This window comes from Symsagittifera roscoffensis, chromosome 6, assembly GCF_963678635.1.
Source record: "Symsagittifera roscoffensis chromosome 6, txSymRosc1.1, whole genome shotgun sequence".
Classification (NCBI taxonomy): domain Eukaryota; kingdom Metazoa; phylum Xenacoelomorpha; order Acoela; family Convolutidae; genus Symsagittifera; species Symsagittifera roscoffensis.
The window spans coordinates 8,279,490-8,423,668 of record NC_087067.1 but is presented as its reverse complement, the minus strand read 5'-3'; the positions used below and the strand labels follow the sequence as shown (position 1 = coordinate 8,423,668).

The 144,179-nt window shown below is 37.8% G+C and overlaps 4 protein-coding genes across 9 annotated transcripts; 3 read left to right on the top strand and 1 right to left on the bottom strand.

The window, feature by feature from the left end:
* Nucleotides 1-51,822: 51,822 nt before the first annotated feature.
* Nucleotides 51,823-54,899, top strand: LOC134847936 (uncharacterized). Its single transcript, XM_063865232.1, has 2 exons — nucleotides 51,823-52,451; nucleotides 53,144-54,899. The coding sequence occupies exons 1-2, from the start codon at nucleotides 52,287-52,289 to the stop codon at nucleotides 54,416-54,418; spliced, it is 1,440 nt and encodes a 479-aa protein (XP_063721302.1). The 5' UTR covers nucleotides 51,823-52,286; the 3' UTR covers nucleotides 54,419-54,899.
* Nucleotides 54,900-58,674: 3,775 nt separating this feature from the next.
* LOC134847728 (ubiquitin carboxyl-terminal hydrolase 42-like) lies at nucleotides 58,675-65,034 on the top strand. The gene is made up of 3 exons (XM_063864921.1): nucleotides 58,675-60,715; nucleotides 61,183-61,361; nucleotides 63,456-65,034. The coding sequence occupies exons 1-3, from the start codon at nucleotides 58,720-58,722 to the stop codon at nucleotides 64,836-64,838; spliced, it is 3,558 nt and encodes a 1,185-aa protein (XP_063720991.1). The 5' UTR covers nucleotides 58,675-58,719; the 3' UTR covers nucleotides 64,839-65,034.
* A 3,529-nt stretch (nucleotides 65,035-68,563) lies between these two features.
* Nucleotides 68,564-106,045, bottom strand: LOC134848511 (uncharacterized). Of its 6 annotated transcripts, none has more exons than XM_063865995.1 (5): nucleotides 105,625-106,045; nucleotides 77,661-78,283; nucleotides 76,413-76,539; nucleotides 75,593-75,746; nucleotides 68,564-69,303 (listed from the first exon to the last, which is right to left on the bottom strand). In XM_063865995.1, the coding sequence occupies exons 2-5, from the start codon at nucleotides 77,779-77,781 to the stop codon at nucleotides 68,674-68,676; spliced, it is 1,032 nt and encodes a 343-aa protein (XP_063722065.1). In that variant the 5' UTR covers nucleotides 77,782-78,283; nucleotides 105,625-106,045; the 3' UTR covers nucleotides 68,564-68,673. The 6 variants fall into 6 exon arrangements, with proteins under 6 accessions (XP_063722065.1, XP_063722064.1, XP_063722069.1 ...); XM_063865994.1 differs by lacking the exon at nucleotides 105,625-106,045 and adding an exon at nucleotides 93,360-93,643 and having other exon boundaries at nucleotides 77,661-78,351; XM_063865999.1 differs by lacking the exon at nucleotides 105,625-106,045 and adding an exon at nucleotides 93,360-93,390.
* Nucleotides 98,485-129,133, top strand: LOC134848581 (WD repeat-containing protein on Y chromosome-like). Its single transcript, XM_063866096.1, has 20 exons — nucleotides 98,485-98,728; nucleotides 98,899-99,041; nucleotides 100,253-100,495; nucleotides 101,595-101,973; nucleotides 102,838-102,999; nucleotides 103,589-103,732; nucleotides 107,601-107,719; nucleotides 111,869-111,962; nucleotides 112,503-113,041; nucleotides 113,425-113,563; nucleotides 114,225-114,362; nucleotides 114,686-114,820; nucleotides 115,530-115,684; nucleotides 115,927-116,088; nucleotides 118,991-119,124; nucleotides 119,934-120,096; nucleotides 122,150-122,382; nucleotides 126,389-126,488; nucleotides 128,309-128,424; nucleotides 128,785-129,133. The coding sequence occupies exons 1-20, from the start codon at nucleotides 98,659-98,661 to the stop codon at nucleotides 129,053-129,055; spliced, it is 3,639 nt and encodes a 1,212-aa protein (XP_063722166.1). The 5' UTR covers nucleotides 98,485-98,658; the 3' UTR covers nucleotides 129,056-129,133.
* The last annotated feature ends 15,046 nt before the right edge of the window (nucleotides 129,134-144,179 follow it).

Genomic DNA, 144,179 nt, shown 5'->3' with positions numbered 1-144,179 from the left:
TCACCAATGGTGTCAATGTTTTTATGGGCGATGGAATTTGTAGCCTGATGCCGAAAACAAACCATTCTTCTAGCTTTCATGGACTTCATCAACCCATCAAAAGAGGACAGAGATCCCATCGTAACTCGGCTCGACATAAGTCGGGGCATTAGTTACTTCTTGATTCTTCTTGTAATCTGGAATGGGAATGAATTCCAATTTCAGTACCCTTGCTCCCAAATAGTTGAAGTCCGAGGGTTCCACACTCACGCATCACTTGTTTCTGGGGATAGACTCCTCATACCCATCTGTTTCTCGTATCTCTGTTTGAAGTTTTTATTAGTTTTTCTTTTGAGTTTTCCTCAAAAATACAGGTACTTGATTTAATTGTATTGCCTTGCTCTCTATCTTTTGATAAAAAATCCTCTTTTTGAGCCTTCAATGATTGCTTTTTTTCTATGAGCTGCAATTTGTGAGCTCTGGCCCTGATGGGTCTCAGGTTGCTCCAATATCTTCTTTCGATGTTCAAGATGTGAAGAGAGCGTCTTGCGTCTAGATTCAGGACCTGATCTATTTTGCCTTCCCAACTCAAAATCTTTCTGTTTTGAAATACAGCTTTCTCTTTCTCGTCAAATGAATCAGGCTCGGTCCTGGCATTTCATAAGCTAACAATGGCCCCCACCCCCCCCCCCCCCAAATTCTCTATCCACATTTCCGCTGTTTTTTACTTTTTTTTCTGATCAGTAAGAAATTTTTGATCGGTGTTTTGCATTTCAACCCTCTGAGAGACTGCTCAAAACTAAAAAGAGGGACTACAAGAAAGAACTAGAAGATTTGTATAAATTGAAAGTAGTTCGATAAAATTTTCTACTTAATAGGCTTTCTTGGATATTTTCGGGCTTTTTTACATAGTTTGAGTTTTTCATTGAGGTCTAAGAAAGGCAAAAGTTAAAGTATTGTATAATAAACTTGCTTATTTTTAAAATCAATTCAGAGTCATAACAACAATCTTTAGCGTTTAAAAGTATTGGAAAAGATCAAGTGAAATCCCATCTTCTTAAAGTCCAGTCGACCTGTTGTCCTAGGACCGTTTGAGTCCTCGCTATTCATCATTGTTTTTTCGATTCGAACGCACAAAAGTTTCTGACGACAAGACAGAAGTATTTACAAAACGAAAGAAACTTTTATGCCAGTTTTTTTTATCAATTCAAACAGGTTCCATTACAAAAAAAATAATGCTTAACCTGTATGCTTTACTGCCGATTAGGCCCAGTAGTAAAATAAACTCTACGTTTATTTTATTTATATAAGGACTAAAAACAAATTTGGAGCCTCCCAAAGGTGAAAATGATTTTTTTTCTGCTTCGATTTTTTTAATTAGGAGTGGCTAACTATAGCAAGATTTATTGAACATTACGAGCCAAACTGTGCATTCTGTGCACTGTAAAGGGATTCCGCAACAGGCCAAAATCAGATTTATTGCGAAATCCGCAACATTGCTACTTTTCTTTGATCTTCTTTGCTGTTTTGGATTCCACAAACAAATATTTAAAAAATAGTCGAACTTGCGGAATCCGCAACTGTATTTGTGGAATCCAGAACAGTTTAAGGAATCCGCAAACAAATGACGAGACAGTTGTATAGTTACATTGAGCTGTTGCTAATGCACTTAAATTTTGGAACATATTTAAAGACTTGTCTCTGGATTCCAGGAACACACAGACACAAAACTTTGCGCCTATGCAGTGCACAGTTTAGCCTCCTAATGAAAAAGTTGATTTTTAGTTTGAAAAACATCTCAATTTGTTCAGTGGTTTTTGATTTTTTATTTCACACATATTTTTTTTCTGGGTCTCTATCTTTGATGTTTTCTTAGTATAGGGAATTTAATTAATATTTGGTTCATTATAAAGAATTTTTTTTTCCGGTTCGGAAAGACTTGGATATTCGAAAACTTTGATTTCAACAACTGGGTCAAAATCAGCCTAATTTTGACCAATATGGGGTTGCTCGTGACTGAAAATCGAAACTGGATGACATGTTTATGAACCATAAGCTTTTAACAATTAGTAGCTGATCTTTTTATACCTTTTTTCTTTACAATATCCGATCTTAAGTGCTTGACTGGCACCATCGCAGCCAGTTGAGGCTATAACAGACACAGTTGCTGATGCAACTTTCACTAACCTAACTGTGATGGTTGTAAATGAACGACACCATTTTTTTTTGGGATATCAAACAGTCGTTGCAATTTTGTCTGTTATCTCCCAACTGCTCTTGCTGGAAAACGTCTGTGTTGATTCTCTGCGACACGTTTAAACAATTCGGGTGAAGGCAAAGTTATCATTATCGTGCTTGAAAATTGAAAAACCACTCCAGTGAGATTATTCAACCAGCAACTGAAACACTGTCATTACAAGATCTAAAAAATCAAGACTCAACGCCAGCAGTTAGGAAAGTCAAATTGCAACTCGTCCTAGAACAATATTTTTTATGAAAACAGCCAAGCATAACAAAACATCATTTTTTTGTTCCTTTTAAAAATTGTTTGGTCTGTTTTGATACATTTTGAACAAAAAAAAGAGAATTTTTTGAGATACACTTTTACACTTTTTTTGCTTTATATTAGGTTTTCTCGCAAGTTGCTGCTGTTTGCAGATTTGTTGAAATTAAGGGTTCATGAATCCTAACCTATGTCTTCGAAAACCGAAATTTTGCGTCAACTGGTTTAAAAAGCTACATTGAGCCAACCAAAGGGTCCACTATTGCCGTAACTTGGAGCGTTCGCTCGGCGCGGAAACTATGTCGCTTAAGAAGTTGCTGACCTTGTTTATCGAAAGCCCAGAAGAGCACCCCCCTCCCCCTCAGCGATTCGACCCCCTGCCGACCCAAAGGGTCCTTCCTTTGAACTATTTTGAGATATCCATTTTGGCTGATGAACCCCTGAATTTTTGGCTGATGAACCCCTTGGCGCCAATAAATACTTATTTTGAGGGGGGAGCGCGCGCCGAAATAACGCAATTTTTTGGGCAAAATGTTTTTAAAAGTGCCTAAAAACGCCTTTTTTTTTCAAAAATTTGGCTGCGGCGCAGAAAATTTGGTCAAATTACGGTCTTTATAGTGGTTTGAGAGAGCTCAGAAAATCATTTTGATCTATCTAAAAAAAATTTGACAAAATTTTCAATCTTTTTTTGAAAATCCGCTCAAGTCATTTCATTCCAAAAGCCACAAAAAGAATCAGCGCTGAAAAAGCTCTAATCAGCTCTAACCCGTCCAATCAAAAAATGTTAATTATCAAAAGGTAACAGAAAAAATTCGATTTATGGTTCAGAAATAATCTCGATTTGTTCAGATGCCTTTAATTTCTGAACGATAAATTTTATGACAAATTAGCTCTCGTTAGCCACCAAAGTTGATTTTCATTATTCATTTTTTCTTCTACAGTGAGTGAAAATGCTTGAAACGAGCGTTGTAGCCCTGTACGATACTGGAACCGTGCAAACAGTTGGACAGAACTCAGATAAGAGCGAATATTTGGCGAACAATTATTCAAAATGGATCCACAGAATTCTTCTTATTTATCCCTCAATTTTTTTTAACTGTCCGTGTGTTTTTGTCTCAAAAAAGTAGGGAAACGGAAGTGTTTCTGGGAAATGTCACGGCCAAATACTGAACTTATTTGAGAATTTCAATACAGACCTAATTGTCCAAAACCTTACAATAGCAGAGAGAAATGAACGAGAACCCAGCAGACACAAAAAGTTAGTAGAAAACACCCTCAGTAGTCTAGAAGGCTTAGTCGAAGTCATAGAAGAGTTCGAAGACAATAACAGACAATTTGTAGCTAATTTATTGATAAGTGGAAGCCAAGGAAATTTTTTCTGATGGTATTGAATAGGCCAAATGAAGCTATTGAAAAATATTATGACAGCATGATCGCTCATTACGCCGACTTGACAAATCAGATTCAAGTTATCGGGATTTTTGGTAGCAAGGAACGACCGCTGCATCGCGAGAATTTTCAATTAGGCAAACACGCTACGCTAGATAGTGTACAATTTTAATCGGGAAAAGAAGAAAAAACAGATAATGTTTGATAGACATAACCACGTCTTTCTACGCAGTTCAATGGACTTGAGGTTTTTGGATAGAATCAAGCACATAATCAAATTAAACGCTAATGTAAAACATTTTCGGCGGTCATACGGAATTAGGAACTTTGAAAAGCAGAAAGCCATGAAAAATATCGTGGAAGATTTAGAAAAGGCAACCTAGTTGAAACAACTGACTCAAATTGTGCTGTCATGCTCCATCCATGCAATCCATGCTATCCATGAAAAAAGACGGATCCCACAGATTAGGAGTTGACTATTGAGAAATAAAAAGTCAGATCGAAAAGATAAGTTGTCACTGACCACTGACTCATTGAACGGCAACATGTTTTCGCTAACATTGGTTCAATTTCTAATTAATTTCAAATGGCACTAGGAGAAGCTTCGGAAAAATTTACAGCATTCATAACGCCGATGTGTCGCGGTCAAGAGACGCGGTCATGTTAGCGAGACTGAGAGCGGGGCACAGCATGCAACTGGCAGCGTGTCGACACCTGATGGACCCAACAACAGACCCAAAATGCCCAGAATGCCTCCAAGATAACTAAACCCTGGAACACTGGTTACTCGAATGTCCAGCAACTCTCAGCAGCCGACAACCCATATTTGGCGACACCAACACCGAGCTTTCGGTCCTTTTCGACGATCCGATCAAGGCGATCGAACTGGCGAAGCGCTGCCTCTGAGCACGTTTCGGCTCCCACACAGAAGAAGAAGAAGCGCCAGCAGCATTTCAAAACTTAATGGAGTTAATGCTAAGGCGAACTATAATTCAAAACTGCGATGGTGTACCTGGACGATACTATCGTCATTGTTAGAACATTTGGAGAAAATCTAGAGCGGTTGGAACTTATTCTGTGTCGGCTGAAGGAAGCTTGGTTAAAACTAAAAGGATCAAACGCAGATTTTTTCAAAAAATTTCATTTCTTGGGCATATTACGTCAAACAACGGGTGGATGTTGATCCGGAAAAAACATAAACATAATTAAGCATTAAAAAAGCCTCACAACTGCGAGCTGTACCACGACTGATTGAGTTCTACCTAAAACTATTGAGGGGCTTGGAAAACAGCTGAATTCCTTTACAAACTCCTTATTAAGGGCGAGAATTTTTTCACTACGAAGCCTACTCGGAGCAGTGAGATTCGTTTGCAGAAGGAGGAAATAGTGTAGGATTGGGAAGTGTATCTAGGGAAAACTCAAGGTTAAAACCTAGAAATATTTGATTAACCACTTCATTAGTGGTAGTTGGAACTCGCGACATTCAGTCTGCATGGGGGATTTTCTGCAGGTAGAATCTGCATGTGGATTTGGCCACAACTCGGTGAACAATCAGATAGAAAAACAACAGATGTTTTGAGCAATATCTGGTATCATGCACTGAAAACTCCTGATTTGGAATTGCACACAGTTCAACTTTTGTCAAAAGCAAAAAGAACAGCAAAGAACTGGGTACAAAATAAAGAGAGACTAGAAAAAAGCGATTGAAATGCTGTTCAAAGACAAGATGCAAGTTTTGGATCAATTACAAAAAAATGAAAATCGAAAACGACTTACTAAAAAAAATCGACGAAACAACTATACCTCGCAGTTCAAACTGTAGTGACTCTGACCTTTATGGAGCAAATGCTCATTCGCTAACAAAAGTCTTGTGTACATTTTTGTTACCAAAAAATTGTTCAATGAACTCAAGAGAAAAATTACTGGCCTGCTGCAATTAGCAAAGATAATAAAAATTGGATTAAAAGCTGTGAAAAATGTAAAGCCAAAAAAAAATGCTAGAAAAATGTGCATTCACTGCAGAAAAGGAAACCCAGTCATCCCTTTTGGCAGACAGCACCGGATATCATGGTATCGTTACCAGAATCTAGAGGATTCAAGTAAATTCGTCTAAATGGTGATCAGTTCTCAATGTGGTCTGAAGCAGTATCATTAGAAAACCAAGAAGCCATAACAATAGCTAAGGATAGGTCGATAATTGGATTTACCGTTTTGGCTGCCCAGCAAAGCTGCATAGTGAGAAGGGATCAAACTTCATGTCAAATTTTTTCATAAAATTGTGTTTCGAACTGATAATCGATAGGACTAGCACAAAACCATATGATGGGAAATGCAATGATCAAAAGAACCAACAAAAAAATGAAGACCCCTTGAAGTATATCTTGAAACAGTTATGATGGCTTATAAATCGTCAATTCATGCAGTGACAAAATACAGCTGGCTTTACTTGATCTTAGGTTGCCCTCGCTCATTGCCAATAGAGGGCAAGTATGAAACATCAGAAACTAAAGTCTTTGCAATGCCAAGCGAATACGTAAGAAACCTAAAGAAGGAATTCCATACAAGCCAAGTACTGGTTCGCGATACGATGGATGTCGAATAGGAACGGCAAAAGACCTACAATGACAGAAAATAATACGGACCTAAGTATAGCGTGAAAGACAATTACTAAGTTTTGTGTGCCTAAGTACGATTTACTTAGTTTTGTGGACCTAAGTATAGCGTGAAGGACAAATACTAAGTTTTGTATACCATGTGACAGGGACAGACAAGGAAGTTTAAGTCGTTCTATAAGGTTTCACGCTTAGCCAAAGAGGAACTAAATGATCTATTTTTTTGTGATTGAGGACAAAAAATCTAAGAAACAGCAAAAAAATCAATATGACAGGATGAAGGCTTTCCATGAAGGATCAAAAGTAAACCCTCAAGAAGCAGGAATCTTTTTTGTCTTTCTACACCTGAGAGAAAAATCGCAACAAGCCTCGGAGGTTTTAGATATTGGAGGCTTTAAATGCTACATTAACATCTGTAGAGGATTCACCCAGAAGACACACCAACGCATCAAGTTGAAGTTTAGGAAGTAAAGCAACGTTCAATTTACCAAAGAAAGAAAAGTGAAAACAAAATCAAAATAAAAAGCAGCAAGCACTAAAAAATGATAAGAAAGCATCAAGAAACAGAACGGGACGGAAAGTAATTAACGGTATGATAGTATAAAACCAAGTGAATGGTCAGCGAACAAAAAAATTCGGGGACTATTTTTTGTATAAAACCCTGATGATGTTAATGATAACATCAGTGTTTTTGCTTAGGTAATTCACTCGTGAAAACAAAATACATATCCTCATCATGGACAACAAAGAATCAGTTTTTGTCGAGATAGTACTAGGGTGCCTAGGAAAACCTAGCGGCGAAATTTTATTAGCGTATGATATTGAAAACATAATTAGGATGAATAGTATCATTGAGTAAAAATAGCATTTTCACTTAAACAAAAGGCAAACCTGAAGCAATAAACCGGGAACTACCGTTTAAACCGGTATCATCAGAAGTACGAACAAAGCATTGCATCTATTTGGCCGCTTCACATAATCTTGACGGGGCTTTCAAAAAGCAGCTGGTGGTTATGCAATATACCTGCAAGATTATGTTAAACTTATTCCTACTTTCTATCATCTCAATCATCATGGTTGTGAGAAATTATTGGATACAAAAAAGGTGAAAAAATCAGGCTCTGGAAATGAGGATATAGTTATACTTTGGGAGAAATAGATAGTACCTTAGCATCAGACTTCGAATAAGTTTACAAAAAAATTATTAAAAATTTTCACGAGTAAAGGGTGCAATAGAAGTGTCAATTATTTTATTCCTGTTGACAGGATTTCAACTACCAACCAAACAATTAGTTCTAATCAATGTTAAAGTACCTATTGGGATCTTGTATGCAAACAACGGGAATGCCATAACAATCAAAATTGACTCGGTTCTGTTTTTGCACGATATTGAAACAATTGGAGAACCCTTTTTTTCGTCCGCAAATTTTTTCAAATATAAATAATACTGTATTTTTGTCAACAAAAAATAACAAACACCTATCAGGGCAAATTGAATGGTCTGAGAACAATTTTTTTGCTGTTATAAAGTCTTAAGAGATCTAGCCATGTTCAGGGTAAACTCGTGGATTTAAACGAATCATCGTGTGTTGTGTTTTAGATCTAATAAAACCACGACCAGTTTTTTTGCAAAGTTTGACAGGTTTACCGCTAAAAATGTAATACAGAGTAAATAAGATACCTTTTTACGGTTAAAATTTTTAACAAAAGAAAATAAACTACGTATTCTGAAAAATCATGAAAATTAGAAAAGATATTGTTTGGCCTTAAGCTAAAAATACCAGAAGATGGGAAATTGTTTTAAAAGAAAAAATTGATGTTGTACATATAGCAAGGTGCAAAAATACAGTTCAAATTCGCAAAGACATCGTTTAACAGAGAACAAATACAGGTTGAAGCTACAAATAACTGTATAGGATCCAATCAATAGAGTAGTCTATCGCAAATATGCTCACACTATGATCAATAAAGTCAATCCTAATTTTTTTGAATTAGGTATTGGACCTTGGATATTATATGCGAAACAACTGAAGTTGATTCCCAAGATCGATAGAGTCAGAGCAATCCAACATTTCAGGACTTTTCACGGATAAAGATTTTTAGAGACAGTCACCTGTTACAATCTAAGAAATGTAGTAGGAAGTCAATATTAGAAAGAGAGGTCTTCCTGGGAAAAAACGGGAAATTTTCTGATGATCAATTAAATCATTTCAGATTAAAGTTTTCACAATACAGCTGGCACTAATTTCCTTGGTTTGCAAAAGTGGAAACAAAAAAGCTCCGTTATCGGTGAGAAGTCGGAGAACTTGCAACTATTATACTATCAATTCATCTTCTATGTAAAATTTTAGGGTTGATTTTGCGTTTTTTTTCTGCAGCTTTGATGAAGGACAAGGTAAACAAAGAATTCCAGCAGTTAAACACATGGGGGAGTACAGTTCTTATGTGCATTTGAGAGCAAATACCAAGTAAACGAGAAACAAATGTGCAACTCATGGGACATCAGGATAATGCTAATGAAAATCAGAAGGTAAGCCACGTAAGCTTGAAATCTTTGGACGAATCAAAATAATATTTGTTTGAGGGCAATTAGGGAGTTAGAAAAAGTGTAAAATCCCAATAAAAACTGTGTAATTGGAAAAATTGAAAAAACCACTGTTGTCTGTGGGATGGAGATAAAGTTACGTTTAAATTTAGGAAACCGACAAGAGTTTGTACTCAGAGATATCGTGTATTTTTTGCCCGAACCATTTGAAATTAAAGCTTTGATAAGGACAAACGTATACCGTGTAGTTGTTTTTATAAGCAAAACCGCACTGGGGCTCCTTGGGAACAGTTTCAGCCGTCAAAGAACTGATTTAGCCACCAATTTTCTCCGAAGAAACGCAAAATATTCATGATCAAATTAAGGTTCCAGAAAAGAACCTTGATAACAGCAAGATTTTGGGTGTAACGATTGTACACATCAGGGAACAATCGAAAAAGTCTACAGACGAGATCGGTCGAACTATAAGCTCCTAAGGATGGCGGAATGCTTGCATGTTTACAAAAGTAAAAGACAAACTCTCGAAAAAGAAGGGGTTTCCATTCTGATGTAGAAAAAAAAACGCTGAGAACCAGAGGTAGCGGAAAAAGCTTGAAGAGGAGAGCTTAGCAAAGGACTTACTGTGGAAGCAGTTCCAGCTGTATACTCCTCAGAGCCCACTTTCAGTGCTTCCAAAATGTATGACAATTTGTTGTAAACTGAGCTAAAGCCAACGGTAGGAATCTATCATGGATGTCTTTTTTTACTCTGTCATTCCGATACAGGAGAAAGAAAAGTGTACTTCAAGATTCTAGCGGAAGCAATAAACATACTTGGATAAGAAAAAGCGAGAAAAATTCACCATGAAAGAGGGTTGAAGGTGCGAATCATGAATGTTTTCCAATTTATTAATTTACCTATAAACCAACTTAAAACCATATTGCACCTCAGACGTGACTGTAAACACTCATTTTTAAGGATGCGATTAGTGTAGGGAATCGGATGTGTTTCTAGGGAAACTCAAAGCTAAAACCAGAACTCAATCGAGAGTTTTTGATATCTGAGAACTGACGTCCTTAATTAACGATAATTAGAATTAAGACAAAATAATTGTCAAGGGTAAAAATTAATTGTATGCAATTGTCAAGGTGTTATGAAAACCACATAGAAACAAAGTTGAGAAGATCCATGATCTTGCTCAGCTATTATTAGCGAGTTTGAAGAGGAAATTGAGAAACCAGATCAATCAGAAAATGTATCAAATCTAAACTCTGTAAACCACTAAGACTACTTCAAGGTGTAGGATGTAGAGAAGTAACTAAAAGTTTGATTTTGAGTTTGTTTTCTTCTATGTTAGCAGTTGGACGAACACCCAAAAATTTTCTCACTTCAAATGTGAGTAACAGTCAATGCAGTCACGTTACCGCACTAAGCTGCAGCAGTTTTTATGGTTTTACTTCTGGAGGAAAAGTTTCATAAATTGCCTCGAGGACCTTCGGTAGAAACATCAAAGAAAATGTCACTAAAAGCCCTGACAAGGACCTCCATCAAAGAGTTATTGATAAAATTGACACACCACTCATGATGGTGCTGCATTACCGAGGCAATTAAAGTCTTTTATTTGCAAATAAGGTGCGGAACATTATCAAGGCACCAATTGTTTTCAGCATCGGAAGCTGAAAATCTGCCTACCATCCTTGAAGTCTTTTTGTTTTCGCGTGAACTACAATCAGAAGTGATTTACAAGCTTTCATGTCGTGGATGTTACTCGGCCTATGTAGGCCTTTCAGTCGACATCTAACCACTTAATTTGACGAACACCGGTAGGAAGACTTGACCGTAGGACAACATCCAATGCAGTTTGGAAATTAGGGCTTGAATGCGGTTATGTCATGCGAGGATATAGACCAAGCTGCCATCAATTGCAAGCTACGGACATTAGAACCAATTCACATCTGGTAGGAGAGACTGAGAATAAACACGACCAATGAGTTCAGGGGCAGAGGGTTGACCCTTAAAAATTAGATCCGAATCCGAATTTTTCGCTCGAACAAAAACAAATTATTTAAATTTGAAAAAAATGACTTGTTCCCAAATCGGAAATCAAGAAAAATTGAAAACTTAAATTTCAATTTCAGAAAATGAAATGATAATTTTAATAGAATGTTTCAGAAACTAAAGTCAGATGATTTAATCATGATGTTATGTTTGCGCGAATATCAAAACTGCAAACTTTTGATTGGTTGATTTTTGTTTTGTATAGCCCAATGTCTTAAGATATTTTTGTGATCGAAGATCGGATGATCATTTTGTAAATTTAAAATTCTTTCAAACCTGATGATGCACACTTTTAATTTTTTCTTCAATTTTTTTATTATAAAGTTTGATATTGAATTTAAAAATGCGAAAGATAACCACAACTTTCATCTTTTGATGTTTTTCTGGGTCTTTGTTTTTGAGGTTCTCTTAGTAAAGAAGTAATCTAATTTTTGGTATACTGCATTGTAACATTCTTCTACTGCAGTCACACATGAGGCTTAAGAAAAATAGGCCCTATAACCATTGGCTCAAGAGTCAGGGACACTATCTCTTGTGTTTTTGTACCTCAAATCAGTCGGAGCCAATTCGGTTCGCTTGTGACATGAGACTACGACCCGTTACAGCTTAAAGGCTACTACTAAAATATCCCCCCACTCTAGAATTAATAACGTCCCCATACTCAGGTCTCTAGATACCCAAAATACATGAACGCCGTTAAAAACCGGGTTGGAACAATCCGTTAAGTTACTTTTTATTAGACAGTGGAACTTTGATCCATTTCAGATGGATCAACCTAAAACTCGCCTTACCTCAACATAACAATTATAAAACACACTCTAGGAATTTAAATTAGTACTCACATTGTAGCACGCTCAAGAACGAGGAAGTAAATAAGTCGGTGAGCAACTCAAGAATTAATGAAGTAACTAAAATGAGTTCAATGTTTGTCAGTTTTAACAGCAAGAACAAGTTTGTACTCTAGACTGTAAGTTCTCGTGAACCACTGGGACACTCCAACTGTCCACCTTTCCACCGAAGGTTCACTCTGGTCCAGTTAATAATAGTACTCCAGTCACAACAATCCAGTTCGTGGGAATGCGCTCGTCTCTGTTTCAGATGGGACAGCTCTACTCTCGATTATTATTGCTACTGAAATTGCGAATAGCAATTTCCCACTGATTTTTCTAGCAACTTTCCCGCGATTGTCACTCGATCGTTCTGACTTCTCTTTTCTGATTTTCAGTTATCGCGAGAAAATCGTGCATGACAAGTTCCATTCGAAATTTTGAAAAATAAAATTTCACTCCAAAATCAAGTGTTTTTTGCTTCTCTCAAGGTCAAACTTCCGAACATGACCGACTGGCACATACTCCCCGGACTCGAGATCGATGTCCTCATCGCGTGCTGTCTTCTGCCAGTGAGTCCCAGAAAACCGAGTGTTACTCAAGATACAGTGCCAGTGGTCATTTACAGAAGTTTGCAGCAGACTTAAGCTTATCTACACCCCAAAATTCACAGCCATGTAAAATTTTCACACTATCGCTAAACAGCAATCAAAATCTGCACACACCTGCACCCTTGAATTCTTGCTTTCCAAGCCAATCATTTAAAGTTTCTTTTGTCCTATTCAATCAGGAAATTGTCATGCAGCATTTTGATTTATATAATAAATATAGTATATTAATAACAATATTTGCTTTGTTAAAACTTCTTTTTCGTGAATCCAAGTTTCACCCGGATCCACGCTCAAGCCCCCTTTCCCCTCTCCAGACTCAAGATCCATACGAGCCACCCACTCATCTCGCACTCTTCGCCTTGGAGGTACTACACCCTGAAGTACTAGATACGGCAAACTGTCTCAACAGTTCCTCTTCATCATCGGAGCTAATCACAATCTCCTCCCAAGCCTTCAGCTGTTCGTAGGATCGCATCCATTCTCTTTGCTCTTGCAACCTCTTTGCTTGGTTGGGTAGTGCCTTCACCCTAGATTCCCGGTTCAAACAAAAGGAGTTGTGCAGGCTCAAGCTCACGCTCTTCGCCAGGTCCTCCTCTAGTATCGATTCCCTCGCCTTGGTATTGTCTCTAGACATTTTACCCACTCTCTTCCATCCTGTCGTGATTGCATTACGATGGGTTAACAGGGGTCTCTTGAAAGCTTCCGGCCCAATCTCGGCCTGGAATTGTCGATACTCCTTTTGATGTTTTCTCATGTGATCTTTCGTTGTCATGTACAACCAGGACGTCAGCGTCGCCCGAAACCATGGGAAGTACCTCAAACGGCTCCAGATATGTCTGACTTCCGTTGGTATGGCGAATACCTTGCACGCAGTCTCAAACAACTCGAGTCTTCTACTGTAGTCTATCGCGTATATTGACTCAGCCGTTGGCGTCCCCGCTTCCCGATACTTCGTTATATTCTCTTCTATCCATCTCAGAGCCAACATCGTACTCACTACCAAGATCGTCACCTTCTGTCGGTGATCCGGTAGCCCGATCGACCGAATTTCTTCTATATCCCACACCAGGCAAAGGCTCTTGTGTTCTGGATACCACACCGTTTGCGCTAAACAGTGGCATGGGCATTCTCCATGGGTGATTTCAATGCTCCTGAGGTTACGCTCCCCCGAGGCTTCCAAGAGAGGCTCAAGCTCCATCATTTTCTCATGCATCGTGTCGTTATCTTCCAGGTTTGGAGCACTTCCCACAGGTTTTCCGATCACGTTTTGTCTCTCGTGATCGCTTGTGTTCTCTCTCTCCAACTTCAAAAGTTCTTCTCCCCAGATTTCACTCAAGTCATCTCTCAATTCTTTTGGTACTGTCCCTCTGATTTTTCTCAACAACTTGTGCGAGTGATGCGATATCCGAGCCAACCTTACGCACTTGGGCACTGAGAAGGCCTTGTCCACCAGTACTCTCTGGCTGGATGCTTCCACCATCACCATGTGCAGTGGGTAGTGACTTCCGCACAAGTTGGCCATCATTGACCCTATCAGCGATTTCGCGTTCAATGGCAAGCCATAAGCTTCGCTCATGGGAAATTCCATTTCCGCCTCGAGACCAACCTTCCAGCTCCGGATGTGTTTTTGAGTCACCTGCAACACCCCGGGCCATGATTCTACGCTCAACGCCGTCACTAAATGATGTTCAGTTTCTAGTCTTTCGAGTGACTGCAGACTACACATTCTCGAGAAGAATCCGAGAGCTGTCACTATATTCACCGTGGTTCTCGCGTAACACTCCGCTACTATTTGCACTTCACTTTTCTCCCTTTCTGTTATGTCTTCGAACCAAGTGACCAGGTCTTCTTTTTGAAATGACAGTATTCTAACGCATGACCGTCCATCGCAGGTGTGCTCTCCGTTTCCACACGTCGAATCCAGACAGCTACCCGGCTCCAATTTCTTTGCTGACCCGGGATTACTCGTCTTTTCGCCTGGCTCTTGCATCTGAGGTGAAATTAGCTTATGCAGCACACTCAACTTCGCCAGATCTTCATCTTCCGTTGGTGCTAACCTCACTCGCTCGGTGGTTTCCTCGATCAGACTCGCGTGGGGATGTGGACACCAGGAGGGTCTTAATAGCTTCCATACCACTCCCAAGTTCGTGGTTAACAAGCCATTTCCATCGCCCATGTTCACTTCAACTCTCTTGTTTGAACGCGGTATGCTCACCACCTCTGGTGTTTTCTCAAGAATCAGGCCCAGGCTCGGCCCCTCTTTTTCCACCGCGTCTATTTCCATTATTCTTTCTGTCCAAAACTTCAGTAGCTCCGCTACCTCATGGTTCCTGTGGGCGCCTCCAGCTTCCGAGTCTAAGAAGGGGTTGTAGGCCATTCCCATCACTCCAGACACATATTGGTATTCCCCCTTCTCGCTGAGCCTCGAGTACTGCTCTGACGAGGCCAGGTTACGGTGAACATCATGTTCTTCTTCGAACTTCTTATTATAAAACCTCCGTACCTCGTCTAGCTTCCTATGGTTCTCTAGGGATAGTCTGGAACCCTCTTCCTTTTCTATTCCTGTGCTCTGATACACGTTCAAGATGACCGTTGAGACTCTTTTTTCCATGGTTTTGCTTGCGCTTGCTCTCTGTTGGCATGCCAGGATGGTGCTATCAGACATCATCGACATTATCCATCTCAAGAAACACGTGGCATCCTTTCTTCTAGCCAGGCTCAAGCCTGAGTTGTCCCTGGCTACGTGTTGCATCAGTGCCTGATACACATCTAGCTTCTTGCTTCCCAACTTCAGCCTGTCATACGAGGTCAGTGTTTCCAACTCTATCCCCACCAGACTCCAGGTGAACATTAATTGTCCTGCAGTTCTAACGAAGGGATTCGCCATTAATGGTGGTGCTGATGAGGGTGTCCTCATTGCTTCTTCAAAATGATCCTTCAACAAACTCTGCCAGGACCTCTTCAGATGATTTGCCATTTCTATTCTATTAACCTCGGCCTTTTGCTGGGTGGCCCAATTGCGTCGCTTGCGAGCTACTCCACTGTCCAACTTCTTCCAGCAGTCCTCCATTTCTTTCAATGTTTCAAGGGCCACCCACCACGTCCGGGAGGTGTTCCTCCTCTTGTTCCTCTCCAATGGATCACTTGTCACTTGCTTGCCCGTGGCCTGGTGTGCCTTCGAGATCCATCCTTTGCCGACATCCACCTCCCATGTCTGTCCGTTCGTTGAACCTCTCTTTACGTTTATCTTCTGGGGCATGAAGTCTTCCTCCGATGTCGAACTGGTGGAAACCTCTATTTCCCTCTCTACTTCAAGTGGTCTTCTGAGCTCCGAGCTGCTCTTGTAAGCCGCCGTCTTGCATCGAGCCAAAATCATGGGCGACGTCTCTCTCAAGTTTCCTTCCGAAACAGCATCCACTGAAGGACTACCCAATCCTTCCACTTCTCTCTTCCTCTTGCGAGTCTTCACATCTCTACTTGAGGGTGTTGTGGCTACCATCACTGATTCGACCTCTCCATCCACTCCTTCCAACTCTTGCCTCCCCCCTGCTCGAGCCTTAAGGATATTAGTACTTTTAATCATATTGCTAGTCCCAACCTTATCCCTTTTTATATCATCAACCATTTTATCTACAGTTTTTTGTCTCCGAGTAGAGCTGTCCTCACATTTTTCTTCTCTAGTCTTCGATCGTGAATTCCTCAGCTCTACCAGCTTGCTCAGTAGCTCTTTTCTCGCCTTCTCATCCAGGCCCGTTCCTATCAGAAGCGGTTCTCCAAATCTTACGACTGTGTCCCACAGTTCCTCCTTGAATTTGTCCAGCGTCGTCTCGCTGCCCACTTCTTGATTGAATTCTTCCAAGAACTCCTGCCAAGCATCGTCCTTCAGGGATCCCAGGAATATGTCCCTGTTCCCTTCGAAAGTGTTCCTTTCCCTTTCCTCCGAGCTCAAGAGTATCATCCCCATATTGAAGGTCTCACGTGCCAATGGCAATTCCAGATTCTTCCGGGGGGACGGATTCAGGGGTGGGGTGGCCGTATCTGCCCAATTCTCCTCGCTCAAGTCTTTCAACAGCTCTTGAGTGGTGAGCTCCTCCCCTGATGGCCCTGGTTCAGGCGTATTCCTCACTTCCATGTCTTCACCGGCTTCACTGAGAGTTTCATCCATACTCTCTTCTTCTGACTCATGTCTCCTTCTCTCGAGAATTTTCTTAAATCGGTCCTCGACGGGTCCACTCCTCTTGTCTCCAGGCGTGTCCACTGACAGTGGTGATGGTGTCGTAGGGTCCAATTTCTTGTACTCCGTCAGGGCTACGTGCAGTTGACCTGCTGCATCTAGTTCTTTTCCCTCCTGTCTCACTTCCACCTGTTCTAAGCCATAGGGTGCCCTGTATTTTCTCGTTGCAAATTTCATGTCGTCCACCAATGCGACGTGCCCCTCCATCACGATCATCCTGCCATCATCCCATATGGGTAGCATGTTCTCAAGTCCCTCCTGCTCAAGAGCTCTCAAGACCTTTCGCACCTCATATCCGGGGGGCTGCGAACCTCTCATCTTTTTCGCTCGCGTCGTCCACGAATTTACCTTCGCCTCGCTAGTATGGAAGTAGACCGCCGCCGTGTAGCCGATGAACAGGGGTTCCCAGCCATCAGTGAAATCCTTCTGCATGTCCTCCGTCGTCATCCTCGCCATTATGGAGGGAACTACCAAGGGACTGTTCATTCCTAAGGTCATCCTCCTGACTATTGGGAACTCAGGCATGGTGGCTGGGAGGATTTCTTTCTCCATTATGGTCTCCAGCTCCCTCTTCACCAGTGCGAAGCACTCCTTCCAGGCAGGAACTCTCAATATTTCTCGTCTGTCTGCCGTCAATGGGTTCAAGTTCCAGAATTTGGGATACATTTCGATGGGACCCTCTCGCTTGCCTCCCATTCTACATTGCATTTGCCCCCTGAAGTTGTACACTATTAGCTCGGCATCTTTCACCTTTCCAAAGAGTACCGTGTTGCTCATTCGCCCTCTGAGCACCTCCTGCTGACACCAATTTAACGCCGTCCCATTCAGTATACTGATAAGACTCAATTGCGTTACAGAGTGACGATACGTTGTCACCAGGGGATCTGGGAACGCGTACGTCACCGCTGGACCATAAATGCAGGTCACCACCTCCTCTAGGCCCCGGATTATCCCCATTGGGTCCGACCTCATTGCCAGGCATAGGTCCGTCAGCAGAGGCATCCCTCTGTTCGTCTTCTTCCATTCTTCTCTCGAGGTTGGATTCTCATCTTCACCCGTCATGTGCCGATTCTGCATCATGAGGTATTGCACTAACAACGTTTTCAACCCTGCGGCGCACTTGTAGGAGCTGGTTTCAATGCTCGAGTGGACTCTCCCCATAGACAGAGGCTCTCCATATTCCATTAATCGATGAAACGACACCAATTCCCCATGGGTCAAGAGTACTAGTGCCAGGTACCCATCAACTCGAAGTGTCTCCACTCCTCGACTAAACATGTATGCTGGGCCCAAGTTGAACAAGTATCTGGGGTAGACCAAATACAGGGCCAAGAGCAGGCTGATGGGCATGCCCAGTATCTCCTGCACGAAGGCTCCAAAGATAGTCGCCGTGGTACCGAATATTCCTGCCAAGAATTCCTTCTCCCAGCAAGGACTCAAGAACTTGAGAATCTCGTAATCCCTCCTAGTCTTCAATTCGCCTTTGGCGTGCTCTCTCCAGAACCCTCCAATCGTCACTTCATTGGCGGCCGAGACAAATCTAGCCACCGTCATGTCTCTTGTTTCGGCCAGCTCCAGTTGTTTCTCCAGAAAACTCCAGACTTGTTTCACGAGGGGTGGTGCTTCCTCCCTTGTCTTGTTCGTGGCGTTCTCCAGCCTTGGTGTCAAAAATGGCCACCAGCCATTCTCTTGAGTCAAACGATATTTCATCGATTCTAATTGTTTTTCCGTCTCGGCCACATTTCTTCTCTCGTTACTGGGACCTCTAGACTTGCTGGTGGAGTTTGTGATCTTCACATCCATACTCCGAAACCACAAGCTGGCCGTTAATTTGCTTATCGCCGGGTGATCGTCCCCGATGACTGGGCTGAACTTGAGTTGCCTGGCAAAGTTCGATATCTCTAGCAAGAGCACCTCGTCTAATACGATCAGGATGTCGGCTAGTCCATAAAAGCCCCTCAGTGCATGAGATATGTCCGCCCATGCCGCCGCCAATTCTGACTTGCGAAGCCTCAGGTTCGATGGCTCCAACTCCCGATTGGGGGCTGCCATTAGAATCCGCCATTCATTCCCTTCTGCTATCAGGATCAAGACCGCGTACACGAACTGTAGGGCGGGTGGCATATTCGCGTATCCAGGGGATGTGGTAAACACCACCTTCGTCTTGGACCCAAATCTCGAGACAACACTCTCTTGCACTTCATTCATCGCCGCAAACAACGCCTGAATGGCTTCCCATATCTTCCTCGATGTCGGAATTTCATCGCCCTTTAGTTGCTCAAGAAGTCCCATCGCGTGCAGGTGATCATTCATTCCTGCAAACAATAGCAGCTCAGGTTCACAGGGCATCTCCGACTTTATTGCCACCACCAGAGTTAACATTTGATTTAATTCAGCTCCTGGCAAAGAGTATATCAAAGTCTCCGGCCAGAACAACTTGGGAGACGTTCCTTCGAAGTCTGATCCCGCCACAATGACTACTCTCGCAGCAGCTGGATCTGCTCTATCATAAACTGCCAGGGTTTTGGCCAGCTGGGTACTCCCACAGGGCTTCCCGTACCTGGGATCTTCCGCCAATTTCGAGCCTTCGTAAGCGGCATCTGGCAATCCCGTTCCTCCCGGATTGAGTAGCTTGTCTACCACCTTTAACTGTGCCGGGGTTGCCAACCTGATCCTGGCGATGCTAGTTCGGTGCTTGGGAGGTTCTGCTATAAGTCCAGGACTCCCCAGCAGCTTGAGAGGTCTGTAGTTAATGGGTCCCATGATCGCTTTTGTGGGAATTCCAGTCAGGTCTGTGGTCTCCATCAACTTCGCTCTCGAGAAGTGCGCCTCATGAGCTTTCAACCAGTCCACGCAATGATGCCTATTCAAATCCTCGTGTGACACTCGTTCGATCCCCAGGGTTTCCGCCAATTCTCGCCTGCATTCTAAACTCTCTAGATCCAGTTCTTTCACCTTCTCAGGATATCTCAAGCGAGCGGTCTCCATAGACTTCTTTTCCCGTTTGCTCTCTGCCACTACCACTGAGGATATCGCCGAGCCTGGAGGTGTTGATGACGTCACCTCCTCAGACTCCATTGGCGTGGCACTCTGCAATCTGGTCTGGCTGCTCCTTGAACTGTCTCTAGTGTCAACTCTCGGTCCCAAGCGACCAGACAAGGCCCTTGAGGCAAGGAATGGTGGGTTCGGAGGTGGTCCTAATGTGAATTGGGCTGTCTCTAGCAGATCCGCCTCTAGCGCGTTTATGTGTTCTTGGAAGACGTCGTTTAGCCACTCTGCTCCCCTTGGTCTATCAAAATGGATTCCATCATTGGAGGTGTCTTCAGGGAATCCCTCTTTCTCCATGCGCTCTGCCACGTCCAACAGTCTGACAGGGAGCACACTCTTCCGGTGGATGTCTCTTATCACCTTGTTTAGGTTCCGCACCTTCTCGTTCATCTCCAAGGCGTGCTGATCAAACATCATGTTGTAGGGGACAGTACATACCGTCAACAGGATGGGGTCCATCTGAATCCTCAGTTCCTCAAGAAGGCAGCTCACCTTATCGTGCAGCCTTGTTATTTTCCTCGCTTCTCCCCTTGATACATCGTTGGTCCCGACCATCAGGGTCACCGTGTATACTTTGGTCATCCCCAGCATGTCAAGCGTTGCCAACATCTGTGGCGTGGCAGCTCCAGCGAAACTCAAGATTCCCGTCTGCCAGTGCGATCGGATCCGGTTCAACACCCGCACCAGGCTGTCCCCTACGATTAGGTGAACCGCACCTTCTGGTACCCGGGGTGGCGCCAAGTACTGCACCCAGGCCGCATCATGAAAGCAGTCTCTCCTAGCTTTCTGCTCCGCACTCCAGTCCAGCCGATTGTGCCTGTGGTACCTCCCCTCTGTATTCTTCTTATAACTCGAGATCACGACACTCCTAACCGGCTGTTCCCTCCACGTCGGGGGAAGCTCCGGTCTTGCCGAACTCTCACGACTCTTTTGTCGCAATCTCTCGCCCAGTTCTTTCAGACGCGATGAGCCGCCGCTCACCTGACTGTCACTCGAGGTCGAGGTTGGGGTATATCCCGGCAGCTCCACATCCATCAGTGGGCGTATGGGTTGCGTCTCTAGGTTACGCAAGGAAGACGTTGCGTCATTCGGTATCCAGACTTCCAACCCTTCACTCATGTGTTCTCGGGCCTCGCGGTCAAGGTTGAACCGTGCTCTTGCTCTGGGGGCTTCATCCACCTCCATACGTGACTCTGGCCTCGAGCTGGTGACCACTCGCTCCTTTGGCCTGGCTCCCTTCTGTGCATCAAGCTCGCGTTGTCGTTGTTCTATTCTGTCCAACTCCGACCTCAGTTGATCACGATTTGCGGCGTTCTCCCGCACCCTTAGCTCCTGTTGATGTTCAGCTTTTTGCATCTCAAGCAACCTCAGAGCCTGATCTCGCTCGTTGACCGCCTGGTCCCTTTCCAGCTGAACCTTCTCCCGATCCAGCTTTGCCTGATCCCGATCGAGGTTCGCCTTATTCCTTTCCTTCTGCGTCTTCTCGAGCTCTTTCTTTAGAACACCTAGATCGGGATATGCCTCGGTCGTCTGTTGCGTTCGTGACATCGATGGCACCCTACTCGAGCTCTGGCTTGTGGATCTTACTGTTGGCCTAGTCGGTAGTGGGAATTCCCCTGCGCCATATTCGGTATTGTTATTCAGGCCAGGATTCCTTGCCAAGTAAAAACCCCGTACTCCTCCATCCACATTCCAAGACAACCATCTGGTCTGTTCTTGGTTCGATATTCCCTCGGTGGTGTAGCCGATCATCAAGACAGCCTCCGTCGCAGACTCCCTGCATTCACCCTGGTCTTCCAACTGGAGGATGGCATTCAGCATTACCGCCATTCTCTCGTCTATTTGGGTATAATCCAGGTCCCTCAGGCGTCTGTACAGCTCATCAAGAGTAGGCTTCTTCAGGGCCGCGGACATGGATTTCCAGAATCTGTCTGCCATTCTCTGTGACTTCGGGATGTATACAGGTATGTATTAACCAGCTCAAGAATTACCTTACCGGCTCAAGAATTACCTTACCGACTCAAGTATTACCCAACTCAAGAATTCTCTCGAAATGTTCCCTTGCAAATACTTGCTGTAAGTGCCGATTATCGCGAGTTCAATCAAGGTTTCTCTCTCTGTTTCTCGCTTGAGTATAGTTGGACTTTCAACTTTGTTTTTGAAACTTGATCTGAAAACAGAAAGCATATTGAAACTTGACATGTCATGTTCCTAACCTAGAGACCCCCCTTTTACCAGTATGGTTAAAATCTTATCATTCTCATATCACTTAAAACAATTCAATTGGAATTCCCTTAAAAGCATGCATATTCATTTTATGTTTTAGCACCGTTAACTCGTTTTAAAATTTAATTGTCATGCCAATCATATCTTAAGATCCCTTTACCTGCGCCGCACCCCAGTACCTAACTCAAGACTCCTTGCTCACGCCCAACTCGAGACCCCGTGTCCCCAACTCAGGCGATGCTCAAGTAGTATTTTTTGTGAAGATACACCATTATCTCAGTTTCTGCAAAGACCACATGTAGGATAGCGTACAATTCCCTCGGGCTCAGTTTGCCCCTGTTTGGGTCATACACCGGCATTGAGACCTCTGTTATCCCTCTTTCAATCATGAAGTCTCGTAATCTTGTTAGTGCCAATATCACGTGTTCGGGATCGATTGTGTTCCTGTCATTGACCCTCGTTACTAGGAAGCACAGATATTTGCCCGGGACTTGTGCCACTGACGGTGGAAGCGCTGCCATCCCTCCCAGTCCTGGTCTCTGTCTGAACAGAATCTCTACCTTCTGGTACTCTCTTTTGAAGTCAGCTTCCAATCTTGATTTGAAACTCATGTCCGCCGTGATGCAGATCGCGCTGGTCCTGTTTGACAGGATGAAGTCGCTATCCGTTATCATGATGTTCTCCGAGTATTCATTGGGTATTTCGAATTTCGTTTTGAAATTCCGACCTATAGTAGGCTCTGGCTCTTCTTCCTCCAGTTCCAATTCGCTCGTTTCTCTCACTTCCTTGAGCTTCTTTATCATCAAATTTTCGGTGTGGGTAAGTCCTACCCCCACTCCCCGGACAAAAATATTTATCGACGTCCCCGTCGATGTTGTCGGGTCTGAATTGTCCTGAGGAATGTCCAGTGGCCTGTCTGTTGCCGTCCATCCGAAAAGAGGGTCCTCTGTCTTCATGTAATTTGCTGCTGATACATCGACTTGCTGAATGCTTTGTCCTTCGCGGCTCTCGTCTTTGACATCACGCATCCACTCTAGAATCCTCAAGTTCGTGTTCTCCCTCCTCTCTATCTCACTCTGTTCGAGATCCGTTTCTAATTCTGGCGTCGAGTAATCATCCTGCGGATAATGACCACCATCGTCAATGACCTGCCATTCCTCTCCGGCTTCCAGTTCGCCTGCCTTCAGTAATTCCTCGCCCAATTTGTCTGGCTGTATCTTATCGATCAAGAAGTCATCCCCGTACCTGTTGTACCTCATGCCGGTGCGTTTACGATTGCCAGTCCTGGTTTCCGGTGGTGTTGGTCGATCCGGTTCCATCCACTTCGGCACCTCGTCTTGCTCCGGGTCGTTCCAGTCTTCTTCTACAAATGATCCTGCATCAGACTCCACTCCTATCTTTTCATTGTCGTCCAAACTCAAGTTCTTATTACCATCATTTTTCTCTCTAGTGCCTTTCTCATTCACTTCACACGCTGGCTCTACCACCAGGTACTCAAGACCCTCCATGTCCTTCGGTATGCACCAATCCTCTGGGGATGGGACGTGAGGCTTCAGATTTTCATAATGTGCCGCTCGCCCAGTACTCAAGCGATAGAACCGTCCTTGTTGATGAACCTCCGTTATCATGAATGGTCCCCTCCACTTCTTGAGTAGTTTCTTTGTTCCCTTGGGCGGTATTACATTTTGGAAGACCCACACATATTGGCCCACTTCATATGGCTTTGCTCTTAATATTTTTTCGTCATATTTCCTACGTTGCCTCATTTGCGCTTGCGCCGTGTTCCTCCTGCATAGCTCGTTCAACTCCTGTTGTCTTTTGATCGCTTCTTTCACGTATGCCTGAGGCGACGTCCTTTTCCCCTCGTATTCCGGGTAAAAGAATGTCAGAGGCATTGCTCTCTCCCTGCCTGTCAACATCATGAAAGGACTGATGCCCGTAGTTGAGTGCTGTGTACTGTTGTAGGCTCCTACTACCTGTGGCAGGTATTTGTCCCAGTCCGTCATGTATCTTGAGCAGTACACCCTTAACATGTTGACCAGTGTCCTGTTTTGTCTCTCTACCAACCCATTGGTCTGCGGATGATAGGTCGTCGAGTGTGCTTGAGCAATGTGCGATCTCTTCATCAATTCTTTTGTCAAGTCCCCCACGAAAGCTTTGCCGTTGTCCGACTGGAAAGTCATTGGACAACCATACCGCGATATCCAATGCGTTATCAGATGATCACATGTCTCTTCGGCCGAGGCTGTCTGGCACGGAACCGCTTCCGCCAACTTTGTGAAGTGATCTATTATAACCAGTATCTGGTTGTATCCCGACTCTGTCATGCAGATTTTTTGATGGTCTATCTGCACCACTTCATTGAACTCTGAGCTCTCAACTGACTTGAGTGGAAATTTCATCTTCCTTGGGTCTTTTACCTGGAGACATGCCAGGCAGGCATTCACCCATCTCTCGCAAGCTTTTCTCATTCCTGGCCAATCAAATCTGTGAAGTATCCTTTGTTGTACTTTGTCTATCCCCTGGTGACCCATCTGGTCGTGTGATCTGAAAAGCACCTCTGTCTGGTACAATTGTGGTAGTATGATGAGGTTGTGTTTGTGTAATATCTTTTCCTCATCTCTCCTCTTGCACGCTACCACTCCATTAGCTGTGTGATAAAGTAAGTCTTTCTTTTCTTTGTAGAACTGGCTCAAGATCTTGTAGCTGTCTTCCTCAAGTTCCCCCTTCTCCTTGACCCCCGACTGGATCCATTTGGAGAGGTTACTTGTCATTTTGTCATTCTTCTGGGCTCTTATTAGGTCTGACAGCCTATATCTTGCCTTGACATGCTCCTTTAGCGCCATGATCTGTCCATTCATCTCACCAGGGTTGTGGATGTCATTACTCAGTTTCACGCATATCATCCTTTTCACGATTTTCATATCATCTTCTGGCACCAGATTCGTTCTGATGTTTGAGTTGCATGATAGTTCCCTGAATGGTTTCCTTGCGACCGCAATTTTCTCAAGTTCCTCACCACCTCGCATCTCCTGTATGTCCATGTTGTATGTTCCTGAAGATGGATCCGTCTGTAACTCCCTGTCGTGGTGCCTTGTCTTCTCTTCCGCCAATATCATGCACAGACTGTCTTGGTTTTCGCTGCTCTCATCCGAGTCTTCATCCCATCCTTCACGCTCCCCGGACAATTTTCCTTCTCCGGTTCCTTCTTCCGTGAACCTGGAACACTCCCCGGACTCTTGACCTAGTCCCAGGTGTTCAGTATCTTCCTTGAACGTCACTTTCTTTTTCCTAACCTTGGTCTGCTCCAGAATGTCTTCGGGGATTTTGTCAACTAGTGACCGCACGACATCTTTGCTGTCAGTGACGCTTCCTCTTGATGAGTCAGTGTCGTTCACTGTCTCTTTTCTCCGAAGTATAGTGAATTCCGGTTTCTCTTGACCCTTCTCCTGGATCACGGGCTTATCATCTGATAGTTTCTCGAGCAACCTCATTAAGTCATCATCTATCTGTGCAGTTCCTGCTTCCACCTGGTTAAGATCACAGCCTTTTGCCTTGAGCGTCTCCTTCACGATCTTCGACTTGAGTTTAATCTCAATCGGAATCCTCTTGCTCTTCCTCAAGATGGTCTTCTCTGGAGGTTCTTTAGGCAATTCAGGATGATCTTCTATCGGTTTGCCTGACTTGTCCAGCCATCTCGTGAGTGGAAGACTGTCGTACGTTTCCTTGTCCATGAATGAGAAGCCATCTTTGATTTCAGGTCTGTCTGCTTCTCTTTGCTCTTGTCTCTCATAGAACTCCGTCTTCTTACTCAAGCTGTCGGCATTCTGATGTTTATCTCGCGTTCTGTGCTCAATTATCATATTGTATCCGTCTAGGCGAACTATCCACCTCCCAATGTAACTTTGGTCCATTGAGTACGTTTTCAGCCAGCTCAGTGCTCTGTTGTCGACTCGCAACTTGAATGGCTCACTGCCCAGGTATGCCCTGTATTTCTCGACAAAGGTAACCACCCCGAACATCTCTGCTTTCGGTGCTCCGTACTTCATTTCCGTGTCACTCAGGACTTTGCTCCCGTACGCTATTGGTCTCAAGACTGTCTTCCCATTCCATTCTTGTTCTTGGTGGAGAATCCCAGAAATCGCGACTACCGACGCATCCGTGTCCAGCACGTACATCCCTTTCTCAGTCGGCATACCCAGTACTGGTGCCTCACATAGCTCTTTCTTTATCCTCTGGAATGACTCTTCTGCTGCGTTGTTCCACGTGAACTTCTTGCCCTTGTGTCTCATTAATTGTTGCATCGGGTATACCTTGTCTGCATAGCCTTTGATGAACTCTCTATAATAGTTAGCGAAACCCAGGAAGCTCATCAACTGGTGCTCTGTCTTCGGTGATTTCCAGGTCAGGACTGCTTCCACGGCGTCCGTATCAGGTCTGATGCCGTGCTTGTCTACCATCCTGCCCAAGTATTTTATTGAGTCCTTGAGTATCTCGCACTTTGATGGTTTGCATTTTAGCCCCGACCTCTTCATGCATGCAAACACTTCGTCTAGTCTCTCAATGTGGTCTTCCAGTGTTGGCGTCGCTATTACCACGTCATATTACCAGGTTAGCACATTACCAGGTTACCATATTAGCACATTACCAGGTTGCCATACTTCTTCGTTACGCCTATCAGCGCGTGTGCCATCAACCGCTGAAACGTGGCTGTGGCATTGCAAAGTCCAAACGGCATCCGTTTTCATTGAAACAGACCCAACTCGCAGGCAAACCCTGTCTTGTCCCTGTCCTGCTTCCTTAGTGGTACTTGCCAAAAGGCCGAGCCTAAATCAAGAGTCGTAAAAAATTTTGCATCACCTAACTTCGAGAGGCTCTCATCAATCCTAGGTATGGGATAGGCATCCTTCACCGTGACGGAGTTCAGGTATCGAAAGTCACAACAAAACCTCAACTGGTCGCCTTTCTTTTTGGCCATCACTACTCCACACGCCCACGGTGACTTGGATGGTTCTATCATGTCATACTCTAGTAACGTCTCGATCTCTTTTCTACACGCGTCCGATTTGTGTGGGGTCATGCGCCTCGCCCCCTCCCTGTGTGGTACCGCGTTTTCCTCAAGTTCTATTTCATGCTCAACGAAATTACAACACCCGATATCCGCCTTATGCCTCGAAAAAACTTCCTCGTTCCGCTCTAGTACGTCCTTGATGGCTTCGAGCTGTTCATCTTTCAGTTTGCCCCTCAAATGTTCAATCTCCGGCAGGACCGGTTTTTCATTTTGCATTTCATCTAGTGTGGGTCGCTCTGGAAAGTTCGAACAGCTCGAAAGACCATCATCCGTTTCTGACTTAAGTGATTTAATAAGACCTGAAGAATCTTTTATTTTCTGCAATCGTCTCAAGATACAAATTTTGTCCCTGTGATTGGGACAATCAACAACTTCATTTTGTTTTGAGTTCTCAATTGTTTCATATCGAGTTTTAACCGGTAAAGCATATCCCAGTTTCCTCCCTCTCTGTATCGTGATCGGTATATCAAGGGTATTCAACAAGACACTGACGCAGAGGCCGATCTTCGTTATCGAAAATGATCTTCCTAAAACAGCAGCACTTTGACTATTAGGATTCGGAACTATGCACACTTGCTTGTTGTCACTTAGTTCATTGTAATTTTTCATCCTCAAACTTACGATTGCCGCTTCATTAGCTTTTAGCCTCACCCTCCTACTCAAGAATACCGGTGCTTTGTTTTCATTTGCCATTATTAAATTTACCGGTTTGATTGCGTACCTCCTATCCGGGTTCCGTATCCTGAACATTGCGTTATTTAGATCAATCGTTACGTCGAAATTCCTGATGAAGTCTCTGCCCAAAATGAATTGGTCAGATTCATCTAGGTTTTCTACCACGATAAAGCTCATCCACAGGTTACGTTCCCCCAAATTGAGGGCTATTATCGGCGTCCTGCCCAGCACCCGTAGGGCCCCTTTGTTTGCAGCTGACAGCCGTATTCTCGAGTCTATCAAGTCACCTTTGTCAAAGCCCATCTTCTCCCAAGTTTCGATTGGTATAACGCTCAAGACTGCTCCCGTGTCAAGCAACCCACGCAACTGAGTCTTTTTGCCACTTATATCCAGCACGTGCCCTGTCACATCTGCCTCCGTCCCGATGTGCATTGCATCTTCCTCAAGCATGGCGCAGTGTCCAATCGATCTCACTTTCAATTCTTCTTTCCCTACGTAGATTTGTCCAATTAGGTCTTCGTCACATGTTATCATCGTCTTGGTATAGATGTTAATCCCATCTATATTTAGCATCACCTCGTGTGGACCATAAGCTTCAGTATATCTGCTATCAACACGTACCGACTTGCTGCCCCCTCTCATGAGTAGTGCTCTCAGTGCTCTAGAAGTCGTTTGTGGGCTTATACCACTCAAATAGTCTGCATACACGTCAATGTGCATTATTGTCTGGTCGCTCGGCTCGCTCAAGTTTCTGGTTACCTCGTGGCCGCCCACTGTGATTATCGACATTATCCTTGCCCCGATTTTCGATATGCCAAAAGGCTTACCTGTCACCATTTTCACAGTATTGCAATTCCCGGTCTTTGTTGAGCCTGGTACAGCCTCTGGTATTTGTTTCGATCCGGTTAATGCTTCGTTAAAATTCTGTCTTTCTATCTCCAGCTTTAGTCGTTGCTCTATTTCTTTCGCTGCCAGATCCTGTTTCACTTTGGCAATTGCTTCCGTCGCCGCTTTCTCATAATTTATCTCAAGAGATTTCCCGGCCGCGGATTCTATCGCACCGTTAACATGTGTTACAGTTTTCACTGTTTTCGTCGGCAATTCGGTGTTTGGTGCCCCTAAGTTCCTAGATTCAAACTCGTTTTGCCTATTCCGCTGATTCTGTACCGCCGCTAATGCCAACTTATGTTTGGGGTGATTTTGGTCCTTGACCACTTCCCAGAACAAGGGACAATCCATTCTGAAGTGCCCCTCCTGGTTACAGAAGAAGCATCTGGCGCCTATCTTGATGATTAAGCCATTATAGTACTCGTGTTCCTCCATCTGGCTCATGTCCTCCTCATCCGGTGCGTATCCTAGGCTCTTCATGCCTTGTTTGTATGTTGTGCAGTCAGCCACGTGGTGATCCGCCGACCCGCAGTTCGCGCATGATCTGCGCTTGTCCATGTCATCTCTAGGCTTGTACCATGACGACCTCTGGGGTTGACTTCCCCCCTGCGTGTTCCTGTTTTCTGTATATGAGTATTTCTTGGGTTTCATCAGCATGTATTCCCTTGATTTCTGTCTCATTTCTTCTGGGGTTGGTGCGCTGTCTTTCGACAATGTGTAGTATGTTGCTAACATTGTCCTTAAGTCGTCACTTTTCACCCCATCAATGAACTTCGAGGCAATGCTAAAGTTTCTTCTGTTTGTCGACTCCTCTGGGTCACTCCTTCTTCTCAAGCTCTCGAGATCATCTAGGAACCGATCTATTGACTCGTCGTCCCTCTGCCTTCTCTTTTCAAATCGCATCATCGCTTGGTGACCCTTCATGCCTGACCCGAATCGATTCAGCAATATCTCGAAGATCTTGTCCGCGGTATCGCGTTCTTCTTCTTTCTTTGCAACCACGCATTTCAATGCCGTGCCTTCCAGGTTACTGAGTATGGCTGTGCATGCTTGCTTTTCATCATTTAAGTTATCTTGTTCTAGATGTAATCTCATCACTTCCACCCACGTGTCAATGCATCCATCTGAGTCGTCTTTGAATTCTTTTGGCTTCTTGAAAGTTTTCCTTGATTTTCCGTCTCTCCTATCGCTCGAGTTAGTGTTCCTCGTGGCGAAGGCCTCTAGAGTCCTGTTCATCATCTCCCAAGTGCTTGCCCACGTCATGGCATCCGGACCTGCGTTGCTGCTAGCTGTTGAGTCCCCCGGCCCACTCGTTGTGTTTGAATTCCCACTTTTCATGATTGTTCTATCAGCCGTTGGTGCTATGCTCACCGTATCCCGGGTTAAGGGCAACGGTGTCGATTGCCGTTTGCCCCTTTGTGGTTCCACAAAGTCAACTCTGGTGCCTTGCGTGCGATCCGCTGCCGGTCTTTCTTGTGAGGTAGAATTTCTCAAGATTGCATCCAATTTCGTCTGTATTGCACCTGAACTTTCGGCCTGATTCTTGCTCATTGTGTCCAGCCTCTTTTCCAGGCTACCTATTTGGCTGTTGACATCATCATATCGGTTTTTCAACTGTTGCAAATCTTTTTTGATGTTCCCTTCTTGTTCTTTATTGGTGGCTTCTACCTTATCTGTCATCTCCTTGAGTCTCTCGTCTGTTGCCTTAGCCAGGTTAAAATAACTATCCAGATACTCGTGTTTGTTGTATCTTAATTCTTTTCTTATCACTTCTCTGTCCTCTTCGCTGTGCTTCAGCTTTTTGTCGATCTGATTCAGTTTTGCCATCAAGTCACCTAGCTCAAGAGTAGCCTCTTCATGGTCAGCCGTTGATCTTTCTTCGGCCGTTGCTTCTGCTTTAGTTTGTTCCTCTCTCGGATTGGCTTCTGTCGTCTTCGTGCTCACTGTCCCAAATGTTCGTGCTCTTTCAGCTTTTGGTTCTTCAGTCACGTTCTCTTTCGTTTTTATTCCGACCATCATCGCCAACCTTTCTGTAAAAGATGTCTTTTTTACTTGAGAGTCTTCTTTCACCGTTTCTTCGGTGTTGCCTATTGCATCTTCCACATCGTCTATTGGTGAGAACTCTATGGGTTTCTGGTTTGGTTCTTCTGCATTGGGCATTGGAGTTGACTCCGTCGTCTTCTTCTCCAGTTCATCTACGCTCTGGTCTGGTGTCTCTAGGTTGATTTCGATTGTAGGTTCTACTCGTTCTCCTTCCGTGCCCTCTCTTGCTCTCTCCGTTGTACTCCTTGTGCTGACCATATTAACTGAAATGCTCTTCTTTGTTATCTTCGGACCCATTGATGTTGTTTTGCGTAGCGACGAATTATACTTTGTCTTTGCTTCGGTAGATCTTTTTTCAGCTACCGGTACCCTGCTCCGCCTCATTATTCCTATTTACAATTGCTCTTATTTACAATTTTACTATATACACAATCCTATTCTAAGAATAAAATCTTTCGAGAAAAAAAATATTTCTTAAAAAAAATATACAACGTGGTGAAAACCTTGTTTCAGTTCTCTTTATTAACTTTTCGAGAAACTTTCCTTATTTGTGGTCTCAACCGTACCTGGTTCCAATTAGTCTTGTTCTATCTTAATTCTGTCTTAAAACACTTCTTGTAATTTTACTTCAATTTTTATACTGTCCCAAGACTTCCAATTGCCGTCCCTACTCTTCTTTGTGCCGTCGCAGGCTTCTTTCTCCTGTCCCAAGACTTGTTCGGTACCGTCCCAGTACTTTCCGGCAGTGTCCCAAGACTCTTGTCCAAGACTACTGTCCCGAGGCTAGTGTCCCAAGACTACTGTCCCAAGACTAGTGTCCCAAGACTACTGTCCCAAGACTAGTGTCCCAAGACTAGTGTCCCAAGACTAGTGTCCCAAGACTAGTGTCCCAAGACTAGTGTCCCAAGACTAGTGTCCCAAGACTAGTGTCCCAAGACTAGTGTCCCAAGACTAGTGTCCCAAGACTAGTGTCCCAAGACTAGTGTCCCAAGACTAGTGTCCCAAGACTAGTGTCCCAAGACTAGTGTCCCAAGACTAGTGTCCCAAGACTAGTGTCCCAAGACTAGTGTCCCAAGACTAGTGTCCCAAGACTAGTGTCCCAAGACTAGTGTCCCAAGACTAGTGTCCCAAGACTAGTGTCCCAAGACTAGTGTCCCAAGACTAGTGTCCCAAGACTAGTGTCCCAAGACTAGTGTCCCAAGACTAGTGTCCCAAGACTAGTGTCCCAAGACTAGTGTCCCAAGACTAGTGTCCCAAGACTAGTGTCCCAAGACTAGTGTCCCAAGACTAGTGTCCCAAGACTAGTGTCCCAAGACTAGTGTCCCAAGACTAGTGTCCCAAGACTAGTGTCCCAAGACTAGTGTCCCAAGACTAGTGTCCCAAGACTAGTGTCCCAAGACTAGTGTCCCAAGACTAGTGTCCCAAGACTAGTGTCCCAAGACTAGTGTCCCAAGACTAGTGTCCCAAGACTAGTGTCCCAAGACTAGTGTCCCAAGACTAGTGTCCCAAGACTAGTGTCCCAAGACTAGTGTCCCAAGACTAGTGTCCCAAGACTAGTGTCCCAAGACTAGTGTCCCAAGACTAGTGTCCCAAGACTAGTGTCCCAAGACTAGTGTCCCAAGACTAGTGTCCCAAGACTAGTGTCCCAAGACTAGTGTCCCAAGACTAGTGTCCCAAGACTAGTGTCCCAAGACTAGTGTCCCAAGACTAGTGTCCCAAGACTAGTGTCCCAAGACTAGTGTCCCAAGACTAGTGTCCCAAGACTAGTGTCCCAAGACTAGTGTCCCAAGACTAGTGTCCCAAGACTAGTGTCCCAAGACTAGTGTCCCAAGACTAGTGTCCCAAGACTAGTGTCCCAAGACTAGTGTCCCAAGACTAGTGTCCCAAGACTAGTGTCCCAAGACTAGTGTCCCAAGACTAGTGTCCCAAGACTAGTGTCCCAAGACTAGTGTCCCAAGACTAGTGTCCCAAGACTAGTGTCCCAAGACTAGTGTCCCAAGACTAGTGTCCCAAGACTAGTGTCCCAAGACTAGTGTCCCAAGACTAGTGTCCCAAGACTAGTGTCCCAAGACTAGTGTCCCAAGACTAGTGTCCCAAGACTAGTGTCCCAAGACTAGTGTCCCAAGACTAGTGTCCCAAGACTAGTGTCCCAAGACTAGTGTCCCAAGACTAGTGTCCCAAGACTAGTGTCCCAAGACTAGTGTCCCAAGACTAGTGTCCCAAGACTAGTGTCCCAAGACTAGTGTCCCAAGACTAGTGTCCCAAGACTAGTGTCCCAAGACTAGTGTCCCAAGACTAGTGTCCCAAGACTAGTGTCCCAAGACTAGTGTCCCAAGACTAGTGTCCCAAGACTAGTGTCCCAAGACTAGTGTCCCAAGACTAGTGTCCCAAGACTAGTGTCCCAAGACTAGTGTCCCAAGACTAGTGTCCCAAGACTAGTGTCCCAAGACTAGTGTCCCAAGACTAGTGTCCCAAGACTAGTGTCCCAAGACTAGTGTCCCAAGACTAGTGTCCCAAGACTAGTGTCCCAAGACTAGTGTCCCAAGACTAGTGTCCCAAGACTAGTGTCCCAAGACTAGTGTCCCAAGACTAGTGTCCCAAGACTAGTGTCCCAAGACTAGTGTCCCAAGACTAGTGTCCCAAGACTAGTGTCCCAAGACTAGTGTCCCAAGACTAGTGTCCCAAGACTAGTGTCCCAAGACTAGTGTCCCAAGACTAGTGTCCCAAGACTAGTGTCCCAAGACTAGTGTCCCAAGACTAGTGTCCCAAGACTAGTGTCCCAAGACTAGTGTCCCAAGACTAGTGTCCCAAGACTAGTGTCCCAAGACTAGTGTCCCAAGACTAGTGTCCCAAGACTAGTGTCCCAAGACTAGTGTCCCAAGACTAGTGTCCCAAGACTAGTGTCCCAAGACTAGTGTCCCAAGACTAGTGTCCCAAGACTAGTGTCCCAAGACTAGTGTCCCAAGACTAGTGTCCCAAGACTAGTGTCCCAAGACTAGTGTCCCAAGACTAGTGTCCCAAGACTAGTGTCCCAAGACTAGTGTCCCAAGACTAGTGTCCCAAGACTAGTGTCCCAAGACTAGTGTCCCAAGACTAGTGTCCCAAGACTAGTGTCCCAAGACTAGTGTCCCAAGACTAGTGTCCCAAGACTAGTGTCCCAAGACTAGTGTCCCAAGACTAGTGTCCCAAGACTAGTGTCCCAAGACTAGTGTCCCAAGACTAGTGTCCCAAGACTAGTGTCCCAAGACTAGTGTCCCAAGACTAGTGTCCCAAGACTAGTGTCCCAAGACTAGTGTCCCAAGACTAGTGTCCCAAGACTAGTGTCCCAAGACTAGTGTCCCAAGACTAGTGTCCCAAGACTAGTGTCCCAAGACTAGTGTCCCAAGACTAGTGTCCCAAGACTAGTGTCCCAAGACTAGTGTCCCAAGACTAGTGTCCCAAGACTAGTGTCCCAAGACTAGTGTCCCAAGACTAGTGTCCCAAGACTAGTGTCCCAAGACTAGTGTCCCAAGACTAGTGTCCCAAGACTAGTGTCCCAAGACTAGTGTCCCAAGACTAGTGTCCCAAGACTAGTGTCCCAAGACTAGTGTCCCAAGACTAGTGTCCCAAGACTAGTGTCCCAAGACCCTGTCCCAAGACCCTGTCCCAAGACTAGTGTCCCAAGACCCTGTCCCAAGACCACTGTCCCAAGACCACTGTCCCAAGACTGCTCTGTCCTAAGACTGCTCTGTCCTAAGACTTCTTTGGCACTGTCCCAAGACTGTTGACAAGTGTCTGGGTGGTGGGACTTCTTTCCTCTTCGTTATGGGGACTTCTTGATTCACTGTACCTTGTACCACCACTCAAGCTCTAGTAAAATTTTCCCAAAATCCTCTCTTAAAAGCCAAATGCTGACCCCCCTTGTCCGTGCGATTTGAGGTACGACCCGTTACAGCTTAAAGGCTACTACTAAAATATCCCCCCACTCTAGAATTAATAACGTCCCCATACTCAGGTCTCTAGATACCCAAAATACATGAACGCCGTTAAAAACCGGGTTGGAACGATCCGTTAAGTTACTTTTTATTAGACAGTGGAACTTTGATCCATTTCAGATGGATCAACCTAAAACTCGCCTTACCTCAACATAACAATTATAAAACACACTCTAGGAATTTAAATTAGTACTCACATTGTAGCACGCTCAAGAACCAGGAAGTAAATAAGTCGGTGAGCAACTCAAGAATTAATGAAGTAACTAAAATGAGTTCAATGTTTGTCAGTTTTAACAACAAGAACAAGTTTGTACTCTAGACTGTAAGTTCTCGTGAACCATTGGGACACTCCAGCTGTCCACCTTTCCACCGAAGGTTCACTCTGGTCCAGTTAATAATAGTACTCCAGTCACAACAATCCAGTTCGTGGGAATGCGCTCGTCTCTGTTTCAGATGGGACAGCTCTACTCTCGATTATTATTGCTACTGAAATTGCGAATAGCAATTTCCCACTGATTTTTCTAGCAACTTTCCATTGATTGTCACTCGATCGTTCTGACTTCTCTTTTCTGATTTTCAGTTATCGCGAGAAAATCGTGAATGACAGGTTCCATTCGAAATTTTGAAAAATAAAATTTCACTCCAAAATCAAGTGTTTTTTGCTTCTCTCAAGGTCAAACTTCCGAACATGACCGACTGGCACACATAGATACTTTTTCCCCGGGGATAGGTCTTTTTGCTAGTGGAAAATTTGAAAATGAAGCGGTTAGATTAAACAATACGTCGCTGAGAAACCGTGAAATCATTGTCTTTAACCAGGCTAAAAGGTGTCATTACATCTGCCAATCAAATTTGTTTATCGAGTTTGGTAGAAGGTCCATGTTATAACTTTTCTGGTAAAACTTGGATATTCGACAACTTTGAAGCACTTATGCCACTTTTTTTTATTGTCACCTAGGACATTCTAATTGAAGGAAATATTTCAAAATTATTCTTTTTCCCTAATAAATAAAGTTATCAGCATAAATGAAGTCGTAATTTGCGGTCTGGTACTTTTCGTTTTGAGGTTACTACTTTTGCTAATAGCAAAAAGCTTAACCCGAAAATGCAGTTGTTTTCCAAAGTATTGCAGCCTGGTACTGTTTTAATTCTTTTTTTTGCAGTTTCTCTAATGTTTTCCCCGTTTGCTCACAGGGCTTTTCTGCTGGACTGCTCAGCCATTTTGCTTCATCTATTTTCATGTAATTTGTTTTACTGGTGCGTACTCATAGGTCCAAAAATGAAAAATCAGTCCCATAGGTCCCACAAAAAAGCAGTCGCATAAGTTCCAAATCTTTTCAATTGGTCAAAAGACTAAATTAGCCGAGTTTCGGTTTAAGGTAGCCAGTGAGCGCGCTCTAAATTCCGTTAAGAGTCCTACCCTTTGGTGGCAAGCTCGCAACACGTTGGTCACTACGTGGTCACTATTCTGCAGCTTGAGTTTATGCTGGGTGAACAATAAACGAGTAATCCATAAATTCGTCGGCTCAAATTTCAACCAACCAGAATTCAAGAAGATACATTTTGGGACTTATGCCACTGATTTTTTATTTTGGGAGCTATTAATATTGGGATTTACGGGAATTCACTGTTTTGCCTGTATTCTATGTACGTAACGTCCATGCTTATCAAAGTTTATTATCGAAAGTTCAATAGCAAAAAGTTTATTATCGGACTATCATTTGTCTTCTGGTTTTTATCGGCTTATTTTCCGAATTGTACTCAAGAATTTTCGTCAGAAATTTCAACAACATTTCACGTGTTTGAAGTTTCACTGCATGAGAGTCCTAATAGGTTTCCTAATAAAAGAAAAAACTCATTTTACATCTAAACTTCGAAAAAACGGTATGCTTTGCAACACGTTTAGAGACAATTGAAGACGGTTATTAATTCTTGATTTTTTAAACTACAAGGTTTCTACTTGGTTTTGAATGGTAATATTTCAGACCTAATAATTGAAGCATTTTCTAATAGTAATGATATAAGTTTTACAGGTTTCAAAATTAAAAAAACTTTCAAACAGCGCGAAAACTAAGTTGAACATCAGTTTTTCGATTTAAGATCTGTTACATCATTAGAATGCAAAAAAAAAATAACTCAGGAATTTTCATCACAAAACTTCTGACTTTCCTTGAATTGCTCATTCGGTTCACGTGCTCCGGTTAGAAACTACCATTTTTTGTAATTTTGAACTGAATTGGTTTTTACAAAATTTCAGAAGTCGAAAAGTAGTGCCAAATATTTTTATGATTTTAGCAAAGACAGTGTTAAATCAAATTATTACAAAGGTTAGAGTTTTTCAATGCAGAATTTTTTATTAGGAGTGCCAACAACTTTGCTTGAATTTAAAAATCGTATGAAAATCCCGGGTTCTCCCCTTTACGTCTTAAATTTCGTAAATTTTTCCTTTTGCGAAGCTAGTGTATTAGTACGAACCTTCTCATTTTTCAACCTAAGTTGCAAATATTGGTGACCTTTTTGGGGCACCTTTACAGTTTTTTTGATAGCGTTTGCTTTCACATTCGAATAGTGATAAGTTAACACAGCATTTTTACTTCATCAAATGAACCGAAAAAAGTGATTTGTTTCAAACAATGTAACAATAATGAAAACTCCATTTCAGAAATTTTCTAACTTATGGCTTTATGCTCTGCGATTTTTTACATGCTAAGTTAGTGTGGATGCCTTCAGTTTGTTATACTCCAATTTGTTATATCCCAATTTGTTACATGCAAAATTGAGTCTCTATGTATATGGTGCCATTTTTGCTGAATCGAATTAGCAAGTTATTAGCATATGTAGCTGCTTTATTCGTGACCAGTGTTTATCGGTTGTTAAGCTTGTGTGGCTGAGTGGATAGTCCGTGAGACTCAAAATCTCTTGATTGCAGTAGATCGGAGATTCCAATCCTACACGTAGCCAAGTTTTTGCTAATTCGAGGCTTATTTCCCTTGTTTCATTTCAATTGATGGAGCTGCTTTTTGGTCGTGTTCTCGCAAGTGTTTGCAAAGCGCAGCTTCCCCTCTGTGTGAACAGTTGTTGAGCAAGATTATTGATCTTCTCAGTTTTTTTTTTATTTATACCTGTCAGTATGTTCGTGACAATTTTATACTGATTTTTGGTACTGCCTGAACAGGCATTTGCTCAATTGTCATTGTTATTTTGTGGTATTCAGTTTTTCTCATCCATCTCAAATCTCATCTCTTAAATCCCATCTCTGTCGCCACTAAGAATTTCCTTGTCTACCTCTTGTTTAAGTGCTCCGCTCCGGTTAGGAAATAACAAGTTTTGTAATAATAATTTGAAGTAATTAATTTTCAGTCGTCGAAGTAGTCCTTGAGTTTTATTTGGTTTTACAAAATCAGAGTCATCATGATCACAATTTTTTTAACAAACTTTAGAGTTTTTTCAAAGCAGGGTGTTGATAAGGATTGCCTACAGATTTGCCCAAAGTTACTATTATGAAAGTTGGCCGATGGTTTTTCTCCGTTTTCGTCTAAAACTTCCCAAGTTTTTGCTGAACGAGTTTTCCAATCTTCTGAGTTCCATTATTTTTTACATGTCATTTTAACCTTGACAACTTTACACAGTTTTTTGGTCCCACTTTACACAGTTTTTTGGTCAAGATTATCGATGTTCGCAGCTCTTTTTCTCCATAGATTTATGTATAATCTTAACAATTATTTCCTTATTTTTGGTACTGCCTGAACAGGCGTTTGCACATTTGTCATGGACTTTTAGATCAATTACTCGTGCATTTTCAAAGTTATTCGGAAAAGTCCTAAAAACAAATAATTGAAAATATCTGAAGGATACTAGTAGAAGCAAAACAAAGTTTTCTGGTGATATGTTACAATAGGTGGTAATTTTGAGTATAGTGCATGTATTAAATTTCAGAACTATAATGCATAACATAGTCATTTCATTTTCAATCAGTTGTACTACTACTAAGATAGTTTTTGTAAATACATTTCTCTGCCAAATGAAATTCTATTCAAGCATTCAAATTTTACACTTCTTTCGACAAAAAATTTGGCTTTTGAAATAAATTATAAATAATGTACGAAGCATAGCAAAAAGCAATCCAGCTATTGGAATTTAACCTACCACCTATTGTACTATATCACCAGTTTTCTTTCTTGACATGCTTTTGTTGTAGATCTTGTTTTTTTCACTCTTAACTACTTTGCTGTCTACTGTTTTGTTTTGCTTCCGTTGTTTTGCACGTGGCGCGAAGCTCTGCTTTACCTCTGCAATGAAGATTTTGTAAATGTGATTTTTTCACCAGGGGTTATAACTGACAACGTCCTAACTCATCATTTTTAGATTGAATGACCTAGAGTTTTACCGATAGAGTAGTTGCTTTCTAGCGGATTGCTAAAAGTAATGAGTTTTGCAAAATCATAAATCAAACCAAACATAGATGCAATGTGCAGGTGACATTTTTGCAATCAAAAAGATGCTTATCAGCGCAGTTGACAAGAATTTTAACGTCGTAGACCAGGAACGACTGAACGAAATTCTTGGCTTATTGGAGATATATCCTATGACTCAGGCGGAGTTAGAGCAAACGAGAATTGGTAAGTTTGTTAATGAGGTTCGGAAAAAAACAGCAGATTCATCGTTATCAAAAAGAGCTAAAGAACTTGTCAAGAAATGGCAGCGTGTCATAAATCTCGGTAGTGTCAAAGCTAACTCCGACTCTCCTAGAGGTAAATTGGCGAATGCTGCCGCCATTAACCGGATCATTATCACGCCTAGCCATTCTAATTCTTGCTCACCTGCATCCGATTATACTGCCTCGCCCGCTCTTCTTTCACAATTACCTGCTAAATACCAAAATGGACTGAAGTCCGAGCAAACAGTATGCTCTTGTACGTCATTTGACGAGCACATCGCTAAATGCGAAAATCCATCGTCTGAACTGATAGCTGCCAATGGTTCCAAGCACGCTTCCAATCATAAAGAAGATGAAGTTTGCTCCAAAAGTTTCAACAGCCATCATGATCAAGAAAACCCATCAGAAAAGCCAGTAAGCACAACCACCGTATCTCAAGAAAGTCTTGATCATGATTTGAAAACGGAACCAATCCTTTTAAAGGACCAAGCAGTAACCAGGGGACCAGCTTCTACTACCACTTCAGAAGAGGGCATTTTAGGAACCTTGAGTTGCGGCGGAGTCTTCAAGGAATGGGACGAAGTTGTTGAACGTGGATCACCTTCAGAACCGCTTTTTGTGCTACCATATACTGTGATTGATTAAATGTTGACCCTTATCTTTGTGCAATTTTCCAAGATGAATAGAATCTGGCTAGCATGTGGAATGCAAATCAGCATTGAATGGTTGATCTGTGATACTTTGGTGCTAAACATTAAAGAGGTATTTTTTTCACTATTTACAAGTACCTGCAAGGGGCAGAATTGTCAGATGCCAATTTGTCATTTGTTTAAAAAAAATTTCCTTTCTTAAATAAACTGCAACATCATAAATTTGAGCTTGAATAGAAAGCAGTGTGTGCATTCCATCGAACAACTTTAAGTTATCTTTTTGAAGCTCTTTTTTAAAGCCTTTTGCTTTTCGTCTAGCCTTCAAATGGACGCCGGTTCCGCTTCCGTTTGACCAGATTGATACTCATCGTAACCGCTATCTAGCGCCTGAAGCTCTTTGGTGTGATAGTTTTTTTTGTTCTATTTGTTTTGCCGGGCGTTCGATTTTCTCGTTTTCTCAATTTCAGTCGATGATTTTTTTTGTTCTGAAAAAATCTAACGCGCAAAAAATTTTTGTTTTTGTTGGAACTTTTGTTCAAAAGTTTTTGTTCACGCTCAATTTTTTTTTGCCGTTTGAAGTTTGATTTTTTAAAAGTTCTATGCGCTTTCAATCTCCGTAAATAAGATGAAATCAAATGTTTGAACTAAGGAAAGCATTTATCGGCGAATAAACTCTCTGAATATCCATAAATTATCAAGTTTTCTGTTGAACATAACATCATAAGACATCAATAAACTGCCCCGAAAACGGTACACATCGGAGCAAGCTGGCCACAAGAACCGGTAATAATGTCCTGGAGACAAATTGCTTTTTTTGACGGGCAGCTTTAATCAAGGCTGAACCGAATTAGAACCAAAAACAGTTAAAAACGGTCAAATGGGGCTATAGCCCTTCAGGTCTTCTTGTTTTGAGGTCTCCGAAAGGGGGACTGGAACCCGGCTGACCGGCGAGAGAGTTGTCTCTTGGCCGCACGGCCAACTGGCCATATGAGCTTGGCTTTATATGCATTATACACCTTCTTACATTTGCGTAGCAACATCCTCCGCCCCTGAAGGAAGAATCGGAGCGAGCTTAACGGCCGGTCGAGTGAGTTCATGCGTTGCGGTCTTAACAAGGGCGGATCGAGCACAACCGTCCTGTGCATGATGTAGCTTAACGATTCAGGCGAGAGGGTATTAAGAGTAAATTCAGACTGAGTGTGCCACTTGACATGCTTATTCAGTGGAGGAACATATTCGCGAAGCCAACAAGACCAAAAAGCGTTAGCGTACGACTGCGCCCGCACGTAACTTTTCGTGTGGGCGAAGTGCTCCCCAGGTAAAAGCGGAGGAAAGCTTGTGGCGTGTCCAAGCAAAATGTGGTTTAGGGTTAATGCTTCTAACTCACGTGAATCGGTACTAACGGGAGTGATTGGCCTCGAATTCAAGGCCTGCTCAACTAAGCAGCAAAGTGTTGTGCCTAACACCTCTTCATTAACTCGCCTACTGCCTAATATATCGTAAAGCTTCGGACGAGGCGCTCCCAGGAGCCGCCATGATGGGGTGCGCCTGGCGGGTTAAATTTCAAAGCAACACCTTTGTGTGCAAAAACTGTCGGAGCCATGCCGTTCCAGTTCTCGATGCAGGCAAGTATTTCCTTTTCCGCACCAACGAAGTTCGTGCCGGTGTCGGATTAGATCGTGCTTGGTGTACCACGACGCGCAATGAACCGTTCAATGCCCATGACACAAGAACTAGTGTCCGGAGATGGTGCAATCTCAAGGTGTACAGCCCTGGTGGTGAGGCAAGTTTAAAGAAATCCCCATCATTTTAAAGAAATCCCCATTCAGTGCTTCTGCGAACAGGAACGTAAAGCGGTCGAAAGTATTCCACGCCCGTATGATTAAAGGGCGGTTGCTTATATCCGAGACGTTCGACATGTAAATCGGACATAATTGGCTGGATGGTACTTGCTTTGCGTTTACGGCATGTTACACATTGATTTTCGATAGACCGAAGTAGTTGGCGCAACTCAAGTGCATATTTCATATTTAAAACGGAATGCATGTAGTCTAAACTTTGATGAAAGTGCTTGTGGTGGAGGCTGCGGGCCAACAAGCGAACTAGGGTATGACGGGCGTTGAGTAATATTGAATGCTTAGTATCTAGCTCGGTATTCACTAGCGAACGATCCGGCTGGTGGAACAAATGATACCAGCGGGACCGATAAATGGAGAGTCTGTGGCAATTTTACTACTATTCTTAATAGGTGAGTGCTTTAAACTCAACGGGGAAGGATGCCATCTGAGCAAGGTCAATTAGTTTTGTTTTCTCCATTATCAAGTTCAATGGGGTCGGTGATCCGTAAGTCCTTGCCACGAAAACGCTTATGTGAAGGCAGCATCCTCAACATAAACGTGACAATTCTTTTATACGTCGTGAAGGAACTGAACCTTTCCCAATTGAACCCGTGTTCGGGATGTTTGATGGATATGACATCGGCAACGAAGGAAAATGATGTCTCCCAGCAATAGTCGACATCACAAGAAGGAGGCTTCAAACGAATTTTATCGATCACACGTTCGTCGGGTACAAGCTGCCAATCAGTAGTCATGAGAATGCTCGGACCAAGAACCCAGCTGCTATCCTTGAGGGCTTCCGAAGAAATCCCCCGCGTACCGGTATCAGCTGGATTATCGCCGCTCAAAATATGGTGCCACCAATCAATAATGGTCGATTCGAGGATTTCGCCGACACGGTTATCGACGAATAAAGATAATTTGTCATTGGAGTTTAGTCACTGCAAAACCGTAGTACTATCTTTCACATGTAGACATGATTAATGTTAACGGTAAGTTCTTTTAGTATATCATCTTTCAGTCGTGTGGCGAGCAGAGCAGCGTGAAGCTCTATCTTAGGTATAGATAGCGCTTTCGTCGGCGCGACGCGAGCTTTACCGAAGATGAAGGATAATTGAGTTTTGTGCGAATTCGAGTCGCGCACGCCAAAACCCAACCGCACAGAAAACGGCGTATGAGCTATCACCGAACATGTGAAGCTCAATTTGATCGACAGGTTCTGAGAGTTAACAGCGGGTAATAGACAGTTGCCATAAGAGTGGGAGACCGGAGTGCCATTCGAGAAACTTCTTTCTGATGTCTTCCGGTAATTCATCCCAACTTTGGCCACTGATTATCCAAATATCTTAAGCAAAAGACGGGCCCTAACTGTGTATAGAGCTACTAACCCAACAAGATCAAACACAGAGGAGACGATTCGTTGAGTTTTTGCTGTATTGAGAGAAAAATCCACACCTCTGCCAACAGCCAATGTCTTTCACCTGGTCCCACTTAAGACGTCTGATGATTGTCCAGCACCGTTACATATTTCTTTGACGAGCGAAGAAGGTGTTTCGCATACCTCGGGGTTCATTGCTAAATTATTTTCATTAGCAATGCTGACAAATTTAGTCAAGTTAAAACCCCCCAACTTAAGTAACGAAACCAAATCACGGCTTATCTTAATTGCATGGGTGACGTCCTCGAACGAATCCAAGTAATCGTCCATGTAAAGTTTTTCTTTTACGACTGATGCGGCCTCAGGGTATGTGAACATATTAAGTGGTATAGGAAGTGGTATCCTCCTGCAACGAAAAACGGAGACGGCGTACTTGTGTTGACGGAATCGCAAAAGTACAAGCAATGAAATTTGGAGCAGGTCCGGACCCACCAATAAGGACTTATTTAAGGATGTGCCTTGAAATTTAGAAGCCACATTAATGGTTCGGCGCACTTACCCGACTTGTTCGGATTTACGACGGGGTGGTGAGGAAGATACCACTCGCGATCGGAAAGCTTACGTGGATCATGCGGTTCGACAGTAATGACATAGCCTTTCCGAATGTCCTCGCTAATTGTGTCTGCATATCTTTCGCGCAGTTCTGGGTCTTTACTCAATCTTCGCTCCAATGTTTTAAATTGGGCGAGTGAAGAGCAATATTTTTTGGCAGACTTACATTACTATCAATCCAAAGCATAGGCACAATGTATCTTTCGCCATTGTGAACGGTTTCAGAATTAAGGATGGATAAAGCATGTTTATCCGCATCGGATCGGGCATCGACTTGTTTGAAAGCACCATAAGATTCCAACTCGTACCAGGATTTTATCTGATCAGTCAAAGAGGAATCTTCAACAACAATTGAAACACGAAGAAGTAGAACTAACGGACGGCGACAACGGACCATCTACGACCCAACCTATCGATAGGCGAACGGAACAATGGGTCTAACGGTGTGGTAATAGTATTGTCCTATAATAACTTTAACGTCCTCATAAGTTTATTGAGTGGGCTTAAATGGTGCTAATTGTGGATATTTTTTCTGCAAATTAGCAATATTGATTAGTTCTGAACCAAGACAATCATTGTCTTGAACATATGCACACAGAGTGAACACGAAACCACTTTAATTCGGCTCGGAGGAAACTCTAAACTTGACCCTCTGAGTCTCAACAACGATGGTTGGATTGAAAACATTAATTGACAAATTAACAGGCTCCCCTACTAAGCTGAGACGGTTAATGAGTGCCGAAAATACCGAAGAGTGTGTCAATGCACTATCACAAATAACAAACGTCAGGAGACTAGTTACATCCGAGGACACACCAAGTCTTGCAATTGGCAACAACCCTTTAGACGATTCAATATCATCAAATTACTAACAGCGGCGTGGGTGGAAGTGTTTGTAATTTCCTTGGACTTAAGTGCTCCCGCCTTATTTGAGACATTCGAATTTTCCTTCCGAGAAAATAATTTTTAAGCTCCGTGGAGCAAGACATTATGTGTGCTATCGCACTCTGCCTTCGGGCATTTTTTTGCTCTAGAACACTGCCGGAAACTATGGTTGCCATTGAGGCAAGCAAAGCAAAGTTTCTGAATCACATTTCCACAATGCATGACTCCCTTGCACAAAACGCACGATGGAAACTTGGACCTTTCCTGTACTTTAATAGATACCTTTTTATTTGCTGCAAAAACTTTGGTTGTTTTTGGCTTAACTGATTACGCACTTTTTGCCTTAGAGTTAAGTGCACATAATTTCTCATGCCCTTTGGCCTTTTCTTTCAGCCATTTATTAAAATCTTAGAGTGTTGGGCAATGCCAATTATGACTAACGTTATGCATGGACAAAGCTTCCTTGAGGTTAGGCAGAAGTTTACTAACAGCTTGGTTTAACAACATGCGCCGATTTGTCCGCCGGTTCGCTATTGTAACCTTTGTTATCAGGTTTAGTCTCCTCCAAATAGCCGTCCTTCGTGTCGTCGTTTGCCACCCAATCCTGGGCTCTCTCTTTAGACATGATCGACTTCCCTTTATCTAAATCAATCGCGTATGAAACCAATTTTTTTCCAAAATGTGTCAGGCGATCTGTTCAAGTGTTTTAAGAAGTGTGTACATCCAATGGATGGTTGCTTTGTTGAACGAAGGTTTCAGATGATTTATCGATCGCGGTTTTTAATGTCGGTTTGGGTTCGTTGAACGACATTGCCATTTATTTCACTTTGATGGTGTAAATTAGACGCTCTACGACTCCATTTGATCAATGATCCCCCACCATACATAAGATTTTCCAGATCTATGATGCTAGTCTATAAAAAACGAAATTTTTACATGTGATTCTAGGTCGGTTTCAATTTTGATAAATAAATCCCTTTGGAAGACATTGAAACTTTATATCGATTGATCTAGCTGGCGTTTGAACTGATCAACTAGTGGAGCAACCAGGAACACTGCGTTCCCAAATGAATTGATGAAAAACAGTTGAGTCGTCACCAGGTTTTTGGTGTCCCGAAAAGCCCGCTGAACAACATAGTTCATATTTCTCCTCTTTATATGGGTTCTGGCCTCCGTATAGTACAATTTCATACCCTGTACTAGCCAGACTGGAATGCTGTGGGAGACGCGAGAAGTTGTCACTATAAAATTGAGTCATCAAATCGAGTCATCAGTGTTTTTTTTATCAAATCAGTGTTTTAGATTTAAAAAGATACTTACAGGCTGCTGTTTCTATGCTCAGCTCCACGGTATCGTCTTCATTTTGTTTCCTCTATGTTGACAAACGTCTGAACGACAGTATGTATTGTGGTGTTGATGATAATTTTCTCGAGCATCCCTGTGCACGTGACAATGGCCCTGAACAAGGTCAATTGTTCTTTGTGGGTCAAAGTTCCGTTTCTTTTATCGGCGCAGTCACTCGACTTCTCGACATTCTGTAAACTGACTTCTTTGAGAGTCTCGTTTATTATCGGGTTTTCGGCTCGGGAGGCTTTTCCCGGTTGCTAAAATTGAATGTGATTTAATTTCAATATTTGGTTTACCAAAATCTTTTAGGCTTGTATAATGTGTTTACTTTTGAAGTTTTTTCTTCAACCTACAGTTTCGCCTGCCTTGTCTGGCTCAGCATGATCCCTTTTGCGGATTTCTGTGGGCTCGTCGTTCCTGTGGTCTTGTGATTCCGTGAGGTCATCGGCTCGTGTGTCCCTGGGAGTGTAGGTTCGCCTCTCATGGTCATGCGGTTTGTCTTTCAAATTATCGATAGTGGGGAAAAGCCGATGACCGTGGAGAATTCGGATACGGTGATGCCGACATATAGGAATCCAGGTAGGATGGATATGGCTGATACTGCTGAGACTGGCACTGATTTACTATGGAGGGGCCTGAATGGACATGTCGCATAGGGTATGTGGTTGCCCATATGTTGGCGAGGCGAAAGGTCGCGGGGGTGCTCGCAAAGGGGTTACCGGTGTCGAAGGAGCAAATGATATCGTCCCTGGTGCTGCGAATGGTGATGGAGGCACAGGGATGTTAGAAGGCATTGGAAATGGTGATGGAGAACTGGAAGGCACTGAACATGAGCTTTCGGCGTTGGACATTTAACTCCGTAAGTCCGTAAGTTTTTACTAGATTGGGATGAAAAATGAGAGATGCAACTAATATTGAGCACAAGCTGAGGATGAACTGATTCCAATTTAGCGGCAAAGCTCCCACTACTTATCAGCACCAATTTAATCGAAACACCAGGATATCAAGATAAGAGTTCACCAAGGAATAGCTTCGAAACTTTCCACTCTTTTTAGCACACCAGGCGGCTGCAGCATCTATGCAATAATGGCTGCTTAAAGATAAGACGGCTAATTGATAATGAAGGCGTCATACTGATAAGTGGAACAAGACTGCAGTTCTTATCAGTGAAGCCGTCATTATAAGTGACGCATTAGTCCTGCATCAGGGAAACTGTCATTAGTCACTTCTTGAAACAAGACTCATTTCATTTCAATCGCTCCTCAGTTCAGCCATTTATTAGAGTATTTCATCCATGTCATCATGCTAAGGAGAACTTTTCGGGTAAAGGAAAAAGTACAAGTCCTCGATGCCGTCACTTCCATCTGGGAAAGTGCTGTAATTTTATCCTTAATCAGCGATTGGAGCGTAAAGATTAAATGGTTTAATTGGCCGGGCAGTGCCATTTTGAGTGTCCCTAAAGACAGCAAAGAAAACGCAGCAGCATGGAATATTAAAAAAGTTTCACGAACACAATGATAACTGTGTCATCAGCAGAAGGCGGAATACGAGAAAAGAGAAACTATCGTTCAACCCCTGACGGCTGCACAGGGAATGGATGGTCTTTTTTGAACATGCTGGGATTGGCAAAAAAGAGATTGTCATCATTAAAGACACTTTCGTGGCCCAGTGCACAGTTCGTTTGGTCGACAAACCTGAGGATACTGCGGGGAATGGACCATCATGCAGTGGCAGTTTATACGTTAGGTACTCCGAGTTGAGAAACGAGTCACAAGGTGAGTCAAGGAAACGAGTCGCCGGAGAATCACTGCCAGACGATTTCATGAAATTCATGATTAAGGATGCTGAGAAATCTAGACCCGAACAAAAACCCTCAGAGCCCAAGGCCAAAAAAAACAAACAAAAAGGAAAAACCGCAGGAAGATATTTTGAGTCGCCTTGATTATTTTGAGTTGCCAGAAAATGACCTTCTTTTGAAGTTTGCTCCATGCATCAACGATGTAATACAGGTAAAATTATCATGTAACTAATCAAATTTGTAATTAATCTACTAATTAATCACATCCAACTATTCGTATCTTCTGTATGATCATCGATTGCATCTGATATTCTGAAATATTTAATATACCGTATTCTAATTATACACCGTATTTTAATTTGTGATTTTAGCTAGGATCGACTATCTTGCGCGCCGGAGAAAAGTTCCGTGTTGATTATTTTAAATTCGATTATTCGAAGAAATGAGCATTCGCTGGAATGAGTTCCATCGAAATTGCGGATGTCACCCTGAGAATGCCTTCTGTTTTGGCGGAGCTTGCTTAAGAAGATTTTTTGATATGTAGCTGTTTGTTTCAATTTCGTAGTTTTTCCAAAAACATATGATTTATTCTTTTATTCTCTTGTGCTCCTGGGATTCTGTGCTAAGAGAAAAATGGGTTTTGTTGCCAGCAAAAAACAAACGTGAGCTAGACACTGATCCAATTTCTCAAGTTCGAGGAACACAGAGATTTCCTCATGAGCACAATCTGATGCCATATAAATGCATGCCGTGGTAGATATTCCGTCGAGGATAACTACCGAGAAGTATTTAGACGTTATATGGCCGAGTCCGCCCAGGATTTTTTTCATGACTTGGAATGAACAGCTTGAACTGTTTATACTGTTTGATGTCATGACTGTTTTGTTATGACTGTTTGTTTTTAATTGAGCTCTTTAAACTAAGAGTAATTTGCCGTATTATTTTTTACTGTATGCAGTCTGAAAAATATGCCGGCCCATCAAAGTTGCCAATAAAGAGCAAACTATCTATTTGGTTCAATTTGCTCATAGAAAGTAAATTTTCTATTAAGAGAAACTTATTTGAGTAAATCTGTTTTAGATTAAAAAAAACTTGAACAACTACAGCTGAAATAAATGTTAATTGCAAAAACAAAAAAATGTTCCCGAAAATTTTGTCTTATCAAACTATATGTTCGCAATTCGAAAACACTTGAGAAAAAGGCTAAGCTAAAGTATTTATATTTTAATTGAATGAAATGAATTGATTAATTTAGATGCGAGTTTACTCCAGAAGTTTGTTCAATTTGTTCACTTTGCAGGAATTGAGATTAATGGCAGGAATTGGGATCGAAGTTGGGCTACAGGAATTGGGATCGAAGTTTGGTTACAGGAATCGGGATCGAAATTGGGTTACAGGAACTGGGAACGAAGATGGGTTACAAGAATTGAGATCGAAGTTGGTGACAGGAATTGAGACTGGTAGATGATCAATGTAGCTGAGATTGAACTTGTTGGTGAACACCTAGTAAATAAAAGATATAAATTAAAACGTTACCACATATAAACATATTTGGAAATGGAATCCGCAAACAAAATGCGGGTTCCACTTACAATTTGCGGATTCCACTCTCAATTTGCGGTTTCCACTTACAGTTGCTGATTCCGGAACAGCTCAATTTAACGATACAAATGTCTTATCATTTGTTTGTGGATTCAACAAAATGTTCTGGATTCCGCAAATACAGTTGCGGATTCCGGAAATTCGCCTATTTTTGGAGCGACTTTGAGCGGTACAATGATTTAGGTATTTGTTTGTGGAATCGAAAACAGCACAGAAGGTCAAAGAAAAGTAGCAATGTTGCGAATTCCGCGACAAATCTGATTTTGGTCTGTTGCGGAATCCGCTTACAATGCAGAGAATGCACAATTTGGCCTCGTAATGTTGAAGGAAATGTTATAAGAAATGATAGTCGAAATGAAACATGCAATTGCAGGCCCCAATCATATTATATCCAGAAATATTGGAATCCCATTGAGTGACGTAGAAATTTATTAGGGGATTGGAAACAAACCTGTGAATATTGACTGAAGTGGTGACATCTGATTATTGGTTGACAGCTGCTTGACATTGTTGAGGAAACACTCCTCCAATAGATCAGTTGAATGACATGAAAGTTTGGTCTGGGACGGCAAAGGTTCCTGAGTTCGAATTTCCAATATGGCCAGGACGTGTTTTTTTTTCGTTTTACGTTTTACGTTTAAAAAAATTGTTGGCCTGTTTTTTTTTTTGCTGTGAGCCAAACTGCTTGATAGTTGAAAGGGTTTTTGATATGTTCCGTCAAGTTAAGATTTCTCAGGTTCAGATTTTTTTTCAAATTGTTTTTTTTTTTGCTTAAAAGTTCTATTGAAATCCTTAATAATTTGCCTTAATTGTTATCGCCGTATTGACGCATTATTTGAGCTCCAAAGAGAAAAATGTCGGCTTCTTTCCGCTCGCTAATTGTCATTGAATACTTATGCAACGCTGGAAGTTGTGCTTGTGTTTTTCTTCAATTGATAATCATTCCAGGCAAGATTTTGCAAATTTGTAGTAAGGGTTTTTCGTATTTGGTTTTCAATTTTTTTTCGTCTTAGTTTCTTCCCTTTCTTTTTCTGTCTGATAGCTTTCAATGCTATGTTTTTGTGGTTTTGCAAGTGTGGGGCTCCTGTTGGCTTCTTTGTTAATTCTTTTTTTTTTCAGTAATTACTGAAGAACTGCAGGATTTTGCGCGTTTTTTTAGTAGTGTGAAATCAATTCAGCATAAATAGTTTGTTTAATTTTGTCTTTGTTTTTTTTGCAATCTTATTTGCTTTCAATGGTTGATACTTTTGCCGTTTAGTTAGTTTTCATGATCGATTTTTCAAGAATCACTGAAGTATGGCAGGATTTACTTCACTCTCTAAAGACAGCGCTCCTAGCTGAAACATGAGAAATGGTTATCATAGGAATGATTGCAAGAAACAAATACGCTTTTTTAACGTATGATTGTTTGAACGGGACTATTTTGCAAAATTGCTGGAAGAGCTGTAAACATTGATTGGTGTGCCGACACTCTTGGTCGTCAGCGGGACACTAGAAAGACATGTGTTAAGAGACCTTCCTCCAATCGGTTTTCGGGTTCTTCTACCGTTCTCATCGTCTCGCAACATGTAGTTTTCTGTGTTTTTACCTTTTGACCTCGTAGTCAAATTTTCATGAAACTTTGCCTTTGGCTGCATTAAACAAGTAATAACACATTTTCTCCCTATTAACACTTTCGTAAAATGAATGATTACACAGTAAAATTGATGTTTACAGACAAAAAAATGGCATGTGGGGATGGGTCAGTTGAAGAACCGGTTTTTGAAGTCAGTCTTTTTTCCGTCTTATCTCAGTAGACTGTTTTTTCAGTATCATCATCGGTATTTGTTTTTGAAAAATTAGTCTTTTCTGCGTGTGGTAAATTGTGCCATTTTTTTGGTGACTTCTCTGCCCATTGCGTGTGTTACATGTTGGATCATTTAAAAATTTGCTGATGTGATCTACTCTTCTGTGTCGTTGAATTTTTATTTGCATTCAGTTTTTCTGCAGTTATGATCTTCTGAGCGGTTCTGTTCAAACCAACTTAAATCAATCGATTATCTTTAATTTACGTTGTACGTAGAAACATACGACATAAACATTGCTTCTTCTGTTTATACTTAACTTTATTCCAAACAATAAAATTTTCTATTATTTTTTTTTTCATGAATTACGTATTCTTAAGTGTAAAATAGTTCTAGTTGGACAATTTTTTTAATCGGTGTTTAGATATAGGAGTGGGCGGTTTAGCTTCGTTTTATGAGCGTGTTCTTGAGTGTGCCAGTTCTAACACCTGTTTCAACCCGTTACTTTTCATATCGTGCCTTAAGCGGTAAATTATTGCAATTTTAGAGGTTTTTAAAAAAATGTCAGAATTAGATGTCACGTATTTGATAACTCATGTCATTACAGAAAGAAAGTTAAAAGAAAACTCTGAACTTGCTAGGGAGACTGGTTGAAATTTACATGGGGATGTCTTCCTTTCTACATGAAGTTCCTACCTTTTCCAATAATTTAAGTGATCTAAATAGCGAAAAGTCAAACTGCAGAATGGACTAAAAGCGCGGGCACCAACATTGCTTCTGAAAGAAGTCAGCAGTGATTTTTCATTTTCGAGGGAAGTCATTTCCTGGAAGTTGTGCTGTTTGCTTAATCATTACATTGGTTACACATTGATCCGGGAACGTGAATTTGCTATTACATATGTAACCATTTTAGCTCTTTCCCTCGTTTGTAATAAGGCAGCACTTGGAAAGCTGCGAAAGAGATTGAATTTCGAACTTGCATCTAAACCCAAATCCGAATCAGATAGTATTGTTGATTTTAAACCCTTTAAACTTTTGTACCCTTAAAAATTTAAAAGTGACCCCTGGACAAAATGAAGCCAGAAGAAATGACAGCTGTACAGGAGCGGAGGTTCCGAAAGAGTGTAGACTACTTCAGGAAGAACAGAGAGATCTACGTGAGGAGGATCAAGAAAATTCTAGAAGAATACAAAAATGCTCTGGCTGCGGAAAGAGCGGACGAAGACTCAGATGTTCTGGCAAGTGTTCTCTCGTCTTTTCAATATGAATGGATTTTTTCAACAGTTTTTTAAATTTTGTGACAACCGTGGAAAAATACACTATCTTTTTAATTGAAATCTGAGGTTAATGGAAAACATTCAAGATGACACTGAATGGATATTTGTAATTAGTGTTTGTCGAAGTACTTGTACTGAAAATTTCTGCGTTGAAAAGAGTAGAAATGTATACACAATTTGATTGTCTGAACAGTAATAGCCTTTTTCTTTTTTCCCCACATGCGAATTTCAAGAAGTAATTTTTCCTTTCTTTCATTTAATTGTTGCAAAAACTGGCATGCGGACTAATTGGGCCATGACAAACATTTGGGCCATGACAAACATTTAGGCCATGACAAACATATTTGGGCTTATTCTTAACCTTGTAAACTCACTCGTTACACTTAAAAATTATAATAGTCATCATAATAATTTTATTTTCAGGCTGATTGTATACATTCCGATAAATATGTTTGAATTTCTATCTATAAATTTGAGGTAGGGGAAAAGGTAAAAGAGTCCAGTAATAAAATGTGTAGTTGGAAAAAACTCATTTCATGCAAACAACCGTATGAACAGTTTATTTACCCTTAGTAACAACTTCATTTTGTAATTTTACAAGCATCATGATGAGTGTGTGATATCTCTAGTAAGGGATTTGATTATTTCAGCAGCTGTCAGAAGCATTCAGTTTGAAATCTCTAATTCCGGACAAGGTATACAACATGCCTACAAGCAACACGCCCTTTAGTTTTCCGGCGACGCCATCGCTCAATGGAGGAGGAGATGCTTCCCTCTTTAGTCCTTGGCCCATGCTAGGAATGGAAACTCCTATGAGTGATCCAAATTTCACTTTTCCGCTGCCGACCACGCCGATGAATCTAACAGGCACAACTCCCGAATGCACGACTCCAGGTGCTGCGGCCGCTGCCTTCGGCTACAGTAACTTCGGCGGCATGAACGCATTCTACTCGAACCTTCCGACCACATTTTGCTCGTGTGCGGATTGCGTAGGGAAGAATAGTGTCGATACTGTGAATGTTAGCAATTCGTACAGCGGGTTGTATTCATCAGACGAGAGTGCCTCTACTATGCAGAAGTCGGGATCCAGTTCAGGGTCGCATCAAAAAGACGAGAACAACCGTGCAATGAACCCAGCATCGCAATACCCTTCAACCGATTCGAACGAACTGGATACAGAGTCGCAATTTGACTTGCCCTATTTCTGCGCAACGGGCGCAAACAATGGGAACAACCAAGAGAAAAACTCATCTGGCAAAGAGAGTTTCAACCTGACACCTCCTTCGTCTGAGAAAAAGGCGGTAGAACAGAGTAATGATGGTGCTTCAATTGATAGTCAGGCTAGTAAAATAGTCCAACAGAAAGCGGCTTATCAGACGGAAAATCGCGCTGCTTTCAATGGACTGACTCACGAAAACATTGACTACTATGCCAGCATGAACTCGTTTCCGAACAACGGCTCTAATGCGACCACTTTGTTTCCAAATTACAACCGAGCAGCGATAGGTGCAGGAGATACCGGATCCATGGGTTTCCGAAGCTCGAGCGACCAGGCACAACAAACAGCTGCGACGTCTGCAAATAGTTCGCATCACGATAACTCGCTTCATCAAGCGCCTGTGATGATGTACAACAACACATCCTCCTACGCTTTGCCATACATGTCCTGGTCCCAGGGAGAACCATTAATGATGCCTACAGTGTTTAACCAGAATCCGACCTCGAACACCTCGATAGAAGCGACTGCGTTCCCAGCTGGAATGCAACCCATACAGGCACCTCCGCCTACGGGAAATCAAAATTTATTTGCGAACGCAGCGAAAGAGAGACCCCCACATGGTCATGATGAACATAATCCGGATTATGCGAATTGTTTCCCGTCCTCAAATCCGAATGTAGTGACTAATAGTGCACATGAATCCTACTAAGTGCTCATTATACGTGGAACTCGGCTCTTTTTTGTTTCCTGATTTGGTCGGTTTTATGTAATTATTTAGGTTAAAACTTTTAGTTATATACATTTTTAGCACCAAGCTCAAAAATGAGTGAAATAATTTTTTTTCTCACTAACGAAGATCAAGCCAACGAAATTTTGAAAGACCCAAGTTCTTTTTTTTATTTGGAGATAGGTTATCGAAAGGAGTCGTGGTTCTCAACCGAGCTTGATATCCTTGATTGGAAGCTAGCTAGAACATTTTATTTATTGGGCTTGAAAGCCGTGCTGCCTCTGCGTTGCAAGCAGTTTGTGTAAGAAACTTGTCTGAATATTTCAACTCGAGCCCGTATGAGGTTTTGAGCAAGTATTTGGTTTAATTCTCGGTGCTAAATTTGTAATCAATTCAAAATGGAATAAAAAATTTTGTTGTGAAATTTTCATTTAATTTGATGAATAAATTTTTGCCACTGTCAGTTTTGGTATAGATGAATAATAGACATTCTTGTTTCTTGCGTTTTTTTGCTTATTTTTGATTAATATAGCGACTGAATTTTTCGCTTGAACAACTTTTGTTCGATGGATAAATAAACATGACTGCCGGTATCTGCACGATGCCCTAAATGTTCCGACTGCCCTTTAATGTCTGAGTAGTGTTCGATTGAAAAAAAGTTTCGATGTACGAAATAATGCAAGTTATTTAAGTGTCAAAGAACGAAGTGATTTTCCTTTATATAGGTCGTGATGATTACGCTAGCGGTTAGCGTCGTGTATTACTACGAAAATTCTTTTTTTCTAACCTAACTCGCAAATAAACAAAGTTAATTAAAAGTATTCACTTAATTGATGGAACTTTTGCTATAATCACGATCTGTAGAATTGGAAAATACATAGCAACAGATCTCTGTTGTATTTGTGGCTTATGTTGTGATCAATTAAGCGACCGTGGCTCAGTGATTATTGGGTGAGACTCGTTGTCTCTAGGTCGCGATCTGTCTGATTTCGAATCCGAAACGTAGCCGAGTATTTACTTAATCGATACTTATTTCTATTTTTTCAATTGGTACTTTACTGAGCTGCTTTTTGTGGTCAAACTAGTATTTGCGGAGCAAAGCATCGCCTCTGTTGACTCCACTATCGAACAGCAAAAATGAAAAATTCAAGAAAAGTCAAAAATGAATTCTGGTTTCAAATATAGGTTTTATTTTTCTTGAATAGAATTTAATTAGCGGAATACAAAATTACCAATGAAAAAGTTGTAAAAATAAATCATCCTCTACACGTTTTTTAAAGTATAGATTGGTATATTGAGCATATAGTAACGTATTAATTACATTAAATAGCATGCCTCATTTCAATTTAGTAAGGTTTCTGAGCCGGATTAAATTGCCGCTTACGCGTTGAAGGCACGAAAATATTGCGCGTTTATTGTTCCAATTTGAAAAATTTCAAATCGTTTTAAGTCGAATTTGACTTAAAAAAGAGAACGCTCCCCGACCACAAATATTCTGTCAATTTTTTCGAACGTCGGAACTATTAAATAGCCTTCTCCTGTGTGAGTTTTGTTGCATAAGGGTTGAACAATAGTTTCATTTCTTTTGTTACCTAATATGCCTCAAGAAGATCATTTTTCACCGTTTTGGGCTGAATTATTGCGTGCGTTCTTTTCAAAATTGTATGCATACAATGCAAATGCGTAAGCAGCAGCTGTATTAGAGCGAAGCCTTGGATGTTCCGACTCACCTATACGAGAATGAAACAGTTTTTTTTGATAATATCCCCATAAGCTATTTGGTGAACAAAGTGATGTATTTAGCGTCCGCAACGTCGCATTGTGACCATAAGAGCTTGCCTCATTCATTTTGAAACATTAGAAATGATTAGAAGACTTCGTTACTACGCATACTTAATGTAAATAAGATCAAATCAATTAAGCACTTGGTTTGGATGAAGGAGGGGAACACGTACAATTTTTTTTTAAAAAATTGTAAACAAATTTTACTGTTTAACAAAAAAATCGTTTTTCAAGCGAATTACCTACAACGAGACGACGCAGGGATTTAAGATTAACCGTTTCACCGTTTATGGCTATGATAACTTTTTTCCAAGGCTATTTGCATTTGCACACGAACACACTGATAGCTTAATGATTATGTTAATTGTCTTGCAATGACTGTGCTTTGTTTTTTTTTCATGTTTAGGGCCATGTTTGTTTGTTTTTTACGAGAGCACTTTAAATTATCAATTACGGACAATATTGCCAACCTTTTTGTTACTAAAGGTCTTTTTTTTTGGGGGGGGGGGGGTGGGTGCGGTGAATTCGTTTAATCCTGTTGAAGTTTACAACGTGACTTGCTTTGCTTTTCCTGACAAAATGTCATTGATTTCTGCTTAATGTCCGTATCAGTCATTTTTATTTTAAGCCAGCTTATCAAATTATACAACTACCGTGCATCGTCGATGAGCAAAAATTTAGCTCAAGAATGATCGACTACATTACTGCTTCTTGAGTTTTGTTTCGATGCCAATTTATCATTCACTTGTCTTACTTGGCATCTTTTCAAGACAAAACGAGACGAAAATATTACGCTTACGATTAGATTAGCAAGCGTTATCAAACTGGAAAATAGATTTTTCGGGTTAACAGCTACTTTTACAGAATCACTTAAATCATTTTACTTTTGGTTCTTATCAAATCAAAAGTCAGATGTTAATTCGTGCACGTGGCGCAAAGGTAACGCACTTCCCTATATAGATAAAGGTCAACGGTTAGAATCCGACCAGCACCTGTTTTTTTTGCAAGCGGAAAATTGTCCGTGAGTCGAAAAATCTTTGTCGGACGTCTGTTTGTCTGCTTTTTTGTCGGCTTTGTTACCGCAGCATCAAATTTGTCAGTTGTGTTGTACAGTGATATAGTGATCAGCCACGACCTGTAATTGTTTGGACCGAACACTATTCGCCGACTAGGAAGTAGGGATTTTTTGCTTGCAGTTAATCTGCCTAATACTACAATTCTTATTGGTTGATTCAATATTTGTCTACTAACTGACCTGTCTGTTTAAATGGCTCTCTACTGAATGCTATGCAAATTATCTGAAAATTAGTCTCTAATGTAGCTCAACAAAGCTTAAGATGATCATCGTTTTCTAAATTTTCTGCAAATATGTTTTTTTTGATAGCCAAAAAAAAAGATTTTTTAAACATTCTAGACAATTATGTAGATTTTTTGTATTCAAATCGATTAAGCTGTAAAAAGGCCTTGCTTGGATTGTTACTCATTAATCGACCCTGTTGCTTGAGCGTAATTTTTGATTGATTATAAAAGTCAAAAGTTCCCATTTTTGTGGTAAAATTAACTTTGCGTCCGAATTTTGCAATATAAATTCCATCATAATTGTGGTACTGCTAAGGCAATAATCCTTATTATTTAGGGGGATCGGATGCCCGCCCCTCAGAAACTCGACCCCCTGCCGACCCAAAGGGAGCCCCTTTGTACTAAATTAAGATATTCATTTTAGGTCGACGAACCCTAAAATTTGACTAAAGGCGCCTTCAGAGCCAATATTAACTAAAATTTATGGGGGAAGCGCGCGCCAAAAAATCTCGATTTTTTATCATTCTTTTCCAAAAAGTGCATAAAAACTCCTTTTCTGGACCATTTTTTCATAATTTTTGAATTTCAAAAAATATGTTTGATTTTGAGAAAATTAGGCCAAAAGGGTCTTTTTAGAGCTTCGGGAGAGCTCGGAAAATCAAGGTAGTCTACCTAAAAAAAGGTCGACTAAATTTTTGAAAAATGTATTAATTTTGAGGGGGGAGATTTTTTTGGTCAAAAAGTGCTTAAAAGCACGCCTTGTTTGGCTTGTTTTTTCAAAATAGTGCTTTGAGAGAGCTCGAAAAATCAATTTGGTCGAGCAAAAAAAAACAAGAAAGTCGACAGAATATTCGAAACTTTTTGAAAATCCGTCCACCCCTCGAGAAAGTCCTAGATCCGCCTCTGATGTCAATAATTCTAAGCAAATTTTTTCAGCGTGTAAAAACCTGATTGCTCTAATGACAACTAAGTGTTCTTAATTAGGTTTTTAATTAGGCTGCACTTAATCTTTCATCTTGTCTGTATCGAATTAAAATCTAAAAACTGAACGATTTTTGTAGATAAATCAACTTTTTTCTGACTGTTCATAAAGAGTTTTTAGGATCTAGATATTATATAGTTATTTTTTTGTTAATCCTCAATGATAGTCGATAGATGATTTCAGACTGTTATGAATTGTGAGAATTTGTACCAATCGAGTAATGCCCGTGTCCAATCTAGATGCCCTCATCAAAGAGTCTGTCAGCGGCGAGACGCTTGCCGCCGCACCGTTTGAACAAACCGTGAAAATATCTCTATCCAATATCAATCCTAATAAACCCACTCTCTCGAATTGCAGTGCATCAAGCTCAGGTGTTCGAAGTCTCATTAACTCATCGATAGACTTCGAGAAAAACGAGTCAACAGAAAATCCGCTCTATGATGCTCTGGAGCGAAACCCGAACATCATACACGTTTCTAGGAAAGAAGATATGTTCAAACCTTTCTCGTATTTCAGCCGAAACAGCAGTAGTTCAAATAGTAGTTCGAACAGCAGTCAAAGTAGCCAGAATTCATTGAACGGATTCCGGAAGGATCTCTGCAACGGGAAATCTGCAAATCATCAAGTGAATGATGATGTTCCACTTCCCAAGTTCCACCTCTTCCAAGGTCAGATTGACGTCAATTGGAGGAACCGCGGATTACAAGCGGGCAGTGGGTTGCACAATCAAGGAAACACCTGTTTCCTAAACTCAGTACTTCAATGTTTAGCTTACACGGCGCCTCTGTATAATGTGCTTGTAGATGATAATCACGCGGCCAAAGCGTGTAAGATCCAGAGCCAAAACTGCATGTTGTGTGAGGTGCAAAGAACTGTGAAAAGAATATTCGATCACCCTCAAAACGCAATCAGTCCGAACTCAATTGTCCATCGAATTCGAGAAATCGGCAAGTGTTTTCACCCAGGTAGACAAGAAGATGCGCACGAGTTTTTGATTCATTTTTTTGAGTCGATGCAAAAAGCGTGTCTGAACAATAAGCCCAAGTTAGATAATTACACACAATCGACAAGTCTTTTGCACCAAATATTCGGAGGATATTCTCGCAGTCAAGTTATCTGTTCAAAATGTCACAATCGAAGTAATACATACGAGACCTTTCTTACGTTGTCAATAGATGTCCAACATTGCCAAAGTATCCGAGATAGCTTGGGACGTTATACAAAGAAAGAGTTTCTAGGAAATGCGAACCTCTACAAATGTGAAAAATGCAAGCAGAAAGTGGAAGCGACACGGAGAGTAACGTTTCACAGACTGCCGAAAATTTTGGTTCTTCATTTGAAAAGGTTCAATTATAATGGCCTTAATATGAAACTGAGTAAACATTTGAACTTTCCAGACATCCTTGAAATGAATCATTTCTTAAGCGAAGGTGTAAGTCGCGCAGGAGCTCAGTATCAATTATACGCAGTCTTGGTTCACTCGGGTTTTTCATCGCATTCAGGTCATTACTACTGCTTCGTTAAAGCCCCCAATGGTATGTGGTATAAATGCAATGATTCCCATGTCTCAAAATGTAGTGTTAATATGGCAATGCAATCAGAAGCCTACATGCTCTTTTACTCCCAGAAACAACCGCCTCAGCAGAAAAATGAGCCCTCAGATAACACCTCGTTGTCATCAAAATCACCTTTGTCAGAATCAAATAAAATAGCTGATTCAATGAGTAAATCGCCAATAATGAACGGAAAAGCTCATCATTTGGGTCCGAAACAAAAACTGTCGCTGGATGGTTTGACCAATGGTATCCGCGAGCATCATAAGCCGACACTGGAAACATTTCCAAAAGTCGGAGCAAGTGCTGTCAAAAACAGTACAACTAACAGTGATCGTGACTCTATATCGACGAGTTCAACTTCCACGGGGCTGAAGACATCGTCGTCGACTGTTAAACCGACTTTGAGCTTCAAGATTCCGAAGCGGTCCGAGGAAAACGAAGCAAACGATATGAACAATTCGAAGATGTTACAGAATGCAAATGAGAATCTATTACAGAAGTGTCACAGCTACAGTAATGTCCAGAAACCGGCGACTGAGTCTTCGTCGTTATCGTCGAGTTCTAGTTCGGGCTACGACAGATTGCACCCATTTGCATCTTCTGAAAGTGTGAACGGAAAAGGAAGTGAAAAGTCAAAAAGTGTTCTGCAAAATGGCAAAGGTAGAATGACATTTTGTTTTTTTTTAATGCAGAGGCTGTTTACACTTACACATACAAGTGTTTTATAACCGGGCACAAGACTTTTTTCAGTTAATAACTTAAATTATCAGGCGCTGAAAGAGGTGCGCTGACATAAAAAATCCAAAGTTTCGATCTTATATACTCTACTATGTCAATTTTTTTGTTTCATTAAAATTTGCCAGCGGCGCAGAAAATTATGTCAACATAAGGCCTTTATAGTGTTCTGGAAGCGCTCGGCAATTTGGTCGACCTAAAAAAAGGTGGACAAAATTTTCGAAAATCCGCCCCTCCCTCGAGAAAATCCAAGATCCACCCCCTGTATTGGGGTCAAATAAAGGAGAAGCAAGAAATGCTTTTGTCCCCTTACTTAAAATTATGCATGCCTTGTGTTTAAGTTAAGAGTTGACTTTTAATTTTTTATCAAATAAAAATTTGAGTTGATTTAGGAGCGGAAAGAAGTACAACTCTGGTGTCATATGCATTGGCCGAAGACTCGGACGGCAGTGACAGTGACGACAGCGGTGATGATGATAATCAAGAGAGGGAGAGAGAGTATAGAAAGAAAGAGGTAGTGAAGATGAGCGAAGAAGACGGACAACCACGGCGCAAAATGGCCAAGATAGATGTGAGTCCATTTTCAGGAGTTTTATCCTATAAATAATGGGTAGAGATCTCTAATTGGTAAAGATCTTTGGCGGTACAGATCTTTTAATAATTGGTTAAGATCTTTCTATGGTTTCTCCCTAAATTTTGGCTCAAATTTAATCAAACTCTTGTCGAATCTCTGCTGATTGGCCGAAAGCTTTATGTAGCGTGTAAATGTATGTTTTCGAGCCAACGAAGTTTACGGATTCTCAAAACTAATATGATAGGTGCTGATTTCGGTTTTGATATTGGGCGCAGACTTCACTGAAAACATACAAAAAACGCAGCTGGTAAATGTTTTAAGATGCCTTGTCGATAGACAATTAGGAAGACTTGGTTTATTACGCTTGCGATAAGAAAGGTATTGCAATCGGGTACTAGACTTCTGTTCCCGTAAATAACTTTGTTCGCCGAATGGTCAAATGGTAAAGAGTATGTTTTATATCCGTTGCACGGGCAGTGTACCTGTGCGTAGTTATTTAATAGCATGGTAACTGTATTGGCCTTGTGTTTACGTTAAGAGTTGCCTATTAATTTTTTAAATCAAATTTGAACTTTTTTTTGCAGATTTTCGGCATTTAGGTCGTTCGGCTTCATTTTCGTCGGCTTTTCCCCAATGTTTTTTTTAAACTAGTTTTGTTGCTTTTATACCAATTAATCTCTGATGAGAATTTTTTGAAAAATCTAAATCACTCTCTTAAGCCCTCCGTAATACAATTGGAAAAATTATCAATTTTTAAAAAATCCACTTTCGGCTTTTTAGTTAGTTTATCATAATAAATTCACATTTAATCAATTATCCAGCGCATCTGGTGTAGAGGTTACACATTTACTTGACGACAAAAGCTTGTGGTTGAAATCCAGCGTTAACTTGTTTTTGTCCGACCTAGACTTTTCCGCCTTTACGTGCAATCATCTGTCATTATTTTTTTTTGCTTAGTTCTTGCTGCACAGACACTTTTTGAAGTTTCAGCTTTCTTGTAATTTTCTGAAGGCCACTAGTGGAAGTAATGTAGTTATATAAATTTTTTGCCCAATTTTTGTTGCTTTTTTGAAAAGTTTTTAATAAAAATTTTACAAATAAAGTTTCTTAAAACTGTTTGAAAATTCCGTTTTGTCAATTAATGAGCACGGATTTATTGCGTATGCGCATATTTTTTCTGCGCTTCGTTGTGTTGCTACCGCTACGTAATTTTTGTTCTGATGGAAATTTAACGTTCAATTGCTTTATTTGGCATGTTTTTTTTTGTTAAAATTGTTTTTTATTCCTGACAAATTGATACAAAGATATGACAGTGTTGGTAGATTTAGATTTTCTGAAAATGGTTTCATTTTTTCACTTTGCAGCTTTCCTCTCAATTTCTGTCTGCTATTTTGTTGTGCTATGTTTTTGATGTGTTCATGTACTATATGTCTAAGTTTTCTGTTTAATGGTTTTCGACTTAAACTGTCGGTTAAGTTTCCGAATTGGATCTTGTATTCCTTACATATAAAGCACTCGTGGACACTTTATGAGCAGTACATTTCGGTTAATTTACTGCTTATTGGCTGTCGGTTTTATCTGTGTCGGCTTGTTTACCTAATATATTGTTTCCTACAAATATCCGATTTGATACTCCGGCCATTTTTTGAACCCCTGAAAAAAAAACGTAGAAAATTTAAAAATCTTGAAAAAACAAGAAATAAAAAATTCATAAATTTTAATACTTTTTCTTCGCGCGAAGTCATCGTTGCTACTTTTTTACCGTCATGCTGTTTTAATCCTATACTTCTGTATCGCAAGTAGTGCGAAGCTCAGCTTCGCCTCTGTGTTCGGAGTTTTTTTTGGTAGCTTTTCAAGATATTTCGAGTCAAGCTGCCAGGTGACATATCTGCGTGCTCTAAAACTGGATTCGGATACAATATTCGACTAGTATAGAGAAGTCGACTTGTATATTCGACACTTGAAAATTGGATTCGGATACAATATTCGACTAGTTTAGAGAAGATAACATCCTTAATCGAAATTGGGTTCTCAAATCTTAGTATTACGAAAAAAAATATACGCTTTCCATTACTCATTGTCTATTTTTAGTGTACCGAAGCACAAAACAAAGTGACAAATGACGACAATTCTTCGACAATATCTTCTAACCTCAGTTTCTTCACAAGCAGCGGAAGCAATTCGGCCACAGACTTGTCGGAAAGAAGCAACACCAGTGCCAAAAATGCGCAAGAAGGGAAAGCGAAGACCTCAAAATACTTCAATTGCGATCAAGTTGACAGAACTAAATTGTCTTTAAAAAATGGACGTTCGAAATCTGGAATCAACTCAGCCCCTGCATCTCCGAGATATGGCACTGATTCGCTATTCCTGAGATCTAATGGAGCGTCGATGATATCACAAAATGGTTCAATTAATACGGATCTCACGCAAAATGGATGTTCGGATCTGAGCGGCGAGACGTTATGTCCATTGGAAAATGCGGGAAGTCGTATGCTAGATGGATCTATGAGCGATACAAACGGAGGTGCGAGGAGTCCTTCAGTTTCCTCAAACGAGTCGAAAAGCTCAATGGGATCAACTAAGAAAGCATCGCAACTTCAAAAGTTCAAAGAAAAGGTGAAGCAGCGGTTCAAATCTACCAAGTTCAAAAACGGTACAGCGTCTCCCGCGAAAAGAGAAGTGACTATTTCCACGGTTAACTCTGACAGCCCTGTTGAAAACGAAAATAAAGGAAATATGTCGAATAGATTTGCAGCAAGTCCCTACGACGAGCACAATTACGTCCAGTATAAACATAACAACATCAGCAACATTAACAATACGAAAACTGATTGCCCTTCAGATTCGAAAAGCGAAAATTTCAGACCTCCATTCCAAGGTCATAAAATGGCTGCCATTAATGGGGGCAGCTCAATCACTTGGAATGAAAGATCGGGATCACCGCCCAGCTCTCAGAATCGAATGAAAACTCAGCCCGTACCTGTGCCCAAAAACAGCATGCGACCTTCGAGTCTGAATTCAGGGCGGGACTTGAGCCTAACTCAAACGCAGAGTTTTGACCTTGTGGGTCATTTAACGCAGCAAGCTGTAACTAAATCATGGAACGGAGAACATCTGAGCGCTTCTGTGAACCTAAATAAAAGCTTCTCCTATGGAAGCAATGGGTTTGCAGGTGCCACTAGCAGGTATTATGACGATTTCGACGAGGAAGTAGATCGCGGTAACTGTCGAAAACGAAAGAGCGACGCCACTTTTAACCGAAATAACAACTATAACCACAACAATAATTATATCGAGTCAAGAGGTAACTATAAAGGCGGTTTCTACAATCACAACGAACACTGGTACCAACATGATCGAAACATGAATAAGTTCCAGAGTTTCCACGATAATAGACATAAAAATCGCGGGTTCAATAACCACTTTGACAATAGAAACAGGGGTTCTTACAGTTATAATAAGTTCCATTAACCCATAAAACTGAAAATAAAAACTTCTTCATTGATTTGTCATTCAGATTTATGCTTCTCTTATGTCTTAGGATCTCAAGAAGATTTATTGCAAATTATCCTTTCTCGTGATTAAAGTAGCTCCAATATTATGAAAGTGTATTTCAAATTTGCATTCTGCCATAATGATGGATGTCAATAGATTGTTTCAAACATCATTCTTTTGTTTCCTTTGAGATATTTGCAGTTAAGCCGAGTTAAATGGGATTATTCTTCAGAATAGTCTGAGTTGTTACAATTTGTGAAGTCATTGCGCGTTAACGGTTTTTCTTCTTTCATGACAAGTTAGGACCAGACAAGCAATAAATATCGCACGTCAACTTATATTGCGAAGGGCTAATTGTTTTGAATGATCTGTCTGTTTCGGGAGGGATGGGTCGAAAAAAATTGTACTTCAAAATTTTTATAGCAGGAATATTTTTTATGCCTACTGTTTCGTTTTCGGCTTAACGGATGTCGACCCAGTTTTTTTCGCTTTAGTTGCCGCTCGGTCATTGATTTTCAATGCTTGTTGAAGCTCTTTATGATCATCGTTGGGGCAAAAGTGTGAATAAACATGAAGTTTTTTTTCCGCTGAACGTTTTTGAAAAAAATATCGACTTCCTTCTTTTTTTCTATTCGCGATTTAGTAATGCACAATTCTAATTGTATCGCCAGTTAGTTAATGCTGAGCATTTTCAATCGAGAATTGTTTCAAAGCTTTTGCTTGTTTCAGAAGGGATGGGTCATAAACATTTTATTCGAAAATATGTTTTTTGCTTGAATATTTTTTATTAACGAGGGTCGACCCAATGTCTTTGCCATAGTTGCCGCTCGTTTATTGATACTCTATGCTTGTTGAGGCTTTTTATGGTCATCGTCGGGGTTAAAGTATAAAATTTTGTAGATAATTTTTGGCGTTTTCTCAAAATCTTTCCGCTTAACGTTTTTGAAAAAAAAAATGATTTCCTTCGTTTTTTTTCTATTCAATATATTGTAATGCACAATTCTAATTGTATCGCTAGTTAATTTGTGTTGTGCAGTTTCAATGGAGAATCGTTTTCAAAGCTTTTGCATGTTTCAGAAAGGATGGGTCGTTCACATTTTATTCGAAAATATGTTTTAGCATGAATATTTTTTATGCTTAGTTTTGTTTTCTGATTAACGAGGGTCGACCCAATGTCTTTGCCGTAGTTGCCGCTCGTTTATTGATACTCTATGCGTGCTGAGGCTTTTTATGGTCATCGTCGGGGTTAAAGTATAAAATTTTGTAGATAATTTTTGGAGTTTTCTCAAGTTCTTTCCGCTTAACGTTTTTTAAAAAAAATGATTTCCTTCGTTTTTTTTCTTTTCAATATATTGTAATGCACCATTTTAATTGTATCGCTAGTTAATTTATGTTGTGCACTTTCAAGGGCCAATTTTTTCTAATGTTTTTGAATGTTTCAGAAGGGATTGGTCGTAAAAATTTTATTTGAAAATATGTTATTGATAGAATATTTTTGCGCCTAAAGTTTCGTTTTCGGCTTAACGAGGGTCGACCCACTTTTTTGCCTTAGCTGCCGCTCGGTCATTGATTCTCAATGGTTGTTGAGGCTCTTTAGGACCGTCCTCAGGTTCGAAGGAGGTCAAAACAACTGTTGTCGAAATGCGTTCGACCAGTTTTTCACTTTCATCTCAACACGCACAAAAAAAATTGTTTAGAAAGAATTTTATATGAAAAAAGGAGAGAAAAAATAACTTGTTGTTTTATGAATGGTCGGAATATTAGGTGCTATTTGCACAAAAACTGTCTCCTCTTGTTTTCGTTGCTTTTATTTGCGACATGAAGCTTAGTGTCTGTTCTATAGACATACTCAGGTTCGGCTTTGAAATGTTTTCCATTTTTTTGACAACGGAGACGGGTCATGCGTTTTGACATTTTTCTCACTGTTATGCACTGTGTATTCTCACTGTTAAGTTTTAATGAAAGATACGAGTTTTTATTCAGCTGGATTGTGTACTTAATTTGTTTTTGATCTGTAAAAAGCATTTCTTAGTAAAAGGTCAGTAAAAATGTTTTTTTTTCAGCGAAGTTCACGATTGGTTTTTCGCTGCAGTTATTTGAATTTTTTGTTTTAGTGTTGTTTCAGGTTCCTTCATTAAATGGAAGTTAATTTAGGCTCTCGATTAACAAAAGTGCAAATAGCCTGGAAAAAAAGTCGAGTACTGTTATTTTTAAAGCTTTTTTTAATTTGGAGCGGAAAATATGTTTCCTGGTTTATTAACACTTCTTACCAGGTTTGAACTATGTGATACTTGAAGTTGTCTAAAAATAATTTTACTTGAGAGGCCAAAATTTGAAAACGAAAAAATGATTTGCTTGATTTCTTGAAGTTTCATCGGAATTCAAAGTTTCTTTCAGTTTTAAAAGTTTCTTGTTTAAAAGGGTGATTTTTAAGTAGATCAAAAGATTTTTCTGAAATATGTTCTTAACTGTTTTATATGTTGATCTCCGTTGAGTATGCTGAATTTTGGAGTATTCCGAGAAAAATACTGTTAGATACAGTTTTCGATGACTCTTTTTGTGATGTTTTTTTCTAAGTCAATTTTTTAAACCTTTTTTCTTGCCTCGATTCATTGTTTCGGGTATAATTAGATTTAAAGTACGCCGCCTTTGCGTTGCCTAAATGCATTATTAATCAGGTTTTGTCTGATAAAGTTTTTGTTAAGAGTGTTTTTCAGAAGGAAAATATTTATTTTTAAATCTGTCGTATTGCTGTTTTGATGTTTTTTTTGTACTCGAAATTTATTATGTTAAGTTTTTATTCGGCAGAGGCAAAAATGCCTGAAAGTAACTGAAATCGAGTTTTTTTCGGCATCCTTTTTTTGGTCCAAATTCTAACGTATCATTTTTCTGCATTTTTTGTTGCTGGCTTAGTTTTCTGTTTATCTTTCTGTGATCGGCAAAGAAATTTCGAGTCTAGAACTTCATCTATTAAATCAAATAAGGGAACCATTTTTAAAAAAATTTTTAATACTGTGTGGAAGTCTAGTTCCGTAATTATTCGGTATTTATTTGGTAATAGTGGCCCAAGTAAACTGGGTAACTTGTTGAAACTTTGTCCAGGTTCTTGTTCAATTCAATAATTCAACAACAGCTTGAACTGCGAACTGCAAGTAGAATTAGGGCAAGTTCGAGTATGGGTTTGAGATCGTGTTTTGAGAAAATTTTCTGTGCTAAATGTTTTTACACAAATAAAAATGGTTTTTTTTTCGGCTTGCGCTCTTTCTCGTATTAGTGTATATTAGCGCCTTCAGAAAATTTTAAGGGTTGGTCCCCCCCCCCCCCCAACGACCTACAGTATCTACTAAAAAAATGTCACGTCTATAAATAAAACCAGTAAATTGACACTCTAGAGGGTTGTGTTTGAAATTCGAATTTTGCTGCTTTCTGATTGGTCCAAAATTCAACGAAGGGGGTAATTGTCAATTAGATCCAAAGCGGGTACCCGTTGGGCGTTGAAGAGGTCAAATCCCTGGGGGGGGGGGGGGGGCGTCCTCTCTAAGCCCGCTACTGATCAAAAAGATGCTCGGAACAACCTGTGGATAGCTTAATATAGTTTTCCTCCCTCAATAGAATTTGTGGTATCTATATTTTGCTAGCCAAATGAGACAAAACTGAACAACACAAACCTATAAATTTTAGGTATGAATTATTAACCAATATTTAACATTTAATCGGGGTTGAATCTACAATATACTGAACTGCTATTAGTTTTATAACATTGAAACTAATTTACAACAACTTGGGAGAGCTGTATAACATTGAATTCGACTCAACAGAAGGAAAACGAACTTTGCGGCGCTTCTGTTCTCGGGCTTTCGTTTCTAATCGTGCGCTCGCTGAGGCCTGGCGATTTGTCACTCGATTTTTCTCGTGGAATGACCTCACTTATTATGAGGTCATCGTTGTCGACGTCTATTACGCAACTAGAGAAATCAGTTGTCAAACTAATTTTCGGGTTCATACGTAGAGGTGGAATGGGTTCGGCCTTTGCTGATATAGATGTTATAGAATTGCCCTTGGTCATATCGGAACTGTGGACTACTACATCTCTATTTGAGCCGCCGTAACGCTGGTTTGCTGCGAACTCAGGGGAAATAATCGAATCGTTCGAGTTTTTTTTCCTGTACATTCTCTGTGGCTCGATTTGAAAGTCGGAATAGCTCATGTTTCTCTGAGGTTGGTAGGTCTTAAAATCACAGCTGTCACGTGATCGTTCGACGCGCCATGATGGTAAACTGATTTTCATTGCTGGCTTTATCTTTTTTCCAAACGTAGGGGTATGGTTATATAATATGCGATCATCTAGCGACGCGATCGAATTCTGTTTATCGGAAGTTATCAGGTTTTTTACGCTCATTGCTTTTGTCGCGGCATCGCCATCAAACCAGGTTTCGATATTCTGAAAAGTCAGCCTGAATTATTGTTCTAAGTCAATCTAATTTTATTTGCAAAGCCGGAACCTTCTTTCAAATAAAATTTAATTTCTGATTGTTTTTGATTTAATTAACTTTTGTGGTAGTAGACTTTCCCCGTAAATAACTTTGTTCACCAGATTCTACACGTTCCAATTTGCTTCAAAATTCGTTCATGCATTCAGCGCTTGTGGCGTAGCGGTAACACGCATGCTTAAGAAAGGAAAGGTTTGGGGTTTGATATTTTTTTGTGCAAGCTACAATTTTTCTGTTTTTTTTTTCGAACAAGCGGCCGTCTATTTATTTTGTCGGCTTAGTTCCCAAAGCAGGGACTATTTTTGAAAGTTCAACCTCCTTCTAAATATCTGAATACCAATTATAAGACCCCATTGGTAGAGGTAGTCGAGTAAAAAGATTTTTTTGCGGAAATTTTATTGCATTTTTGAAAAAAAATTCATCCAAATTTTACAGCTAAAATTTTTTTTGAATTGTTTTTAACGATTTTGCTTCGTCGGTTATATCGCATTCATTTATAATGATCGCGATTAGCAAGCGTTATCAAATTCGAATCACTGAATCATTTTTTGAAGTCTGCGCTTTCTTCAACCAACAGACATATTATGTCAACAAATAGCATGTCTCATGGTATTTTAATTATTACCATGTCTTCATTTTTAATTTTTGGTTACATTAGTTTTTTTGTTTTTATGTTGGTTTTATTTTAACCAACTCCGGTTCGCTATAGTTTCCGTTTTTTTTGGGCTTTAAGTTTTTAGTTAATGTCGAATGGGCTTAGTGGCCTCATATTGCGCCGTTTGATGAGCAATAAAGCTTCTCATGTGGGTTAATCTTTCGTGGAGATATTAAAAAAGAATAATGTATCTGATTTTTATTTGAAAACCAGTTTTTTTAAACTCTGCGGGTGTCTACTAAAAATGCTGTCCGCTTTGTTACCGCTTCGTAAATCATGTTGATGCAATTTTATCACTCAATTGATGTTTTCCTTAAATTTTTTTTCTCAAGAAAAATAGAGATAAAGATCGAAAGTTTTGATAAAAGCGGCTCTCGTCTCAATTTTTGCCGGCTAGTTAGTAATGCTATGTATAAATTTTTTTTGCAATTGGTCCCAAGCTCTGCTTCGCCTCTGTGTAGCAATTTCTTTTTTTTAAACAATTTTCCGCATGGAATGGAAGGAGTAATGGCCTAGCCTGGACTTTCTTTGAAGCAGCCTTAGTTAGCTCAAAGGTTGCTACCGACAATATCAAAGCCGATTCACTTGTGATTACGTTACGGAAACAAAATTTCAAAACATTCCCTCTGTGTGAGAATTGGTCTTTGTTATTGCTTAAAATAGTGTACGGACAGGACATACATTTTAGTCTTGATATATTTTTAACAATATTTTGCTCTTGAATAGATTGGGGTAATTAAAATCACCGCAGAAATAGTAGCATTTTTTCCACGAATTTAGACAATAAAGAAAGTTTACAAGGGTTCGAGATCGGTATTATATTTTCCTTATTAGATCTTATTACCGACGCTAAATCGCTTAGTTAGTAAAAAAAAGTAGGAAAATCGATACGATTTTCAATTTCCAGAACATTTGCAAAACTATAGTTGAGCCCGTTACGAAAAAATTGCATCATATAGTTGTTTTGTGACCTACATTGAAGCAAATTCTAAAAACATATTCGCAATTATGTGTACTATTGGCACCGCAGCTGTTTTTTGTGCCGACTTTCGTAACGAAAGTAACGGAATATTTGTGCTCGGGTTAATTTTTTTTCTTCAGACAAGTTTCGACTTTTTAACTAGCCTTTTTTGACGGAATTTTAAAATAACATTCAAAAGGTATGGTTGTCCTGAGCGTAAATTTGAAAAGATATTTCACCTGTAATCATTTTTAAAGTTATGGGGGTTTAAATATCGCGCGTTAATTGTCCCAAATTGGCCAAAAAGGCAATGTTTTTCGCGCTACTAACGCGTAAGCAGAGATTTGATCTCTCTTAGAAATCGTTCCACATTGGCTGAGGGATGCTTGTTTGCCATAATTGATTTGTTACTAGGAGCGAAATTAATCATGTACTTAATATGGCGTGTGGAGGGATAATTTTCACAAAAAATCTCAAATCTATACTATATTTAAATGCTAGTGACAGCTATCTTCCATGTTTAAGCTTAACAATTTTGCATGTTTAACGAAAGAATTTTTTCATGTTTAAGCCATATCATATATTGCAATGCTTAAGAAAATTTTTCAATTAGTTTTCCGCAAGGTCATTAATTTTTCAGTAATTTTTTTTCAAGGCCAAATTAAGTCTGTCTGTCTGTCTCAATACCTGCTTTGATTTGATTATGTCTGTCTACCCGTCTCCTAATTTTTTAACTTTGAATTTGGTTTCGACGATTTAGTTCAAAATAGTTCTGGGTGCTGTCAGAGTACTCTCAAGGATTGCGAATCTTTATCCAAATGAGACGTTTTAAATCCTTGTAGTTTTCGAGATATCACGTTTTTTTTGTGATTTTTTCAAACAATTTCTGAAAACTTTCTGAAAAATTTTTGGTTTCCAAATTTGAAATTCTTTACCCTGTTTTTGGGTGCTGTCATGGTACTCTCATCGGTTGCGAATCTTGCCTCCAAATATGACTGCTCAAATCCTTGTAGTTTTCGAGATATGACGTTGTTTGTGATTTTTCAAAAAATTTTCAGAAAACTTAATTATTTTTTTCTTCAAAATATTAAATTCCCAACCCTATAGTTAGGGGCTATCAGAGTACTCTCAGGTATAGCGAACTTTGCCTTCAATTTTAACCGCTCAAAGCGTTGTAGTTTTGGAGATATGACGTTTTTTTTGTGATTTTTTCAAAAAATTTGTTTTTGAAATTCCTTACCCGGTACTTGGGTGCTGTCAGGGTACTCTCACGAATTGCGAATCTTGCCTTCAAAATTGACCGCTCAAATCTTTGTAGTTTCTGAGATATGACGTTTTTTGTGATTTTTCAAAAAAAATTGCCGGAAAACTTATTGAAATTTTTTTTTCAAAATTTGAAATTCCCAATCCTGTAGTTGGGGGCTGTCAGAGTACTCTCACGGGTTGTGAACCTTGAATCCAAGTATGACTGCTCAATTTGAGATATGAAGTTTTTTGTGATTTTTCAAATTTTTTTTCAAAAAACTCAAATCACTTTTTTTAAGTTTGAAAATCCTGACCCTGTAATTGGGTGCTGTCAGGGTACTCTCAAGAGTTGCGATTCTTGCCTTCAAAATTGACTGCTCAAATCCTTGTAGTTTCTGAGATATGACGTTTTTTGTGACTTTTCAAAAAAATTGCCGGAAAACTTAACGAATTTTTTTTTCAAAATTTGAAATTCCCAATCCTGTAGTTGGGGGCTGTCAGAGTACTCTCATGGGTTGTGAACCTTGCATCCAATTATGACTGCTCAATTTCTTGTACTTTTTGAGATATGACGTTTTTTGTATTTTTTTTCAAAAATTTTTTCAAAAAATTCAAATTAATTTTTTTTTAAATTCGAAAATCCTTACCCTGTAGTTGGGTGCTGTCAGGGTACTCTCAAGAGTTGCGAATCTTGCCTCCAAATATGAGTGTTCATTTCCTTGTTGTTTTTGAGATATGACGTTTTTTGTGATTTTTTAAAAGAAATTTCAGAAAACCCAAACAATTTTTTTTCTTCTAAATTTGAAATTCCCAGCTCTGTAGTTGGGGGCTGTCAGAGTACTCTCACGGGTTGTGAACCTTGCATCCAATTATGACTGCTCAAATCTTTGTGGTTATCCAGATATGACGTTTTTGTTTTTGTCAAAGTTTTCAGAAAACGAAACTTTGATTTTTTAAAAATTGAAATTCCTAACCCTGTAGTTGAGTGCTGTTTGGGTACTCATAGGGGTTGCTAATCTTGCCTCCGAACATGACTGCTCAAATCCTTGTAGTTTTCGAGATATGAGGATTTTTTTCTTTGATTTTTCCAAAATCTTCAATTAACTTAGGCTTTGAAAAATTCTCAAAATTTAAATATTCCAACTCTGTAATTGGGTGCTGCTAGGGTACTCCCAGGAGTTGTTAATCTTGCCTCCAAATATGATTATTCAAAGATTTGTACTTTTCGAGATTTAGCTTTTTCGAGATGACGGAAAATAGGAACTTAAAAGTTTATACAATATCAAATTACCAGCGATGTAATTGGGTGCTTTCAGAGTGCAAAAGCCTGTAGATGTGGTTTCCAATGTATGCGGTTTTTCTTGAGTTGTTAAAAGTTCGAAGCAACGGAGGTGCGTTACACGCTAGTTTTTTTTCAAAAAAAATGTTCATTTTTTTATTACTTTTAATTTCTTCATGTTACTGCTCCATAGACCTTAAAGGCATTCGGAACATTCAGGGCTTCGCCCTGATACGAGCAGTCTTGTTTTCCTTGCTATTTATTGGTTATTTTTGCCACTGACGGATGGAAACATTTGGCAGTACGTGGACTTTTGTGGTTTCTATACGGTCTCCTGGGACGTTTGAAAACCGCATCATGTGTGAATTTTACATTAAACAGTTTCCCCTTAATTTTCAACATTTTTTCCGCAGTTTTGATTTTCTATTTGTAAGTCATGGTACATTTGTCTGCAGTAGAGTAGAAATCTCTTGTTTGGACCGATCCATTTCTAAATCGTTCATGCCTATAAATTTTAGATGGACTGAAATTTAAATATAAAAACGTCATAGCGTGGTAACTAAAGAAAATAGTATTTTTAACAAGGCAAGTCAATTATATGTGACAGATTCTATTATAAATTCTGGCAAGATCTAAAAATGCTGAAAAAGGAAAACTGGGTTGTTTTTTGTTTGATCTAGCTTTTCAAACAAACAGGTTTTATGTATTCCAAATTTCTGCAAGCATGCATGACTTAAGCTAACTTAATTCCCTGTAAATCACACTGTCTTAAGATGATATCTTCATTAGAATGCATGGCGTTAATGATCAGAATTTTGTATTTTGGTGCGTTTCAGTGATAGTCAATTGAACTTTCATGTATTTCAATTTGCTGATTTATAATATTTTACACAAGATAATTTTGCTATCTATACTAGAATTAGTTTTGGCAAATTTGTTGAGGAAATTTTTCAGTCGAGCTTTTTAAAAGCTTGTGACAATTTATTTTTCAATTTCTATAAATTTTTTTGCCAAAATCCCATCCATTTTTTTGATGCTTGCAGTTTTTATCAACATGAGAGAGAGCTTTTGAGATCTCTCCCTGAATATTGCTTGAATTTTCAAATCGCAATCAAGATATCAGCGTGAGCAACATTGTTATTTTTCCAAATGAGTTTATGTTGAGGGTGGGGTTATATGGCGGTCAAATCTCATGTAATGTGACATATTTACACAAGCCAAGCTTGTTTGATAATATGAACTCTCTTTTTTTTGGAACCTAAGTCGCAAATCTTGTTGCGACAAATTGTGTTCATTTTGAAAGTTTCATTTTGATCAATAACCATTTATTAAGTGCAGCCAATGCTAAGGATATTAACACAGTTTACCTTCAAGGTGTCATGGATCTGTAGCGTAGAGGTAGGAAAGGAGACGCGCAACAAAAAAAAAGAGGGTTCGAATCTGGGCAGGGTCGGATGTTTTTAATGAAATTTTTCGTATACTAGTTAAAACGGGTCCGCTTTATAAATTAAGGCAAGTTAGTTGGTAAAGTTCTTTTTTTTCAAAGTGACTGTTACTGCTGGTAGACACATAATTGGCGTGCGTCACTTGAGAAATTTTGTTGACTCAAAGTTTTACTCATTCAGTTTTTTCCCGTAGCGTTATCGGTCATATTTTTGCTTGTGTATGCGAAGTGCAACTTCGCCACTGTGCACGATATGCCGTGCAATACTTATGCCAAATTCTGCTGCAAAAACATGTTACGTATCATGAATATTTGCTCGTTAGCTTGAATTTAGTTTACGATATGTCGGATAATGTGGTACCGCGACAGCTCGTAAAAAAGACAGTCAAACCGTAAAAAATACCGGCAATTCGTAAAAAAGGCAACTCGTAAAAAAATACAACTCGTAAAAAAGACAACTCGTGGATAAGACAACTCGTGCATAAGACAACTCGTAAAAAGAAAATTCGTAAAAAAAGACATCTGGTAGAAAGAGACAATTCGCAAAATTTAAGGAATTGTATTGAAATATTTTGCTTGTATTGTGAGTGCGTATGTGTGTCCGTACTTTTTTATGGATGAGGGGGTTCTAAAATGAACAGAAGATAGGTAGGTACCCTAGGTTGAGTTAGACTTCGTTTAGCCTGTGCAGCAGCTGCTAGAGACTGTCGCCTGCTGGGGTTACTCGTAGTGTCAGTCGCAGCAGTCGTCGAAGGCAGACCTGTCTTGTAACTACTCTGACGCTGCCCAGTTGTCCGTAAGAAACGAGACCTGTATGTGAAAAATAAACAAACTTTGTTGACCTCTCTTTCTATCCTCCTTCTATATCATATAATGGCGCCTTGTTAAAAAATATACCCTTTTCAGGGCGGATTTAGGATTTTTTGAGAGGAGTGTTTCTGAAAATGGATTTTCAAAAAAAAAATTTGGTCGACTTTTTTTAGGTTAACAAATTCTTGGAAAAGAAGGCCAAGTGGCAGTTTTTGAAAGGTTTCGACCAAAATCTCCCGTTTTTTTGGCGTGCGCTTTCCTCCAAAATTATTATCTATTGGCGCCAAAGGCGCCCTTGGTAAAATTTTAGGGTCGGTCGGCGGACAAAGTGCCTTTCTGAAGAAATAATGCAACTGTTACGCATATAGGTAGTTGTGTCTAAGTTTTTTTTAACCAAAGTAGTCATCTTGGTCATTTCAAGAACGGTCAATTTAATTTGTAAACGTTTGAATATTCTTCAGGCTAAAAATAGTACCAATGCACTTTTACGAATTCGCCTCAGTCTTAACAAACGCTTCAGGCGTGCTGAGAGTTTTTGATTGTATTCCGTCAGTGCTTTTTTTCTAAGGCTGTAGTTACTGTGATTTTTTCTGAAGATACTCTATTTAAATCTTCTTGATGAGGATGATGATACGTTTTGATGTTGAATGTCTTTGTTGTTTTTACCTTCGAATGAACATTGCAATAGTGTAGAGCCATAGAAGCACTAGGATGAAGACGATGACACTGCTCTGAATTTGACTGCTGAGTTCTGGTTCATCAGCGAAGTCAGGTGGCATGTAGCCGCTATAGTCTAGAACAGAGGTCAAAGACCATCAGTAACCCCATCACAGAGGCACCCCATCATAGTTGAAGTATCTCGAATAGTATCTCAAAAGGTGTTAATTGTATCTGAAAAGTGTCAATCATTATTTGTTCTAGAAATTCAAAAGAGCTTAATGTGCATCTTTTTTCTCTCTGAAATTCGGAAGTTGAGATTTTTTGAAAAAACAAGTCAGCTTTTTCTATTTACGTTCGTTCATTGAATCATTTCCAACTGTCTGTTGGCTATGTTTATACGACTTAGGAATTTATAACCACTTTTTTGGAACTTATAACTTTTGGAACTGTTTCAGTTTATGTTATATCGGTTTAGCCAACTTATGTTGGGTAATTGCGTGGGCAAAAAATATCCGAACGCGTTTTATTATGACAACAGTTTTGTTTTCGGCTCAACAGTTTTCGACCTAAAGTTTGTCGCCTTTGATGCCGCTCTCTAAATGATTTTTTAAAGGTTGTTTATGATCTTCATCCGATGCAAACACAAAGTTCTTGTAGCTGTAGCTTTTTCATTTTTTCAACTCAATTTTTCAGAATTTTTCTGACTTCTTTGTGTGTTAATTTTTTGATGGAAAAAATATTGAATGGAAAAAAATTAACACACAAAGGCCTCGCCTCGCCTTTGTGTGTTAATTTTTTTCCATTCAATATTTTTTCCCATAGAATCGCGAAATCAGTTTTCCTTCGAAAAAAGTCAGATGAAAATATATTAACAATATATTATGCTGTGGCCCTTTCAATCGTAAAACGTTGCATTTTAACAAACAATTTCAAAACTTTTTGCAGTGTCGGGGCAAACCGGTCGAGACAAAACTTTGTTTTTAGGCAAATATAGAGCAAGTTTTTTCATATTAAGTTGCTACTTTAGGTTTTTCGCTTTGAAAAACTGGTTTTGAACCTTCAATTAGCGCTTCTTGAGCACCTAAAGTTCAGAAAATTGATAAGAAAAATTTGCGAACTAAATGAGAAAATTGAAAACTAAATGAGAAAATTATTTGCGAAGTGCAACTTGCGTATGCGAAGGGCAACTTTTCCTCTTATTGAAAATATTCTGACTTCGTAGAATTCCAATTTTAGTCATCAGTATCTGTTTACCTTCGTAGAAGTACTGCTGATGCGATGATGAAGAGTTCTGACCAAGCGAGCCGAAATCTCTCTTTCTTGCTGTTGTAGCCAGACCACAGTTGGTTCCAGTTGTAGCTCCGGGGTTATCCATCCTTCAACGTCCTAGCAGACCGAATAAAATAGTCTCAACAATATTCCAAAAAAGGGCAAATGAATTTGGTGGATTCAGTAAAAAAAATGAAGAATTGCAAATTTTTTTCCAGTAGATAATGCAGGTGAATCAATATACTTCAAGGACTAAAGTAAGATAACATTGAACACGACTATGAAGTTTTACACTATTTTTGAATTTGGGTGCAAAATTTATTGTGCCAAAGTAGCTATAATGGGTGGAGAACAACGAAGGACTTTAAGTGACGTGTTTTCGAGACTAGAGCTCTTTGTGATTTGTTGACACGAGAACAAAGAAATCGAGGCAATAGATTAGAGTGAATGCTTGTCATCAAACTGGGTTCAATGAATTTGAATTTGCAGAGCGGGTTGCGCTCATTTTTGTTGCTCCGTTTTTTAAAATAAAATAACGGCAAGTTTTCTCTGCGGATAGTTGTGGAATTGAATAGGGCGGAATAAATTAACTCAGGCTTGAATGACGGCTAAATAGAAGACTGTGATGACGCTGCAGTGAACACGTTTTCGATTTTTTCTTATTTTCCCTCATTTACTAAATTAAAAACGTTTTTCTAATTATTTTAGGGCTCTCAGAGACGTTAATTAGACTTTAAGGCTCTTAGAGACAAATTGGGATGGTAAGTTTTGTTGTTCATTGTTAATACATGTGCAAAATGGATACGATTTGGTTAGAGTTCGTTTGCGATGCATTGTTTTTGTCTGTTTGCGCAAAATATTTTGAGTTTTTATTGGATATTTCCAATCTATCGATATTTCCTGTTGTCTTTCCTTTGGCGTTTTTTAAATGTTGGTTTTTGTTTCATATGTTGCCATTTTTTTCAATCGTCGACCGTATTTTTGTTTATTGACATTCCGCTGACGCTAGTGTTTCTTTTGTCTGAAACAAACATCAAAAGATACAAATCAAAATTTGTATTCCTAGGCCGTATTTTCTGTCGTCTAACAATGTTTTTGTTGAATTTTCCCCCCTTTTATCTCTGTAAATTTGATTAAAATGGTAGAATTTTAGTTAAATTAGGCTGCGGATGTAAAAAGTACGTAGGCCATGGAACCTATAGATAAGCTGTTTCCTGAAGTGATTCCATGACCTTTTGAAAATTAACTTCATATCGCGTTGGTTTTCAAAAATATTGGTTTGAAAGTTGGAGTTATTTTCGTTCGCATATTATTTTTAAAGTATAATGCGAAATTTCTGATATATATTTATATATACCAGGAAATGAAAATTTGATAGAAACGCTCTATCTAGGAGAAAAATAACGGATCTAGATTGTTTCTGGCCGGAGAAACCTGTTCAAGAAAAAACTTGCTACCCAAATTAGAACAGTTTTTCCGTAGAAAATGGCATTTTCGCGTGTAAGTTACTTGCGAACTTTTAAACTTTAATTTAAGCTGACCTTTCGGATTTGGTTAATCTTTTAGACGAACAAATTTGACATTTTGTTTAACAGAACTTATCCCAAAATGTTGAAGTTGCAGGTCTGTTCTTGAATAATGGATTTACCCAAAAACCGACTGTGATCTTTTTTCAATTCCTAAGTGATCTCTGACGTTATATCATTTCAATGGGATCTTCAAGTGCTTTAATGGATCGCGAAATTGGCAGTTATTGTATCGGCTGTTGCTAAAGAGAAGTTTTAATAAGGTTCCATTCATATAAGTGGAGTTGACCTTTTCAGGTGCCGGGAAAAAAGAACTGCCTGCGAAGTAAGAACCCCTTTGAATGATTCCTTTTAGCCGTGTTTCCGGAGCCTACGACTAGACCACTAGGCTAATGTTATCTTTGTTCAATGATAAAAGTGTATCTAGTCGAGTAATTCTCTTGAATGATATGGTTAGAGAGAATATTATCTTCCCTGAAGAAAACAGGATCAATAATGGTACAAAACAGTCGCAAAGTGGGAAGATAAAAGTAGGTTTATGTTAGTTAAAAAGTAGCTATGCTGTTGATTATTCAGTTGTTTGCACTATTTATATACAATTACTTCCTCTAAAAAATGCGAAAAAGTACTTTGATATAAATTTTTATCTGACACAATTATATTAATGGAGGATGTTAGAATTTTTTTAATTCAGGTTTTTTATACTAGCCCCATACAGCGGTGTTTTCAAACTCGCACATAAAAATTCTTCATAGATAGAACAGATAAGTGAAATAACAATGAAACAAAACTTATGGAATTTTAGTCATTATTTACCCTTGCGATAAGCAAGGGTATTGCAATCGGTTACTAGACTTTTTCCCGTAAATAACTTTGTTCACAGGACTAATCTCTAATGGACTAATTCAAATTCTTAACTCTCGGCTCACTTATCCTGGAGGTAACGAATACGCCTGGGACGGCAAATGTCATGGGTTGAAATCTGATCAGGACCTGTTTTTTTCGAAAGAAGAAATATTCTGTTTCAAATAAAATTCTGTCGGCCAATTTTTTTTCTGCAAAAAAACTATTTCATCCTGTTTTTTATTGGCTTACTGACCTAATTTTGGGTCGTTTCATGGGAAACACAATTTTACGCTCCCCTCTGCACTTTTTAAATTGGTTATATTTTTACCACTCGCTTTTTTGAATTGTTTTTCGGCTTTTTATCTGAACGTTTTGATGAAGGATATGCAATTTCTTGAGTTTTGAGTTTTTCTAATAAAAACAATTTTTTTTCGGCGCGCTTGTGTCTGCTCAATTCACTGCTTCTGTTACTGCTTAAAAACTACATCAGGAATGAAAGCTGAAATGAATGCTTATGATCTCGTTAGATAAAGAATTTTGGAAAAAATAGTGCAAAATTGTTTTTTAAATGGCAACAAAATGAGTTCAAAGGGTAATAGAGGGTTACTGTTCAAATATAATAAAATATTTTGAGCACTCTAAAAGAAGATAAAAATAATAAACGTGAGAGGAAATGCAAGATTTTTCCCATTTCTTAAAATGATTGCTCAATTTTTTCATTCTAGATTGGTCTGAAAAGCACAAATGCTCAGAATCATTTTTAGCAATCAAATGTTTTATGAATTTTTCATAATTGCTCAAATTATAGCTGACAGGGCATCAGAAAGAGAGAGAGAGAGAGAGAGAGAGAGAGAGAGAGAGAGGGAGGAGAGAGAGAGAGAGAGAGAGAGAGAGAGAAAGAAATATTTCGAAGTGTCAACCAACCAAATTGATTTTCTGAGCGCTCCAAGAACAATAGAAAGACCCTATTTTGACAAATCTTTCTGCGCCGCAGGCAAGTTCTTGAGAAATAGGTAAAAAGCAGTTTTTTGGCATTTTTGGAAAGTTTTGACCAAAAAGTTGAGTATATATTAGCACCTTCAAAAAAAACTTTAGGGTTGTTTGGCCAAACTTGGATGTCATTACACTTGCGAGAGCAACTGTCTTGTAATCGGGAACTAGACTTTTTTCCCGTGAACAACTTTTCTTACACATCATAATGGCATCAAAGAGAGAGAGAGAGAGAGAGAGAGAGAGAGAGAGAACTGATTTCAATTCAAGTAATAGTTAAGTTATATCCTAATAGTTAAGTTATGCCAGTTAAGTGGCCGCTTGGTAATTATTAAAAGCTTATTTCAATTTGGTGGTCGTGTTTTCGACTGTTTTGTGAATTTGTTTTAATTTTTTCCTATTTTTCTTAGATTCTGTTGTTTCCGTCTCATTCAATTCACTAGCTTACAATGCAGCGTTTTCAATGCATCGCAAAAGGTGTGAAACTCCGCTTCGCCTCTGTGTGAAATAATAGCAAAGGGGGACTCTTAGGTTGGCGAGGGGATCGAATCCTTGAGTGAGGAAGGGAAAGCCCCCCCCCCCTTGATACTGGTAACAAAAACCATTCAAAGTTAAATTATTTTGGTTACGGAAATTTGTTTGGAGAAATACTTCAGTTAGAAAATGCAACAATCAAATCGATCTTGGACATTCCCGCTGTTTTCAACCCAGGATTCTTATCGGAAAATGCAACAATCAAATCGATCTTGGACATTCCAGCTATTTTCAACCCAGGATATTGTTGACTACTTCAAACATTGGTTTGCAGAATTATTCTCAAAATTCATTCTTATGATATAATTAAATTGAGTTTTAGGGGAACCGTTTTTTAGTCATAGCCGAGTGTTCAGGGTTTCGCTCTTATAAGAGCAGTCTGGTTGCTGCTTTTTTCGAAGGAAAAATTGTTTTGTGACAGCTATGGAAATTCTGTAAACGTTTTTTAATGATGAATTGACAGTTTTCGAATGATTCTATTAAAACAATTTAAAAGTTCGATCATCGATTTTGATTTGGAGAAGTGCCAAACATTTTAGAACATTTGTAGCTTAAAATTTTGGTAAGCGTTTCCAATTGGTTTATTAAAGATAATCCTATTTCCGGTAACTTCCCAAATGGCATAATTCCCAAATAGCATAAATTTTTTTGTAAATTTTCATTGTAATTCAAACAGTTTCAATCAATTTCGAATTCTAACATTTTGTCAGGAGCGAAAACATGTGAACTTGATTTGGAATTAATTGTTTCCAAATGAATGTTAAGTGACAGTTGACCACAAGCTGATCAATAACCGCAAGCCTGTGCTTTTCAAAATGTCAATCAGCATTTGAATGGACAACTTGACCAATTTTCGCACGTTGTTCACGAAAAGTTTCTTTCGATTTTTTAATGCAACTATTGCCATTTGGGAAGTTTTTCATTTTTATGCCATTGCAGACTAAATCCTATTTCCCATTCAAGTCACATGATCCATTTAACTTAAACAATAAATCCAAAAAAAATGTGAATAAAAAAACGTTACTTTTTTCAGAACTTTTATGGATTTGAAATCAATTGTTGCAGATTTTAAAGACAATAAAGACCGGTTAGATGCAGCGACTGTCGAGAAATACTTCGCCTTTTGTCAAAATTTTCTCGTCAAAAAAGACCAGTTGGAAAATGATCAGATTTTGTGCCTGAAATGTTTATGTAATCTGATAGCATGCTATTCATCTAGCCTTCAATTATCCGAAATGTTGTCTGACGAACTATTGGCATGGCTGTTTGATGGAGTATCAAAAATTAATTCTGAAGATCATTATATTGTTCAGCGTAATTTGGAGCTAAAGCTCATTGGAAATATATTATCATCACCTAATTTGGGTAAAGTCAAAGTCCTTCATTTATGCGATATTTTGAAGACTCAATTTTTGAACGAAAATTTCGGAGAGATTACTAAACAATTTGCGCGTGAGTTGTTAGATACGACATTTATGATAGTCAACTCAGTTTTGAAAAGTCGTTATTTTATAGACTGGGTTGCAAATTCAGAAGAAAGATTTGGAACAGTTTTAAATTCAATACTCAAAGTAACTTTGGACACTAAAAGGGCAATGGGAAACAATTTCGACATTATTTTACAGTTTTCAATTGTAGAAACATTAATTCTATCGCCGAAGCTATTTCTCAATTTCGAACCGGAAATGAAGTTGTTTGTCTCCGAAATTATTCTAGAAGGTTCTGAATCTGCTGAAAATTACAAAGATTCAAAGGCTTTGTTCGTTTTTATTCAGCTTTTTGAACCTTTGTTTGAAAAATTGAATATAGGAAATTTGATATTTTCCGATACGGAATCGATTCTTTTGGGAAACGTCGTAAAAATCTTTGGAGAGATGAGTGTTGAAAAATCAAACGAAATAAACGAGTGTTTGCCCCAGTTATGTGATTGTGTTTTAACTATGCTTAAAAGTTGCCGCCAGGATAAGCGAAGCGAAGATTCTAATTCTTTAATAGAAAACTATGATGGCATTGTCAGCGATTTGACCAGACTTTTAGCCAACTTGGTGTACAAAAATCAACGAAAGCAAGATGAGTGTTACGATTACTTACCCATGTTGCTCGGAAACTGTAGAATTGATGAAAATAACTCGTTTTTAATGGAGTGGAATGTTTTACTCATTCGAAATATGCTGGAAAAAAATTGCCGGAATCAGAAGTTTGTTGCGGATTTGCAAGCAAAACAGGTTCTTCCAAATTCGTTTGTGGAAAATTTGGGATTAAGCGAAGCGCTTGAAAGAAGAGTATTTAACAAGTAAACACGTCTCTATATTTAAAATATTTATTTTCTGCGCAGGTTATGGTAAAAATTTGTTGAATTGTCGGAAATTAAATATAAGATGTTAATCCTATTTACCTATTTGCCTTTGAATTCAGACAAAAGCAATCGTGTGTAGGCCGCTGGAGTTACAATTTTCTTACCTTTTTCAAACAAGTGAGACAATGAAATTCATTTTGATTTCTTCCAAATGTCCAGATAAATATATACGCCGGTTTATAAACTGTCCTTAAGATCGATAACTTCACCATGATTTTCTGGCTAATTTATTACCCGCTGTCTTAAGGTCGCAAATTAATGTAAATATAACTATTTTACAAGGCCGCCATAAGCGGTTTGAATTTTCAAGGTCACAAAATAACTAGATTTTGTTTAAATACTATGGTCTATACTTTCTGAATTTTCTGCATTTCGTTCTCGTTTTGTTGCGTTGGTGTAATTTTGGATTCTTTTCTTACATTTTGGTGTAATATTTTAAGCGACTAACTGACTCTAATTGCAACGGATAGATTTCAAAAGTAAGTTGTTTCAGACTTATCCTCATAAATCTTGTAGGCGGACGCTTATATCTGAAGTTGATTTTCGACTTAATCTAAGTTATGTGCGGTTGAGTACACTCTTCGAGCGGTCGATCTCATGCGAACTCAAAATATCCGAAGAAACGCGCAAATTGCTGAACACTAAAACATATTTTATTGAAAATAATTACTTATAAGCCCTACTAGCAATAATTCTCTTTCCAGAAACCACAGAGACTTTTGTTTCATTTGATTTTTTCTAACCGATAGCTAACGAGCACTGGACATGGAGGTAATCCAATCAGCGACCTTAGTTCTAGGGCAGCCTGGGAATTCTCTACAACTTGTACTTCCCATTTGTTCTTGCGTTGAGCTACGGGTCCGTGCGAAACCAACTGCATTACAAAAAGCAGGAAAAATTAATGTTTGATATAAACAAATTAATTGTTGAGTTGATTGTTTAACAGTAGCTTTTGTTCATGTCGTGCTCAAGAAAGTAGCTGAGAAAATTTTTTTAAAAAAAAAACGTGTTTTTTTTACGTTTAAAACGTGTTTTATTGTAACCCAACCTCCTCTCACATAAGCATCAATTTCCCTACTTTGTCAGCAATATTTCACTTCAAGGCTCAACTTTTAAATTTCAGTTCCTTGATATTGGCTGACTGGGAGGGGGAGCAGAGTAACGAACAAAAATTTGAAAAAAAAATAGCTGTATCAAATTTTTCTTCTAAAAATACCCTAAAGAGCATTCAGAACATTCTCAGTTACAATACGAACAATTTTTGTTCTCGGAGTGGCTATATTTGCGAATTTTTGTGCTTATACTGAATTTTTGTGCTCGGAATGGCTTTTTCTGCAGATTTTTGAACCAGCCATCTTAAACAAGCGATACGATGTGGAAGGTATAAATACCTTGAGCTCAAGTTGTAAAAAAAACTATATTTAACCTGTAATCAGTTATCGGGGCTTGACCATTGGCTAATTAGGACCATTTACGCGCGATATATAACGTGCTGTTAACGCGTAAATGTCCGGATCAGGAATCGTTACGAACTGAATTGAGGCAACCTATTTGGTGTTAATGATATGTAACTGGATGATACATATATCGTTTTGTGTTTTGCATAGCGTGATGGGTGTGGGGGAAAAACTGAAAAAGTTTACCATTTTACCTTAGACGCTTAAAATATCGCTTAGTATTTTGCACCGCAGAAGGGGGAAGATCAAAAACGATTTCATTGATTTTAAAGGGCAGTCGAAATGTGCAGGATTTTTCCCTGATAGGGGCCTATTTTTTGCGTGTTAACTTTTTCTCATATTAAGGTATATTGATATTAATAGTCCACGCAAAAGTCTGCTAAGTATTCATGCAGTTTTTAAAATAAGCTGGATCCAATTTAAAAAGAATCAATTTAAACGTTTTCCGGTATTGAAAGCATAGCGTGATGGGTGTGGTGGGAAAAACTGAAAAAAAAATACAATTTTACCTTAGACGCTTAAAATATCGCTTAGTATTTTTTCACAGCGGAACGGGGAAGATCAAAAACGATTTCATTGATTTTAAAGGGCAGTCGAAATATTCAGGGTTTTTCCCTGATAGGGGCCAATTTTTTGCGTGTTAACTTTTTCTCATATTAAGTTATATTGATATTAATAGTCCACGCAAAAGTCTGCCAATTATTCATGCAGTTTTTAAAATAAGCTGTATCCAATTTAAAAAGAATCAATTTAAACGTTTTCCGGAATTGAAGGCTCTAAATTATTGTTCTGAAAGTGGCGAAGGAGTTCGTCTTTTGGTTGGTATTAGTTTTTTTCTATCTTTTAAAAAAAAAATCCATGCAAATTGAGATACCATGCATGTTTATCGGAATAGGTTAAGTGATATATCTTAAAAAAACCTTTCAGTCGTGAGTCGAATAATTTAAAAAGTTAAAACAACTTCCCTGTGATTAGAAAAACCGATTTGAAAACATTTTGCTTTTCTTAAGTCTAAGTTACAGCGAGTATAGCGTGCGAGAAAGGTTGCTCAAATTCAACGTTATTTTACTGGTTGATAGTTTTCATTCTGGAATATTTTCACCTAATTCAGTCAGCCTTCATAAAAAGTTAACAATAAATTGAGCAAAAAAAGCTTGAAAAATGTAATTTTTTCTCGTGTTTTTCCGTTTTTCAAAAATGTATTGTTTTGAATTTTTTTAGATAAGTGTGGTAAGAAAATTGATAATATGTTACAATAGGTGGTAATTTTGAGTATAGTGCTTGAATTAAGTTTCAGAACTATTGTGCATAATATAGTCATTTCAATGTCAATCAATTGTTCTACTATTTAGATAGTTTTTGTAATTACATTACTCTGCCAAATGAAATGTCATTCTAAGACTCAATTTTTACACTTCTTTTGCCGAAAAACTTGGCTTTTGAAATAAATTATAAATAATGTGAGAAGTCTAACAAAAAACGATCCAGCTATTGAAATTGAACCTACCACCTATTGTAATATATCACCGGAAAATTCTGTGCTACTTGCACAGCAACCGGCTATTTTTGTTTGATCTGGTATCATCCTGAGTAGTTTTTTTTAATGTGTTGTTCCTTTTTCAGAGACAATAATATGGTAAGTTTGATGTTGATGCTTCAATCTGATTCTGAGCGAAAACTTTTCAGATAAGATGTCGAGCGGTGAGCGGCCCCCTCCAAAACCCGATGGAATTAACTCTATCAAGACAACAAATTTCTTCCGAGTTTTCAACTTCGAGCTGTACGTAAAGCCGGTGAGTTTGATTTTCAGCTTGAGAATAAATCGTCAAAGGATGAAGTTATAACTTATTATTAAAATAATCATTATTACAAACTCAAGCCAGACTGATGCATTATTATTGGCAATTTATACACACAAAAAGCATTACATGGGCACGCATAGCGCTAAGTATAGCATAGCGCTTAAATATACTTATAAGAGTTATCTTGGTCGCGGTCAAAAGTTCGTTTTTTTCCTAGAACAAATTTGTGATGTGGGGTGGAGGAATGGCAGCTACTTGTGTTTTTGGATACCTCGTCTACTGGAACATGCAAGTGAGATCCACAGCTGATTACAAAATACAGTATCAATCGGATGGGACTTACCGACAGGTGCCTAGAAAATCGCGATGGGAATGAAATGACGAAAAAACCGGATGTTTATGAAATTTGTTCATATGGTACCGGAAGTAAAGTTGATCACAATTGAACAGCAAGACTTCGATTCGAGTTGAATTAATGAAAAAAGTGAAAACACTTGACTCACACTTCGTCGGATTTGACTGAGCGGATTTAAAACAAAATTTGATTCGAATATTTTTTGATGTAGAGTTTTATTTTCATAATTTTTTGTCTCCTGATTTCAGCAAAAGCACTTAAGTTACCAATAGAGTTTGAAGATAACAGGAAACAATCGTGGTGCCAGCCAAATAAGAAGCGCAGATACGTGTTCTTAGCAAGAAATTTATCCGGAATTTGGTCTTTTAATGCCCTAGTATGTTTTGAGGGAACTATCTGCACTATAAATTCCTTTAATTTCTTTTATAATCTTATTTAATATCCGTTCTTTGGTCGTCATAGCAGTTTCTCCTTCTGATTTTAAAGCATTCTCGATTTCGGGCAAAAATGATGAATATGAATAATGACCCGACCTAAATCAAGAAGTAAATGTCGTTAAGAGCTGGAAAGTTGTCTTAATTGCTTTTCCCGTAGAAATAACTGAAAGTAATTTTGACTATCTCTTGGCGAAGAATTGTGATTCATAAATTTTTTGGTCAGACCACGTCACAAAGTAACAGAAAAGAACTATGTCGCCAACAAAATTTTTTTCGCCCGATTTTTAAAGCGTCAAAGAAAGCTTTTAGGGGGTCAATTGTAGTATTTTATTAAAGTCTTTTCAGCTGTAGTTCGGATTCCAAAAAAAATCGGAAAAATATTTGAAGTCGAAAAAATTGATCGACTTTTTCCCGAGAGTCGGACCAAATTTCGCAAAAAGTGATGAAGCCAAACTCAAATTTGATGACAGCCAATTTTATTCTATTTTTAACGAATTTTTTTTGACCAAAATTGCCTTTCATTCTTGCAGTTTTTTAAACCTTTTTCAATTGTCTATACTAATAAAACATCAGAGAGTTTCCTAAGCTCCAAAATGAGGGGAAAACTCTCAAAAAACCGATTTTTTTGTTCTAGATTTCTTTTTGTTTTATAAGAAAAGGGAACTGGTTATCCTGTTTTTTGCTAGCTATTTAAGCGCGTCGAGTCGCGACAGCAAATAATTTGTCGCTTAAAATCACTGACCTTCATGATCTTGTTTGTCAATGGTTGTGACGGAATGGAATCTTAAGTTGCGACGAAAAATCTTGGTTTTTGAATGACGCGATACGAATTTGCTTCAACAAAAATATAAATTCAAATAATCAATCAAATTGTGTATTGTATTGGATCTGAAAAGTTGCACGATTATTTGAAATCATTTCAAAGCTTCTTTGTTTTTTGTTGTGCCTGTGTATGTTAGCTTCTCTAATTATAGACCTAAAATGACAGAAATGTTTTTCAAGTACCGCGTCAGTGTGCAGTTTTGCATTTGAAAAAGGTTTGTGAAAAACGAAATATCAATATATTTTTTCAACTGATGTTTTTTCAAATGGTTTCTCTAGCTTGCAAAATATAAAATGTTCATATCTATTATATATTAAAATGCGGGCTTCATTATCTGGTCACCTTTCAGTTTTTTCAACGTATTTTTTCCATGGTTAACAAATGATATGTTTCAAGTTTAGGCTATATCGTGTAATGCAATGGTTAGGTGCTGTATGATTACTCTCAGGAGTTGCAACATGCGACTGCTCAGTTGTTTGTAGTTTCAGAGATGTGACGTTTTTGAATTCACTTTAAATTTTTCAAAGAATTAAGATATATATTAAAAAAACAAATTTGCGAAATTTGAAATTACCAATCCTGTAATTGGGTGCTGTCAGTGTACACGCAAAGGAAAGGGATGCAGATCTGATTTCTAGTATATGTCGTGTTTTAATAGTATTTAAAAGATCGAAGCATCGGAATATCGTTACACGCTAGTTATATTTTATATTGGTATGCGATCTGTTCTCTTTTTCCAGCCTATGCTACTGAATGAGCTCAATAGTTTCGTTAAATTTTTTATGCAGTTTCTAGTCAGCTAATTGAGACCATCTCTGAAAGTTTGACTGACCCCTAACTCTACGAAAAAAAATCTCAGAAGTAGAACTTTGTTTCAAGGCAAAAAAATAAACTGAACACAATTATTCCATCTTTTTTGTCCAAAATTTAGTTTGGTATATAAGTGAAAGATATTGATGCTCTAAACTCAAAATAAAAACATTTTTATCTTCGATTTTTTTTTGCAGAAGTAAAGTGGTTTAAAAATTAAGAATTTGTCGTAATCGTAGAAATATTGCGCTGGAGCTTACCAGTTTTCTTTTAACCCGGAGTGTAAGCAAATTTTTATCAGCTTTCTAGATAAAGTTCAAATTAAATTGATGCAAGCTTGATGATCCAAGTATTCAAACCAGACTCGAAGTTTATCACTGTATTTGGGACTGCGCATATGAGGAAATTCGGAAACAACTAAAAGTAAGGATACCAGATTGTTGTGCAAGAGCACAGATTGTTCCGATCACTGTTATTTAAAAAAACTTCGAAAATTATATATTTTTTCATTTTTAGGCCGGTTCTTAGGCACGGCAGTGTGGTTGAAGAAGCTGTAAGAACATAAGCATTGGATTTACATCAGTTGTTTTTCAAAAAAAGATAACAAAATACAAAAGTTCGTCAATAAATGGTTCAAACAAATTTTCTAGGAAAATTTCAACAATTTTAAGCATTAGTTCGCTGAATTTTCAGTTTAAGTCTCAGAAAAACGTTACATGGATTAACAGTGTTTCTAATAACTTTATTTTTTGCTTCGGTTAAACTAATTTTGTATAGCTTCAATAGCCATTTTTATATAATAAACCTTCCTCACTCGCTGTACTTGCTCGAAGTTAGTCTTAACAGCCTGACGTGCTCGAAATTTTCGAAGCTGTTTTTCTTGACGCGAAAAACTTTTGATATTGTTTAGTGTCGATGGAGTCAGATTGAAAGAGATATAATAATATATAATTTAGCACTAAAACCATTGTCATGATTATGTATGGTACATGGTTCTGATGTGGTACACAGGTACATCATAATTAGAATTTTTAAAGTATTTCTGTACGCCTTCATGTTTCTTCCATGTCACATAGAGTCACGTATGTTACCAAAACCAGTTTTTTAAAGTTTATAAAGATTGTTTTTGTTCCTAAAATGAATATTCACTCTTGCTGTCTTTTTGAAATAGAAGCTCGCTCATAAAAAACTTGGGCTTAAAATGACAAAAATTAAGTCAATTTTAATGCACTCGTTCTCTAGAAGCTTAGACCGAAGTCAATAAACCTCAATTTTAATAAATAATAAGAGCATAAAAGTTAGGAGGAAAAAAATCTAAACAACAATAGTGAGGCGCAGTTTGTTATTTATTATACTTGTTTCAGTTTCTTCTATACTATCAAGTGAATTATGGTACAAAGAGGGAAGTTCATAGTTTCAAGTTAAAAACTCGGTGGTATGAGGACTGTTTCAATTTCAAACAATGGTTAATCATTTTCAAGCACAGTTAGTGTGGTTGCCTTTAGCTTTTTACATTTTAAATTAATACTTACAAAATTTGCTTTGTCAAATTTGAAACTCCCTGTTGCCGTTTGTCTTTGGTTTCTATTAGTGTCAGCGGCACAATTGTTTCGGGAAGCCAACTCGAAAACTTGAATGTCCAATTACTGAGCATCACTTCCCACAAAAGTCTTTTATTAAAATTTCAATGGGTTTTTCTTGGCGTTTGTTCGCTTGTGTTTAGGAAGCGCAGCTTCAACTCCGTGCTTATTCTTAATAATTCAGAAAATTATGGGGTTTATCAGCCACTTTGCGTGGCTTTGATATAAAAAAATCTGCTACCGAGTTCCTTTTTGTAGCTATACTCGTCCAAGTGATGAAACTGATAAAAATTAATGAGACAAAGTCTCATTTTTAGTTTAGACAGGTGGTCTTTTTGATACTATTCGAGCGAAATACGTATTAAAAAAATTATATACTCATGATACATCTTTTTTGCAAAACATTTTTTGGGAACATTTTGAAAGTTTTGACCATTTTAGCTGGGTTAAAACCCGAATTTTTCACGATACTTAAATTAACTCAAAAATGACCGTAAAGGGTTGAGTGAGGTATCGTTTTCAAGCCCCATCATGGTCAACTGTTTAATCTTTTTTTTTGCAATGTAGTTTTAAAGTATAGTTTTCTGCTGCTTACACATCAACTGAACAATTTTGCGTTTACGTGAATTTGAAGAAAAGTTTTATTGATAAAAATGACATTTTTGTGAACACTTCTGAATTATGCTTCAAGTGAAAACTTTTCAATTAGAAGTTGAAACTTAAAAAAACTACATGATTGACATGCATGCGATAGAGGCAAGTTAATCTGAATTTTCTGAGAACGAGATTGTTTGATTATGTGATTTGATTTAAGTTTCGAAAGAATTCGTTATTCGATAGCAACCTTCTCTGATTCTGTTTTTGTTTGACATTTCATTGTGTCTGTTTTTCTTACTTTCCAAAGCATGTGTCATTTTTTTCGGCTCCTTTGAAAAAAAATTAAAAAGATAGAAAAAGTAAACTTTCAATTTAGGTTTAGACACCATCTAGATCTTTTCTTGATTATTAAAACTTTTATGTAGATAGCGATGATTTTTTTTGTCGGTTTTTCAGGAAAAGTCTTTAATAATTTACTTTTATGCGGTCTGATTTTTTTTCTTTTTAATTTCAGTTATTTTCTTTTGTTAAAAGGAAGGCAAACTCCTTTATCGAGCAGCGAAGGTGTAAAGGTCACAAAAACGTGATCGACTTCTAATTTCATTATCAGATTTCCCAACGAAAAAAAAAATCTTATGGATCCAGTTTTCTTCAATTGAGCGAAGTTTATCAAAAAAGTGTCGATCTTAAATTGTTTAGAAATTCCAAGAGCTTCAAGGCCATAATTTTGTTTCTGGGGAAATTCGATTTTTTCTGAGATTGTTCAGAAAAATATGTCAGTGCTTTTTTTATGTTTATTTTGCATTCATTAAGTCCTTTCAACTCTCTGTCGGCTATGTTCTTTCATTTAGATGTTTTGCCTCTAAGTCTTCAGTTAGTTCAAGTTTTAATTTTTTCCTTCGAAATTATTTGGAGTTTATGGTCATCAATAGAAAAACTCTTTAAAAATCAAAAAAAACACTGCGAAGCTGTTGATAGCAATTCGGTCAAATTATGCATACCTGCATGTGCATCATAAAACGACGAACAAAAAGCGGTGTGTAAATGGTAATCATAAATGGCCAAAAAGTTGAAATAGTTAGGTTATCACAGACTCATAAAAAATCAGCAGGGTAAAATCATCAGCAAATTGCGGAAATGCAGCGGTAACAACTTATATCTTTTAACATAACTACCTATTGATTGTTTTTCAGCCAGGGGGTCATTTGTTGACAATAGGATTCTCATGTAGCCTCGCAAAGGCTATAGACCTGTCACATCTAATTCACAGGTTGTGCTGTAAATAATTTTAGGGAGGGGCGTAGGTTCGCCCTATTGAAACTCAATGCTTCTGCAATTTACAATTTTTGTAGTAAATTTAGGGTTCATTTTTGATAGAATGATATTTGTTAACAGACGAATGCTAAAAAATAATAATTGGTAGACGAATGCTAAAAAGTGATGATTTTGTAGACGAATGCTAAAAAAAAGTGATGATTTGGTAGACAAAAAGAGTTTGAAATTTTTTGAATGCTTTGATTTTGATTAACAACCAAAATTGAATTAAACGCAAAGAGAATGGATTAAATTACAGTTTTCATCTTGATTGAAATGTCTTTTTTTTCTACCATTCCATTATGCGGTTGAACAAGCTCTGTGAACTTTTCTTCAGCGCTATTTCGCTAGAGAAGATAATTCTATAATTTGCCCTATTTTGGAGCAGAAGCGTGTCATGCATCAATTTACCATGGAGTGTTCATTCAGTTTTCTGTTCAGGTGTTTTAAATAATTCAATGGGTGAAATTTTCTTGCTGATGAAGACTGATGTATCATTTTTGCTGAAATTTTTTGTCACGCCAGTTAAAATTTTCAGTAATTGTATAAAAAATAGGTTTTGCTTTATAATGACCAATTTGTTGTAACCTAATTTTTTGCAACTCTTGCTTAGTGGTCCAAATGGCAAACAATAAAAAAAACTGTGAGTAGCGTGGGGTAAATATTTCATTTCCCCTGCTGGTCACAATAGCCATTTGTTGCATTCTAATTTAAACCCTCTATTTCGCTCGAGGATTTTATCCACTAAGTGACCAAACCGTGGACAATGTGAAGAATTTAATTAATTTAAATGGGATTGGAGCTATTGTCGAATTGGAAGTCAACTGATTATTTTCAATCAAAATTTAAGAACCTGATAAAAATCATGATTCAGAAACGAGTTGGATTTAGAAAGGTAGGGTCTGATTGATAAAAGAACGATGACTCGAAAAATTTTGGCGAACTGAAAAAACTCAATGAAAGATTGTTTTTAAATTTTGCTTGACGGTGAACAGAACCTGATTATTATAATTGGGTGCCGGACATCAAGTCGACCAGACCAGACTTCAAGCCGAAATGAAAATTTAGGGACTTCAAAACGAAAGTTTCTCATAACTTTACAAAATTTGATTCATTTATTACTCACTTTCTTGGAATCGCTGTACTATTTGATTTATTTTTCCAAAATTCTGCGCTTTTTCAGAAATCTAAGATATTGCTATTGGTTTTCGTAGTTTATTATGAATTTAAAAATCCGGCTGATGCAACATACGGATATCAATATTGAACATGTATTTTCACAAACAACTGTTTTAATGGGGTAGATTTGATTTAATCTTCTATTGATAGATTTGAAGTATGTTTTGAAGCGCTTAAAAAGTTGGTCTGATGGCCTTTCGGTTTGTTCTTGTCTTACACGAACTGGCAAAAATTGCCTCTTTTCCACTCTTTAACACCTTCAAATTTAAGTTTTGAAAAACTAGTTTAACGAATTGATATGTAACTTGGCATAGTGAACAAACTAGCAACTGTGAACAAATTTGTATTTCATACCCTACAATGTAAACTTAACGCGTTTAGCCATAATTACAAGTAAAACAACAAAAATAATAAACAAAAATTTAAAATATTGGGGGGGGGGGGGGGGTTAATGGATTGAGATAATTTTAAATGATTGTATGTAGATTCAAAATTGTAAATTGAAATGGACGTAAAGCAATTTTAATTTTTTCATTTCCAGATAAATTGATAAGATAAATTAATATAAATTAAGATGGATTTGGGTCAATTTTAAATCGATCATATTTCCAGGCTAAAAAAGTCAATTTAAATTTTTCCATCTTTTTGACTTTATATAGCTTTTTACTGGAGCCAGAATCCTTAGATTGCAATGTTTAAAAAGGATCACTCGAAACTAATGGCTTGCGATAAACAACGCTTCTCAAGCGACTAGATTACATTTGCACTGACGGTGACTTTTCTCGAAAACAAATTTTTGCTCAAAATTTTTGAGCAGAAGTACTGATAAAATAAGCCTGAATATTTTACAACGCTAGAAGTTGGTTTATTTCAACTCCTCAGAAACTGATATGAATCAATTTTGTAGACTTTTATGGTACTTAGGAGTTTTGCGAAAATCCATTTGAAACAATTTTAATCAATTTTTCAGACAAAAAGATTTATTTCCTACGAGCAAACACCGTTATAATTCGCTGTAAATCAATGAACATGTGCAATTAGGCTTTTTAGGTGCTCGAGTTTTGTATAATCTCTATTAACGTTGATTTAAACTGATCTTAATCCTTTTTTGTCAGTGCGTGTAGACTCATGATCACTTATTTGCCTAAATTTTAAGCACAAAACATGCTTAAAATCAATTTTCTGCAGATGCAAACCTGAGGATGTCTTTTCTCAGAATCAAGTAAAGCTAATCTCAGATTCCGAGACTCGATACGTATGATATCACCGTTTAAAATCTTCTTCTTAGCGTTATGTTATTCTCAGATATCTTATGTTCTTAACATGTGTTCTTATGCTCTAAATTTAACAGCAATTTCGCGAAGAAACAGAAATAATTTTTTTCTGCACAAAAAGCACACATTCTTCCGCCCATATTCTTTCAAGAATCAAAGTCAAAAATAACAAGGATATCTGGTTGCTGTGCAATTAGCACAGAATGTTCCGACCACATTCCTAGGAGTTTTTTTTTTAAATTAAGGTCTTTTCTTGTTCCTCAAGTGAAAATGCTATATAAACGAGCTATATAAACGCGGAGAAATTTAGTGAATTAGGCATAAATGACTACAATTGTCTTCAAAGAAAAAATTTTTGTTCTTCAATTTTTTTGGGCTAAGAATTTCACATTTTCGAAAAAAATTTCTTGCCAGAGGAGCGCTAAATAAGGCTTTCAAAACTGCATTTTCTTATTTTTAAATGAAGTATTTTTTGATCCAAAATTGGTAATTTTTATACATAACGAACGTTAATAGATCGAGCGCTTTATTCCTTCGAAAAATAGAAGAAAAGTCAAAAACTTCAAACCGGTTTTTTGTCATCACTGGGAAATTTTTTAAGAAATTTTTTAAGGTCATTCGAATCACGTCTTAAAAGGCTTTAACATGCTTGTTCACTCAACTCAGATCGATGATTATTTGTGGTACCTTTTTTGCGCGGAAAACCAAAAAAAAAACTAAAAATTGTTGGAATACAATTTTTTTACCCATTTTCAATGGTCTAGTTTTTAAGAAAACTCCTGATCACAGACTTTAAAATATTTTTATTTTTAATAACCCAATAGAACTTTAATAATGTTCTATCCTTGACCCTATACCAGCTTTCGTGGTGGTAAGCCAGATTGGGAGCGAAAACCCTTACGCCATAGTTCTATGCTTCTACTCCGTGAAGTTGTAGGAACAATAAATTGATACACGTCTGTATGGAAATGCAAAAAAAGCATTTGACTGTTTTTGAATCTTGATGAGCTTTTGGAAACAACTCTGAGACCAAGGTTTTTATATTTCCGTCTACCGAGATAATTACAGAGTTTATTTTTGAAAACTTTTTCGAACATCAATCATGTCTTCCATCGTTGTTGCAAACTAGAAAGTCAGAACCCATGCAGCTTTCGATGAACTTATTAAAATATAATTAGTTCTTGATTACGATGATGTCCCATTCCAGTAAAGCTCACACTTTTTTGGTCAAAAATGGACTTGAATTTCACCTGGAAAGCATCAATTGAATTTTTAATTTTCGGCAACACGTATATCGAACAGTATCCAGCAAAATCGCAAAAAAAGCACAAGGACAAAAAAAGTTGAGCAACCTGGCAACCTCTCATGAGACAATTTGGCACCATAGGGCTCACTCAAGATAATAAAGGTGAGAAGCTCGAATAAAACGCAATTCTGTTTCCTCATTCGAAATTTAAAAAAAGTTCCCAGGCTCAAATTAGCTCATATGTTTTTCGATGATTGCATTTGTTTTGAAACCGCTCAAAATTTGAAACAAAAAACAGTAATCAAAAGAATTTTCAGATGATTGTATTGTTTACACAAGCAAAACTTGTGTTATGGCATGAGCTCTCTCTTTTCCAACTTAAGTCACAAGTACTGTTGCAATGCAATTATTGCGACAAAATGTGTTCATTTTGAAAAGTGTTCTTTTTTATCCAGCTATTAAGTGCAGACAATGCTAAGGATATTAACACAGACTGTTAATGTTCCGACTTTCGTAAGGAAATTAACGGAATATTTGTGCTCGGGTTTTTTTTCTTCAGACAAATTTCGACTTTTTAACTAGCCATTTTTGACGGGATTTTAAAAATATCATTCAAAAAGTGTTGTTGTCCTGAGCTTAAATTTGGAAAGGGATTTCACCAGAATTTTTTTTCTCAGAGTTATGGGGGTTTAAAAAGTTCCATTTTGGCCAATTTGGGACAGCTAACGCGCGATATATTTCGCGCTATTAACGCGTAAGCGGAGATTTAATCCATCCTAGAAATCGTTCCGAATTGGTTGAAGAAAGCTTACTTGCCACAATTGATTTGTTACTTGGAGCGAAATTTATCACTTTGTACTTAATATGGCGTGTGGGAAAATGATTTTCACAGAAAATCTCAAATTGAAAAGAAAATTTTAAAATTATTATTGCATTTAATTTTTTCTTATAATTACTGCTCCATAAACTGCTCCATAAATTGAGGCATGTTAGTTGGTAAGTTTCTTTTTTCCACCTTGACTGGTACTGCTAATGCTACATAATTCGCGTGCCTCTCTTAAGAAATTTTGTAGACTCAAAGTTTTACTCATTCAGTTTTTCCCAGTAGCGTTATCTGTCATATTTTTGCTTATGTATGCGAAGTGCAACTTCACCTCTGTGTTAATAATGAGGATCAATTTAACAAGCTCCCCCCTTTTAGATAGACCAAGTGAAGATCCTCAACTCCAGCGTTTATTTTGACTAAATTGCTGAGCGCTGCCATGCATTGCTGGGTTCTGATTGTCTCAAGTTTTCCACTTAGAGCCAAGTAAACATCCTCCCGGGTAGAGATCACGCTCAAAAACCGCTTAAGATTTGAACGGTTTGAGCGGTTCTCCAGCAATATTTGAGTAGTTATTAAGCTGTTTAATAAAAAAAGGCGATCAAAGTCGTCAAAAGTCCCGGAAAAGGTAATGTGACGCTAAGAAGCAGTTGAAGTACTTCTACTTAAGCAAACGAAGAGGGAGGGGGTTGGGAAGGCTGTTAAATTGATCCAATTATGATCCTCTTTGTCCACGAGATATGCAAAAATTAATCTTAATGTTTGATGTTTTGTGGATTTCAAAAAAGACATCTATCAGATATTGGTAGACTTGTCTCTCAAAAAATGATTTATGCGAGCATGCTTGAAAATTACTTTGCGTGAAACAGTCTTAAAACTGTAATTCTTAACGTTCTGATCACCATAAAGCTTAGTTGTTTATGTAATGCTGTTTTTGAACGTTTCAATGTTTAGTTTGAAAATACTACAACAGAATTAAAATACAACAGCTTATTTACAAAAATTATTGAAGCTTCAGAAGAAACTTCTCCAAAATGGACTCCAAAGTGAACGTGAACGTGTCATTGGGATCGATAAGCGAAGCTGAAGAAATCGAACATAAGGGATCTTGTTAACTAGCCCCCCTATGCTAATTGGTAAAAACGAGTAGAAAATTTTCGCCCCTGTAAAAAAGAATGCAACGGTTAAGCATATGCAATTTTTGTTCCTGGTACCAAAACCCCCTTTTTACAATAGGAGGAGGGGGGTGAAAGCTAACAAGATTCAATGAAAGGTGGGTGACATGAGAGGAAATAGGATGAACAAATCAGGGGTGAGTTTTCTTAACGTGCCATCCAGTGGGGGGAATTCAATGAACAGCAGTTACTCCAACACTCCAAATGCGCCCAATGGTCCAAAGGAGTTGGCGATGAGTCATGTATGTTTACCAGTTACTAAAAACTAACCAATTAAAAAAAACTAACTGATCAGTTAGTAAAAAACTGACCAATCAGTTAATAAAAAACTAACCAAACAGTTAGTAAAAAAAACTAACCAATCAGTTAGTAAATAGCTAACCAATCAGTCTTAAAAAACTTGATCAGCCATTCACACGTTGCATCTTACAAACGGGAGCTATTCTTGTTTAAAGGGGTTTTTATAACAAAAATGGGTTGATTTAAGGATGGTTTGAAATGAAGCAATCATGAAAACTGCGCAACATTGACTATGTTGAGGGGGAATGGGGGGTTGCAACATTTTGTCGACGAGCAATTTTAGGCCAGCCATTTTTAATTTTTCGAGTTCCGCCGAAACCTTAGAACAATCGTTTTTTTATGCTATAAAGCTTGTGTCTCCGTAATTTTAATGCCTATATATATCAAGAATTCTCGTCAATTTGGTTTTTTTGGGGCTGCAAATCAAAATTATACTTCTCGAGAAATTTATTTGTTTTATTTACGCGACATATTAAAAGTAGGCAGACAAGTCCTTTAGCGAGGACATCATTCCACCAAAATTTGACGTCGTAGCTCTACAAGAAGCATTTCATTCTAATTTTTTTTAGTCGTGTATAAAAATATGCATTCCTGAGGTTTCGTTTGAGAAATTTGGTTTAGAACTGGTTTAAAATCTCAACCTGCAATTGCTTTGTGTTGATTTATTTAATCTGGAAGATTTAATTCTGCCATCGGATTACATGGCCTTTTGTTCCTTACATTGTTCTGTTCCTTAATATTCCTTCCAATTTGGCCGATACTTTAAAACATTATGTTTGCTCTAGCCGTTTCCAGAATCCATTGAATTGCTGGCTTAAATAGTCCAAAACTAAAAAAAATGCAGAAAATTTACTAACTTGGATCCCTCGCATGCAAAAACTAACCTTCGAAATAAATTATTTGCTTAGAATTTAATGATTGTTTTGACGAGACATTGAAAATAAACACTTTTGAGGCACTTACTTACACTGACGTAGAAGATTTTTTTCTTATTCACCTAAATCGATGTAATTTAATTTGTAGCTCGAGCGTTTCCTAATTTACTTTTTGCCTACAAATTGCGTCACAAGTTATAAGAAAATCGATTAAAATATAACTAATCAATTCAGACCTAAATCAGACCTTTAACCACTTCAGAACTTTTTTTAACAAGGAGCGTCGCAAAGAGATCCTGGACTACCTGACTTCCGAGTTCCCCCACCTATTTCCATCTGGCATGGAGGCGATGATCAAAGCTACCAAAGGAGTGGGTGTGAGGGGGAGTGCTCAGAGTAAGAGCAGTACCCTCTCTGCCAAGAGTATCATCACTGATTTGGACACTGTCAAACGGGGAGAGAAAAAGATTGAGGACACGATGAAGTTAAGTCACGTGATGGACCTAGTCAGAATGTTCCAGGTAAAATTTCTAAATCTAGAATGATGATATTTTGCAAAGTTTTTTGCGCAACAGGTAATTTTTGGAATATGAAGAATTTTTGGAACTACAAACAATTTTCATTAATCATAATTTTATCTTAATGACCAATTAAACTTGAACAAAGGTAGCAGACAATAAATTATTCTGTCATTTTGCCTTATATGAAGTTCTACCTTTTACACCATTCTACCTTATGTCAATAAACAATCTAACCAATTCACTCTAGGTTTACTTTGATATTTTATCATGTCACGTGTTAGGGGCATATATGGAGAAATTAATGTTTTTGAGTCCGACCATGTATACTCAAATTCAGTCTTGATTCATGCATATGAACACTGGGCAATTTGTGGGCACTCGATATAAAAAACTTCGAGCAAAAAACTGGCATTAAGCTTAATTAAGATGTTTTAGTTCCCCTTTCTTGCTAGGTATCTATGGTATCTGCTTAACAATCTCCCCCTCCCCCCTATGAATAAATTGAATAAATGCAGTAAATTATCACAGAGCTTTCTATTGCGAATTTTATTTTGCTGCATTCTGATTGGTCGAAAATTCGACTGTTTTATTCTACTTAGCAATTTCCCCCCTTTCTTAAAGGGGGGGGGGGGGGGGTTGTTAAGTCGACCCGCAAAAACCCAGTGTTCACTGCGCATGTCCAAGTTGAAGCTCACAATTACATTCCTGATTTTAGATATCATTATTCCACCTGTTCGAGAATTGAATCGTGAAACAAATAAGCTGCGACTTACAGTTTTAAAACGATGGAATGCACAGAAAAACTCTTTACTTTTATGTCTATTTATGTGCAACTACTGTAAAATGGGGCGTCTAACCGGATTGAAATTAGACAAAAATGCCCCTTTGACTGGTGACTGTATCACCCAAAAAATGTGTTCAAATCGTATTGGTGAAAAGTACAAAATTTCATGCATTTCATTGATTTTTTTCAGCAGATCAATTTGACAAAAACATAATTTGTTTTCGTTTTTCTTTAAAAATAATAATGTATTTACAATGCACCTTGATAAACCGCAGAGCTTGAAAAGGACAATAAATATGCCCAAAAATTTTTCAGGAACACGTTCCTACCACCTCCATAGACCCTTTAACGTACCAAGAGGGGGACGTAATCCAACAGCCAGGAATGATGCTACCCGACGAATTCGAAACTTGCGTCAAGCGAGCCATGGCCATCGAATCTTCCGAGTGGGACGAAGAAATTGAGGTGTTATTCAAAAAAGTCGACAGCAAAAGCACAGGGTATGTGTTACTCATGGATTTTGTGACCTACATGCTTCAAAAGTACCTGGAACGAGATAGTATGGAAGCGCAATTGAAGAGCCCGTTCCAAAGCAAGCCTAGGATTCGACTTTGCAGACATAATCACCAGGAGCCGACGGTGAAAGTAGTGTTGATTAGGAACCCAAGTCGATATGTATCTTTCTCAAAAGAAGGTTTGTGAATTTTTGTTCTTTCTGCTCAGCCGAAGTTACCAACATTTACATTGTCAAGTGTTATAATTATAATAATAATCATAATAATAAAAATAACAAGAAGAAATAATAAACTTCTGTTGTTTGTGAGAAAACAAATCAGCCGAAAATTTATCAGGATTTTATCGAATTCACAAGGAAATTGTCAAATTCAGTATGAGAAAACCTCAGTATGAGAATTCGCGGTTGTCAACATGTTTTTTTCTGAAGTGAACGGAAAAAAAGAAATCAACAGGCAAAAAATCAACGAAATTTTTCGAATTCTTATAATGGCGTTTCTTAGCAACAATATATGATAATTTGAGATGGAGTACACACCTAAAAAAAGCTTTGGCGTCAAAATGTGCTAATTTTGAGGGGGCAGCGCGCGTCGAAAAAACGCGATTTTTTGGGCAAAATTTTTCAAAAAGTTCCTAAAAACGCCTTTTTTGAACCGTTTTTAAAAAAATTTGCCTGCGGTGGAGAAAATTGGGTTGAAATGGGGTCTTTATAGTGATTTGGGAGATCTCAGAAAACCAATTTGGTCGACCTAAAAAAAGTCGACAAAAATTTCACCTTTTTTTTGAAAATCCGCCCCTGTCTATAAGCCCCTGTCTATAAACCCCTGTCTATAATGATGACATAAATGCTTCGATCATTGTTGGAGGGGACGCAGTGTCATTCGCCTCCTCAAGGTCGGACCGGCTGCGGCGAAATGGCTGATATTTCCCTCCCCCACGGAGTAAAATGCCCAAGGTTGAAGGGTGGGAGCTGGGCTGGGGGTTAATAAAAAACAAAAATAACGCGTAATTAGTTGGTGTTATGACTTTGAAGTGACCTCTATAGGTGAGTTTGGAGTGTGGGACCAGCACGAGTTATCATTGGGCAAAGTTTACAGAGTAGCAACGGAGCAACAGGACAATGGCAACAAGAAAATGGTCCACAAAGTGTGGGTTATGGACGTCATAGTTCTACCCGACTGTGGAAAAATGGCTGTGTCCACAACTGGTGAGTACAAGCGACATAAATTTAGAAAACTGGATTTTTTGTAAAATTTATTATAAAGACCTTATTTTACGTATGATTATAAAGTTCGGTTGATTACATGACTTGTATTTCACAAGTCTTGTAAACTAAAAGTTTTGTAATTTACAAATCTTGCTAAAATACAAATATTGTATCTTACAAGGTGGGCATTTACAAGTCGTTTACAATTCCAATTTACGTGAAATGAGAAATTTAATGAGAAAATCGAAAAAAATGTTTGTAGTAGGAGCAAAAATGGAAGCAGTTTTTCTCAACCCTGAGGTAACTTAATTGATTTTTTTCGAATCCAAATCACAGCTGAAAAGACTTTTATACGATACCAAATTTGGCTCTTACGAGTTTTCATGGAGCTAGTCAAAATCGGGACCAAAAAAAAACATCCTAATGAAATAGTCGAATCAATGAAAAAGGACAATTTAGCGTGTTCATTTTCAAAATTTGTATTTTTTAGTTTTGAGGGAAAATCAGAGAAATTTCGGAAGCAACGAAAAAAACTTTAAAATTACTTGAAAAGTGATTTTATTATAACAGTTTCCTAATTTCACAACAGGCCGTGACATTCGTTTCTACGACATCTCGTCGGCTGTGATCTTTGAGGAGTTCCAGTTGTACGGACTGAGTCACGTGGTCACCTGCTTTGACTACCACTGCAGCACCAACTTCAGAGTTCAGACAGATTCCATTCTTACCACAGGTAACTGGCTCATGTAATTTATTCTTTTCATAAAAGTGATTAAAGTAAATCATAGATTGGCTTGAAGATAAACACTAATTGGCTGAACAATAAAAAAATTAGACTGGCCTGTGACAATTTTTGACTCTAACTTCTGATTAAATTTTTGTTGCATACATGAAAAATCGCACTTTTTTTCAGAATTCGTTTTTTTTTTCATTTTGTAAATTCTCGTTTTTGTCCCGAACATCTGAAAAATTGAGAAGAACTTTGTAATTGGGTGTTTTTTTTGTTTTCCACGCATAATCAGCTACCACAAATAACAATCAGCGAGAGTTGAGTGATATATCTTGTTCAAGTCCTTACAGTCGTGATTCGAACGACATTAAAAAATTCAAATTTTGTTTTAGTGTCAAGCAAAACCGGTTCAATATTTTTTGTTTTTCGTCTTAATTCAAACGAATAAAGCGAGCGAGCAGGCTTACAATAGTTTATTTTAATGGCTTAAAGATTACAATAGCTTAACTTAAAAAGTAAAAAATTTAGTTTTACTCGAGTAACGTTAGTTTTTTTTAGTATTTCAGCGCCTTTTTGGAATCGTAAACTTCAATAAATGCAAAAAAATGAAAAAATTTTTGAAACTTTTGTTTTATTTTTTTTTTAATTTTTCTAGTAGTTTTTCTACAACATTATGTTTTTCAATTTAATTATTTTAATATGACTAGTCTTTTGTTCAGCTCCTTTTATTACACCACGCCGAAAAAAACAACGACCGTAATCCGTAATTTGAAAAAAAACTTTGATTGTATTTTTTCAAGACTTTGGTCGGAAAGTTTTGTGGTACTTGCCCAGTAACCGGCTATCTTTGTGACGTTTTTTTCTTAATTTGTCATAGGAGTAGGAAAGAGGGTGCCTTACAGCTCAAAGCAAAACTATTAACCTCAGTTTTGGAACATAAAAGGTTTTTTCTTTATTTGCTCATTTTGTATTTCAAACTTTGAGACTGTTTAGAAAAAAACTTCAAATTTCTTGTTTTTTTTCCACAGTTGACAAAAATATGAAAAACTTAACTATTAGGTTTGCTTTTGTTTTTAAGTATTTACTTTTAAAGTTTACGTATAAAGGTTATAAAATTTAATTGAGAGTTTTCTTTTTTTTCTACTGCGAGTTGCCTGTTTTTTGCTCCGACCATTGAAAACTTTTGGGTGTGTTTTAGCTTATTTTTCTTCAGTTTTTTTTTTACAAAACCAAGTACAACAGATAATCAACGGAATGGCTTGATTGCTATATCATTTTAATGTATTTTCAGTCTTGATTGCAGCGATTTCAAAAAAATTTGAAAAAAAAAACAATTACTAGTTTTGACTACTAGTAAAATTTCGAGCGAAAAAAGTGAGCGAGCAGGCATATCATAAAAGGATAAGCCGTTAAACTTTTATTCAAGCCCTGAAAACTGTCTTCCTCCTTTGAAGTAGTTTATCGAATTTTATAGCACCCATTTGGAAATTGAAGTTTTGAAAAATTAAAAAAAAAATTACATTTTTTGCAAAAAACAGTTGAAAATTAAGAAAGCATTTAAGATTTTTTGATGTTTCTTGTTTTTCTAGTCATTTTTCGAAGCAAACTTTCGTTCAATATGAATATGCATGTGTTACTATGACTACCGTGTTCTGTCTAAATTTGAGACTTTCGTTCGGATCCTTACATCACATTGTGCACAAATATAACACTAATTTGAAAAAAAAAGAAAAAAAAATTGTAAATTCGGTCGGAACATTCTGTGCTTCTTGCACGGCAACCGGCTTTACTTGTTGCGAATTGTCTTTTGCGAGTTTTTGTTTTATGTGAAAAAATCATCCCAAAAAAGCATTGTTTGTTTCTTTTTCTTGGTTGACTTGCCAAAGAAAACTGACCTGTGAATTTGTCCCGATTTCTGCAAATTCGTTTTATAATGGTGTCGTTGAAATCACATGAAGTGAGTTGATTTTCGTTTGAAAATTATAAACAAAGACAAATAGTTTGAACTCAAAGAATTTGAATGTCACCTGTTGTTTTGACAAATTGGTAATTTATAGGTTCACATTGGGCTAGTTAAGTAACTTTGATTAATTTTGTTCAAAACTCAACTTTTTGTGGAATAAAACCGGTTTTTATTGCAACGGGTCTGGTAATGTGAAATAAAATGCACAGTCGTTAAAATAAGTATTAGATAACTTTCAATAAGGCAATATATACTTCAGAATTGGGCGAATTGTTTGGAATATTTGATCACTTCTGAGATAATTTATTTAGCTCTTAATTTCAACTATACTCTCCAAGAAAGTATATATTTGATTCCCTTGGCTAATCCCTCTCGCATTGAAATGCACAGTAACTGGTTAACCCATACGTCGTCAAACTGTTTCATGGAGCGAATAAAGGCGATCAATAAACCTAAAAGTTTCCGTGCAGAATTCAGACGTTAGATTTTTAGAAAAATGTACCCAATGACACGTGCTTCGCATTTTTTTACAGAAAATATATTTTGGTAATTTTCATTTTAAATAGAAATGGCAACCTTTTCAAGGAATGCAATAAGTATTTTAAACATTCGAGCTGAAATATGGAAAAATGAGATTGAATCTTAAAAACAACATTTCGCCAAACATGAATTTCAATGAAGGGACCAAACTAACATCCTCCGCCTCCCCCTTGAAGCGCTTTAGGGGGAATATTTTATTTTTCCCATTAAACTATTAATCATCCACTCATTTTTAGGCTATTTGTCTCTTCGCTTTATCAGCATATCTCTCTTTGCGTTTTCATGGGAATCCGGATTTCACCAGGAAGTTATATTAGCTCATGATTGACAGCGTGATAATTGAAAATCAAATTTCACCCGTCATTAACTTGATTCGCATATCTTGTTCAGCATTGCAGGAGATTTTTTTCACATTGACAATGATCAAGCATGTCTCGTTTTTTCGTCTTTACATTGAGCAAAAACTGATTCCAATTTCGCATAAAATAACAAAAAAATGCTTCATTATTTTTATTGGAGTATATGTTATTCTGAAAGAGATTAAATAAGATGTTTTTATGGCAATAGTAAGATTTGAGTTCAACTTATTTGTGAGTTAGGTGCTAGAGTTCGGTTGGCCGTTGAAGTTGGAATTGTGACCCGAATTTCACCCATTCCCCAATGGGGGTTTTTGTTTCCGACAGTTGAAACCTCAAAGTGTCCAAGAATTTATTTGGGCGCACCAAAAGCATTAAAATTTCTCGACCATATTAGGATTAAGTAGCTGCCGGCATCTCTGCTGCGCGGACGAATCTAAATTTCTGGCATGAGCGGATGATTTTCGAAAAGTATCCATTATGCTATTTTCCTTCCCAATAGTTCCGTCTTGTCCATAGTTTTGCCGATAACAAGCCACCAATTTATGAAACCTGTGGGTTTTCTGATGACGCCTTTGGCGCCTATATATTACCATTTTGGGGAGGCAACTATGATCTGGTACCAAAAACAAATCATCCAAAAATATTAGGTACCAAAAATTAGGTACCAAAAACAAATCATCCGTATATTCATTTAGCGTTTCTTTGATAATCAAGTTTTTTTCTTTAAAAAAAAAGAAAACTTTTGTGCCAAAAATGAGAATTTTTCTATTTAATTTTTAAAAATTTTTTGTTCTTCATTCATTTTTTGAAAACATATGTTGTCGAATATGCCCAATTCAGTTCTTTTTGTGTAGTTATTCAATGATACCCCGCACTAAAAAGGACACTAATTAAAAGAAGGGAAAAAGAAAAGGTCTTTGTGTAGTTTTTTTTGAGTGTGGTCGGAACACTCTGTGCTGCTTGGCGCAACTACCAGCTATCCTTGCTTTCATCGTTTTGTGTTTCCTAGGAGATGATGGCGGTCGAATTTTCCAGTACTTCTTCCGCCAGGCGAGGAACAAACTCTTCGAGAAACCCCCCAGACAAGCGAAAGGACAGAAAACAAGGGTCTACATTAACGACATCAAGGTACATCCTTCAAAAACTGAACAGGCAATTTTCGGTTTAAACTATGTGCTAGGATATTTTTTATGTGATTTATATTTTTCAATACAAACTTCCAATTAGAAAAATGGAAAATCCTTTAATCAATTTTCAGCTGCTAATCGTGTTCCAAAAACATGTTAAAAGTTCCGATAATCGAGACAAAAGCGGTCTGAATGTTTAAATTAGCAGTGAGTTTTTGATTGAATAACACAAGTTTATTGCACTATTACAAATCTTGAGACATTATTCCAGTCCACTTCTACCTAAATAAAGAAAAGAATAAATGTTCAGTAGTTATTTGCATGGTTTAGTTTGGTTTGAACAGTCTGTCGTACTTGCGGAGTTGTCGGCTACCATTGGCTTAAATACTTTTTCCCAAAAATTGTTTTAGAAACAAAACTTCGATAAAAAACAAAATAACCAATCAATGATTTAAATCATAATGAAAATCTCACACAGGCACGACAAGAGCAGCCGATTGCCAAGAAAGTAGCACAAGTTCTCCAGGCAAAAAATTTTCAAAAAAACTACAGAAAAATGATGGATTAAAATTTTTTTAAATGTTGGCTGTTCAATTACCAGTTCAGAATTTGTAATTTCCTTTTAAATTTCATATTTTTTTTCATTCGAAACTTTAAATGGCCTAAAAGGTTGTGACATCTTCTATATTGGCATGGTAGCTCCATAGTGCGTCATTTGTAAGACTAAAAAAAATATTTTCACGCTGAAGTGGACTTTTAAACTTCATTTTTCTTTTTTGTTCCGACCATTGAATTTGGGGAGGAAATTTGTACTCGGGTGTTTTATTCCCTTTTTTGTTTTGCACTCGAAATCAGCTGCCACAAAAATTATCCGAAGAAGGCGAGTGGTATACCAAATTAAAGCCGTTTCAAACGTGGGTCGAACGACACTAAAAAATTTCAAAAGTTTTCTCCGTATTCAGAAAAAATGATTTAGTATTTTTTTTTCAACTTTGACCGAATCAACGAGCGAACAGACTTGCCACAACTAGTTTGAGCTTAATTCAAACCCTGAAAACTTTTTTAAAGGAAATAAAAGTAATTTTTGGAATTTTTTTGGCGACATTCTGGGAACCAAAAAGTTATTTCGATATTTTTTGCAAAACAAATAACTAAAAAAATAGAAAAATTTAACATTTTTTCATTTTTTTGTTTTCTAGTAATTTTCTGCAGGAATTATCCATTTTGCTTTATTACTATGACTGTCGAATATGCCTTCATTGTAGTTTTACGTCAGATCCTTCTATCCCACCACGCACAAAAGACTAAACAAATTTGGGAAAAAAAAATTAAAATTTGTAGTTTTTTTAAAAGTATGGTTGGAACATTCTGTGCTACTTACGCAATTACTGAAAATCCTTGTGTATTTTTGCTTATGTTCATAAGTCATCTCTTGTTTCGGTTCATCGATTCAATCCAGCAGTTAAGGCCCAGGTTAAGGCCAATAATTATCGATCTCAACATTATTTTTCTATCAATGTTTTTTGACACGGTCGCGATCTGAAAGTTTAGGTAGATGTAGTGCTTTTTCATGAAGTTCCTTTTCAAAAGTTTTTCGTTTTTGACATCCTGTTCATTGATTGGCTAGTTCGCAGATGTTTGTGAAGTATCTTTGTTATGGTTGATTTTCTCAGAAATATTTTTACTATATTTTTGATTCTTCTTTTTTTGCATAATTATCAATATTTTTAAGAAAAATTGTATTCATTTTTTACATAATAATCAATGTTTTTAATAATGGTTGTACAATTATTATGCAGAGGCCTCTTTATATAGTTCTGATTTGAATTATCAGGACAGAACGAACAAAACTTGAAATTTCAAACGCGATATTCTCAAATTGAGTGAAGATTAGACAAAAAGTCAAGAAAACGATTTTTGCTTAAAATTGGATCAGAATTAAAAATGTTGCCTTATTTCTCAAAATATTTTAACCAAAATTTCACCTGATTAGTGGTTTATTTTAGTTTTTCTTTTATTTGATCAAAGTTTACGCTGCAACTACCAAGTTAATTGATGAGAAAGTTATAACAAAAGAAGTCTCATACTCAATATAAAAGTCAAAAACTTTTGCTAAAACGAATTTCAAACGTTTCACGCAAATTGTTGAAAAATTACCCATCTAAAACTTTGTTGGGCGGTGTAAGAGGCTTTGCTTTGTTGAAATAATTGTTTCATCTTTTATACTGGTAGTTTCAGCTTAACTCTTGATTAATAAAAAAAAGCCATTAATGACCCATTTTCGGGGTACAATTTTGGTTAAGAAATTTGATTTTAAAATGCACCATATTAATTCTGGTCAAATTCATAGCAAATTTTGTTCTTTTCTCATTTTGTCTAATCTTGATCCAATTTGAGAAAAACGCGTTTAAATTTTCAAATGTTCGTGGCGTCCGTTTAATTTAAATCAACACTGTATATCGCGTGTTAATTATCCCAATTTGGCTAAATTTGCAATATTTGAACCCCCATAACTCTACTACAAATGATATGATCAAGGTAGTTGAACAAAAAGTGAAATGAACAAAAGTTGCTCAAATTTTCACTAGAATTTAAAAAAATTCATTTTTTTTCCGGAACTGGCGACCAAAATTTTATTTTCCGAAACTGGTGACCAAAATTTTATCTCAAATTTTAAAGAGTTTGGGTTTTTTCATTAATCAGGAATGCCGCTGAAAGAACCGAGTTAATTCATGAGAAATTTATATCAACAGAAGACTCTTACTTAGACCAACGAAGTTCTAGAAAGGGAAAACCTCCAACAGTCTGTATAGGAGAATAAATTTTTGGTTGATAGCCAAAAAAGATCATTTTTATTATATAAAAGATATATATTTTACTATCTTTGCTTATAAACAAGTTTCACAAATTTCAAATTTTTTGCACAATTTTTCGAAAATTTTAGCTTCAAGATTTCTTAAGCTTTGTAAGAAACTTCTTTTGTACCACTTTCTCATTAATTAACTCGGTAGTTTCAGCCCAAATCCTGAGTTACTAAAAAGCCAAAATGAGCCATTTTGTGGTAAGATTTTGGTTACGTATTTCAAAAAATCAATTGCACCTTATTACTGGTAAATTGTGAAGCAGCCTTTTTAATCTTCTTTGTCTAATCTCGATCCAATTTGAGAAAAACGTGTTTGAATTTTCCAATGTTGTTTGTTGTGTCCGGTTAGTTTAAATCAGCACTGTAATTGCTGGTGAATTTTTTTCATCAACTACACGTTTCCTTTCTTTTGTTCTGGGCGCTCAAAAATTTTTTCTAAGTTTGTCAATTCAGAATCCAAATTGCAAATGAAAGGTTTTCAATATGATAAATCAGATGATCAAATAAAAAACTTTCTGAGTAACCGTCACGAGAAAAAGAAGTTGCAATTTTTAGTTTTCGACCAATGATATCACCTAAACTGTTCATCATAAATGGATGAAACTGCCTAAAATAGTTTTACGAGTCGATCAAAAACAGAAAAGGTTGCTTTCAAGTCTTTTGTTTGGTCGCTCATTCGAAAAGTTTACCAGAGATGTGTTCTTGATGTCAAAGAGTCCAATCGAGTAACTAGAAAAAGGTACTTTGAACTTAAAAACTTCATTGGAGAGCTAAGTTTCTCAGTTAATCCCTCGTATGAGATCCAATCACATTTAAGCAATTGAAATCTGCGTAAAAACAAAATACGTCTTTTTTTTAGTAGGCGAGTTCTTTTTTGTTAAGACAAACTTATGCGAGGGTCTGGCTAAATTGTTTAGCTTTCCAATCAAAATTGTTAGATACGAAAATATCAAACACTTTTTTACAAGGTTTCTTCGACACCCAAAACAACTCTCTGACGAGCTTCGATTGAAAGGTCAAACAACGACTTGAAGACATGAATTTCAAAAATTTACTGAGAAAACTACAAAAATATGATAAAAAGTTTCGTTCATTTTATCGGTTGAAAGCTGGAAGGTACATTTTTTTTGTCCGTGATTGTGATCCAAAACCAATCTAAGACTCGATTATATTTCACAATCCTTCAAAAATGAGCGGATATAGATTTTTCTGGTAATCAATTTAATCTAAAAGGTTGTTTGGGTGATGGTATAGTTGTTTCATAAAAAAATTCTTCCTTTTTTCCAGGCACAGGCTATGTGTGTCAGGGTGGAGGAACTTCTGAACAAAGAAGAGGAGAGGTTCCACGATGAATCCATCAGAGCTGTCAGATACTTCACAGGTTTGTCAAGTTCAATTCTTAAACAAGCAATTACATTGAGCAAAATAAAAACAGTTTAAAGGATTATATGTATATTATATCTTATAAACTGTTTTTTTTATTTCTGTTTTTTTTTGTAAATTATTGTTTGCTAGAACCAATTTATAAGATATTTTTTGTTGCTATTACAAAGTTATTATTTTGTTATTATGATAAAATGGAAAAAAATTGCTTTTATTTATAATTAAGTTGTTGAAGCATTTTATCTTTTTGTATGATTTTCAATACAACTGATTTCATACCTTCAGTTCTGGGTACGAATTTAAATCTAACCCTGAATATTAAATCTTCAGTTTGCGAAATGGCATTTAAATGTTCTTTTTGTAAATATTTTGGTGGATGATTTTGATGCAACAGATTTCAATTTTTGTTTTGTACGAATGTCCTGAAGTTGTAAATCAAAACCTGAATATTGAAACTTCATTCTTTATAACGAAATTTTACGCCAAATTCATTTTAACCAAATGGTATTAAATGTTTATTGGTAGTTTTTTTTTGTAGACAACCACGTGATTCTTTCTACGAGCGGGAGCTCAAATTCTTCCGTCGTCATCGCAGACAAGACCAAAACCCGAGCCCCTTACATTTGGAAGATCGACAAAGGCGTTGAGTGTTTTGACCTCAGCCGTAAACACGACCTCCTAGTCACTGGATCAGTAGACCATTTCGTCAAGTTTTGGAACCAGTACGTCCCGAATCGCCCTCTTGCGGTGCTGAAAGGCCACGTGGCGACGATAGTCGGAGTCGCTATAATCGAAGACCTCGGCTTTGTTATCAGTTACTCCGAAGACGCTATCATAAAAGTGTGGCATCTTAATGACTACAAATGCGTTGACACAATTGATCTCCACTTTCAGTGTTTAGAGAACCGAGCTCCCGAACATGGAAACTTCCCACTCTCGTTTTTCCCCTCGCTTAACTCGTATCTGTTCACGTGTAACGACTACATGGCCGAGTTGAAAGTGGGGACTTTCCATAACTTCCTTATGGATTACGTGGTGACGCATGCTTCGCCGCTTTGTGGAGCCATTTATAATCAGGTTTGCAATTTTCTTACTTTTCAGATTTTTTCCTCTTTTCAGTCTAAGTACTTTTAGCCGTCAAATTATGTTGAAATTAATCTTAATTCGATTAATTTGAATTGAAAAGTTTTTTTTGTGTAGCTTGAATTTTGTACACTGCCTGTGAACGTGTTATTCAAAGTATTATTCAATCTGTATTGAAACATCATAAGAGCATTCAGTGTTTTTTTTTCATTTCTTCCATTCTTTTGGTTCGATTATTTGCTTATGCAATCCTAAACTTTCATATTTTTAAATTCAAACGTTTGGCAAAGAAAAAGTCTTAAGAAAAATTACAAGCATCAATCATTTGTTTGAGGAATCATTGACTAAGAAAACGCTGATAAAAATGTTCACTTTAGGCATCAAAGTCACCGGATTTCCACGGACACGTGGTGACTGCGTGTGATGATTCGGAAGTGGCTGTTTGGAACTCGGAGACGGGAAGTAATGTCACTCGGTTCTACAAAGCACACGACAACGAAGAGATCACGGCACTCAGTAAGGAACTGTCAAATTATTATGATGGCAATTCTTTTTTTCGGTCACGAAATTGACTATCATAAAACTTTGGATGACTTCTCTCTCCCCTACGGAAAAAAATGCCCTAGGCTGAATGGTGAGAGCTGGGCAAATAAAAAACTATCAAAATACTGTTTTGAAATTCGACACCAAATTTTACGGGATTCACAGTATGACACCCGTAATAAATATATATTTGAAAGGTTTTATTCTTATAAGCATCGTTTTATGATCAATTAAAAAGTGTAAAGTCACCGATATTGCCATCAAAAATGTATAATGAACTTAAATTTCAGCTTTAATTGATCATGGGTTCAGACTGTTCGAGATTCGAGATCCTTAGCGTTTCAGCATTTTGTCGCGCTGCCGATGATAGTTTAAGGTTGTATAGTTATGGGCTCTTTTCCTGTTTCCACTCTCGTAAAACTATTATGTTATGGTCTAAAAATTGATCATACAGCATAGCAATTTGCAGGTTTGAAATTTTGTACAAATCTGTTCATTTTGTTCACATCAATTTTTTTGTTCTTAGAAATCAGAGAAAAAATTTCTAACAACTAGCAGAATTTTCAAAAAAGTTTTGGAATAGTTTTCAGCAAAAATTGAAGGGGGACTAGGAAAGAATCTTTGAACATTTCAGGCTTCGATCAGAAGGGCGAGCGACTGATTACTGGGGGGAGGGACGGGACAGGGAAGGTGTGGTACTACCAGTCGGGGGTGCTAAGTCACGTGCTCCTACCCACAGAAGACGCCGCCGAGGTTACCTCCATTACTCCCGGTGAGATTTTGAGGCACATATTTTGGATGGTAAGCTCGGCTGCCAAACCACTTTTTTCTTAAGTAAGTATTATTATTAAACATTTCCTTGGCACAAAATAGAATCAATTATGTGATCAAGTTCATGCTAAAATCTGAGGTAAGCACCGAAGCGGACAGCCTAAAAAGTCATGCAATTAATAAACGAGGTACTACTCCCTTTAAACGAGGTACTACTCCCTCCAAACTGAATTGGTAAGAAATACTCATGTGAAGTGTGATAAGTCATTGGTTATGTCATTGGTAAGTAATTAGTGATAAGTCATTGGTTATGTTTGGTTTTAGTGCAGCACATGGGGAAGCCGGTGATCATAACTGGGGGTTGGAATCGGAAGATTGTGGTGTATGCTGATGATGCGGAGACAGAGAGGGTGCAGGTGTGCGGCAGGGAGAAGTGGAAGGGTGGACAGCTTCACAAAGGTACTTTTATACTTGATAAATTTTGGAAAAATTACGTAGTTTTTCTAAAAGTTTCTTTAATACTAAATCCTTTTTTTCTAAATCTCGCACACTCTTCAAGAATTTCGCATTTTTTTCTCGAGAGGCAAGATTCTGCCACAATGGCCCACTTAAACCGAAATTTAGATTTTTTGATCTCATTTTGACACCTTGAGGGTATGATGAAATGGGCCAGCGCAATAATTTGTTACCTGATGCAATAGTTGGAATTTTGTTGACTAGATCATCAAACTTTAGTTGATTATTTCCTCGTACGCATACTTGGAAAGCAATTCTAGCAATACTCTTGCATAAAATAAAGATAAAATATTTCAAGAATCTTGCAAACAAGCAAGACAAATGCATAAACGAAATTCTGGCAAAAATCTTGCTAGATTTTGCATTTTGACTACTTGGCAATTATCAAATCCTTTCGGATGTTAAAGCTAACAAAATTGCCTTATTGTATCAGGAAACCAATCGCAGAACCATTTAATATCTCAAAAAAACTCTTTTAACTTGGCAAAACGGTGATTTAGTACTGAACTTCTGGATTATTTTTTCCTTTGTCTTAGAAATCGGACATCGTGAACAGAAGTTTTTCTACTTAGAAATGATTTTTATGGGAACGAAGGGAGTGAAAGTAAAAAAGACCACAGCCAACTACTTATGTTGTTTTTGTGCCCGGTAGATGACATTCTGTCGATGGACATCTGCTACCCGTGGATGGCCAGCTGTTCATTCGACGGGGAGTTGATCCTGTGGCACTCGGAACAGGAGACAGTTGAGGGCAGACTGCTCCGAGGGGGATACGACACTGGCGAGAACAGAGACCAGATTCTGGAGGTAATGTTGAAACAGATTCAAAAACAATCGGCATTTTTTTCTGCATTTTTTATAATTATTTTCTGTCGTTATTCTGTTATTGTTTTTTTTAAAGTTCTATTTCCCAATCTCACTAATGCAACACTTCAGATGCAATTAAACCGGATTTTTGGTCAATCAAATATCAAAAATATAAGATAAATGATGTCAGTTTTGCGGTACAGTTTCAACGATTAACCCACAACACAATTTTGATATTTCAGGCCGGAATGAAAGCAGCGAACATGGAGGCCAGTAGACCGGCAACCAGACAGAGCAGGCCCTCGACCCACGCCAGTTCGAGGAGCTCCAGGTCCAGACCTAGCTCCAGGCACCGCAGACAGTGGGCTCAGACACCCATCTCAGGAAGGCTGCCTATTGATAAGGTTAGCTTCATGTGCATAGAACAGAACATTATGAAAAGAATATTTTACTTCTCCGTAAAATTACGAGCAGTCATCTTCACTGCGATGAAACTATAAGCGATCAATCCGAAAATGTCTCAAATGTGACTTGCAATTTCGACTCTATTCATGAAGCAAAAGTAAGACGCTTAGGCAGCTAAAAATGAACTCGTAGGTCCAGTGTTGGACCTATCGGTAAAACTGTCCATGTAATTTATTAGAGTTTCTGAACTTCATGTTTATTCCAAAGTTGTATTGAGTAACAATGAACGAATTGAGGACAAAACTTTCAAAAACTTCTGCTTCACTCACGACCAGTTTAAACCCCTCCCCCACAGGTAACATTCCCCCCACCCACACTCCAACAAAGATCAGCAAAAACGAGAAGCTAACAATTCATGAGAAAATTCGTAAAACAAAAAACATAAAAAACGATAAGTATTTTTCAGCCAAATCGAATATCGATTTATTAATTCAAAAAAACTGTTTAGTTGAATATACTGCATTGTTTTTGAAGTTTTTAGAAAAAATTTTTTTCTAAAAGGATAAATGGATTATAATCCAGTTTTTAAGGAAAAATGGGTTATAATCCTTTATAATTGATAACAATCCTTGATTTTAAACTATTAAAAAGAAATTTTTTTGTATTGAAAAAAAATGATTTATAATCCATTTTAAATCAATTATAATCGATTATTTTTGAATTTTATAGAGACTGACAATGAAAATCCATTATATTTGATTATTATCCATGAAACTCCAGTATCGGTGTTAACCAGAATGATAACAGCATTATCTTTTTTAAATACGATAAAAGAAAGCGTCCTTGTTGCAAAATCCGCTTACAATTCACAAAATACACAATATGGCCTCGAATTACTCTAGGAGGTTATTGAGGAAATCAAAAAACTCAAAACCAAACACTTTTTCTGGGACACAATTGTCTCGTACAATTTTATAGTATGGCACAGTTTTGTCAGGGACTTAAGTGTCTGGGACATAAATGTCTATGCACCACTCTTAAAATTTATAACCAATTTAACACTATATTCTTAAAAATGCGGCGATACTCGAGCTACTTAAAATTCTTGTTATCCATAAAATCGGAAAAATGCTGAAACACGGCCAACTCACAGAAGCGGGAAACGGAAAAAATCAAATTGTTCTAAAAACCTTCATATATTTAGCATCCAACCTTGATGAATATACATCTAATGATATTTTGAAAAATTATGTGTTAAAACATTGTATGTACAGGTTTTTAGCAAGTCTTCTCCTTCGAGAAATAAGTTCTTGGCAATGTTTTTGGGAGGAGGGCTCGGTTTTTTTTATAACAAGTTTTGGCAGTAAGATTGATTTTATGAACACGTTAAGAAGCAGTATGGCTAGCATTTTTCTGATTTCACAGCTTTTTCATCATACATAAAAATTAAATTTCTTGTTTTTTCCGGTTATTTTTTAAAAGTTTTTTGTGAGAAATTATCTAAGAAAGCAAATAGCTAAGAGACCACGCGACAAGCTAATAATGTTCTTAGTTTTTCTCTCCCGAGCCAATTTATTTTGTAAGCGTTCAATTTTTCAATTGCTTATATCTCGTTTCAAAACTGAAATATTAGTATTATTCTTCCAATCTTTCTTGAAGAGTGGACAGGAACTATAAATTAGATTCGGTTGTTTTTCAGCCAGCTTTGTTGAACGAAAAGACAAAGAGAGTCAGGTGTGGTGCCTTATTAATGCCCCAATAGATGCTGAGAGAGGTTCAATGAGTTCCACCACAAATTGATCATCTTTTCAGCTACTTTTTTATTCATCAATATTGTGCAATACCTAAAAAATGTTATCTTGTTTGAAAATATTTTTAATCACTCTGGTCGGATCATTCTGTGCGACTCACACGGCAAGTGGCTATCCTGTTTGTTCCGACCTTTGAAAGTATGGATGAACTATATTCGGGTTTGTTTTCGTTGTTTTTTTTTCTTCATTTTTTCGCCATTGGAATGGTATGAAGGATATGTCTTCTTATTAAAGTCATTTTAAAAAGGGCAACAAATTATTCCAATGACGTGCAAAAACCGATTGGAAATTTCTGAATTTTTGTCTAAAATCGAGCGAGTCAAGCGAGTTCAGTTTCGAGCGAGTCTAATTCGAATTTTCGTTTTAAAAAATTGATCATTTAGGCTAAAAAAACTGGATTTTTTAAACGAAAACTGGTTTTGGCAGCTTACTTGTCATCCTTGTTACCTTACCCTGCCACCTTACCTGTAATGAATTATCGCTAATTTGTCAACTTTTTTCGATCAATAAGCGCTATTTAGATTTTTTATGAAATAGCACGGAAAAATCCATGGAAATCTTACTAAGTATGGGTTAGCATATTTTCATTGATAATTATAACTGGGACTTCAACATGGGAGTTCTCTCATCACACCACTCACAAGAAATGAAACTTGTAGAAGAAAAAACTACATATTTTCTAAAGTTGTTTATTAAGGTGGTCGAACCTTCTGTGCTACTTGCACAGCAACAGGCTATCTTTGTTATTTCTTCGTAGCAGCATGAAAAAAATATATAATGATTTCTTAATAATTTTGTGACTTTTATTCATTTGATAATTTTTTCTATCGTTTATTCTAATATTTGATAATCATTTAAAATTTTGGTACTTTTATTAATTTGAAAATTTTTTTCTATTTTTTATTCTAATATATAATAATCATTTAAAAATTGAGTGACTTTTGTTCTAATATTTAATAATATTTTAGAACTTAGGTACTTTCATTCATTTGAAAATTTTTTCTAAATTTTATTCTAATCATTTGATAATTTTGTGACTTTTATTCTAATATTGAATAATCATTTATGAATGTTGTGACTTTTATTCTAGGTGATGTTCCTGAAGAGTCGCGCTACCAGTCTGTCCACTCAGAAGGCGCTGCTGGTGTCGAGTGAGGCCGGATCTCTCTCTTTCTGGCACTGCTTCAACAAAAAACTCTTAGCAAAGTTCTACGCAGCATCCAGGCATGATTCATGATTAAAAAAACACCATCTAGAATTATAAAGAGATGGTTAATGAAAAATTGCACAGAATGTATCGACTAGTTATGTCATTTTAACTAATTTTTGCGATCAAAAGGGTCAGGGGCGGATTTAGGGGGGGGGGGGCAGGGGGCAGACAGTCTTCTCTCAGGGATTCGACCCCCTGCCGACCCAAAGGGTCCACCCTTTAGTACTTTTTAAGAAATCCATTTTTGGTGACGGACCCTAAAATTTTTCTAAGGCGCCCTCGGCGCCAATACATACTAAGTTTGAGATGGAGCAAATTTTCAAAAAATTTTCGAAAATTTTCCAAAAATTTTTTGTAAATCCCCCCCCCCCCCCCCTCGAGAAAATTCTAGATCCGCCCCTGAAAAGGGTATCGAATCAACGTTGAAAATTAACCATTTTTTAAATAGTAATTTCCAATTAATTTCCAACTTTTTTTAAAATTATATATTTTGGGGATATTCCATCTAATTTTTTTGGGACGTAATTGTTTTCATAAATTTTGAAAATTTTCGACTTTTTTCCGATTTCCTTTTTGGTTTTTGCTCAAAAAAGATTTTCTATTATTGTCATTCATAGCGATTTAAGTGTTGCCCAATTTAAAATAAAAACATCAGTTTCATCAAGTGAACTGATTTTAACGACCTAATTTGTTACACAATTTTCAGCATAGAGGTTTTTCAGACCATTTATTATTTCAGCTTTTCTAGGGACAGGATTAAAGAAAAACTTCCAAAAGAAAAAAGCTTCTTCTCTAGATAAAAACTTCTTCTCTTTTGTTTCAGGCCCCAGAATTCAGTTCTGGCTCTGTTTGACGTGGGACCCAAGAGCCAGCTATTAACGGGAGATACAAGAGGTTACATCAGCATCTGGAACATAGTGGACTATGCTGTGAAGCCGACTGGAGAAGTAACCACAGAAGCTCCTCCTCTCCTCAAGAAGTTCAAGGTCATTAGATTGTGTTTTTCCCCAGGGCGCTTTCCCCGACTGGGATTTACTGGTAGAAATTATGTTTACTATGTCTGATTATTATGGAATTGGCATAAGTTCAAACTGGCTAGAAGAATAAATAATAAAAATAATAAATTGTTTGCAAATTAGATTCCATTAAATGTAAAAACACTACATTTACAACTAAATGAAATCTCATTGCGAGAACGCCGTGGAACTATGCAGCTTGTTTTCAGGCGCCTCTGATCCTGATATGACTTCTGTTGTTTTTTGATATCGATAGTTAATCAAGAAATCAATAAAAAGAAGAACTGACGAATTCCCCCCTCCCCCATACCTGCAGATTTTTCACTTTTTTGAATCATTTGTAAGAAGGAGTTGATGTTAATTACTCTTCGTACATAGGTTTAAGAGTTGCCTATGCTGAGGCATGTCTATTATACACTCAAACTTTAATCACAGGAATCCTACGTTTTCTATGAGAGTTTTACTCATTTCAACTCAAATTTTTGTTCCGACTTCCGAAGAAAGTCCGCAATGATTGTGCTTGGGTGTTTTTGCTCAGTAAATATTCAATTTTTAACTCATCTGAAAAATTTTATAGTCCGTAGCTCAAACGAAAAAATTCACCTGTGATCATTCTTTGTTATGGGGGGTTTGGAAATTGATTACTTGGCTCATAGATAAGATTAACGCGCGATATATTGCATTCCTCTAACACGCGTGAATTGCGGGTTAATTCATTTTATATTGAATTGAGGTAAATCTTTTGATCTTATTACTAGGGCATGAGACTCGAAATACATCCTTTCGTATCTTACATAACAAGAGGGGGATAGGAAAAATTTTTGTTCACTTTGTCCGATTGTTATGAGAATTGACATGCAGACAAATTAGGCTATGAAAAACTTCTTTGGTCTTCATTATTCACATTGTTGAATCAACCGTTACAACATAAAAAAGATGCTCGTTTGAGGTTGGGGCGGGGGAGGGGAGCAGAAAGAACCAACGTTTTTTGCTTAATTTTTGTGTCATGTGTATTTTTTCAATTAGTTGATCAAATATTTTTTAAAAACTTTCTCAATTGGCCTTAACGTGCAGTCGGGAAGTTTTGGTTTTGCTATGATATACGAGTTTTATGTTACCATTTTCAAAATATTGAGAAATATAAACGCTCAGAATGAGTTTTGGCTCTTTTTCTTCTCCTTCCCACCTGCCGATTGATACCGTACTATTAGCCAAATATTAATATATCAAAAGCTATTGGAGACCAAATAAATGGCAGTAAGAATTATTCGTGATTCGAACGACATTAAAAATTTTTCAAAAATTGTCCCCGTATCGAGAGAAACATATTTAATTTTTTGATTTTTAGTGGAAATTCGAGCAAATAATGCGTGAGATCAGGCTTAAAGTAGCTTTTTTTAGCTTAATTTAGTCCGTTAAAACTTAGTTTCACCCAAATAAAGTAATTTTTAGAGTTTTCTCTAACACCATTTGGCAATTAAAAACTTCAAAATGTCAAAAAAAACTTTGATTTTTTTTGTTTTCTGTCTTTTTTTTCCAAAATTTTTGCCTATTTTACTATGACTATCGGATTTTTTGAAGTCCAGTTTCTCGTTCGGATCTTTTTATCACACCACGCAGAAAAAAACGCCACTAAATTGAAAAAAAAATGTGTCTATTCTTTTAGTCTGTCGTCGGAACTTGCTGTGCTACTTGCACACAACCAGCTATCCTTGTTGCATTATGACAACGTTGAAATAATTCAAACTTTTGTGCGTCCGAGGATTGGAAAAGAATCCAAGTTTTCTAAAATTGGCCAACCGTGGACAATAATCTGAATTTTGGCCCTTTTTTAAGAAATTGGGCAATTGTTAAGCAGATTAAGTTGTTGATTTTTTGACCGCTCAGATTGCAGCAAAACTCGAGTGTTAAATGCAAGGATTTAGTGCTAAGTTGCTTCTTTTATTTGAAGGGGTGGCATTTCTTTAGCAGATACCAAAGGGAGGGCGATTATTAAGAAGATCTTAATTTTGATCTAATTTAGGCCCACTACCATGCAGTTGTGAGTGTGGAATGGTTCAAACACTCCTCAGGTGCCAGCTTCATCATCTCAGCCAGCAGTGACAGAGCGGCCAGAGTGTGGAGTTACGGGGGAGCCCAACTGGTCGGAACATTCGGCCAGATTGGCAAATGGGATTTAAAGGACACTTCGACTTGGAATCAGGAGGGCTTGGATTTGGTCAATAACACTACACTAAGCAAAAGCACTACTTTTGTGTTAGTCCAACAAGATTGTTTATGAACCCTCAATGTTATGTTAATAAAACAGATGAAACAAACTGCAGAGGAATGAAATCAGATTAGCCGGTTGTTGTGTTCCCATCGAAAAAATTTTGCTGAAGAAAAACCTTCACAAAAATTGTTACTCACGGCTAAACGTTTTAAACACTTGAGCACTTAAGCGATGGCGACTATTTTAGGCGAAAAACATATAAGGCAAAAAAAAGTGTTAAAACTAGGCTGACATTTTGATTTTAAAAGCGTATATCTATGCTATATTTAAATGCGTGTGACAGTATCTCCCTATGCTTAAGATTTTTCAATTTGCATGTTCAACAAACGAATATTTGCATGCTTGAGCTATATCGTCTATTCCACTGCTTAGGAATTTTTTTTCAATTTTCCAGTTTATGATTGCTAGGACTATTGAGAAGCCCAATTGCAAGACTGTAGCTATTATGGGGGGGAGAGGAGTGCGCAGTGTAGTGTAATTACACAAGCAAAGCTTATGTGAAAGTATGCAGTCTCTTCTTTTTCCAACCTAATCGCAAATATCAGTGTTCATTTTGAAAGGGTTCATTTTGATCAATAGCCAGCTATTAAGTACAGCCAATGCTAAGGATATTGACACAGATAAATAATTTTTTAAAAAGCACTTTAGCTTCAAGGTATCATGAATCTGTAGCGTAGAGATAGGTAAGGATACCCGCAACAAAATAAAAGGGGCAAGGTCGGATGTTTTTAATTTTTTCGTATACTAGTTCAAATTCTTGTTTGTTGGTAAATTTATTTTTTTTTCAAATTGACTACTTTGACTCCTAATCGGTCATAAATGGTTTGCGTCACTTGGAAGTTATGTAGACTCAAAATTGGCGTGCGTCACTTAAGAAATTTTGTAGATTCAAAGTTTTACTCATTCAGTTTTTCCCAGTAGCGTTAACGGTCATAATTTTGCTTCTTTTTGCGAAGTACAACTTCGCCGCTGTGTTTAGAAGTTGCATTCATCAATCTATACATGAGTGCAACCTCCGTTTTATACTCCGTGTTATGACGTGTTTTTGGTTTTTCCAATCTAAAAAATTAACTATTTTAAACATTAAAATTTTTCTCAAATTTTGAGAATCATAACCTTTTGGTGGTGCGATGTCAGCTTACTACTAGCGATTACAGATGCGGCCTATATCCAATGATCGCTCAAACATTTTTAGTGTTCAAGATGTGACGTTATTTTGAGAAAAAAATTGTAAAACAACCAGATTTTTTTTCTTTTCAATTTTTGAGTTTTTTCTACACTATAGCGGTGTGATGTAAAGTTACTTACTTACAGAGGTTGCTGATGTGCACTCAAATTTGCACTTTTCAGAACAGTTAGGGATCTCAGATTCAATCAGCCCTCTATCTATCCAACTAGCCATCCCTCCTCTTTGTCATCCTCCCAACTAGCAACCCATTCGGCGAGCTTTGATACCATCGGTCAAACCTTTTATTCATCAAGCGATCTGTGCAACCAGCCAACAGGCCAGTCATTCATTAGTCGGTACATTCATCAAGTGATCCATTCATCAAGCCATCCATCCATCCGTCCATGCATCAACCCACTCATTCGCCAAGCGATCCATTCATCTAGGCATCAATCTATTCAATCAGGTATCCATCCATCAAACCAGCTATCAAGCAAATCATCCAATAATAGGAAAAACCATCTAGCCATGCATCCAACAAGCTATCTGCCCAGCCATCGATCGAACTATTCTTTCAGCAAGCCATCCATCCATCTAGCCGTCCATTCATCCAGTCATCCATCTAATTAGCCATCCATCCATCTACATATCCATCCGTCCCTTATCCATCCATGTAACTATTCATGCATCTCATCAGACATCCGTGCAGCAGTCCATACTTGGTCTAGCTATCAATCCAACTAGCCATCTCTGCGTCAAACAACCCATCCGTCCAGCCATCCATCCAGCAAGCCATCCATCCAGCAAGTCATCCATCCCACAAGCTATCCATGCACCAGGCCATATATCCATTTAGTCATCTCTCAATCCTACCATCCATTCATACAACCATCCACTCAGCTACCCACCCATTCATTCAGCTATCCATCCAGGCATCAATGAATCCAACATCTAGCCATGCAGCCAGTCACATATCCAGCCAAAAACCCATCTATCCTCTCAGCAAACCTATCCTCGCAGCAAACCGCTTATCAATTTAGCCATCCATACATCCAAGCAGTCAGTCTTCGATCTAACCATCATTCAAGCTATCCATATCTCCAACCATCCATGCTGCTAGTCATCTTACTATCATCTAGACAGCCATCCATGCGCTCATCTAGCTATCCATTGTGCCTCAATTCCATCCTTTTAATCATCCGGCCAATGGTTTAAACATTCATTGATGAATCCAGCCATACTTATAACCAGACAAGCATCCATCCATTAAACCTATTTTTCTGTTAGAGATAAACGTTGTCATCTTTCAGGAGCAGCTTAGTTGCAGGGGCCTGCTGTTTTTAGTTGAAATTGTATGCAATTAACTATGTTTTTCTATTGCTACATACTAGCAGTGTATTAATATTGCTACATACTTAAAATATTGTTCAAACTGCAAATGAACAGTAAAGAACTGACCGCTGTAGTCGCGCCAACGTGCTGCATGCTTACCAGCTGAGGGTAAGATTCATTAAGAAAGTTAGAGTCGGTTATCGCCACCTTGAACCGTCACTCGGCTTTGTATTCTTTAAACGCTTTTTGTCAATGTGCTCTGGAAAAATAATAGAAGGATTTCTGCTGAAATACTTTTTTATTATGAGAAATTTCGACTAATATTAACAGTTTTATTTTCGCCTAATATTAATTTTTTTTCGCCTATTATAGTTTTCGCGTAAGATATACAGCCCCATTTTAAGCTACTTGTTAACAGTTTATTCGTTTTAGATGACGTTTTTCAGCTAGTTCAAATACATTTTTGGGGGGGGGGGGGCATGCGCAGAAAATTTTGGGGGGGGGGGGGGGGGGTGGCATTTTTTAGTTTGATTTTCCAAGCTCTCCGAAAATTTTTTAAGGACCCTATTGTGTCAAAAAGTTTCTGCGCCGCATGCAGATTTTTTTAGAAAACAGGCCAAAAAAAGCGTTTTTAGGCACTTTTTGGATAAATTTGACCAAAAAAATTTCTTTTTTTTTGGCACGCGCTCCCCCACAAATTTAGTTATTTTGACGCCCAAGGCACCTTTTGAAAAATTTGGAGGCCAAAACTGGATGTTGTTAAATTATACCAAAAAGGGGTCCTTTTGGAAAACTTAAAACTTAAGCAACCAGAACTGAGGGGGGCCCCGATACCCCCCCCCCCCCCCCCCCCCCCCCCGTCGCCACGATACTAATTTTTTTTGGTGATGAAAACTTTTCTCTAATACATTCAAACAAGATGAGAAGTATGATGAACTTGTGGACTTTAGGAGGGTAGGCGCGTTCTTTCTCCAGGGATTTGACCCCCTTCCGACCTAAAGGAATATCCATTTTTGGCTGACGGATGCTAAAAAGTTTTCTCAAGGTATTTTGGGCGCCATTATTTAATAATGTTGAGAGGTAAGTGCGCTCCAAAAATACGCAATTTTTTGGTCAGAAATTTCCAAAAAAAAGCCTAAAAATGCTGTTTTGGCCTGTTTTTATTCAAAATTTAGCCTCCGGCGCAGAAAATTTGGCAAAACAGGATCTTTATAGTGCATTGGACGGCTTGGAAATTCATTTTGGTGGACCTTAAAAAAGTCGACAAAATATTTGATATTTTTTTTTTGAAAATCCGCTACCTCCCCTCGAGAAAACCTAGATCCGCCCCTGGTTCTCATCAAGCAAAAAATGGAATGATTATTTTTCATACTCCTGAGATTTCAAATAAGTGTAACACGACAACTCACATCAAAAGACAACTCGCAATAAATACAACTCGCACTTAACTCCAAAGATAATCACTTATTTAACCCTAAGTTCTGTTATAGGAGTGAGAAGTCACGTGATACTCCTGGGGTGTCCCAAACAGATGGAGGAGTCTCGGATTCCAAGGGGGACGAGGGTGCTTACAAGGAAAAAGAGATCGAAGTTAGTTTGTTGGAAAATTTTTGCACGGTTATAGAAAATTTAAATTGTTACTTTTTGGAAGAATTAAAGCCTTGGTTAATTTAATTGGGACAGTACAGCAGTTCCGAAGTACAACAGTGCCGAAAATTAAATTTTGTTCAACATTGCCGAAAATCAAAATGTTCAGCAGTGCCAGAAATAGCTGTGACTTCTGTTTTCAATCATTCCAAATCACTGACATGTATATTAATTCCAATTGACGCAAATTGAAAAGTCAAAAAAGGTCTTTTTAATTGATGCCGCTCGTTAAACAAATAAAATTTCCCAAGCATGGCGTCATAAATTTTTCTGAGCAAACAATCAACTCAGCAAAATTTTTCTCTTCGGTTTTGCTCTAAAACAACACGTATTCGAGTTAATTGCCAGTATTTCCCAAACATAACTCAAAATTTTCAAATATCCTCAAGTTTTGGCACTGTTGAACTAATTGTTCCGACTTTCGTAATGATAATAACGGAATATTTGTGCTCGGTGTGGTTTTTTCCTCAGACAAATTTCGACTTTTTAACTATATAGCTATTAATGACGGATTTTTTTTTTTACAAAATACTCTAAAAGTATTGTTGTCCTGAGCTTAAATTGGAAAGATATTTCAACTGTGTTCTTTTTTCGTAAAATATGGGGGTTTAAAAATGGCCATTTTGGCTAATTTGGGACCATTAACGCGCAAAACGTTTCGCGCTATTAACGCGTAAGCGGAGATTTAATCCGTCGTAGAATTCGTACCAAATTGGTTGAACGAAGAATATTTGCCATAATTGATTTGTTAATAGGAGCGAAATTTATCACTTTAAATTTATTATGGCGTGTGGGGTAATGCTTTTCACAAAAAAATCTCAAATTAAAAAAAAAGTTTATTTTTTCTACATTTAATTTGTCCATTTTATTACTGCTCCACAGAAGGCAGTGGGAACATTCAAGGATTCGCCTTGATACGAGCAGTCTTGTTTTCAATTTTAGCATCTTAAGGGTATTCTTGTTCCGACTTTCAAAGAAAATTAAATATTTATGCTTGGGGTCATTTTTTTATTTATTCATTCAATTATCGGCAATCGAAATAGTAGTTTTTAACTTAAGAAATTTTATGCCCCATTGAAGATATTAACTTCCCAAAAACAAGAATATTATACCTTACAAATTTTGAAAAATAGTATTATAAATTTAGAAAGATATTGTTGTAAATTTGAAAAGATATCAAAATATATTTAAAAAGATGTTTGGCCATGCTCTGGACTAATTTTTGCGCGCTTTGTAGATTTCATCCATAATCCTGAAAGCCATGCGCGAATTTTTTTTTGTTGGCGAAAAAATAAAATCGTTCCAAATCAGTCGTATTAACTTCGTACGACTCAAAATTTCACACTTCATCTTTGATATCGTCCAAAATTTATGGTTTGTAAACGTTTTTGGTTCAATAATTTCGTTTAATTGCAATAATTTGTTTTTTTTTCTAGATTTTTAAAACATCAAAAATTGAGTTTTAAACGCAGAAAAAGTCTTTTAAAAAGTTTTTTTGAAAACCAATCTTATATTGCACGTGACGTTGTAATGTGATTTAAAAATCATAAAACCCGAGTGCATTCTAATTCTAGAAATTATAAAAGTGAGTTGATGAGATTGTTTGAGATTTTAAGATTCTATAACGATTATCAAGTGTCCGCTCAAGTTGGAGACCTTCGAATGCTAAAATCCAATGTTTTGTACATTTTTATAGTCCACATAGCTTGAAAACAGTTTGATAGACACTTAACCGATATAATTCTGACATGGGGTTTGTTCAGGTTCCTGAAGATGAAGAAGGACTGTTGGAACACGTGGCCGAGTATTTGAAGGAGATGAGCGAATCTGGTCACGTGGGAACTCAGCCCAGCCTACTCGGAACTTCAGTCGAGAAAACGTGAGTCTGAAATATTATTTAATCCCTGAAGAAGACGAAGAAAAAATTATCTTCAGGCCACACACAATTTCACGATGGCAAAGAAGAAGTTATCTTTATTTGATTTGCTATAAGATTGAGTAACCATGAGTCATCACGAGTCATCATTTAAATTAAGTCTTCAGTTCAGATCGTGAAGTTGTGGCCGGAAAAATTTTTTTTTCGTCTTCAGGGAACAAAGTGATGTCAATTGAGAAATTTATAGTGAAATATACTAATTTTTTGTTTAATATGATTAGTAATTTGCTTGGCTCTTGAATTAGGCAACATCATAAAAGTAACAAAAAGCAAAATTATGCTAAGTGATTTTATGTTTTCCAGATTTTTAACTCGGATTCAAGCCAGGCGATCCAGACGACACGCTTTCGAAGTAAACATAGAAAAAACTAATCGATTCGAGGACATCTGCGCTCCTTTCCAGGCGCTGCAGCCGAAACCTCTGGCCTCCGAGGAACTGCCGAAGGGTATGGCCTTCCGACTGCCTTCGAGGACTGTAACTCGTGCCAGTCAAGAAGAGGCCGCCGGGAACATAGTGCCATTGAGATCATCCACTAAAGTCAGCTTCAAACTGAGTAAAGATAACAAAAAATAGATCAGAACTTGTAATCCCTAGATTGAATTTGAAATTTCTAAACTGGTCTTGAAATCAGCACTTTATTTTTAAACAATTGACAAAAATTTTGCGACATGTTTTCTTCTTTAAGACCCTCGATTCTGACGCGCTCCGTCCAGTCGTTTTGACGCGTTCATTCTAAACTACCAGAGTTGATATTCTGAAAGTACGACTAATCATACGACTTCATACAAAAAATCAATAGAAAATGCTTGTCTTTGCACAAGAGGAGCGCAACTTTTTTTCAAACCTAATTTGCAATTAAAAGTGCTACTTTTAGTGGCGCGTTTGAATCAGGAGGCTGCATTGGCAGTACAATATTACGTGCTTTGACATTTGGTTAGAATGAAACAAAACAGTTGGTCTTTTTCTTACACAAGCCAGCAGCTAGTGTATTAAAACGAACCTTCTGTTTTTCTAACCTAACTCGCAAATGAAAGTGTTCATTACTTGGTGGCAAAGTATTCGTTATTTGGTAGCATTTTCACTATAATCACGATCTGTAGTATTGGAAATTTCATAAGATCTGTTCTCTGCGTTAATTGTGGCCAGTGTTTGTGACCAATTAAGCGTCCGTGCCTCAGTGGCTAGTGGGTGAGAAGCATAGTCTCTAGGTCGCCATCGGGCGGAGATGGAATCCAAGAAGTAGCTGATTTTTTACTAACTCTAGTCTTATTTCATTGTTTTCTTATCGCATTTTATAGAGCTGCTGTTTGGTCGCGTTCTAGCAAGTGTTTGCGAAGCGAAGCTTCCTTTTTGTGTTAATTTATTAAATGAACCTAAAAAGCTATTCATTTCATACAACTGTGTCATAAATCAAATTTATTTTTAGAAATTTTCCATTTCAGTATATTTTTGAAATGCATAAATTATATACAATGTGCTTTTATTCTTTCAATTATATTGGCTGCACAAGTAGCGTGGTTGCCTTTAGTTAACTACATGCTTACGTTATTTTGGCTTGCGCTCGCAAAGTGCAGCTTCGCCTCTGTTTAAAAGTTGCATGCAACAAATTCTACGCCGAAAGAATTTTTGAACAGCTATATTTACACTTGTATGATTGATTTTGCTTCTCTTTGATTAATTTTTCTGAATTTCATTTGAATAACGACTGGTAGTCATACAGTTTTCATTCTATATGACTTGATTGTTTAGGAGTTTAAGGTCTTTTTTACTTATTTCGCCCAAAATTTTAGCTTTTGCTATTTTGTTACATTCAATTTATAAAGGCAGAGAACAGAACACTGATTGCACTGGTTGGTTTGGTTAATGAAAACACGTTCATCTTATTCATTAGCCGATTTCAATCAAGCCCAAAAATTGAGCAGATGTGAAGGTGGACTTTTTTGCATGAAGCTGTTTTTTGTATTCTGTTCTAGTCTGGGTGAAACTCTGCAGCTGATTTGAAGTGAAATTGAACAGTTTACCAAACAAACTGTTTTTTTTTCACCAATGTCTCTTATTTAATAGTCGACTTACAATTGATGCATTAATTTTTGGGCGGACGAAATAAGAAGAACCTGTTTTAATATCACTGAAAATAGAAAAAAACAGTTTAAAAAAGTGTATTGAAAACTTTTACAAAACAACTTTATTTTTCACTTTGGTGTGGAAACTGAGCTATGTTATATACTACCAATGAACTTTCAAGGATTAAAAGTGCGGAACAAACAATGATTTATACAACTGCTGAAATAAAATCCAGTTTCCATGTAAATGATTCGGACATACTAAACAATTACAGAGCAAAAAAGTAACACTTTTGCGGATATGATGAGAGCAAGTTTCAGCTATCTCGCTCAATTTTTGGCTATTTAATATAAACTGCTCGTTTCGTTTTGTTTCTTGTTCCGCTGGTTTGTTTAAATTAAGAACTATCTCAGATCGTAGAGTAGGTGCTATTCTCATTATGGAGGAACCGAATGATGGAAAGTTCTCAACCAATCAGAATTGTTAGTCTTTCCTACTCACCGATTCGTTTTTGCTCAAAATCGAAATCAAAATGAGCAGAAACTGATTTAAGAGCAAAATTGGCTGTACATTTTATGCGGATATCGAATATATATTTTTTTGGTTTGTGTTACATTTTTTAAAGAATCGGTGTCCTCCAAGCAACAAACTTTTTCAATCCATTTTAGATCTGACGCTTTTTGAAAATTCTTTTTCATTCTTAATTTGCAATTGGACATTTTAGTTTTGACGGCCTGAACTTAATTGCCTTAATTGAATTTTTCGCCATTTCTTCATATTGAGAACTGTGTTTTTTGAATTGTAAGTGGATTCCGCAATAAGGATGCTCCCTTTGCTCTTCTTTTGTTCTTTCATTTTCTTTGATCGTTCCCACAAAATTTTACCATGTTTGAAGATCTGTCTGGCGTCCAGGAACACACAGATACAAAATTTTGCGCCTATCCAATGCAAAGTTTGAAATTACTTGAAAATGTTTAAAATTTTGAATGCTGAGATTTGATTGGCTCAAAATAATTGAAAAAAAATTCCAAAAATCGGTCCTTTCATCATGAGGGATGCCACCCCTAGAGTATATCATTCCGAATAGTCAAAATCTGTATAGGACTGGAATAAAACTGAAGAAATTTTCTCGAACAAGCAGGTCACCTAGTGAAAGCCGAGCCTAACAAAATTGCTCAGCCCAACAAAATTTAGAGAATTTTTTTTCACATCAAATTTTTTATTCACACCAATTGAAATGTTGTCAACGTGTATATTATATACAAATGCTGCACCTCAATGAGTCGAGTACAAAGCTTTGCAGCTTAAAAGATCCGTTGAAATTATTTGGCATTTCAAGCCAAGGCGACCTTCATATACCGAAAAAACTGGTCATACAATTTCATGCAATTAGTTCGAAAAAATGATGTCTAGCTTTGGTTTTCGATCCGGAAATTTTGTTGTAGGGCAACAATTGAAGAGTTCGACTGCGTTTTAACGTGTCTAGATCATGTTTAATGGATAACTTCCAAAAAAAACTATTCTAAATGCATACATCAATTTCAATACCAAGTTCTAGGCGTCTCAGAACGCAATAGTTTTCATTTGAACCAATTAATTTACCATAATTCAAATTGAAAATATTTCGAGCCCAATGAAATTGTCGCCTATCATTAATAGAAAACTGAAACTACAACACACGGTAAGTTACAACAAAATGTTAACTATCCATAACAGCAAAAAAAAAATGCCCGCATTGGAGTTTCATGAAGCAAAATTGTTTATAGTTGAGTTTCCTTGTCAGAATCCACAAAAATGAAAACAAATTGATTATAATCAATTAAAAATGGATTATAATATTACTTTTTTTCGAGGCAACAAAATCCTTTTTTCATCCATTATAATCGATTTTTTTTTCACTTTTGTGAACACTGACAATGAAAGTAATTTAGAAATCAATTTTTTTCCACTTTACTGAGATGCGAATATCATTGCACATAAAGTCTTTTCTACATTTTAAACTAAAGTTGTTTACGTTGGTTACTTGTTCTTCAATTTAATTTTTTCTGCCTAACTTTGATATTTTTGTTACGTTTTTATGTTACTCAAAAACTGAATTTCGTTCCTTTCAACAATTTTGTTGAATTATTAGAAACATTAGGGGGGGGGAGGTGTTAAAATTGGAGGTGGCCTAATCCCCCTTCCATTACCCCCTCCCCCCCCCCCCCCCCCCAGCGTTTGCCCATTTAAAACAACCCCCCTCCCCGGTGGGTTCAGTGGGTGCGAGGGTGGGTTCAATTGGGGGAGGGGTTGGGTTCAGGTGTTCAGGTGGAGAGGGGTGTTCAGGTGGGGGGGGGGGGTGTTGTTCAGGTGGGGGTGTTCACGAGGGGGAGGGGTGGTGGGTTCATGTGGGGGGAGTTGTTCAGGTGGGGGCGGGGGGGGTTTCAGTGGGGGAGGAGAGCAAAGGGGCAAACGTTAGGGGGGGGGTAGAGCTTAACAGAATCTTTTTGCAACTTGAGTTTAGGTTTAGAAATCGATTAGGCCGTTTACTCGCTTCGCAAAGTTTCAACATAACTCACTTGATAAATGCAGAACTTCTTGCAAAATTTTGCACGACGCGCTAAACAAAAATAAAGTAAAAAAAAATCCATTTCAATGTGATTTCCTACTTATTATAAAATCCATTACAAAGGATTCCAAATGAATATGTGCATTTTGTTTTGACGAGAAAAAAATGGATCTAAATCCATTTTTAGTCCAATTTTGTTGTCTGAACGTAACATGGGAATCGATTATAATTACAACATTTTAGACCACGAAAATCCATTAAAATCGATTTGTTTTCAATGTTCTTAATTGCGGGTGTTCTTTTGTTAGTATCGATGGTTTTCATTTGCCAAGAAAGCTCAGTCAAAATCTGCTTTTAGAGTCACTATTATCAAGAATAAAAAAAATGTTGGGCGTAAATTATTGGTCACTTTTTTCCTCCGAGAGTCGGAGCTAGCGCCAGGGGAGGATTTAGGGGGTGTTCACGGTAGGAAGGGGTGGTGGGTTCATGTGGGGGGAGTTGTTCAGGTGGAGGGCGGGGGCTGTTCAGGTGGGGGGGGGGGGTCCCCTTTTGTACTTTTTTGGGATATCCATTTTTGGTGACGGACCATAAAAGTTTTGTAAAGGCGCCTTTGGCGCCAAATATATACTAATTTTGAGGGGGGATCGCGCGCCAAAAAAAACGCAATTTTTTGGTCAAAATTTTCCAAAAAGTGTCTAAAAACGCCTTTTTTGGCCTGTTTTTTCAAAGTTTTGCCTGCAGGACGGAAATTTTGGCCAAAACAGGGTCTATGTAGTGCTTTGGGAGAGCTCGCAAAATCAATTTGGTCGACCTAAAAAAAAAGTTGACAAAATTTTCGAAAATCCAACTCCCCCCTCGAGAATATCCTAGATCCCCCCTGGCTAGCGCTATCAAAATAATAATCAAAATTACTATCGAAAAGTTTTAATAAATTAAGCTAAAAAGAATCAATTGTTCAGATTTTTAATGAAATTAATACTGCCTTGGAGAATTCACCATTGACCTAGGAAATATTCGTTTTCAGGTGTCTCCCAAACATGTTTTTGCCCATTGCTTTGTAGTAGTTAGAACATGGTTGAAAGATGCCCGAGGGAAAAAGAGCCAGGCCTGCTCCTTTGCCCGAGGCCATCTTCAACTATGTTCTAATTGTTGAAGAGTATGGTTTTGCTCTTTCTGAGGGAAAGATACTGGAAAATTGTGAAAGAGCCAGGAAAAGTGCGCGAAACTATGCAAATGATTTCATTTTTCGGTCAAGCGTTCTAAAGTTTGTTTTTTATTCATGCCTTGTTGTGAAAAAACATGTGTGAAAGATCAAAAACATACTCTTCATTGCTATATAATTGTAATTACCGCCAAACAGCCAACATTTCTGGTTCAAGCAAAAATTCTGTATAACAATTGGTTTGCCTGAATTAATAGCAATAAAATAATTGATATATCTTCTGCAATAATATATGTTGCATGTAATTTCAGATGAGCTTAATGCAACATAAATAAATTCCACCAATTTATTCACCGAATTTAATAACTTGAACCTGGAATTGTTTTTGAACCGAGGTATATCGCCGTGTAAGTTTTTATAGAGAACTAAGCGATTTAGTTTGCATGAAGTACAGTGCTGCTGATTTAAATTAACCGGAAAAAACGCGTTAAACTTGAAATTTAAAACGCGCTTTTCTCAAATTGGGTTGAGTTTAGGTGAAAACTTATGAAAAAAAAACTTGCTTAGAATTTTAGCAGAATTAATATGGTGTAATTTGTTTTGCGAAATTCGGGTCCAAAATTTTACCCCAAAAATGGGTCATTTTGGCTTTCCTTAGTTAATCAAAAATAACGCCAAAAATACCCAGTCGATCACAGACATAATTATATCAAAGTGAGCCGCTTACGTAGCTCAACAAACTTTAAGAAGGGTATTTTCTCCAAAAATTGGTTTTTTATTTAGTAAAAATGACTTTTTTTTGTCTATCAAACAAAAATAAATTAACTTATACAATATTTTGGAGATTATACACTTCTTGAAGTTTGTTGGGCTACGTAAGAGGCTCACTTTGATATCATTATGTCAGTGATCGACTGGGTATTTTTGGCGTAATTTTTGATAAACTAAGAAAAACCAAAATGACCCATTTTTGGGGTAAAATTTCGGACCCGAATTTCGCAAAACGAATTACAACATATTAATTCTGCTAAAATTCTAAGCAAGTTTTTTCCTCATAAATTTTCACCTAAGCTCAACCCAATTTGAGAAAAATGCGTTTTAAATTTCAAGTTTAACGCGTTTTGTCCGGTTAAACAGTGCTAAAATTTTTTCCGGACATAATGAATTTTCGACCGCGTTTTTCTCAAATTGGGTTAAAATTAGACAAAAAGTGAACAGAACAAAAGTTGTTTAAAATTTCATCAGAATTGATATGATGCAGTTTTTTCTCCGAATTTCTCAACTAAAATTTTACCCCAAAAATGGGTAATTTTTTTTTCAATTAATCAAAAATTACGCTGAAACGACTTTGTTAATTGATAAGAAAATTATATCACAGGAAGCCTCTTACCCAGCTCAACACAGTTTAAGAAAGGCTAAATCTTCAAAAACCAGTATAAGAGAAAAAATTTTCACTTGATAGTCAATAAATGTGACTTTTACTATATAAAACCCAGAATCTCTGTTTAAAAATAAATTTTAAGCAATTTGCGCAATTTTTTGGAGATTTAACCTTTATTAAACTTTGTTGAACTGCAAAAGAGGCTTCCTGTGATACAATTTACTTATCAATTAACAAAGTCGTTTCAGCGTGATTATTGATTAATTGAAAAAAAAAACCAAAATGACCCATTTTTGGGGTAAAATTTTTGTTGAGAATTTCGGGGAAAAATGGCACCATATTAATTCTGGTGAAACTCTAAGCAAATTTTGTTCTCTTCATGTTTTGTCTAATCCTAACCAATTTGAAAAAAAACGCGTTTGAAAATTCAAATTTTGTTTGTTTTGTCCGAATAAATTAAATCAGCACTGTATATCGATTTGGCTGGATAGGCATTTTGAGACGCTATAACGTTTCCGAAAAAGATTGCAAGATAAACTTTTTTTCATTTTTGAGCTCAAATATTTGCATAAAAAGTTCATCAAAAACTGATAATCAAAATTCGAGAGTAAGAGAATTGATCTTATGAGAAAACACGCAAACCGCAGAGAAACACTGTCATATTTTTATAATTAAAAATGAAAGAGAATTAATGAGAGGCGGATTTAGAGAAGGGGCGGTGGGCAAATTCCCGAACGCCTTTTAGGCTTTTAAATAAAAATACTGTTTGAAATATAGAAAAAGATGATCAAGTTACTTAATTTAAATTTGCCACCTATTGTAATAACATCACCCTATCTTATCGTCAAGCTAACGATTTTTTTCTTTTGTCAAAGAGTTACGATGAACATTTATGGCGGTGATCATTTTGATCGAAGTAGAACAAATTGACTAAATTTTTGAAACTTTTTGAAAATCTGCCCCCTGGAGTAAAAGATAGATCCACCTCTGGGTTCATTTTTTTAGCTATCACTGGACCCATTGCAATGAACCCACACTGGAGTTCCTTGGATAAAAATGATTAAATGTGAGTTTTGTTGTCAGTAACTCTAAAAGCGAAAAAATTGGTTATAGTCAATTACAAATGGATTATTTTGCTACTAATTAATAGAGCATTAAAATCCATTGCAGGTCATTTATCATCAATTATTTTTTCGCCCCTAAAGATAAAGACATTGAAGCTCTAAAATATTAAATTTTTTCTTTTCATTGAGATGCAACTTTTAGCGAACATTCAGTGTGTTAAACGTTTTATACAAAAGTTGCTTACTTGTTGTTCATTTCGACTTTTTCTGCGTAACTTTGATTTTTGTTACTCAATTTTTTTTTAACTTTGTTCCTTTCAACAAATTTTAAAACAATTCAGAAACTTTGGAGGGAGTAAACCTGTAAGTGGACTATTTTGCAAGGAATCACGTGCCAGTGAAGGTTGATTTTTTGGCAAAAATGATTCAAAAATGGCATTTCTGAACCACTTGAGTCAACAAAATTCATTTTGATCACCCACCCGAAACAACACCCCATTTCCCTACTCCCTCCTGAACTACTTCCTTTCACCTGAAATAATCTCCCCGCCCTCTCCTCCTGAGCCCCCTTCCCCTGCCAGATCCAATCCGGCGGAGAAAAGAGTTGGTTCATGTGGGGATTGGTTCAAAAAGGGGTGGTTCAGATCAAGGGGCGAATGGCTCAGTTGCGGGAGGGTGTTCAAGTGGGAGGATGGGTGGTTCAGGGGACGGATGGTTCAGGTGGGGCGTTTCACGTGGGGGGGGGGAGGGGTGTTTGGTTAAGGTGTGGGGGATCAGATTAGGGTAGGCAGATGTTGGTTCGGGGCGGATTGCAACGTGGCAAAGGGTAGCACGATCGTTTTGCAATTGAGAAGATATTAGGTTTAGAATTTGAGTAGGCCCTACTTTCGTTCGCAACATTTCCGCATTACTCATTTGATAGATGCTGAATTTTTTGAAAATTTTTGCACGAAGCGAAAGAAAATTGAAGTGGAAAACAAATCTATATTGATTGCTTTTAATTTGATTAAAATTAATTTTTATTTTGATAAAATAAAAGGAAAAATTTCGACTTTTTAACCCTTTTGTTTGTCTGAGTGCAACTTGGGAATCGAATATATTGATAATACTATAGGTCGCGAAAAGCCATTTAAATTCATTTTTTTTCACGTTTCTCAGATGCGGGGAATGTTTGCGGTAATGGGAATCGATCGGGAACAACATGGGAATCGATTATATTGATAATATTTTGGACCGCAAAAAGCCATTTTAAATGATTTCTTCTCACATTTCTTAGATGCGGGAAATGTTTGCGGTAACTGATTATAAGTAGTGTTCAGAAAAAAAAACGAAAAAAAAAAAAGAAATTCAATAACACCGGAAAACAAACTCCCAACTCTTTCAGTGTTCTGTACAGAAAATGAGTTCAACTAAAATAACATCAAGGGTTCAACAAATTTTTTCAATTTTGGGTTATATTCTACAAAAGGTGGCAATTATGAGAATTTTTTGAATTGTGAATAGTGTATGTATTAAACTTGAGAACAATTTGCAAAAGTTATTTCTCTTTTAATCAGTTGCACATGCTACTAGGATAGGGTTTTAGATAAATTACCTTGCCATAAGAAGTTTTCTCCGAAAATTCATAGAGTTTTTTATAAACATATGTAAGGGTCCACCTTGAGCTATTTCGTTTATCCACCATTTTTGGTTGAATGACCCTAAAATATCTTTAAAGGCGCCTTCGGCGTCCATGTTTAATCATTTTGAGAGGGAAGTGCGCGCCAAAACAAACGATTTTTTTTTTCAAAACTTTCAAAAACTACCTAAAAAGTCTTTTTTCGACTGCTTTTTCAAAATTTCTCAGTGGCGCAGGAAGCTTGGCAAAATCAAAGTCTTTTTAGTGCTTTGGGAAATTTTGGAACTCATTTTGGTCGAAAAAAAAAAGACGAAATTCTTGATTTTTTTATTCAAAAAATATGCCCCTCTCCACTAAATCCTATATCCGCGCCGGGGTTTACTTTTAAATATCACTGATCCCATAAGAACGAACCCGCATTGGAGTTTCTGGGATAAAAAAGAACCAATTTGAATTTTGTTGTTAGTGTCTGTAAAATGAAAAAATTTGATTATAATCAATTAAAAATGGATTAGATCGCTATTATTTAAGAAAGCATTTAAATCCATTGCTAGTCAGTTATAATCAATTATTTTATTAGTTTAAAAAATTAAGTCAATGAAGCTCCCTACTAAAAGAATTTCATTTGTTTTTTGAAATGCGTAATTCAATGCACATAAAATGTGATCCACGTTTTGTGCAAAAATTACTGACTTGTTGTTCAATTCAAATTTTCTGCGTAAACTTGATCTTTGTTTCTGCTTTATGTTTCTCATTTTTTTTTGAAATGATTAAAAATACTCAGAATGGTTGGAGGAAGTAAAACCGTTATTTGACTGTTTTCAAGGGATCACCTTCCAAAAAAATATTTTTTTGGCAAAAAATTTCAAAAATGGCATTTCTGAACCACCTGAACAAACAAATTTTTTGGACCAACCACACGAAAAAACACCCCCACTTGAACCAATCTCACCGCCAGACCCAATCTGACGGAGCAGGGGTTGCTTCAGGCACGGATTGGTTCAGGTGCGGGTGGTTCAGGTCAAGGGGCAGATGGTTCAGTTGCCGAAGGGGCGGATGGTCCACGTGGGAGGATCGATGGTTCAGGGGGGATGGCTCAATTGGGGATTTTCACGTGCGGGGCGGGGGCGAATGTCGGTTGGCCGATGTGGGGGTGACGGGTTGTTATTGGGCAAAGTGGCAAACATTTGGAAGAGAAGTTAACCGAAACGACAAGCTCTTGATGCAAATAAAATTTGTCAAACGGATCACCAAAACAAAGAAAATGCAAAACTAATTGAAAAACAGTTGCTTTAAAACAACTCTTTGTTTCGCATCTTTTTTATTCACCTTGAAATTCAAACAACCGTCCCAATCTATATGAAAAATTAAATGCAAAGGTTTTTTGGAAAGTATGTGAACAGTTGCTTTCTACCTTAAAAAGAGGTTAAGTTTTCTGCTTGCCTAAATAGTCTGCTTAAATTTACCCTAAATCTATACTCCTCATTCAATGAAAGGGTTATTCAAACGCTTTGCCTTACTTGCGAAAGCTAACTCCAAAAAAGAATTTTTTCAAGCAGCACTTGCATAGCTCGCAATCTTGTTTCATGAAGAGGGCTTCACAGCAGCAATTTTTTTTTCTACGATGGATTTTCTTCCATAAATTGCAACCCAAGAACTTTCATCCTCACCAACAGCCAGCACGTGCATCTCAAACACCGAGGTGAGAGGCAATATACTCAGGCCCAAACAGCGAGACCCACAAAGTGGACACGCAAAACAAAGAAAACGCGAAGCAGAAAAAAAAAGAAATTATTTGAAAGTTTAATGAAAGCAAAAAACTTTTCCGCTGCTTTTTTTAGTTTATTTTGTAACAGAAAACATTTGGATGCTTCCCTTTGCGGAGCACTCCTTAAAAAACCCTAAATTTCGGAAACAAAAAAAACTACAGCACAAAAATAAATGAAGACTTACTGCCCTTCCACTCCTCCATATTCTCTATGGATTGTGTGTTGTCGAAACGAGAGCGATACTATTTCATTTCAACCAATCAGACATTTATTTTTACGAAACACTATCCATTTTTTTGTGACGTTTGCAATCGAAACTTTCCCCAATGAAAATCTAATCTGACATCTTACAACCCCTGTCGACTAATACCTCTAGGATGAAAACCAGAGAGTCATACCTTACGTACGGGTGAGGTTCAAAGATTGATAGATCGCAAAACCATCACCCAATGCATGCTATCGTTTCTTGAAAAATTATGAAAAAAAGCATTGTTGCTCCAGCCAAAAATGTTGTATCGAATACGTAACGCACGGCCTTGGGACTTCGGTTTCGGACTTTAAAAAACTCGAAACCGACGAAACTCGGTTTTCACTTTTTGATGTACTGACCTCACATCTGTTTTAAAAGGTAAGGAAAGAGCAAAAATGATAATTACAAAGATAGTTGCAATATTTTGGCCCTATATTCTGCTGACGAAAACCAAAAACAATACTACCAAGAATTAAACCTCTAAAAATTGAACTTGTGGAACCAAGGTTCAACCGACCAGCTCTTCATGCAAGTGAAACAGACAAATAAAACGAAGAAAATGCGAGGCAGAAAAAAAACTAATTTAAAAATTAAATGAAAGCAAAAAATTTTTCCGCCGCTTTTTTTGGTTTATTTTGTAAGAGAAAACAATTTGATGCTTCCTTTTGGGGAGCACTTTTGAAAAAACCCTAAATTTTGGAAACAAAAAAACTACAGCACAAAAAAAAATGAAGACTTACTGCCCTTCCACTCTTCCGTGTTCTCCTTGGGTTGTGTGTTGTCGAAATGAGATTGCTTTTGTTTCATTTCAACCTATCATTCGCTGATTTCTACAAAACACTATCCAAATTTTTCTGACATTTGCATTTAAAGTTTACCACAATGAAAATCTGAGATCTTACAATCCCTGTCGAGTTATACTTCTAGAATGAAAACCAAGTAGTCAGACCTACACATACGGGCGAGGTTGAAAGACTGATGACAAGCAAAACCATCAACCAATTCATGAAGTTCTTTCTTTAAAAAATTATAAAAAATCATTGTCGCTCAAGCCAAAATTGTTGTACAATTACCTAACGCACAGACTTGGGAAAGACTTTAAAAAACCCGAAACTGACGAAACTCGGTTTTCAATTATTAAAGTTCTGAACTGACACTTGCTTCAAAAGTTAAGGAAAGAGCAAATTTGATAATTGCAAAGATAGTTGCAATCTTTCGGCCCTAAGTTCTGCTGCCGAGAACCAAAACTGAAACCAAAAACAAAAACTCTTAGAATTAAACATCTCAAATATAAACTTGTGAAACCATGATTCAATCGACAAGCTCTTCCTGGAAGTAAAATAGACAACCAAAACAAACAAAATGAGAAAAAGAAAAAAGAAATTTATTTGAAAATTTAAAGAAAGCGACAAAATTTTCTGCTGCTCTTTTTGGTTTAATTTGTAACAGAAAACAGTTAGATGCTTACCTTTGGGGAGCTCTCTCTAAAAAACCCTAAATTTAAGAAAAAAAAAACTGCTGCACAAGATTAAATGAAGACTTACTGCCTCTCCACTCTTCCGTGTTCTTTTTGGATTGTGTGTTGTCGAATTGCGGTTGATTTTGTCCCCAATGAAAATCTGATATCTTACAATCCCTGTCAACTAATACCTCTAGGATGAAAACCAAGGAGTCCTACCTTATGTACGGGTGAGGTTCGAAGACTGATAGATCGCAAACCCATCACCCAACGAATGATGTCCTTTCTTAAAAAAATATGAAAAAAATATCCTTGTTGCTCAAGCAAGAATTGTTGTATCGAATACGTAACGCACAGCCTTGGGACAGACTTTAAGAAACCCGAAACTAACGCAACTCGGTTTTCAGTTATTAAAATTCTGAACTCGCACCTGCTTTAGAAGTTAAGGAAAGAGCAAACCTGATAACTACCAAGATAGTTGCAATCTTTTGGCCCTATGTTCTGCTGACAAAAACCAGAAACATTAATTCCAAGAATAAAATACCTGAAAATTAAACTTGTCAAAACAAAGTTCAATTGACTAGCTCTTCATGCAAATAAAATAGACAATTAAAACACAGAAAAATCGAAGCAGAAAAAAAGAGAACTAATTTGAAAATTAAATGAAAGCAAAACTTTTTTCCGCTGCTCTTTTTGGTTTATTTTGTAACAGAAAACAATTTAATGCTGGCTTTTGGGGAGTTCTCCTTTAAAAAACCCTAAATTTCGGAAACAAAAAAACTGCTGCACAAAATTAAATTAAGACCTACTGCCGCTCCACTCTTCCGTGTTCTCTTTGGATTGTGTGTTGTCGAAATGAGATTGCTTTTGATTCATTTCAGCCAACCATCCGCTGATATTTACAAACCACTATCCAAATTTTTCTGACATTTGCAATTAAAGTTTCCCACAATGAAAATCTGAGATCTTACAATCCTTGTTGAATATTACTTCTAGAATGAGAACCAAGTAGTAAGACCTACACGTGGGAAGACTGATGATAAGTAAAAGCATCACCCAATGCTTGACATCCTTTCTTAAAAAATTATGAAAAAAAAACATTGTTGCTCAAGCCACAAGTGTTTTATCAATAATGTAACGCACAGCCTTGGGAAAGACTTTAAAAAAACCCGAAACTGACAAAACTCGGCTATCAATTAAAAAAGTTCTGAACTCAAACCTGCTTAAGAAGTTCGTGAAAGAGCAAAACTAATAATTGCAAAAATAGTTGCAATCTTTCGGCCCTAAGTTCTGCTGCCGAAAACCAAAACTGAAAACAAAAACAAAAGCTCTTAGAATTAAACATCTCAAATATAAACTTGTGGAGCCAAAGTTCAATCGACGAGCTCTTCATGCAAGTAAAAGAGACAACCAAAACAAAGAAAATGAGAAAAAGAAAAAAAGAATTTGGTTGAAAATTTAAGGACAGCAAAAAAAATTTCGTCTGCTCTTTTTGGTTTACTTTGTAACAGAAAACAATTAGATGCTTCCCTTTGGGGAGCTCTCCTTAAAAAACCCTAAACTGCGGAAACAAAAAAAGTGCAGCACAAAATTAAATTAGGATTTACTGCATCTCCACTCTTCCGTGTTCCCTTTGGTTTGTGTGTTGTCGAATTGAGACCAATTTTTTTTCATTTCAACCAATCATCAACTTATTTCTACAAAATACTCATCAATTTTTTTTGTGAAATTTGCAATCGAATATTTCCCCAATGAAAATCTGACATTTTACAATCCCTGTCGACTTATACCTCTAGGATGAAAACCAAAGGGTCTTACCTTACGTACGGGTGAGGTTCAAGACTGATAGATCGCAAAACCATCCCCCAATGCATCATATCCTTTCTTGAAAAATATGAAAAATAAATCATTTTTGCTCAAGCCAAAAGTGTTTTATCAATTACGTAACGCACAGCCTTGGGAAAAACTTCAAAAAACCCAAAACTGACAAAACTTGTTAATCAATTAATAAAGTTCTGATCTCACAACTACCTTAGAAGTTAAGGAAAGAGCAAAATTGATAATTGCAAAGATAGTTGCAATCTTTCGGCCCTAAGTTCTGCTGCCGAAAACCAAAACTGAAAACAAAAACAAAAGCTCTTAGAAATAAACATCTCAAATTTAAACTTGTGGAACCAAGGTTCAACCGACGAGCTCTTCATGCAAGTAAAATAGACAACCAAAACAAAGAAAATGAGAAAAAGAAAGAGAATTGATTTGAAAATTTTAATGAAAGCAAAAAAATTTTCCGCTGCCTTTTTTGGTTTATTTTAAAACAGAAAACAGTTGGATTCTTCTTATTGGGTAGCACTCCTCAAAAAACCTTCAAACTTTGGAAACACA

Bases quoted from the DNA above. Each gene is read 5' to 3' on its own strand.
- LOC134847936 (XM_063865232.1), top strand. From the start codon at position 52,287: ATGAAGCCAGAAGAAATGACAGCTGTACAGGAGCGGAGGTTCCGAAAG. The intron at 52,452-53,143 runs GCAAGTGTTCTC...TTATTTCAGCAG, and splicing joins ACGAAGACTCAGATGTTCTG to CTGTCAGAAGCATTCAGTTT.
- LOC134847728 (XM_063864921.1), top strand. From the start codon at position 58,720: ATGCCCGTGTCCAATCTAGATGCCCTCATCAAAGAGTCTGTCAGCGGC. The intron at 60,716-61,182 runs GTAGAATGACAT...GAGTTGATTTAG, and splicing joins TGTTCTGCAAAATGGCAAAG to GAGCGGAAAGAAGTACAACT. The intron at 61,362-63,455 runs GTGAGTCCATTT...GTCTATTTTTAG, and splicing joins GCAAAATGGCCAAGATAGAT to TGTACCGAAGCACAAAACAA.
- LOC134848511 (XM_063865995.1), bottom strand. From the start codon at position 77,781: ATGGATAACCCCGGAGCTACAACTGGAACCAACTGTGGTCTGGCTACA. The intron at 75,747-76,412 runs GTAAAAACAACA...TTTCACATACAG, and splicing joins ATTGCAATGTTCATTCGAAG to GTCTCGTTTCTTACGGACAA. The intron at 69,304-75,592 runs GTACCTACCTAT...CTGACTTTTCAG, and splicing joins GAAGTCTAACTCAACCTAGG to AATATCGAAACCTGGTTTGA.
- LOC134848581 (XM_063866096.1), top strand. From the start codon at position 98,659: ATGGACTCCAAAGTGAACGTGAACGTGTCATTGGGATCGATAAGCGAA. The intron at 113,564-114,224 runs GTAAGGAACTGT...TGAACATTTCAG, and splicing joins CGAAGAGATCACGGCACTCA to GCTTCGATCAGAAGGGCGAG. The intron at 128,425-128,784 runs GTGAGTCTGAAA...TATGTTTTCCAG, and splicing joins GGAACTTCAGTCGAGAAAAC to ATTTTTAACTCGGATTCAAG.